General features: G+C 41.6%; 2 protein-coding genes and 1 pseudogene across 15 annotated transcripts; 1 reads left to right on the forward strand and 2 right to left on the reverse strand.

Moving 5' to 3' along the window:
- Nucleotides 1-1,522: 1,522 nt before the first annotated feature.
- On the reverse strand, nt 1,523-2,037 carry LOC101969437 (small ribosomal subunit protein eS24 pseudogene; annotated as a pseudogene).
- Nucleotides 2,038-30,959: 28,922 nt separating this feature from the next.
- On the forward strand, nt 30,960-110,909 carry Prrc2c (proline rich coiled-coil 2C). Of its 14 annotated transcripts, XM_021722668.3 has the most exons (36): nt 30,960-31,182; nt 53,208-53,373; nt 54,276-54,453; nt 56,009-56,118; nt 57,162-57,287; nt 58,738-58,961; nt 61,966-62,048; nt 63,195-63,328; nt 63,409-63,496; nt 64,459-64,603; nt 66,806-66,859; nt 69,714-70,335; nt 72,537-72,706; nt 73,444-73,693; nt 74,661-74,871; nt 76,341-78,590; nt 80,491-80,699; nt 83,640-83,794; nt 84,834-85,656; nt 86,030-86,115; nt 88,290-88,478; nt 88,620-88,871; nt 90,050-90,142; nt 93,448-93,549; nt 96,921-97,122; nt 98,332-98,535; nt 99,751-99,863; nt 100,226-100,362; nt 102,482-102,713; nt 102,897-103,019; nt 104,557-104,775; nt 105,074-105,177; nt 105,686-105,812; nt 106,701-106,937; nt 108,476-108,528; nt 108,966-109,217. In XM_021722668.3, the coding sequence occupies exons 2-36, from the start codon at nt 53,262-53,264 to the stop codon at nt 109,036-109,038; spliced, it is 8,490 nt and encodes a 2,829-aa protein (XP_021578343.2). In that variant the 5' UTR covers nt 30,960-31,182; nt 53,208-53,261; the 3' UTR covers nt 109,039-109,217. The 14 variants fall into 14 exon arrangements, with proteins under 14 accessions (XP_021578343.2, XP_021578338.2, XP_013211603.2 ...); XM_021722663.3 differs by lacking the exon at nt 108,476-108,528 and having other exon boundaries at nt 108,966-110,909; XM_013356149.4 differs by lacking the exon at nt 108,476-108,528 and having other exon boundaries at nt 102,897-103,004; nt 108,966-110,909.
- Nucleotides 110,910-131,640: 20,731 nt separating this feature from the next.
- Nucleotides 131,641-143,609, reverse strand: Myoc (myocilin). Its single transcript, XM_005319812.5, has 3 exons — nt 142,928-143,609; nt 134,360-134,476; nt 131,641-132,924 (listed from the first exon to the last, which is right to left on the reverse strand). Exons 1-3 carry the CDS (start codon nt 143,487-143,489, stop codon nt 132,140-132,142), a joined length of 1,464 nt encoding a protein of 487 aa, XP_005319869.2. The 5' UTR covers nt 143,490-143,609; the 3' UTR covers nt 131,641-132,139.
- Between the last annotated feature and the right edge of the window lie 570 nt (nt 143,610-144,179).

Consider the following 144,179-nt stretch of genomic DNA (forward strand, 5'->3'; position numbering starts at 1 on the left):
AACACAGAGTTAAGTTCCCCTAGAGTAGGAAATTTTTTTTAACATTTTATTTTTATATAATTTAAACTTACAGAAAATTTACAAGACTAGATCAAGGAATTGCTACATATTCTTTATCTACATTCCTCAGTTGTTTTTATTATACCTTTGGTCCCATTTGATTTAACTTTCTCCCTCTTTCTCTCTTCTTTCTTCCTCCATGTTTCATGTATATCTGTCTCTATCTGTATACATATGTTCTCTCTATATATCGTATATTTATTATATGTATTATATACATTGTGCAGGTACATAATTGTAATATATAACTATCCAAATCTGAAAATACAATGCTTATGCAATACTAACATCTAATTAACAATCCATATCAAATATCACCCAATGTATCTTTTATGGCTTTTTTTTTTTCCTAATCAGGACCCAATCCTGGATCATGTGCTGTGTTTCAGTAGTAGGAATCTTTAACCTCCTTTAATCTGGAATAGGCCCTCAACTTTTTTTGTTTTCTTCCACCTTGACCTTTTTTAAGAGCTCAGGCCAGGAGTTCTGTAGCTGCCCATAGATTTGGGTTTATCTGATCATCCCTTGTAATTGGACTCAGATCACGCATTCTTGGCAGGACACTGCAGAAGTGGTATGTCCTCCGTGTGTCGCGTGGAGAGGTAAATGATCCTGGTTTGCTCCAGTGTTAGTGAGGTTATCCTGGAGATTTTGACTAAAGGCACTCAGCAGGTTCTTCATAAAATAGAATATCATAGGTTTGTTGACTGTTTTACATTCTGAAAACCAAGGAGTATGTGGCACATAGGCACTCAAGAAGAATGTGTTTAAAGAATGACTAAGTTCCTTCAACTTTCTGGAGTTGAGAAGATGAAGAGGAGGAAGAGGATGGGGGAAGTAGTTAAGTTTGTGGAGACAAGCAGCACAGTGTACACATTTCAGGCTCATGGATACTACCAGGTTACTTAATTCACTGATAATCTCTTCAATGCTCTGAGATTTCTAGGCTCACTGTACTCCTGTCTATTTCATTAAGAGAAACATCCTCCAATGTTTCTCTTAATTAGACTTTGCCTCTCAACAGTAACTGGTCCCTGTTCTTAAAAGTTTTTTCAACTATTTCAGGAGAAGGTATCCTAAATAATACATTAGAGAAGCCTCTAATTCACAGATTTTTTTCCTTTCATCATAGTAAGCTTTAGTGGCAAATTCTTAGGTAAAGAGAATTTACTGCATATCTCAATATTAATAGTCTTGGGTAACTATAAAACAAGATGTAAAAAAGAAAACATGGCCACACAGCACAAGCAATGTGCTAAGAGAACAGAAAGACTTAAAAACATCACCCTGAAACCACATAATGTGATCAAAAAGTAAAAGTGAATTTTGATTGGTTCAGTACCCAACAACGCTTAACAATAAATGAGAAGGAAAATGTTGTGAACCATCTGATTTTAAATCACATTTTAAAAGCAAGGTTGAAGCTGAAAATCTTAAGCTTCATTTTAAACTCTCTGTATAATTATTTTTTTTACGGTTTTATAGTTTATTAATCCTCACGAAAAAGTTGCATAATCACCGCAGATAAAGTCATTGCAGAATCTTTACTCCTTTGGCTTTTTGCCAGCACCAACATTGGCCTTCGCAGTCCCCCTGACTTTCTTCATTCTGTTCTTGCGTTCCTTTCGCTGTTTTCTTGAGGTCTTCTTCTTTTCATACAGGCCGTGTCTTGCCAGTCTATGTTTGGGTTCATTTTTCTTCGCATAATCCAAGGAATCATAAATCATGCCAAAGCCAGTTGTCTTGCCACCTCCAAAATGGGTTCTGGACCCAAACACAAAGATGACATCTGGTGTGGTCTTGTACATTTTGGCTAATTTTTCTCCAATTTCCGTCTTAGGTACTGTTGCTTTCCCAGGGTGAAGAACGTCAATGACCCTTTGTTTCCGCTGAAGAGTCGCTTGGTCATGAACTTCCTGGTCCGGATAGTTACTGTGTCATTCATGATGGCGGTAGACGTTCAGACACCCAGGGAGGAAAAGGTCTCTGTATAATTAACAGTTAGATTTTGACCTATATAAACAGGGATGTTTTTCCCCTCCTTTCAACTTTTTAAATTTTATTGAGAGATTTAAATACTGTAAGCTGGCAGCAGTTTTTTCCACAACGGGAAAGAAAAACAGCCTTTATGAACAAGCACACGAGGAGGTGAGAACGGGTTCTTTTTTTAAACGCGCACTTTCAGGCTCATCGCTGCAGTCCCAGCAGGGACACGGAATCTGTGTGCACTTATTGCCACACACACCTCTTTTTTTTTTTCCTTTTAGCAGTGCGGGGGATTGAACCCGGGGCCTGAAGTATGCCAGGCACAGAGCTGCATCCCCAGCCTCATCGGGGTTTTATTATATAAACAGACAACAACGCACTTGACAACATTCGACTACTGTTACCTGTTTTTCTCTTATTTATAATTTATAATAATGAGATTAGGAAGGAGAAGATCAGGGAAAAGAAAATCAGGGAAGAAGAGATCATGGAGGAGAAGGTCAGGGAAAAGAAGGTTGGAAAAAGAAAAAACATGTGAGTTCCAAAGCGACGAGGGATGTAGTTGAAGCATCAAGTGAACACCTGTTACAGCTGCTAGAACAAATGACCACAAACTGTGGCTTAAAACAACACAGACTAACTCTCTTATGGAGACCAGAAAGCCTGAGTCAGTTTCACTGGTATGAAATCAAGGCGGGGGTACTGCTCCCTCTGAGGCTCCAGGGGACAATCCGTCAATCTGTGGCCCTGTCTCCCTCCTCCCCTGAGTTTCTGGCTTGGGGTCCCTTCCTTTGCCTCCAAAGCCAAAACTGCAGCCTCTTGCTTCACTCCTCACTTCGCTGCCTTCTCTACTGTCAAATCTTCCTTTACAAACACATCTGTGATTCCATTTGGGACCCACCTGACCGACTAGGCTAAGCTGCCATGCCTAGGAGGATAGAGTTTGTTAAATGCACTTTTTGTATGCATGGCGCTGGGATTGAACCCCTGGAGCCTTGCTCATGCTAGGCTTGCACCCAACCACTGAGCCATATCCTCAGCCCCTAAACTCACTTTTTGGGGGGGGTATTGGGGATGGAACTCAAGTGCACTCACCCACGGAGCCACATCCCCAGGGTCTCACTGGGTTGCTTAGTGCCTTGCTTTTACTAAGGCTGGCTTTGAATTCACCATCCTCCTTCTCAGCCTCCGCAGCCACTGGGATTACAGGTGTGCAGCACCAGGTCTGGCCTAAACTCACTTTTTTTTTTTTTTTTAAATGTGGTGCTGAGGATTGAACTCAGTACCTTACATGTGATAGGCAAGCACTCTACCACTGAGCTGCAACCCCAGCCCCCTAAACTCACTTTTGATTTAAGATGTTTTCAACATAATGGGTTCATTTGGATGTAAATTAAGGAACCTCTGTATCACATTATATGGCAAAGGGGTTTTTTGCATGTGTGCTTAGGGGTCTTGACTTGAGGAAATTAGCATGGATTATTTGTGAATTCTTTTATAGGGTAAATGCAATCCTTTTTGTCTAACATAAAAAACTAGTTAATTTTTAAAATTGTGTAAAATTTGGATCTAATTTCTCATTTTATAAATGTTTCTTCATGCCCCTTCAAATAAATCAATGTTTGAATGATAAAAAGTTTTTTTTAAAGGGAGTAAGGGAATTGGGGGTGTGGCTCAGTGATAAAGCACTTGCCTAGCCTAGCATGTGCAAGGCCCTGGGTTCAATTCCCAGCATCGCCAAAAAAATAATAATAACAATAATAATGTATAAGCTTGCAAGCCCTCCCACACACACACACATACTTACTTCTAAAAATTTTCCATTGATATGGTCAAAAGAAGAATCCATTTAAGTTTATACATTATTTAGGATAAATATTATCTGAGAATGGATAGTTCATACTGGATGATATCTGGCCTGAACGAGTGAGTTCATTTCAACCAACACTCTTTGTTTTCTACTATTCAATTTTCTATGCTTCTCCTCTGTAAAGCTGAATCCTTTTTAAAAATTCTAGGCAGCCCTGTCTTTTCTGGGGTTGATCCTTCTTTTAGTGGATATTTAGGGAATAAAACCTTCCCATATCTTGTCATCAGAATCACCCAGTGAAAGAAACACATCCATGCTCTCTGCCAGCTCAGACAGAGCCAGAGGGAGCCATGTTTCACACCTGGAGGGGGCTGTCGATCTCAGAACAGCCCCGTGGTTTCCACTGAATGGGGCAGATAATGAAGGACCTCTCACTTCCAGAATCTTCCTTAGTACATTTTCCCGAACAATAAATAAAATCAACTCCTGGCTTCCCTGTCAGATGCAAGCACCGCCCCATGGTTCCAGCACACCATCTTGATGCACCAGCAGCCCACTGGAAGCACACCACTCCCTCCTCATGTTCTCACCTCCCACTCCCTTCTGAGGGATGAAACACTCAAGAAAGTGAACAAGTGGGTAAGCCAATTTAAGAAGTTGTGGGTGAAGTCTGAAACCTGTGTGGGGATACAAAATCTCCCAAGCTTTCGGACCACAAGCCCACGGAATAGCTTGCTCTCACATGATCAGGCCTGGCCCGGAGGACTTCTGCTCATCAGTTTACACTTAACTATATCGTCAACTGTACCATCAGTTCTCCCCCGCCCCCCTGCATGCACACTCGCATATCTCAGTTTTTAAGGAAGAGGTGGACATTACTTTGCAAAGTAATTGAATTCCAGAAAGATTTGCTTGTAAATTATATTTTTATAGATAATAGCATAGCTAAAATAAACCATTGACCCTAACAATCTATACAAATCTTACAAAGAATTTAAACAATCACCAATAAGTACTGTCATCTCTTGCTACCCTTGGGGGATTGGTTCCAGGACAACTTACCCCCCCCCCCTAAGTAATACCACAATCTGCAGATGGTCAAGTCCCTTATATAAAATGGTGCCATCTTCCCATATAACCCATGCATATCCTCCCATATACTTTAAATCAACACCAAACTTTTTATAATATTCAGCATTTTGCAAATGCTGTATAAATAGCCATTATACAGTTTTGTTTAAGGAACAATGAAAATTTTAAAATTCTGTATGTGTGCCATACTAATGCAATTTTTTTCTCCCAATATTTTCAATTTCAAATCGGCTGAACCCATGGTTGCAGAAACTATAGGTATGGAGAGGCAACAGTGTTTAATCAGGTCTAGCTGGTGCTTTGTAATCTGCTCTCTGAAAATACATCTATATTTGTCTACTTCTTTATTATCTGTTTCCAACACCAGAATGAAAGCTCACACCTCAGGGACACATCTGTCTTTTCCTCTGCTTTATACACTGTCTAGAACATAATAGCAGCTCAATAAATGTTAGTGAATGAATAAAAATGCACCATCAACTGATTGTACATTTTTTCTCCCTCCATAAAGCCACCTTGGAATATCTCTCATCATAAAATCTTGTGCTGCTTTTCCCTGACTCACTATACCATTGTTTTAAGGCGATTAAGCAGCAGTTCACTAGCAAATTGCCTGAAAGATATTCCCAGGACTCTAGTTTGCTTATGTCATCAAACTTATTCCTTGGAGTTCTCACATTATTCCCTTGATACAAATCTAAAACATTTACCAGAAATGAGTTTGGACTAACTGATGACTCTTGGAAGTTTTTACGTTAGTTACAATGTTACCGAGAACCAATAGCTCCTCTGACATGGAATGAGTTTCCCTCACTTGTGCATCAGCAGGTGCACAGAAGTGCTGAGCCAAGCTTGTCATTCTTGACAGCAGAGCCCAAGAGGGATTGTCCTAAAATATGGCTGGCCTGGAAAGGGAATTAGACAATCTTAGCCTATGGCTTTCATCCTCTGTCTGCCTGCACAGTGGTTCACAGGAGCAGGAGCATTTCTGACAGATGAGGGCCAACAGAACTGGCGTTTATGTATCTAACCTGCTTGTAAGCACGACACTTCTTCCTGTCATCAATGATTCTCCTGCCCCCAATCTAGGAAGTGATTTCTAGACTTACTGGATTATGAGAATCATCTAATTATTTTTAAATGCAGCTTCAAAAGAACTTACTGAAATAATCACAGCAGCGTAAAAATACATGTTGAACCTCCTGAAAATCATGCAATGCAATAAGGAATACAACAATGAAACACAAAACAGCTGGTTTGCACACCAATGCTCACAGCAGCATGATCCACAATACAACCCCCCAAAATGGGAACAACTCAAGTAGCCAGAAACACACAAACAGTTACACAAAATGTGGCTTGTACATATAATGGAAGCTTATTCAGCCTTAAAAAGAAAGGCCATTCTGATACAGGCAACAGCATGGATAAACTTTAAAGGCATTTTACTAAATGATATTATCATTTTTTGTCCATACAAACCTCGCCTCTTGGTTATTCCCTTTTCATCTTTGTATTCTCTCCCATTCTATTTAACTCCTACTATACACACTCATGTTTAATGATATTTTTTGTTGGGATGTGTTCTTATGAAAAGTGCATCTATTTTTAATTAAATGGTAGAGTGTCACATATTCCTTTCTTCTTTTACTTCTTTTGTACTAGACATTTACAGTCTTAAAATGTATCTATAGGCTGCAAGTATATGTAATCTGCTATTGCAAGTGCTAGATAGTAGCAAAGAGTGTGCATCCACCACATCCTGCCACTCACTCAAACAAGCATCCAGTGATGAACACGGTCGATACAGGTCCTCATCACTATATCAAAAAAAAAAAAAGCAAACATTCCTTTCTGTGTCCTTAGATTAAATACATAGTGCCAGGTTGTTCTCCAAAGTGGCTGCAGCAGCATGGAACTGGAAGAAGACTGTGGAGGTCACTGAGTCCAGTCTGCTCATTCTCAAACAAGGAAACTGAAGACCAGGGGCTGGGGGTGTAGCTCAGTAGGAAGGCACTTGCCTGGCATGCATAAGACCCAGGATTCCATCCTCAGGACTGCAAAATAATAATAATAATAATAAAATCTTAGGCAAGTGACTTGCTCATAGGAAGCAGATCTTGGGCTCCCTTTGCAGCAGCAGCAACCTCACCCCATGCTAAGCACACATTCAACAAAGTGTGCTAAATTTATGTTTGAACAAAGAACGAGGGGGTATTACCACTCGGTACATTCTAAATGTGCATCTGGAACAGGAATTATGCACCAAGTATTTGCTCCCACCACCATTCACATGTGATGGTATTGGGAGGTGGACTGCCAGGAGGTGGTGAGGTTTAGATGAGGTCATGGGCCTCCCTGATTCGATTAGTGCCTTATAAGAAGAGATGTGACGCGTCTCTCTGTCTCTGTCTCTCTCCAATCTGGGGAAGAAGTTCTCGCCAGGAACTGAATTGGCCAGCACCCTGATCTTGTGCTTCTGGCCTCCAGAACTGTGAGAAGCAACTGTCTGTGGTTTCAGCCCCGCTGCAGTATTGTATTTTAGCAGGCAGACCCAACCAAGACAGAAGGTTCATCCAAAGAAAGATTTCTAAAAGTGGGTGAAGCAAAAATATGGTGTAGAGTGTGTCATGGAGAGAAACCTTTTAAAAACATTTTGCTGTGAAAATTTTTAAAAATTCATAAAATGAGAGAATTCAATGAATCCCATGTACCCACAGCCAACTCTAAATAATTAGCAACATTCTGCCATCTTAATACTATGTTTCATTTTTTTCCTTTTGCTTTGGTTTGATTTGATGGAATACCTTAAAAGTGAAATCAAGACATTGTACCATTTTGCCTATAAATATTTCCACAAGTAGCTGTAAGAGATGGAGCCTTTTTAAACATTAACAACAGTAACTTCATTGATGCCCGTAAGATGAACCACAAGCCTTTAAGTACCCCAATGACTAGCCAGGAGAAATGACTTCATGAGAGTAGACACTAATGGATCAAGTTCTCAAGTGACCATCTTTCAAAAAGGCTAACAATTAAAAAGAAAAGAATTTCAAAACTGAAAACTGCAATCTCATTTTTATTGGTATTTCTCTGCAAATACAAATCTGGGTGCCCGAATTCCAGAAAAGGATAAAAATAGGCTATGAATCAAAACTGTTGATCATATCCTGTTATTTTTAGTTATCTGTTTCTTCCTGATATTTTAACTCAGCATCAGTTTAATAATTTTTTTCAGGGAAAAATGTTTCATATCAGTCATCAAAAAAAAAACCTGACAGGATAAATTTAAAACTAAGGGGGCGGGGGCATCAGAACCTGAATCCATGCCTTTCCATGAGATGCTTAATCACCCATAAAGTCCTGTGTTAACAGCCTATCCTGTGACTCAGTCATCTGCCACAGTACAGAGCACCCTCAAAAAACAAACCTCACACCTATAAATGCAAAAGTTGCAAAGCATAATTGACAGTTGAGCAACAGGTCACAACAGTAGCCTTTGTACTAAAAACAGACACTAACAACAGAAATTTGAGAAAACTTTAGCTTGTAAAATATTTAGTTTTAGATGTGCTCTGAATCAAAGTAAAGTACCAATATTTTTATTTCCACTGAATGTTTAGAAAGACTCTTCTATATACAACAGATACTCAATAATATTTGCTGATTGGATTTAATGTTTGAACCAACATTTTCCAACATAGCAACCATTAAATTCCTAATTACACAAAATGCAATGAATAAGTATTATTACACATCTCCAAATTGTGTGAGAGGGGACACCCACTGTTCCTATGCCACTACCATTCCCAGTTTCCATGGAAGCCAGAGGACTGCCCACAGGATAGGTGACAGCAGGGCCACTCTGCACAGGAAGGTACCTATCACTACTTTCTCTTTGCACATCAGTAAAGAAATGATAGTTCTGGATGAACAGTATGCTCGATAAATTATCTACCAGGCAATTTTTTTTTTTTTTGAGTACCAGGGATTGAGATCAAGGGCACCTAACCACTGAGCCACATCCCCAGCCCTATTTGTATTTTATTTAAAGACAGGGTCTCACTGAGTTGCTTAGAACCTCGCTTTTGCTGAGGCTGACTTTGAACTCACAATCCTTCTGCCTCAGGCTCAGGAGCCACTGGGATTACAGGTGTGCACCACCACACCCAGCTTCTGCCAAGCAATTGTATTTCACCCTTTCCTGGCCTGGAATTCCGCAGGCCCAAGTAGTTTATGCTATCCTGTCTGTGTCTGATCACACACCAGCTTGTATACAAGCACATTCCATCAGCACACTAATTTTTCTACCAGCCCAACTTCATTCCCAAAGCATCAGCATGCATAAAGCATCACTCGGCCCTCTCCACAGAGCCTTACGCTGCATTTTGCAAGCAGATGACATGGGCAAATAAATTCATATTATTCACAGGCAAAAATCAAACAAATAAGAGATTGACTCAGTTTTCCCTATGTCACCTTCACACATCGGAATCTCATGAACAATGGTTTGAAAAGACAAGATCTAAGGACCACCCCACACCCTTATCAGAAATTCTGGAGGGTAGGGTCAAAGAACCCATTTTTTTTTTCCCAGAGACACACAAGACAGTTTATTTATCAGAGCTGACAAATAAAGGCACATCCCTCCACAGTGGAGAGAGGCAGAACCCATCATCTTAACAGTTCCTCGGATGCCATTTCTTTCAGCAAGGTAGAGGATCACTGCCTGGCAGACTAGGAACAATTTTCTAGGTAGAGAAATTCTACGTGTATGTTTGATCATTCATATAACAAACGAGGCAAAACTGGAAACTACAACTCAATGAACCCAGACCTACCCCAGGTCTGTGGATCTATGTAGCTTCTAAGCAGCACGAACCCCATGTCATCTAGGCAGGGTGGATCCTGGCTCCACTCCACCCCTCAGCCACTCTGCTGAGAAATGGTGATTAAAAGAACTTCGCCTTGTTTATCCCTTGACTTGTAAAGAGATTGAAATCATAGCCCTAGCCCCACAGAACTGTTTCCTGGCACTAATACACAGTTAAAATAATTAATCAGAAGGCCATTAGCTGAGAAAGCTCCAGCACCTTGAGTTCCTGCATAAGCAAGCTGAAGCCCAATTCAACATAAATAGGAAAATGAAATTAAGCTCAGAAAATGAAACTTAAGCTCAGTTGATTGGAAGACACTGATTCTAGCTAGAGACTTTGCCAAGCAACCTCTTGCACATTAATGGAACATTTTCTTGGTCTTGCCTACTCCAATGGCTTATGGAAGTTTCCCCCTGGTGCACCTCTGTGGAGCGTGGGGCCGACTGCAGTCTGGTGCTGCCTGACTCACGAATCACTGGATGCTCAAATAAACTTGTTAAAATTTTAATGTGCCTGTTTATCTTTTAACAGTAGTAACTAAAGTAAAAATAGACCTACCAGATGATTCAGCTGTCCTACTTCTAGGTGTATGACCAAAGCAAACGACGGCAGCACATCAGACTCCTGCGCTTCCGTGGTTGCCGAGGCACTGTTCACGTCGGCCAAGATGTGCAATTGACCTAGGCGCCCCCCGGCACAGTGTAATGTCACTCGGCCGTAAGAAAGAAATCCTGCAAAAAAATTAGAAATATGTTTTTAAAAAGAATGAAATCCTGTCCTTTGCAGCAAAATGGATGGACCTAGAAGACACTGTTTTAAGTAAACCGAGCCAGAAACAGAAAGGTAAATACTGCATGTTCTCTCTCATGTGGAAGCAAAAGAGTGGAACAGACACTAGTGGCCACCAGAAGCCGGGAAGGGTTGTGGGGCATGAAAGGAGGTCAGATGATGGGTACCAAGACACAGTTGCAAGGAATAAGTACTGGGGTTGGGAAGGCAAACAGATTGAGGTAGGAACTTAGGGGTACAAGGAGGGCAAGGAGTCTCAAAAGAGAAGTGCCCACAAGCCATGAGAATGCAGAACAAAGGTGAGCAACCTGCCACGTCCTTGCATCTTGCCTACAGCTTGTCAGCTGGCTGAAGAAACAAGAGAGCCATAAGATGATCACAAGGCCCCTGGAGAAAACACTGCCACAGGGTCTGGTGATGACTTTGGTGACAGGGAAATGCCCCAGCCTCAGTACAACAGTAAGACTCAGCCCTGGGTGGAGACTGAAGGCGTCAACGGGCACGCAACCTAGGAAGCAGCCCGATCCACACAGACAGGGCTTGGGCAGGTGCAAGGAAAATGGCGTGGAATCGCATAACGCCCCCCGCCTCACTCCAGCGCAGCCCCCTTGCTGCTGCTCCCTGTATGGGTGTCGAGCCCCAGACCAAGATGAGGCGACCCACTTCCTCTCAATGCACTCCATTCTCAAGTGTGTGCTGTTCCTTTATTAAGAAATCTCCTGCTTTTCCCCTCGTGCCTAATGCATCCTTAGATTCCTTTCTGTAACATGGACAAGAATCTGGAAGGTCGGAGTAGAGGCCTCCTCCGCGGTTGGAGAGCTGCTTGGACCCCCACGCAGTGACAAGATGATTGTAGTTCACAATAACTGATCGGGTATTTTATGAATGACCTAGAAGAAAAGAGCTCAGAGGCTCCAAATAAGAGAGGGAAATGAGCATCCCACTAATTGACCAGGACGTGCTGCATCCACGTGTTGAAATACCACACTGGGCAACCTTCATATGTGCCATTAATACTTGTTAATAAAAAATGTTCTGATTAAAACAATAGTCACTACTTATTTGACTACTACATACTTTGTTATAGGCAGAGTAAAGGATTAAAAATTATAACAAGGTTTGCTATACTTTACATTCAATGATAGAAATACAAAAAGATGTACCCTATCCTGTGCTAGGAATTCGATCCAAATCACTTCATCACTCTTCAAAGCAATTCTGTAAGGAGGAAATGAAGAAAAGGAGGCTCAGAAGTTAAAGCCCACTAAAGGTGACAGAATTTGGATTCGAGCTTTCTTTCTGACTTGGGAATCCCGACTGTTGCCACTAACCTACTCTGCAGGTGCAGTGGAGGTTACTGTCCCCCCATTCAGCATCCACCCAAGGATATGTGACACACACTGGCCATGCCCCAGGTGCTCGCACAGACAGAGAGCACACACGGTCTCCGTCTTCACACAGCTCCAGCTTTCACTGGGAAGTCAGAAACCCAATAGTGAGAGCAACAAGCACGCTGGAGGAGAGCCGCAGGACGTTACAGACGGAAGCTGGTCACCAGCGACTGGCTTGGGCCTGTCAAGGAGGAAATTCCCTGAATACTTGTTAAAGATGGTGAGGCAGGCCATGGGGATAGGTACGGGGACCGCTGCAATGTCAAACAGCATGGGGGAGAGAGACTAGACTCCATTCAGATGCCAACAGGGAAAAGTGCAGACTCCTAACCAAGGATCAAGGGCGGGCGGGCAGTAGATGGAAACTGACTGACAGGAAACATCAAGGAAAAGGGGATTTCTGCTGAATCACCTTGATAGGACCCCTGAGCTGCTGAAGGCAGGCCAAGGGGACAAGATATGGTAGGTGGTCATATATGCAAGGGGGAGGGGCTTTGTTAAACCGAGAGAGATTCTTGCTCAAATTGATTTTACAAGGCAGAAGGGAAGCCCAAGGTCAAGTCTATTCAAGCAGTGGACGCAGAACTTGACCAAAGTTTTGGTGAAAGAGAACAGTCAGCTAGGTCTCAGGATTCAGGGGGTAGTTGTGTTCTAAAGCCAGCGTCCTTCAACGTAAGGATCGCCAACCAATTATAGATTTTATGGGGGTTAAGAGATATGGCGTATGGAAAGCACAGAACAAAGAAAAAGCAAGCAGTCGATAAACATTAACTATCAATTATCAAAATATTAATATTAAAGAAGTATTAAATGAAAATAGGCAAATCAAATATCAGTCCTGAAGAAAACTCAAGGTGGAAAAGAGCAAGAGAGGCAAAGCCAAGAGCACAGCAAAGGCTCAGAGGCCGCAGACAAGGCCCCACATGATTTGGTTTTAGGGTTCACCCACACCCAGGCTGGCAGACACTCCAGGCCTTTGAGCAAAAATCCCTGTCGTTATTTAGAGGTAACTGAAACACATTTAAGGCAAGAAAGAAACCTTTCTGGGTTTGAGTTTTAAGATTATCCTAAGGGAGGGTAGAGAGAATTTCTGTTTTTACTTTGTGTTTGTGTGTGTGTGTGTGTGTGTGTGTGTGTGTGTGTGTGTGTGTGAGAGAGAGAGAGAGAGAGAGAGAGAGAGAGAGAGAGAGAGAGAGAGCGAGTGCACAGCTTCTATAATTTAGAAATAATACACTTACTGATGGATATTATCATTCTGATTGTGTTGGTTTCACGGTTGTACACATGTGTCAAAATCTATCAACTTGTACACTTTAAACATACGCAGCCTGTGGAATATCAAATATACCTCAATAAGTCCCTTAAACATGATAAAATTATAAGAAGAAAGTCCCTTTGATAGAGATGAAGGTAAAGACAGGAAGACAATCAAGCAGCCACCTGAACAGTTACTTGGATGACAGACCTTGGTGACCTGGAGTGAAACGGCGACAACTGGAATGGAAACAGGGTTTTCCAGATTGCTGTCTGGAGTCACCTGGGTAGAGGACAGCACTGCAGGCTGAGCTCCCGGTGGGACAGAGGGAACTTCACAGTGCTCTGAGGGAAGCAGTGTGATACAGAAGCGGGTACAGGATGCTGTCCCAGGAAGGTCTTTGAAACCCTTCAGAGTGCTCCTCAGAGGGGTGAGACCCGGTAGCTCACTCCCACACAGATCAGTCTCTGTTCAGAGCCTGCCGCTGGGGGCAGCCGTGACCTTGGGCAGCTGTCCTTGGCTGAGGCTGTCTCCAGAGGTGCCCCAGCTGAGGGCCATTCCTAGTAACATCAGCCTCTCCTTCACAGAGGGACATCTACCTGGGCAGCACACCAGTGTCCCCGCAGCTGCAGTCCCACCCCTGAGACAGGACACTGATTCTCAGATTGCATGGTTCAGGTTCTAAAGGTGCGAGCCGGGCTCTGTGCTAGGGTGCTAGTGGGCTTGTGTCTGAGACCTGCGGCGGTGCTTCAGAAACCTGACGTTGCAAGAATTACTCTTCAGTTTCTTAAAATGGTAGAGAGGAGGTTCCGCAGGACATGAGGAAGGCGGCCCTGCTTTCTGCTGTCCACCCTGATGGCAGCAATCCACCTTACCAGTCCTCTCACTACCAGCAGAGCCTGTGACCAGAGTGGCGCTGGAGCAGCAAACATTCTCCTCACTGCACAGGAATAAGCACCCCACCCAGGAGCCTGGGGTCTCCTGCCGCTCGCTGGCCCAGCGCCAATGCCCCAGGCCAGGTTTGGTTAATGCCTGCTGGGAAAAAGCCCACCCAGGAACAGTACAACCCAAGCTGCACTTCCTGTGTGACAGCAACAGAACTCACAAATTCTACCCACCTACATGAAGCCCACTTTCAGTCTACCCAAAGGCTCCTCTCACCCTCGGGATTAAATACAGATTCAGTAGCAGACTTTTTGGAGTCTGGTTTCTGACTACTTTGATATTTTGCTTTTTATCCCTTTCTCCCTCTTCTCTCTCACTGTCTAAGTCGCTTTGGCTTCCTCTGCTGGAAATTCTTCATCCCCCCACCCCCCACCCCCCTAGGTGAAAAGCAACTGTCTCCCTTCCCCCAGTGCTGCCCTCCCACGCCCTGTGGTACCTGCACGCCCTCGCCCACATGTGGGTACCTAATTCCTACTAAATTATCACCATTCCTCTCCCTGACCACCGTCCCCCCAGGAAGGTCTGGGTTAGGGGCTTTCCTTTGAGCTTAGTTGATAAGTTTTCAACTTGTGATGGTCAATTTTATATAACCATCTGGATTGGGTATGGCCTCCAGATATTTGATCAAACATCATCGGGATGGGCGTAATGGCTGAGGCAGGAGGATCATAAATTCAAGGCCAGCACCAGCAACTTAGCCGGCCCCTAAGCAACTTAGCAAGACTCTGTCTCAAAACAAAAATAAAAAGGGCTGGGGATGTGGCTTGGCACAGTGTTTAAGCACTCCTGAGTTCAATCCCTGGTGCCAAAAACCAAAAATTTATTCTGGAAAGTGGTTTTTTTTGTTGTTGTTGTTGTTGTTTTTAAATCAGGGATTGAACCCAGGAGTGCTAAACCACTGAGCTATATCCCAGTCCTTTGTATTTTTTGAGACCAGGTCTTGCTAATGTGCTTAGGGCACATTAAATCGCTGAGGCTGGCTTTGAACTTTGAATCCTCCTGCCCCAGCCTCCCAAACTGCTGTGGTTATAGGAGTGTGTCACATGCCCAGTCCAGTTTGATCTTAACAGAAATAAAAGACCGAATTTTCCTAAAAAGAAATTCTCTGGCCCAGTGTCCTTTAGACTTTAACTATAACATTGGTCCTTCTGTGGATCTTCAGCCTGCAGGCCTATCTGCAAATTTTGGACGTGTCAGCCACCATAAACCACATGAGCCAATTCCTTAAACCCAATCCCCCCTCCCGCCAACACACACCTCCTATTGGTTTGTTTCTCTGGAGAACACACTAATGCATCACTTTTATCCATAATTGCCTGTCATTGTGTATCTCACCCGCTCTCATCCCATTGACTACAAACTCCTTAGCAAAACTATTCAGCCTATCCCACTCATTTTTATATCTTCTTTAGGCTGACACAGTCCTGGTATATCAAAGCTTCTAAATAAATAATTGTTGAAAGAAATAGTAATTTAGGTACATTAATTAAATTTCCTATAGTAAATATAAAACCAATGCCTCATATTAAAAATAAAACCAATAAAGAATTTATCACATATGACATTTACAAATAGTAAACATGTAGTTCAAAGAATTGATTAAGAATCCAGGGGCAGTGGCACATGCCTATACTCCCAGCAGCTTGGGAGGCTGAGGAAAGAGGATCACAAGTTCAAGCAACTCAGCAAGACCCTGTCTCTATATAAAATATAAAAAAGGGCTGGGAATGTGGTTCAGTGCCCCTGGGTTCAATCCTGGGTACAAAAAAAAAAAAAAAAGAATGGATTAAGAATTTCCATTCTGGGCTGGGGTTGTGGCTTAGCAGTAGAGTGCTCGTCTAGAACATTCGAGGCCCTGGGTTCAATCCTCAATGCCACATAAAAATAAATAAATAAAATAAAGGTATTATGTCCACTACAACTAAAAAAATAAAAGAAAAAGAATTTCCATTCTTTCTTGCCCCTGTACCAGCTCCCCTCCCCATCCACCCCTTTGCATACTCGATGACGCTACATAGTGTACAGAGAAATGAAAGGTTGTGCTGCCATTGTGTACAATGAATCAAAATGCATTCTGCTGTCATGAATACCTAATTAAAATAAATACACTTTTTTAAAAAAGAATTTCCATTCTATTCATTTTCTGTGATCTACTTTTAAAAGGTGATACTTCTGTCATTAGTCACTTCTGCAAATTAATAACATTCTTTGCAAAATCACTTGGAAGATTGATGCAGTCTTTAAGCCAAACTGTCCCCAAGTGACTTAAGGAAAGGTCTCCTAATATAAGATGACATCAGTTGGCTGTGATTTGTTAACAAGGCTGTTCATCCTAGTAACCCTCAGTTAGTACCAAGGGCTGGCCCAGAAGCCCACTGCTAGAGACAGGCAAGGGACTGCTGTTCATCAAGGACACTGTTCTCCTCCATTCCCATTCCCGGGGAAAGGCTCACCGTTTCACAAGTTTGGATGCTGAGAAAAAATCATTTTCATAGTCTTTGAGACCAGATTTTTCTTTAGTCCACTGACCTTAGATAAAGATCAAAATGTCAAAGAAGTACTTAGAACTTAAATTTGAAAGGCCCCAGGCAAACTTAAAGTCTTTCTCATGCCCTCATTTCACAACACTGATGAAGTTGGACAGATAAATTATTAATACATTGCTGAACTGCTGGTTCAATTTGAATTTTAAGTGACTGAATTCACTCTTCAAATAAGTAGTGTAGTCACTTTAGTGTTTTTCACTGTATGAAAAGCTAGACCAACTTACTCATGATTCTTTAATTATTTCAAGCAACAATATTTTTTGAAATAACTTGTTTTGGTGCTGACCTTTTAACAAAGAATAGTATTTATTCGTGTTTGTTTGTTTATTTATTTCTGAAGTACTGGGGGTTGAACCCAGGGATGTTCTCTACCCTTGAGCTGCCTCTCAAGCAAGTCCCCTCTTTCGGCGGAGAGAGTTTCACTAAGTTGCCAAGTGTTTTAGTCAACTTTTTTGCTGCTGTGACTCAAAAGACCTGACAAGAACAATTTTAGGGGAGAAAAAGTTTATTTGGGGGCTCACGGTTTCAGTCCATAGGCAGCTGGCTCCATTCCGTGGGACTCCAGGTGAGGCTGACCACCATGGCTGCAAGAGCGAGGCGGAGGGGAGGGCTGACATGATAATCAGGAAGCAGAAAGAGAGGTCTCCAGTTGCCAGATACAAAATATATCCCCCCAAGGCGCACCCCCAGTGCCCTACCTCCTCCAGCCACACCCACCTGCCTTCAGTCACCACCACGCTCATCCCACCAGGGGACTGATTAACTCACTGACTGGGTTAAGGCTCTCACAACCCAATCATTTCTCCTCTAAACCTTCTTGAATTGTCTCACACATGAGCTTTTGGGGGACACCTCACATCCACACCATAACACCAAGGCTGTCCTCAAACTTATGATCCTCCTGAACTCATGATCCTCTTGCCTCGAACTCTAGAGTCACAGGATTAGAGGTGTACACCACTATGTCTAGCTGTTGGGAGCTTGCGACCGCACCCTGAAAATGGCGCTGGTTTCCTGCTTCTGCTTCTTTAGCAGTTAGAGTTGTTAGAGGTAAACAACTCCTTGTAAGGCTGTGGGGCTGGGCTCTGGCCTGCTTCCGCTGCGCTGTACCTATTAGACTTTTCCACGTGGTGCTAGTTCATCGGCGGGGGCTGGGTACTTAAGCCAGGGCAGACGGACCGCTCGCGCTCTTTCCTGTTTTCTCATCATGCTTCAAGGGTCCTGAATAAACTGCTGAAAGAAGAATCCTGTGTCGTGTTTCCCTTGCTGGCGAGGGGTCGCGACAATTGGTGGCCCGTATGGGGAGGAATATTCCTCGAACCCGGGATTCAGAACTTTCAGCAGCCAGGGTGGTGCACCAGTAAAGTTTCCCAGGTAAGTGGGAATCCGCAAGCAAATAGCGGGGCACTCCTCTGTAGATAAAGAGAGAGCGGGGAACTAATAGAACGGGACGCTCCTCTGTAGATAAAGAGAGAGCGGGATTTTTGTACTTTCACTTTCTTTATAGCTTTGAAAACATTATGGGCGCTACCTCTTCAAGCCCAATTTTGTTGGCCCTGGATGGGTTGCTACGTTCAAAAGGACTTAAGGTAAAGCAGAGCACTTTGCAGATGTTTTTAAGAGAAGCTGATATAGCGGCTCCTTGGTTTGCTTTTTCGGGGAGTCTTACGATTCCTAGGTGGGACAAATTAGGGAGAGATCTGGATTTCGCTTATGAGCAAGGTACTTTAGAGGGTGGCGTTATACCACTTTGGAAGTTGGTTAGAGGATGTATAGCAGACGGTAAATGCCAGGAAGCTGTGGGCGAGGGTCAGGCCGTTCTTGAACAACTACATGAGGAAAAATCTGAGGGGTCACATAGCGAAGTGGCAGAGAGTATTAAGAGTAAGAGTAGTGAAAAGGCAAAAGAGCCTGAAAATAAAAATAGGAGAAGGCTCTATCCAGACTTGACCGAACTAAAAACACCCAAGGACACAAACGACTCAGAGAGTTCTGAGGACCTTGATATATTGTTACAGCAACTACGTAAGATAAAAATGAAAAGGAAAAAAAGGGAGACACAAAGCATGAAAGCCTACCGTGAGAAGGGGGATAAATCTAATTTTGATAAATCTAATTCTGAAGAGGAGGTTGAGAATTTAGAAGAAGATGCAGTGCCTGTTGCACAGCCCCCATATGTGGGGGAGTCCAAAGCTCTAGGAGAACTTTTCATACACAAGTTTGGAGAATAGTTAATACAGACATGGGACTAGCGTACCCGGTTTTTCAGAACGCTAATAGGGGAAGATACCATGAGCCTTTAGATTTTAAAATAATTAAAACCTTGGCAGAATCCATTCGCACTTATGGTGTAGATGCTGCCTTCACTCTTACTCAAGTAGAGGGGCTTACCAGATTTTGCATGACCCCCTCAGATTGGGCTAGTCTGGTGCGCGCTTGTGTCTCCCCAGGCAAATATTTGGACTGGAGAGCATTTATGCTAGAGGGCGCGGTAGAGCAGGCTGCCCAAAATCATGCGGCGGGACGCCCCGCCTGGGATAAAGATATGCTTTTGGGGCAGGGCAGGTTTGCCAATCAACAAACGGGATATCCTCCTGAAGTATATGAACAGATTAATAACATTTGTATCCGTGCATGGAAGTCACTCCCAAATAGAGGAGAAGTGTCTGGCAATCTGACTAAAATTATACAGGGCCCTACAGAACCTTTCTCAGACTTTGTTGCTAGGATGGTGGATGCTGCGGGAAAAATCTTTGGTGATCCCGATAGAGCCATGCCTTTGATTAAGCACCTTGTTTTTGAGCAATGTACTAAAGAATGTAAGGCAGCTGTTACTCCCTATGTTGGAGGTGGCTTACACTGATTTAGTACATTTACTACAATTAGAGGGTTTGCTTATTTCACCTGATAAAGTACAGACAGGAAACTCTATTGATTATCTTGGTGCTAGTATCTTTTGTGAAACTATTACACCTCAAAAGGTAACTCTTAGGACTGATAATTTACATACGTTAAATGATTTTCAAAAATTATTGGGTGACATAAATTGGATTAGGGGCTACTTGCATATTCCCAATGTTGAATTAAAACCCTTGTATGAAATTCTTAAAGGTGATTCAGATCTTACTTCCCCTGGATATCTTACTGAGGAAGCCAGGTCAGCATTGCTTAAAGTGGAAGAGGCTATACAACATGCTAGCCTTTGCAGGCTTCAAGAGGATAAGCCTCTTCAATTATGTGTGCTCGCCACTGTACGGCAACCTACTGGAGTTTTGTGGCAAGATGGTCCTTTGTTGTGGATACATCCACGTATATCCCCTGGAAAATCCCTTGAGTATTATCCTGATGCAATTGCTTCTTTAGCTATGTTAGGGATACAACAAAGTATACAATTTTTTAGTTTTCCTCCTATGTCTGTGATTGTCCCTTATACGTGTCAACAAATTCAAGTTTTGTGTGCTAACCTGGATAATTGGGCTATATTACGATGCTCTTTTCTAGGAGAAATAGATAATCACTATCCTTCACACCCTCTTATTACATTTGTTAAAGAACATCCTATCATTTTCCCTAAAATCACGCCTATCCCAGGAGCTGCAAATATCTTTACAGATGGATCTAAAACTGGTATTGGAGCCTATGTGGTAAATGATCAACCTCCTATCCAACATCAGTTTGCTCCTGGCAATCCACAATGGGTGGAGCTGCAAATTGTCATAAAAGTATTTGAACAATGTCCATTTCCTTTTAATTTAATCTCAGATTCTGTTTATGTAGTTCAAGCTTTAAAGGTGTTGGAAGCAGTGGGTCCAATACGCACATCAGGAGTAATGTCTTCCCTTTTTCTCCATCTTCAAACATTGATTTGGAATCGCTCCGCCTGTTTTACCCCTTGCATATTCGAGCCCACACAGGTTTACCGGGTGCTCTTTCTGCTGGCAATGCCCAAGCTGATCTTGCTACTCATCCTTCTTGGATGTTCCCTGTTTCCTCCTTAGATCAAGCTAGAAACTTTCATTGTAAATTTCATATTAATGCACGAGCACTTCAGAAGCGCTTTACTATCTCCTGTGCTGATGCTTGACAGATTGTATTGGATTGTCCTAATTGTATCATTTTACATCATCCTTCTTCTGTGGGCGTAAATCCTCGTGGTTTGTGGCCTTTAACTATATGGCAAATGGATGTCACTCATGTTCCCGACTTTGGCAAACTTAAATATGTCCATGTGTCTGTAGATACTTGTTCTGGCATTATCCATGCTTCTGCTTTGTCTGGTGAAAAGGCTGGAAATGTTATCACGCATTGCTTGGAAGCCTGGGTAGCCTGGGGATTACCACAGACCATTAAGATGGACAATGGTCCAGCGTATACTGGACGACAATTTTCTTCCTTTTGCAACCAGATGGGTATCCAGCTTGTCCATGGTTTACCCTACAATCCACAAGGTCAGGGTATTGTAGAGCGCGCTCATAAGACTCTAAAAGAGATGTTAGTAAAACAAAAAGGGGGAATTGGCTTAGGCCACATCCCGAAAGAGCGCCTCTCCCTGGCTCTATTCACTATTAATTTTTTGAATCTGGACATCCAAGGGTGCTCTGCTGCGACTAGGCACTGTTCGCCCCCTGCCCCGAACTTTGGGCACGTTAAGTGGAAAGATGTACTTTCTGGACAATGGTATGGGCCTGATCCCGTGCTGGCATGGGCACGAGGTTCTGTTTGTGTTTTCCCACAGGACCGAACGGAACCGTTGTGGGTGCCAGAGCGCCTCGTGCAGGAAGTTCCTCAAGCTCCGTCAGGAAGGAAGAATGAAGATGAACAAGATGAGATGCTTGATGCTTCTCCTGATGGTGATCGGACATGAGGTCGTCTGGACTGCAGAACGACTCCTCTGGGCGGTGGTAAAGACGTGGCCATATCCATTTCCCGTAACTTCTCAGGCTGGTGTACTTCCATCTTTCTTCACTACTAATGGCTCTGCTACCATGGACTGGCCGACCTTGCCTATGGATACTGTAGCAGCTATTGATAACTTTTCTACTGTTTCATTATTTGACACATTGTGTTTCTCTGTACATGTTAATTACTCTGATTCCATACCTTGTATTATGTTAACCAATCAATCTTTGGGCTGGTTTGATAGTGATGGTTCCCGGGGCTCAAATGGTAATGCTACTGTAATCAATGGTGTTTTTCCTGCTAAGGTATTGAGAGCCAATACTTCTATTCCTCAACAACCGGCATTGCTGCCCCGTTGTAAAGCCATAAAAACTAGTTCACCAGCTTGGACTGGATGTCAGGGCTCATTGACCCCTCAGTTTATTAATTCTAACAAAACCTTTACCTTTCCTTTAACAATCACCTACAAGAATGCTACTTTTCTAGGGTTCAATTTCACTTATAATAATCCTACTCAAGCTGCTTTCTCGAATCCTTTTGACTCCTGGGTATTATGCACTCGTTTGGGGGCCTGCTCACAACTGAATGCCCTCGGATTTATTGATGGAGGTAGTGTTCAAAAATGTAACTACACTTACAATACTTCTGCTGGCAGTTTCGAAGAGCAAGTGAAAGTCAATTGCAGTGACCTATTTAGGTTTGCACCAACACCTGTGTGTGTATGGCCCCCATTCATGTTATTGATGTTCAATTATTCATCTCCTTTACTCAATTGTTCTAACCAGACGTGTAGACTTGTACAATGCTGGAATGCCTCTTTGGAGGACTCTGTTGTGGTAGTACGTGTGCCCTCCTACTTGCCTTTACCTGTGTCTATTGATGATGATAATTTGCCTGTATTATTGCAAAGAAACAAAAGAGACCTTGGTATAACTGCAGCCATTGTGGCGGCTGTTGCAGCTTCTGCTGTTGCGGCGGCCACTGCCGCTGCGGCTCTCGCTACTGCTGTGCTTATTGCAGATGCTGTGAACAAGCTTGCGGGTACTGTTGCAACAGCTATGGAGACTCAGACTATGATGAATCAACATCTACATCGTGGCATTGTGCTTCTAAACCAGCGGGTAGATCTACTACAAGACCAAGTGGACATTTTGAATCAAGTGCTAACTCATGGGTGTTTACTGCCCATGGATGGACTATGCATTACTCCCTTAGCTTTCAATAACTTGACTAGGGCCGCTAATTTGTCTAGACAACTGGGAGCTATGCTTACAGGGGTCTGGTCAGCAGAGTTTGATAACCTGACTATGCTGTTGAGACAAGAAATTGTTAGAGTGAATAATACGCGTGTCCACATCGCTCCCATGAAAGATGTAATCTCATGGTTATCTAAATTTTTTAGTTTTTCAAAACAATGGGCAGGCATGGGTGCACTGGCTGTGGTCCTGGTACTTGCCATTGTATTGTGCCTGTGGTGTCTGGTTCGTATGCGCAGGCGGCAGCGGATGCGGAATCTTATGCTCATACAAGCCTTTGCTGCTTTGGAGGCAGGACAATCCCCTCAAGCATGGCTCACCATGCTCAAGTGATCGACACAGCACAGGGTGCGAGGCAAGGCACTGCACTTGGGAGCTCTAGGTTTGAGTCCCAAGAAAAGCATGTCCTATTGCATGTGGGTTTGATGTCGACGCCCCACCTCCATGAAAAATGCATCGGTCGGAATGGTGACTCGCCTGGGGAGGCGCCCCTCAGGAGTGTGCCATTATTTACGGCCACTTTTGCACAATGGAGATAGGACCTCTACTTTTACCTGTTGCTTGTAATTAGAAAAGGGGGATCTGTTGGGAGCTGGCGACCGCACCCTGAAAATGGCGCTGGTTTCCTGCTTCTGCTTCTTTAGCAGTTAGAGTTGTTAGAGGTAAACAACTCCTTGTAAGGCTATGGGGCTGGGCTCTGGCCTGCTTCCGCTGCACTGTACCTATTAGACTTTTCCACGTCGTGATGCTAGTTCATTGGTGGGGCTGGGTACTTAAGCCAGGGCAGACCGACCGCCCGCGCTCTTTCCTGTTTTCTCATCATGCTTCAAGGGTCCTGAATAAACTGCTGAAAGAAGAATACTGTGTCATGTTTCCCTTGCTGGTGAGGGGTCGCGACACCCAGCTGCTCAGGTCTATTCTTTTTGTACTTTTTAAAAAGAATACACACACACACACACACACACACACACACACACACACACATACTCAGTTGTAGTTGGACACAATACCTTTATTATTTATTTATTTATTTTTAGGTGGTGCTGAGGATTGAACCCAGTGCCTCACAGGTGCTAGGTGAGTACTCTACTGCTGAGCCACACCCCAGCCCTCTTTTTGTACTTTTTTAAAAAAATATTTTATTTTACTCTATGTTTTGGTACCAGGGATTGATCCCCCAGGTGCTTAACCACTGAGCCACATCTCCAGACTTTTTAAATTTATTTCTTTATTTTTTCATTTTTTCAAATTTTGATTTGTCATATATGACAGCAAAATGCATTACAATTCATATTGTACATATAGACCATAATTCCAAAAGCACTAAACAGATTTAATGCAATTCCAATCAATATCCCAATGACATTCCTCATAGAAATAGACAAAGCAATCATGAAATTCATCTGGAAAAATAAGAGACACCGAATGTCAAAAGCAATCCTTAGCAGGAAGAGTGAAGTAGGTGGCATCACAATACCAGACCTTAAACTACACAACAGAGCAATAGTGACCAAAGCCTGGTATTGGCAACAAAATAGACTGTAGACCAATGGTACAGAATAGAGGACCCAGAGACTAACCCACATAATTACAGATACCTTATATTAGACAAAGGTGCCAACATTGGAGAAAAGACAGCCTCTTCAACAAGTGGTACTGGGAGAACTGGAAACCCATATGCAACAAAATGAAACTAAACCCCTATCTCTCACCATGCACAAACTCAACTCAAAGTGCATCAAGGACCTAGGAATTAAACCAGAGACACTGCATCTATCAGAAGAAAAAGTAGGATCAAAGTTGGTTTGTATAAATGTCCCCCAGTGACCTGTCCGTTAAAGGCTTAGTCCCCAGCTTGGTGCTATTGAGGATGGGACCTGTAAAAGGTGGGGCTTAGGGGAGACCTTTCAGTCCTGGGAATGTGTCCTGGAAGGGGATGCTAGGACCCCACATTCTTGCGCTTCTTTCTCACTTCTAGTCAGAAGTGAGGTCCTTCTTGGCCCTGAGCTGGTACCACGACAGACTATCTCACCTCAATTCCAAATCAACAGGTCCACTGACTTGTACCGGAAACCTCCCAAACTATGAGCCCAAATAAAGCTGTCCTCTTTTTAAATTGATTATCTCAAGTGTTTTGTTATGGTAACAGAATCTGACTAATGGATTTCACCCTCACAGATCATGAGTCATAGGACTCTATGGGTAGAGAAAGAGCATCAGTCACTGAAGCTCCATGTCCTAGGGCAAGCAAGGAAGCTGCCCCCACCCTGAGTCAGAGACTGTTTTCCAGGACCACTCAGAGACTGGAGAGTGGATGAAGGCCTCAACTTCACGCGAAGCTGGCTTCAATTCTAACCCAGCTCCAGTGCTGATCCGAGCTATGAGCTCCAGGCAAGTCCCTTAACCTCTCGGAGCTTCAGTTTTAAAATGTGTATCACCAGCTGCTGTGCAAAATATGTCAAAATGTTAGCAGAGCGCTGACCCCCAGCAAGCACCGGATAACTGGCAGCTGGGCTGGTGGCGCTACTGCTGGTGGCTCAGGGCTACAGCATTGGCAGAGCACACGGGAGGCCCTGGGTATGATCCCCAGAACCACAAATAAAAAAAAAAAAGGCGGGGGGCAGCCATAACAAGGTAGAAGGCACTGACTCAGAAACTACAGCAGAGGGAACCGCAGCCACAGTGTGTCCCACGGTGGCCCTGGGGCGCCTCAAGCCTAAGTTCTCACCCTCTGCAGCCTGACTTACCCCTGGGATGAACAGGGCCTTCTCAGCTCTCAGAGGGGGCCCTTCCCTTCACTGGTCTCCAGCAAGAGCATTTTCTCAGGCAGACAGCAGACACGAAAGGAGATTCTAACTTGAGAGAAGCCTGAGCCTGGGATCACCTCACTGGGCACCACAGGGTGTCCAACTGTCCTGTTTTGCTCCAGACAGAGAAGTTTCCTGGGTCAGGGCACCTTCAGTGCAAACCAAGACAGACCCACGAAAAACCAGAATGGGTGGCCACTGCGCTGGCCTGTTCTCAAGGTAGAGCAGGTGGCATGGTCACATGTGACCTAACAGATGGCACTATTTTATTATTAATCATTAAGTGATTGAAACTTTCCGATTAAAAGTTTCACATAGGTAGTACTGAATACTGAAATTCAGAATTTTACTGCAATTAACCTGAGCTGGTAAATACTTGAGGGAGGGGGGTTGTTGTGTTTTTTTGTTTTGCAGTCCTGGGTTTTGAAGCCAGGGGTGCTTTACAACTGAGCCGTACCCCCAGCACTTCATTTTATTTTATTTTATTTTATTTTTTTTAAGAGAGAGTGAGAGAGGAGAGAGAGAATTCTTTTTTTTTTTTAATATTTATTTTTCAGTTCTCGGTGGACACAACATCTTTGTTGGTATGTGATGCTGAGGATCGAACCCGGGCCGCATGCATGCCAGGCGAGCGCGCTACCACTTGAGCCACATCCCCAGCCCCCCAGCACTTCATTTATTTGAAGACAGCATCTTGCTAAGTTGCTGAGCCTGGCCTCAAACTTGTGATCCTCCTGTCTCAGCCTCTCAAGTCACTGGCATTACAGGCATGCACCACCATGCCTGAGAGAATCTTTTCCTTCATTCTTTCAGTTACTGTTCCTTTTTTCTCTTCTTTCTACCCATACACTGTGCCGTATGAAGTTAACAGTACCCTATGCCATAGTGTTCTGTACTGATTCCCATGTGAAGCAATTATCTTATTGAGATCTCAGCAACTCAAAGAAATATCTCTGAAAAACTGTTTAATTAACCCCAGCAGAAAAAAGAATGGAGAATACAAAGAAATAAACAAACCAAAAAAAAAAAAAAAAAACCCTGAAGTAGGCATGGACTGTGGATTACTTTTAACATATAAAAATTTCTCTTCCACTAGACATTATTCAAAATACCCAGTTTCCAGTGTTTAAAAAAAAAAAAAGTACTATCAACCTTCTCTTAATCACTCTTAATAAAAGATCTAAAACTGGGTAGTTTCATTTAAACACTGCATACACATTTGGCTGGGTAATAAGTAAAAAGTAGTATTCTTTGAAAAATACTACAAACAACAGGCAGATTGCAATTTCAGAAGTAGGTAAGGAGCACTGTACTCATATCCATCAGCATCATCTCCCATTTCTATTTTCTGTTCTTAAAAAGAAAGAAATTCCCATTCCCTTACCTACAGTTATAAACTGACCACTTTCCTCATAATCTTCTTCTGCTCTGCCATTTGCTGGAGGGACACCTCTCCCTTTGGGACCTTTCCCTCTGGAGCTCCTACCATTACTCACTTCCTGACTCAGGAACTGGGCTCACAGCCTCAGGCAAAGCTGTAAACCAACCAGGTGTTTCTCCATCTCCTCCCTCCCTGCCTCCTTCAGCTCCCGGTGACTAAATGTTCCAGGTAATGCTCTAGCTCACTCACACTACACCCCCTTGACTCAGGACCCAGAGGTCCCAAAACTTAGCTTCTCTGAGATAAGAAAATTCCTAGAAAATTTGGGTAACAGTAAATCACAGCTAATTTGGAATATATTAACTTATGACATGAATAAGAGATGAATGATTTTTAGCCCAAATGTACCTTTTATTCAATTACTGAAAGAGTTTGCTGAGGGCTGGGGATATGGCTCAAGCGGTAGCGCACTCACCTGGGTTCAATCCTCAGCACCACATACATACAAAGATGTTGTGTCTACTGAAAACTAAAAAAAAAATTAAAATATTTAAAAAAATTCTCTCTTAAAAAAAGTTTGCTGAGCCAGTTAATAATGAACTAGTGAATAAAAATATTTATCCTACTTTATATGTAGTGTAAAATTATATATATATATAAAACATATATATTACAATCTATTTAACTTCTTGTAGGTTGGCAAAAGGTAGTGTTTTGAAGCAATGAAAACATTGTTCTTTATTTGCAAGTTCACAACATCTGTTGACGTTTATAAAATTAGGTTACATTTTCAAGCTGCATTTGGGCATTATGGATTTCATTATCTCAGTCTTATCATGCTTCGGTTTTACTAAATAATGTTTGCTGGGCCATTGGTAAAAAGAAACCAAAATTGTCACACATACATAAACATTTAAGAAACATTGTTACTAATAAAGGATAATCCTTCTTGATTGTTTTTAACCTACTGTCCCATAAATCTTCAGTGCCTACAGTTTATGCAATCAATCCCAATGAGAAAGACAGAAAGTTAATAAAACCATTAGCAAATAAAGCCAGACAATTGCAATCTCAATCTCCTCTCTCCCTCCCTCTCTCTCTCTCTCTCTCTCACACACACACACACACACACACACACACACACACAGGTCATACTCTTTGTAGAATCAATTTGTTTAAGAAACTAATTTGCCTGATTTCACACTACCAGTTGATCATGTTACCCTAAAATTATCATTTAAAAAGCTGTATTGAAAATTAGATAACTTTTTAATTTACTCTGTTATACACTTTCATTGACAAATTTATCTACACTGATTGGTTGTTAGCAGTAGTACAAATAACCCAAAACAAAGTACTTTAAAAAAAATATTGTTTGGAGCCAGGTGTGGTGGTGCATGTCTATAATCCTAGCAGCTGGGTAGGCTGAGGCAGGAGGACTGCAAGTTCAAAGCCCTAAGCCACTCAGTGAGACCTCATCTCTAAATAAAAAACAAAAAGGACCAGGGATGTGGCTCAGTGATAAAGTACACCTGGGTTCAATCCCTGGTACAAAAAAAAAAAAAAAGTATTGTTTGGCTTTTGACATTGTACCAATTCATGGAAATTGCTGTTGGATTTTTTGGTCAAGAAGTTGGAAATAAAAGGAACGAGACTGCTTTCTGAGAGTTAAATTTTAAGATTATATATGATGGGTAAGGATAGAAATAAGCAAAACCATCCTTTAAAACACAAGCTTGTCTGACTTAACTTTAACTTGATTTTTATTGAAAGAACAGTGCTAAGAGGTAGCTATGGAAACAGAGGAAGGAACCTACAGGGGCTCTTGAGGGCTGGCAGCCAGTCAGGTGCTGATGAGGAGGGAAGGAGCCTAAATGAAGAGCACAGCATGACGTCCCCAGTATATTGGAGATCAATGTAGAAAATTGCAACCACTGGAAATTGAGTACACATTTCTACCTTCGGGACAAAAAATCATCCTGCTTTAGAAATAGATGAATCAAAAAATAGATGAATCAAGGAAAGTCTATTCATACGACTCTAGTTGTTCTGAATCTGCGCTTATCAAGCGCCTTCCAATGTTTCATTTCCTGAGCATGTTTGGCTGTACAGAAAATGCACTTTCTTTGCAATTGTGAGGACTCAGCTATATAAATTATAGCTCTTGGAAATTAAGAAATTAATATTCTGTTTGTATATCTCACTACTTTGACTAATGTAAGCTCAGTTGATTGTTGGAGGTGTTCTATATTGCTCAAGAAAGACATCTTAAGACCAGGATATTCTAGACCATATCTGAGAAGACTGTGGGAAATTCACATATGATGCTTGTGGAAACTGCTGGGGACAGCCAGCAGGCCTTCTCCTGCTGACACCAATCAGCCCAGCTTTTCCATTTCAAATGATCACTAAGGGGGAGGAGGGGGAGGAGTTCAATGCTAACACTTGCTTAACTATTTTCTAGCAAGGCCCTGGGTTTGATCTCCAGCATCAGAAAAAAAAAATCATCAATATCAATTTTTACCTATTATTTTCTTTATTCTAACTATAATTAGATTGCTGTAGTGACAATCCTATGAATGTACACCAGCCATTGGTGTGGAAGGCGGAAGATAGCTCAAGGCAGAACAGGTGACAAGAAGTCCTTGGACTTAAAATATATCAAAGACAGTTCAGTTTACAAATTGGACAATAGTACACATCCGCCATATATTCACTACATTTTTTTTTCTTTGAGGTGGGGCGGGGGGGGGGGGGGGAGTGGGGGGTGTTTGCTGAGATTGAACCCAGGGCCTCAAGCATGCCAGGGAAGTGCCCTGCCACTAAACAGGCTGTACGTTTTTGAAGGGATGGGAGGTCTGGTGAACTTAAGTGTTACTGTTCCCCCTTCACCATCAGTTACTCTTTTATAATGTACTGAACACAGTAATAAGCCTTTTACATGCATTTTTTAATTCTTAAAAATCACTGAGGGAGGTGCTCTTATCCTCAATTTGCAAGTGAGGAAATGAAATTTGAGGAATTAAAAGTAACTTCACAATTGTTTTTTTGAGAGAGAGAGACTTTTTTTAATGTTTATTATTTATTTTTTAGTTTTTGGTGGACACAACATCTTTATTTGTATGTGGTGCTGAGGATCCAACCCATTGCCCTGCGCATGCCAGGCGAGCGCGCCACCGCTTGAGCCACATCCCCAGCCCTGAATTTCACAATTTTACAGCACTGCAAAATTGTACAGTGAAGTAGCTAAATAAGACAGCACTGTTAGCACTGTTAACTGGGCCCCCAACCCCAGATGCGGTAGTGTCATCATTACAGTCACTTCCAGGTACCCTCATCTCCCCACCTTGCACTCGCCTGGCAAACCCAGCACGGTGAGCACTACTGTCCATCTTCTCTGTAGCTCGCTGAGAAATCGTGTAAATAGACCGAAGGGCTTATTTTACGTCCATAATCACAACGCGCGCCCAGGAGAGAGCTACTTGCCTTCCTCCCTCTAAGGTGGCTTTTCCCACTCTCTGAAAACTCCCTGCACACCATGCCCTCTCTGCTTGCTCCCTACCTCACGGGGAACATTCTGCCACAGTGCTGGTTGGACCAATGTACATACCTATCCACCAGATACCACAGGGATCATTTCACTGAGGCATGCCAATTTGTAACTGTAGTCAACTCAAGGTTTCTGGAATCCTCCCAGGTTAGAGATACAGCCTGCAAAGATGACTACACTTGCAGGAACTCCCTCCATCCAGAAGGAGGCACCGTTGCACTCCATCAGCGTCGGGCCGCCACGGAGGCGTCACGTGATCTGCGCCGGAGGGCGGTCTTGCGAGTTGCCTTACGTACGTAGCGTCATGACGTAGCACGTAGGGGCTGGCTAGCCGCCATCTTGCTCCTTTTTCTCGCTCACTCTCTCCCTCTCGGGAAGGAGCGAAAGTGCTTTGGCGGTTTGTCGATCCGCAGTCTCTGCTTTCGCAGCCCGGCGGCCTTTCCAGCCACCCCCCCCCAACTCCAAGTCCCCCTCCCCTTCCCTTGATCAGAGCTCGGCAGCCCCTCGAACTGTGCTCACCTGACACTCACCCTGGCGGGTAAGGAAAGCGAGGGCGGCGGGGCCGCGATCAAAGAGGGCCCGCCCGGTCGGGAAGGGCCGGCGTGGGGCGGCCTGGGGCGTGGGAGCGCATCCAGACCGGGCCGCGGGGGCGGGCGCCCGCTTTCACCTCGGTGGCCATCGCCTCCGCGTCCGGGGAGGTCGGCCTGCTCGCGGAGCGGGAAACCGGAGCCAGACCCGCCCCACGCGGTCCGCTGCCGGCCGCGCTTCGCTCCCCTCCCCGGCCCGGGCCCTGCGGGAGTGCGCGCGCCGCGGTGAGCGCAGGGGGTCTGCGGCCCGCCGAGTGGAGGCCGCGTCCCCTCGCGGCGCGAGGCTGCCCCAGGCCCGCACCGTGCCTTCGTGTGCGCGGACGGTAGGCTTCGCAGAGGGCGGTGGGGAGAGCCCTGGTTCGGGACCGGATTCGGCCGGAGGCTCTTCGGGGACTCGGCTGCAGCCCGACTTCCGCTAGGGACGGGCCGCCCCGCTCCTCGGGAGGGTTCGGGCTGCTCCTGCTCGCGGTAGGCCGCTCCATCCCCCTAATTTGCGAGGTGGATCCCACTCGGCTGCTTCCTGTCTTGAGATGGCACTGATACTACACTATTGTTGTTAGGGTAAAGGCGCCACTTAGGATCGGAGAAAAGAGCGTGCGGGCTAAGGAGGACTTGGGTGGGTGGGTTTCCTTTGCACAGGAGGAACCTGTCCAGTTACTTTTAAGGGACGTATGTTTATTTTAACTTAAGATCTTTTTGAGCGTCTGAAATGTCTGCTGTTCCCAGGCTTCTGAGGCTACCCGGATTTCCGCATTGGCCGGTCTTCAGCCTGGGTTCTTAGATTCGTACCTCTACTGGGTACTTGGGAATTGTACCGGAGGCTGCTCTGCTGTAGGTTTTTCATTTGGAATGCACCAGAATAATCGGAGGATTCTTGATTAAATGCTTGATAGCTTGCTCCTGCAAATAAAAAGGATAAGGTGATATTAAACGCCTACCAAATCTCAAATCCAACAGTTTTTTAAAAAGTAGATTTAACCTCCTGTGTTGGTAATTAAGATGCTGTTGTGAGTGGAGCCATTTTTAGGTGTGTGTCATAGATGCACTGCAGCATCTTTTCTGGCTTGCCCCAAATGCACTGATACCCTAAGAAATCAGGAGTAGGTTGAGTTTGAGTTGTATTTTTTAAATGTGGTAAAATAGTAACTCCTTTTTTTATAACGGAATTTTCTGAGTACAGGCTTTATGTTTTTGAGGGGATGGGAGGTCTGATGAACTTAAGTGTTACTGTTCCCCCTTCACCATTAGTTGCCCTTTTACAATGTATTGAACAGGGTAATAAGCCTTTTATATGTATTTTTTAATACTTAAAAATCATTGAGGGAGGTGCTTTTATCCTCAATTTGCAGGTGATGAAATGAAAGGAATTTCACAAAGGTCATTCAGCAGTAACTGGTGGTACTGTGTATAATCTCAAGCCCATATTGTAAAGCCAAAGGGGATGCTGTAGGCACCAAATGCCTCCTTGTTCCTTGTAAAATTGTAATCTGAAGTAGCTAAATAAGACAGCACTGTTAGCTAGTAGTTTTTCTTTAGCTGGACTTCAGTATATGAACATTGTTGCATGTGAAGGTTACTGTTGCAAGGTGTTAAAAATGGGTTATATCTACTTTGTGGGTGGTAGAAGCCAACTTTTAGGTATTCTTTACTTTTTTAAAGGCCTGTCCAGTGTGTAGAGATAATTTTTACTCTACGTTATCACATATAATTTTATGTGATATTTTTTGGTAGAAAATATCCTCATCAATAAAATAGGAATGATGATAATAGTACTGCTCAAAGACTTTGAATTTTTTTAAAACATTTGTTTTAGTTGTTGATGGACCTTTATTTTATTCATTTATTTACATGTGGTGCTGAGAATTGAATCCAGTGCCTCACACATATGAGGCAAGTGCTCTACCAGTGAGCCACAACCCCAGCCCTTCCTGTTGAGTAAAGAGATTTATTACTATATTTAGTAATACTGGAGGGAGAAGAGTAGAATATTGGTAAAATATTCTCTTCCAAGCATGTATCTTTCTTTGGGTACATAAATGTTTTTTTCTTTCTTCTCTCCTTTTCTTCACATTTACATACTGAATTTTATTTCTTCATGCTTTACAGTAAATATCCCTAGGGTACTGGGTATCTTGCTCAAAATGAAATTTTGTGAAATTTTTTTGCCTCATTCCATCCCCTATCTCTTACCCACCACCTTACTGGTAAAATGCCTTTGAAGATTTTATAATATCCCTGAGTGCCTCCCCCAAGCGCAGTTTCAGCTTGTAAGTCAGCTAACTTGTGTTTTTATCCCGTTTAAGTCATACTGTGATAAACAAGGATTGGTGATTGATAAAATTGGTGAATTAATTACATAAATTTGTACAGAACTTGTGTTCTTAAAGTAAAGGAGATCCAAAAGTTTTGTCGATTATGACTAACAAACTTTCATTTCTGTAATACAAGGCTTGTCATCTTATGAATAGGGTAAGACAATGAAAATTTATCTCAGTCTTAATTGTTACTTAGAAGTCTGAGTTAATGTTAGTTTTCTGAGTCATAGCATTTAAAAATTCTCAGTAATACCAGTCAGAACATCTTTGTGGATCAAAGTTTCTATAGAAAATAAATTTTTCTATTGTTTTCTCCCTAGAACAGTTAAATATAAACCTCTTTTTTGCCAGTTATAGTTCTAATCCTTATTTTGCTACAAATTAAAGTAATGCCAGTCGTGTTTTGGGGCCCCTGTCTCCCTTTAAAGGAAGATGAGATATAACATTTGTGGAGCAAGTCTAGTAAAAAAAAAAAAAAAAACTGCTGGATATTATGTAGCATGCTACTAGTAATTTTTCTGTTTACTCTCTGTATTCTCATATTAGTCTGTTTTCCTTTAGTGAATTATTTCCACATCCTCATCACCTTGTGTGATGATTGGTGTCTATAGAGCTTGGTATACATTATTGAATGATTGAGGGTTGGAAACACCAAAGAATAGATCCATAACTAAGGTTAACTGATGAATGTCTTGCTACAGCAAGGGAAATATTGTATCAATTTCCCCTCTTTATCCATTGGAAGAATAATGTCACATATCCTTCAAAGAGTTTGTTTTTATAATAAGCTTTGCAAGATTCATTTGCAGATTTCCTTAATTTTTAGTTTTGTTCAGCAAAATTAAGGATCCTTTTAGTTTTGTAAGGCCCAGTGAATCAGAGGAAGGACTTTTGTTTCCCACTGCCTAGGTGTCCACAAACTTAAGGAGTAATATGAAAAGATGTCTTGGGGTTAGGGATATAAGTCAGGGGTAGAGTGCTTATCTAGCCTGTGTGAGGGCTTATATTCAATCCTCAGTACTGCAAAAAAGAAAAGTCGTAATCTTGAGTTAATACCAAAATATGAAAACAAAGGTGAATCCAGAGATAAAGAAAAGTTGGTGCAGAAACTCCATATACAGAAAGCTATCTATAGTAAGGATCAAGTACCTAGTTGATTACAAGTGAAGGCATGATGACTAAGAAGAGCAAGAATAATTGTAATTTTTAATATTTGTTGAGCACTTAATTGTACCAAGCACTGAGCTAAGACTACTTTAGGGGAGTGTTTTTTTCTAATCCATAGGAGGTAGGTCATTTTATCTCTAGTGTACTGCTAGAAAACTGAGATTTAAAGGGGTTTAAATCTAGTTTAAATCTTGTTTGCTAGTAAATGGTAAAAGTGGGATTTTGAATCAGTTACCCAGAGCTTAGCTACATGAATTTTGCCAGGTGTGTTGGCGCAAATCCTGTAATCACAGCAACTTGGAAGGCTGAGGAAGGAGGATCACAAGTTCAAGGCGGACCTCAGCAATTTAGCAAGGCCCTAAGCAACTTAGAGATCCTGTCTCTAAAATAAAAAAATAAAAAGGGATAGAGATGTAGCTCAGTGGTAAAGTGCCCCTGGGTTCAATCCCCAATACCAATAAAATAAACTGTTTGTGTTTCCCAGTGGCCACTATTTTTCAAAATTAAGTTATTCACATTTTTTACGTTCTCTTCAAATCATCTGTTACTTAATATTTTTAATTGTTTTCTATCTTTTAATTAAGTGAATTTAAAACAAAATTTACATAATTGTTTGGTGTTACTTTTTTCTAATCCTGTAACATGTTTTAAAATAAATGTATAATCATAAATACTTCAATTGGACCACATAAGATAACCTACTATACCACCAGTCTTTTGCATTGTCCTCTTTGGGACATGACTGCTGTAAGAAATTTTGAATACTGTGAAGGATCAGGCAATAGTTTGAGTTAATAAAGGTTAGAAGTGATGAAAGTCTGGAATGGAATGGATTCATCAAACAGAAAATGGTAGCATTTACAGAAATAGGATATAAATTCAAGTCGTAACTACATACTTGGAATAACCATTTTCATGATTAACTGCAAAGGAGTAGGTTTCTTTAGGTAAAGAAATGTAATAGGATGTCTAGGATAATCTATGACAAGAGAAGAACAAAAATTAATATGTGAAGAAAGAAGTCACTATAGAAATTGATTGTGAAGAGAATTCGTGAAATTAGAATCTTTGAAACCAAATGTAGCAGAGTTCAGGAAAATATGTAAGAAGTGGCCTTTGGATTTTGTTGAGATTCTTGATAACCCTAAAAGAATTTTAGGTCAGGTAATGAGGATGAAAGGTTAAGGTGCAGGGCAGACGTTAAGTCAGGAGGCTTGATCTTGTGTTGAATACTCAAAATTAACTCTGAGAAGTTTTAAAACTTAGGTGTAGTCCTTTTTGTCAGTTTGTAACAGCTGTTGACTTTGGGGCAAGTTTCTTGGTGTCTGAGTTTTAGGTATGTTCATCTGTGAAATAAGGGTAATACCCATTTGGCCTATCTCAGGAGCATTGAACCACATTAAATATGTTTCTCTATATCTTTTAGATTTAATCTTGTTTGCTATCATGTGATATCAAGATAGTAGTCTTGACTATATTTAAAGAAAAAAAGAGAATCATGACAAAAGAAAAAAAAAGAACCATGAAGTTGGAAGGTCCCTCCAAACCTTGAGTCTACATGAAGGGGGTGAATGCCTGTGTGATTGAAGTGTGGTTATCTATAGAAGTTAATAATTGATCTTCTTTACTGTGTCTTTACCAGTTGAGGATCTGAAAGTACAGCCTGCCCTATACGGTTGTATAGTTTGTGTACTATACAAAGGTACAGGATGAAGGAGGCAATAAGAACTGAAAACTCAGCACATGTTCCGCTTGAAAAGGCCTGTGCTCTGACTTAGACTTTCCTCTCCTCCAAGATATCAGCTCTTTACCAAAAAGAATAATCATATTTTCCCAAAAGAATATATTTTTCTATTTTCACAGAGGTTCTTTGGAGGCAAGTGGATGCCCTGAACGGATCGTTGGGGAAACAAATTAAGGACATATTTAGAATAGCATCAGAAACAATTGGAAGATATCTTCCAACTATAGATAAGAATCTTCTGGCAATTTAGAGGCAGGGAAAGCAGTTTTGTGATGAGGAACTATGGAACATGGATGGAAGAAGCCAGCAATTCCTTGCATGTACTGATTGGGTTTCTGACCAAAAAGAAAAAAAAATAGATGTTTTGGGTGTAGTTATATTTATGAGAAACTTGATCATGAAAATGAAAGTTGAAAGTAACAGAAAGAAGATGGGTTTCTAATAATAAAACCAACATTTCATTGATAGAAGAATAGTCAGTGACTTGGGGAAAGGGATTCTAAAATTAAACTTAAAATTCTAGCCCTTAAAGGTAATTCTTTAGTTACGTGAAAGATTTAGAATAATTCATAATTCTTGATGAATACTTATTGTTCCATCATAACATCCAGTTTATGCCTTGGTTTTTATTTGTAATATAGTAGCTTTGAAAATATTAATTACCATTTAATAAGTTATTATTATGTGATGTACACTATCCTAAGAGCTTTATTACACATGCCTTGTTAATTAAATCTTAAAATTATATTAGAGTGGGAATTATAGCCTGCAGGTGAGGAAATACAAATTTGTTGAGATTAAGTAATTTTCCTGTGGTAACCTAGCTACTTAATGTCAGAGCTGGGTTTAAACACAGTTCTACAAAAAGTAGTTGTATAGTATGAACAATTAAAAATATTTTAGGTTGTCAACAAGGGTGCCCCAGCAGTCACCTCAAGTAAATGGTAGGCATAACAGCTTTACTTTTCTATAACAGTAATTTTTCCATACAGAAAAATTACTTTTTACCCCCCTCTCTAGCACTGAGAACTCGGGGCTTCATTCATGCTAGGCAGGCACTTGATCACTGAGCTACATCCCCAGCTCAGCCTTCTACCATTCTGATTAGAATGCTAACAGATTTATTTATATTATGCTCAGTTTTTTAAGAAATGACTTTTTTATGTTTTATTGTAATGCTATTTGTAGTAGAGGCATTCAACATATGGTGGTGTTCTTAACTTCACTATTATAGCAACAAATGTAATCTTAAAACCATTTGATGTTTCCAGTGCAAAAAATGGTAAATGTTTGAGATGACAGATATGCCAATAACTCTGGTTTGATTGTTAACACATTGTGTATATTAATTGAAATATTATACCGTACTTCATAAATATATGCAGTTATTATGTGTTAATTAAAAATAAAATGTTTCTTAAAATCCTTTTGATGTCACTACATACTTTAGAATTTGTAATTGTTATGACAGATGAAAGTGGCCTTAGAAGTTGGCCAATTCAGCTTCTTAAGAATTAGGAGAGAAGCTGGGCACGGTGGCACATGCCTATAATCCCAGTGGCTCTGGAGGCTGAGAAAGGAGGATCGTGAAATCAAAGCCAGCCTCAGCAACAGTGAGGCACTAAACAACTCAGACCCTGTCTCTAAATAAAATACAAAATAGGGAAGGGGATGTGGCTCAGTGGTTTAAGTGCCCCTGACTGTTGGGTACTTCCCCTGTAAACCTCTCCCCCACCCCCAGTTATTTCAAGAGAGAGAAACAAGCAAGTAAACTGAAGGTTGAGGCCAGTGCTCAGCCACCGAGATAACATCCCCAGCCTGAGTTATCTTTCTGACAGGGGCTACCTTGCTTTTGTTTGGATGCAACTCATGGTCAGGAAGTCAGTATAGTCAGTCCTTATCACAAAGCATATATGTTCTAAATCCTTCCAAATTTGTGAATTCATAAATAGTAGCATCCACACTTCTTCATTTTCTCTTATTTTTCATCATTTCATTTCAGAGCCCACCCCAGTACTGGGGGGTGCTCTACCACTAAGCTACATTTCCAGCCCTTTTGATTTTTCTTGTTTTCAGACAGGGTCTGAGTTGCCACACTGGCCTCAAATTTATAGTCCTGCTTCAACCTCCCAAGTGACTGGGATTATAGGCATGTGCCACCCTGCCTGGCTTCTCTCCTAATTCTTAAGTAAGAAGCTGAGTTTTTTTTGTTTTGTTTTAAACAAAGAAACTTCTGTAGTTCTTCATATCTCTTCACAGTATTTATTGTGTCCCCAAATGAGGAAAAAAAAAACAACCCTAGGGCAAAGGGGCCTGGCAATACAAGTAGGGAGAAATATCTGTTTCCTAGAAGAACCCTTCTAGAAGCATACCACATGGCATTGGATGCAAATTTTGTTCTTCAGCAAAATTACAGGGTTGCCTGGCAAATTGTAAAAGTGGAAAACACTATGAGTTTTCTGTTAAGATGATTTGTTTTCATTTATGGGTAACTGAACAGTTAATAAAGTTTTTTTTTTTATATTCAGCCTTACTTTGATGATGCTTATCTTAATGAAGCCTGGAACAGAGTGTGGTACTCTAAAACATAATGTGATAAATACAAAATGCAGAGAAACTGCCCTAATTCTACATCCGTGGTTTCCATTTCTATGAAAGTGGCCGTTTTTATAAAGTAATGCTGTTATACTACTAACTGGAACAGCTAGAACCTTTTCGTGTGAACAGGCTGAGTCTGTATTCTGTATTTATGAAATTCGTTTTTTGATCTTTCTATTTTGTGTTGAATTGGTTTGGAGACAGTCTCTTGCTGTGGTGTCAGCTGGTCTTGAACTCCTAAGCTCAAGCAGTCCTCCCACAGCAGCCACCTCCTCAATTTCAGGGACTGCAGGCACCATCCACCACAAGCTTTAAATTCAGTCCAGTGGCTTTTGTGCTGCCCACCACGCTCCTCTCCTAGGATGTGCTGCTGCTGACCATTGGTCAGATTCTTGATGGTACAGTCTTGGGAATATTGTATATCCCTGCTTCTACCAGACTTTCAGTGCGCCTTGTTTTCCTAGTTGGCTGTCTTTCCCATTCTCCCAACCTCATTTTTCTAATCTGTATCTCTGCTCAGTGGATGAGGACAACACATCTCTCATTAATCTTTTCCTAGCAGGGCCTGGAATATAGTAGGCCCCACATAAATATTTTGTATGAGTGAATGGGGGAATAAACATTTTGAGTTTGAAATTCTGTCAAGAAAGTTAAGTGATGTTCAGTAATCACATGTGTTCTTAGGTTACAGGGCATATAACAATTTAAAAAGGACATTTACCCATCACCTGCTTTTTTCATGTTCTTGTGTAGTCTTTATTAACATTCTTGTATATCTTAGATATTTTTGAAATGCCATCGAGAATAGATTTGAATTTTCCTTGTTTTTTTTTTTAATTCATTCCCTTTTTTATTTGGTTTTGAAACTAGCCTTTTCATTTCAAGTCATTGCTTCCTGAAAATACCTGTTATTTTTCCTTGCTTTCCTTGAACCGAAGCAATGTCTGCTTGCTGAGATGTAGCTCAACAGTAGAGCAATCTGTCTAACACCCATGAGAGACCTAGGTCAATCCCCAGCACACACACACACCCCCTTTCCCAACAAAGAAAGCAAAGTGTGCCTTTTGTTTAGTTTTAGACATCTCAAAGTCACAGTCCTTTCTGATCAGCAGTATCTACTACCAATGATTTGTGATATGTTCTAGATCTTTTCATACTTGGCATGTTTTTTTGTTTTCCTACTTAACATGTTGTTTTAAAAATCGTATTGTACTATCCTTTTTTAATCTTTCTGTACAAATCTCCTGTTGTCTTTATATCTATCTCAGATTAAATATGGCCAAAATGACCCTTGGCCTCTTACAGTCCATTCTTCACATTGTTGCCAGAGTGATTTCTTTTTAAATAAAAAACAAGCCTCTCTCTAGAATTCAGTTGTTTCACATTGCTTCAAAGATAAAATTCATAATTCTTTGGTATTGCCTTCTTTGAACTTTTTCTTAACTTCTTCATTAGCTTTTTTGGTTTTGAGCATGCCTAAACAATCCAGGGGTTCAGCACCCACCCACCCACCCCCACCCTTATTTTTGGATACTCAGGGAACTGGGCTCCATCCCCAGCCCTATTTTGCATTTCATTTAGAGTTAAGATCTCACGGAGATGCTTAGTGCCTTGCTTTTGCTGACGTGAATTTACAGTCCTCCTGCCTCAGCCTCCCAAGCTGCTAGGATTACAGACTTGTGCCTCTGCACCTGGTGGGGGCCTTTATAAATTTACTTTTTCTTCATCTTTAAAGCTGTCTTCTTCCCTCTTTGAATCCAAATCAGAAACCTTAATGATCAACTAATGTAAATCAGTTCTGTCATACTTTCTCGCATCAAAAAAAAAAATCTTAGTTAAAGTCACCATGTTAGAAGTTAGTACTAAATCAAGGCACATTCTTGTATTTCTAGTTCATAAAAGTATACATAAGAGTAGGTCCCCTCTTATCCACTGGGATTCATTCCTAAGACCCCAACCGACACAAGAAATCTTGGATAGTACCAAACCTGTAATTTTAATAATGTTTTTTCTGTTTTATGCACTGTGGCTATAATTTGCAGTTCAGGGTACCATAGCAAAATTAGCACGAGTTTCCTTATTTACAATTTCATGGTTCTTAAGAAGAGTAGTTCTGAATATAGAACTTTAGGGATCTCCCCATGTGTTTTTGTTTTCCCACTTAAAAAGCTACTAAGTGACTAATGGATCCGTGTGACATTGTGGATCTGCTGGACAAAGGATGATTTTTTAGAAGTCCTGGGCAATACAGAGCAAGATGGCTTGATTTCATCACACTATTCAGAATGGCACACAGTTGAATACTTATAAATTGCTTACTTCTATACTTTACCATTTAATATTTAAGAACACAGATGACTACAGGTAACAAACCACACAAAGTGAAACCACAGATGGTTTGGGGGCTCATAGTGAGTGTTCAGTAAACATGTTTCAAATGTGAATCATTTAATGGCTGGCTTATGTTATAAATTTTTATCACATACCATATTGCAAAGATTGCACACATCGCAGTTCTGTGTGTTTCGCACACATATGCTGGTATTTCTTTAAGATAAATTCTTAAGACTTTTTTCTTTTCAATTATATCATTGGATTCTCTTTCCTATGTTTGGAAGATTTTTGCATTAGTAGAAATTGGTTTCTGTATTTTGTGTGCATGTATATGTCTGTTGTTTCTGTGTCCATATTAGACTGGCCTGAATTGATGTCAGTTTCCTTTGGTCCAGGTCTTGCAAATTTTTTTTCTGCAAAGAATGAGATAGTAGTCTGTTTAAGCTTTCCACATACAGTCTCTGCTATAATTCTTATTAAAAGCAATTTTTTAAAAATATAAAAACTATTCTTAGTTCATAGATCATACAAATCAGACCACAGGTCAGATTTGGCCATAGGCTTTAGTTTGTTACGCTCATATTATTAGTTCATTGTGAGAAGCATGGGAATTGTCTGTTAATGATATTGGAATTCCTGTTAAACAGCTTGGGCCAAACATTTTTTGTAGGTAGGCATCTTTTTTAACAGCTTTTATTTTCTTCCATTGTTTTTACCTGTTTATTTTGAGCCAAATTTGATTTTATATATATATATATATATTTTTTTTTTTTTTTTTTTTTTGCGTGTTTGTGTGTGCTGGGGATTGAACCCAGGGCCTTGTGCATGTGAGGCAAGCACTCTACCAACTAAGCTATATCCCCAGCCTTATATTTTAGAAAACTTTATTTCTCAAGCCTTTTCTTAACATTGTCTGTTCTATAATCTGTTTAGTTCCTAGTTTTAATTCTTAAAAATAGAGCCATTTGGCTAGTGTGTGTGCTCGTTTTTTTAATCCCCCTCCCATGATTTTTTATTGGTGCATTATAGTTGAACATAATAGTGGGGTTTATACATATCTATACTCTTTATTTTCTTTCATGCTGGGAACTGACTGAACCCAGGGCCATGTGGTTGGTAAAGCACATGCTGGTAAACCATTGATTTATATGCCCAGCTAGTTTATTTCCTACCCCAAACACACTAAAGAACTAGCTCTTGAGTTTATCAGTTTTGTTGCTTTGTTGTATAATTTATTAATTTTTTCATATAGGTTTTGTTTGTTGGGTTTTATTTGGTACCAGGGATTGAACCCAAGGGTGCTTAACTGCTGAGCTACATCTCCAACCCTCTTTTATATATTACTTTGAGACAGTTTCTCACTAAATTGATTAGAGCCTCACTAAGTTATTGCTAAGGCTGGATTTGAACTCGCAACCCTCCTGCTTCAGTCTCCTGAGCTGCTGGGATTATCGGTGTGTACCACCACGCCAGGCTAATTTATTAATTTCTGGCTTTTCCTTCCTGCTTTTGTTGGACAGTTTTTTGACTTGTTAAGTTATGGTAATGAAAAGCTTTAAGCAGTATTTTCCTCTGAAGAATATGATTGTATACTTTCTAATATAGAACATGAAGCATTTTCTATATTAGATGGTCTTGCAGTTTTGGTTTTGAATTCATCTTTTATTAAAAGGATTTAATTTTAAATGGATTTATCCTCTACATTTATGGTTTTGTATAGTGATTGACTTCATAACCACAAGAATTTTTTTCTTATTATCAATTCATAAAACAAAACATTTATTGATTACTTACTGTGTTCTGTATTTTTTTTTTCCCCTTTCTCGATCTTGACTCTATTGTGTTATTTTTCGTTATTCCTTGTCAAGGGGCTGCTGGTTTCTCTCTTTTCATGTCTTGCTAGCCTTTCCCTTCCTGCCATTACCCAGCTTCCCTTGCAATCTCCTGTCCACTTATACTAAATTTGTGTTTCTCCAATATGCTGTTTTTAACCTAAATTTTTAGTCCCCTGATCATCTTTTTCTCTGCCTCAGTTTTTTTCTAACAGATTTGAATAGTGAGGCTTTGTTAGCAAAGAATATAGAACTTCTTGATCTTTTTTTTTTAATGGCCACAATATCTTTATTTTATTTATTTTTCTGTGGTGCCGAGTATCGAACCCAATGCCTCACATGCGTGAGGCAAGCACTCTACCTCCGAGCTATAACCCCACCCCCTCTGAATCTGTTTTTTAACAAACAATTTTTGTTGAGATATACTTGCACCACAGTACAGTATATATAGGAGAGGGTGTCCGAGCTTCTTTCATGCAGCATAATCATTTTGAGATTTACACATATTGTTATGCTGTATCAGTACTGCATTTTTTTGTTTGTTTATGGTCTGCCATAATTTGGTTGTTCAGTCTTTTGAAACTGCCAAAATTGTTCTGCAGAGTGATTGTGCAGTGCCATTATTCATTCCTGTCAGAATGTGTGAGAGTTCCAGTTCTTCTACATCTTCAGCAGTACCTGGTAGAATTATTCTGTAATTTTAACCATTCTGTTGGATGTGTAGAAGTATTGTATCTTGGTTTCAGTTGAAAGTCATCATCTGCTTATTTGCCATTTATGTGTTTCTGGTGAAGTATCTGTTCAAATCATGTCCATTTTTTAAAATTGGTTTTTGTCCCTCTCTCCCACCCCTCTGAATTCTGACAATTTTGAATATATTCTGAATAAAAGTTCTGGGGATTAGCTCAGCAGTAGAGTTCTTGAATAGGTAGCATGCACAAGGTCCTGGTCTGGATCTCCAGCACCACCCAAAAAAAAGTCCTTTATCAGAAGTATATTTGAAGTTTTTGTCCCCAAGTGTAGCTTGCCCATTTGTTCTCAGTAGCGTCTTTAAAAAAAAAAAAAAGTCTCAGGCTGGCCTAGCATGCATGGGGTAGACATTGTATTTATAGACATTATTCTGTTCCATTGAGTGCTCGCCTAGCATGCATGGGGCACTGGGTTCGATCCTCAGCACCACATAAAATAAAGATATTGTGTGTCCAACTACAACTAAAAAATAAATATTTTTTTAAAAAACAGTCCTTTTTGTAAGCTTTTATGGATTGTTTTGAAGCTGTATCTTGGAAGCCCGTATACAACCCAGGGTCACAAAATTTTCCTCGTATGTTTTCTCTGTAAGTTTTACAGTTTTAGGTTTTACTTTTTTTTTTTTTTTTTTTTTAATACTAGGGATTGAACCCAGGGTGCTTAGCCACTGAGCCACATCCCCAGAGGTAGGGTCTCACTGAGTTGCTTAGGGCCTTGCCAAGGTGCTTAGGCTGGCTTTGAACTTGGGATTTTCCTGCCTCGGCCTCCCTAACTGCTGGGCATGCACCACAGGGCCCATCTAGGTTTTACATTTTGTCTAGGGTACATTGAGTTTTGTATAGTGTTAGGTATTCACAGTTTTTTTATATTGTATAAGCTGAGTTTCTCTGTTAATGTTTGTTGTGAAATATCCACTAAATTTTATTTGTCAAAAATCAAGTATTTGTATTTATAGACATTATTCTGTTCCATTGATCTATTTGTCTTATTTTTACACTAGTGCCACTGTCTTCCTGCTTTTGAGTCTTGGAATCTGGAGTCTTCAATTTTTATTCTTCTTTTCATTTGGTTAGTCTAGGTTTTATCCGTTTCTTCATGGCTTTTATAATCAGTTTGACAAACTCTGCCTTCCAAAAAAAAAGTTACTTTGATGTTGGGGATTACTTTGAGTCTTGTAGATCTATTTGATAAGAATTAACAGCTTAATTTCATGTCCTGTGACTTATGAACAAAGTGATATGCATCCGTTGATCTAGGCTTTCTTAAATATTTTGTGGTTTTATTATCTAGGGTTTTTACCCTTTCTTTGGATAAACCTCTAACTATTTTTATTTCCCTTAAAAATGGTACTTGGGGCTAGGGTTATGGCTCAGCTGTAGAGCGCTCGCCTCAAACGTGCAAGGTCCTGGGTTCGATCCTCAGCGTCACATATAAATAAATATTGTGTTCAACTACAACTACAAAAAAAGATTTTTTTTAAAAAATGGTACTGTCTAGGTTCAATTTGATTGTTCGCTGCTCCTACGTACAAATAACGGTGATTTTTTTTTTTTTTAAATTCATGTTGTGTGCAGTTTTGCTGAACTCCTCCAGTACCTTTTTTCTGGATTTTATTATATTTTTTGCATACGTGATTGTATTGTCAAAAAATTCACTTTTACTTCATCCTTTCCAATCTGGATTCTTTTTCTAGACTTATTCTACCGGGTAGAAGTTTTTTAGGTACTGAACAGAAGTGATGAGAGTGGATATCCTTCCCTTATTCCTAATCTTTGAGAGGACATAGCAGTTAAGTACTCAGTCCTTAAATGAATGAGTTCCCCTCTATTTCCACTTTACTAAGAGGAATGTCAGGAATGGGCATTGGCTTTTGTCAGATGCTTTTTATGCATTTGTTGATAATATGGTATTTCTATTTTAGTTTACTATACTGATTTTACTAATTGGTTTTTGAATGTTGAACCAACTTTGCATTTCTGAGATAGAGATAAAAAAATTTTTTTTAGATCTTATATGTTACCTGTTTCGTTCCATTTCTGGTACTAACACCATTCCAGTGCTGTCAATTCTTTTGTAGACCCAAATTTTAACCCAGTGTTGTTTTTGTTTCTGTATGAGTGACTTCTTCTAACATTTCTATAGTCCAGACCTGCTAGTTACATCTAACAAAGTGTTTTGTCTTCATTTTTAAATGATATTTTTGCTACATAGAGGATCCTAGGGGTTTTTGTTTTTGTTTTTCAGTACTTGAAGCATATCGCTCTCTTCTTTCTGTTTATGTCATTTCTACCCTGGTTTCTGCTGTTATTATGTGTGTTTTTCTACGCATAAAGTACCTTTTTCTTTTGTTGGCTTTTTATCATTTATTTTAAATGTTGTGGCTTTTTAATTTGATTTTTATGCTTGGGTTTTGTTGAATCTTTGGAATCTGGGTTTATAGTTTTCATCCAATTTGTAATATTTCTGGATATTTTTTTCAGTCTGAGCCCAGTATTAATTACACATGCATTAGGCTGGATGGAGTTGCTGAGGCTCATGCATACTGTTTTTTTAATTTGCTGGTTGGGTTTTTTTGTTTCTTTTTAAAGGTTCTTCTTTTATTTTGAATAGTTTTATGATGGCTTTAACTTCAGATTTTCCTTCCATAGTATCTAAAATGCTGCTAAACCTATCTAGTGTGTCTTTCATTTCTAAAAGTTTTGGTGTTTTGTATCTTTCATGTCTCTCTATTCCATCTTTACTGTAGTTTTTGGACATTAGATACAATTATAAAATAATTAACCTTGTTCACTAATTCTAACATCTACAATACTGTTTTAATTTCAGTTGATTGATTTTTCTCTTTACTGTGTTATTTCAGTTTGTTCTCAGACTCACCCGAGTTATTAGGAAAAAAATTGGTCTTTTTAAGTATTGCTTTAAGATTGTTAGATAAAATCACAGCACTTTTTTACCTTAGGGTACTTTTTTGCCACTATTGAAGCACTGAGTATTCTGTATAATTCCTAATGAATCATTTGTCTCACTCCCCCCCCTTGTGGGATTTGAACCTAGGGCTTTTGCACATGCTAGGCAACTGCTATATCCATAGCCCTTTTAATTAATTAATTTCTTTATTTTACTTATTTATTTTTTGAGGCAGTCTTGCAAAATTGCCTAGGATGGCCAAAAACTTGCTCTTCAAGTTTTTGGGATTGTAAGTGTGTGCCACTGTGCTCAGCTTCAAAATGTGTTTTCAGTCTCACTTGTGAGAATAGGCAGTATTTCCGGCCCTTTTTGAGCTTCAGGCACTGTTCTCTGGTCTTACCCTGTGGTTCATTCCTGGCTTTAGGGTAGTTTTCTCACATGCACAGGTGGGGTGATTTTTCTGCAGATCTGTAGCATTATCCCTTTGTGTAGTTCTCTTCTTTCCTGTAGTATATCCTAGCTACTTGGTCTCCTGAATGCTCAGCTCTGTGCTAGGGTATGGGAATCCTTCATACATAAATTCAGACAGCTCAGTTCCCAAATATCTGGAATCCCTGTCCTCTTTGCCTAATATAATCTATTGTTATATGCATATGCATTAACTCATTAATTCCATGAGTCCAGTTTTTTAGTTGTTTCAGAAAAGAAGGTAAATCTAGTTCCCATTGCTTATCTTGGTTTTGAGATAAGACTTCACCAAGTTGCTGAAGCTGGCCTTGAACTCAAGATTTTCCTGCCTCAGTCTCCCGAGCTGCTGGGATTACAGGCATTCACTGCTGCGCCCAGTGCCTGTTTTTCTTGATCGTTGCTTCTTAGGAAAGTCTTAGGCAGCCATGTTTCTTTGATTTATTTTGGGTCTCCAAACAAATTAAACTTTTAAAGATTTTAATTTAAACTTTTAAAGATTTTAAATTATACAAAATGAAGCTGTCTTGATGAAGGTGCCTTTTCTGAATTAGTTGAATTCTTTGATATTTTGGCTTTTATAAGCAGTCTGCATTTTTAACATGTCACTGACATTTATTTCTCTGACACATGTTGCTTGAAGTTTCAGGGTATCTGCCTGACTTCTCAGAAGCAAGACAACAGAAAGCACGTGGGCTAAGTTAAACGTTGGGTTTAAAATGAAGGCCCCATGATTAATAGCAAGCCATTTGAGTGCAGTTGCCCTTTCTTACTCATCCAGTCCTATTCTTTATGGCTACAGATTTTCTGCTGTTAGGAATGTATATTCTTTTAGCAGTAGATGCTGTACATCATAGTTTCTCTTGGATTGAACTATCTTGATTGCATTTACATTGCAGTCATGTACATATTTGTGATTTTCCTAGAGACAGTTTATTCACAGTGGAAGGAAGACTTCTTTTAGAATGTTGACTTGTAAAGAGCTATTCATAATCTTATATGAATCTTAGAATGTATTTGCAGGAGCTTTTACTTTGGCTATATGTACCTCTTCATTTTCAGGAACAATTGTGTGCTGGGGTTTCATATTTGGAAATTACTTATAATTTTATAAAGAAGTTTCTTGTTTTTTAAGTTGTTTTTACTCTATTATATTTAAGATACACAACATGCTGCCTTGATAAACACAATGAAATGACTATTAAAACTAAGTAAATTAACCTGCTCAGCACCTCCATAGTTAATCTTTATTTGTGTTAGGAATACCTAAAAGCTACTCTCTTAGCAAATTTTCATATATAATACTCTGCTATTTACTGAAATCCTCAGGTTGTTCACTGGACCTTTAGACCTGTTCGTCCTACATAACTGCAAGGCAATACCTTTTGACCTACTTCTTATTTCCTCTTCCTCACCCCTTGTAATCACCATTCTTCTGTTTCCTTGTATTTGAGCTCTCCCCAAACCCCCAAGTTTACACACACACACACACACACACTCGAGAACACTGGGTTGTCTTTGTAGTATTCACCTGTGTCTGGCTTATTTCATTTAGCATGTCTTTCAGATTCATCCATGTTGTTACAAATGGCAATGTCTCCTTTATCGCCTTTTTTTTCCTTTTCTTTTTTCTTTCTTTTTTTTGGTCTGGGGATAGAACCTAGTGCCTTGTGCATGCTAGGAAAGCACTCTGCCACTGAGCTACAGTCCCAGCCCAGTGTCTGCTTTCTTAAGGCTGAAAAATATTCTCTGTGTATGTGTTTGTACCTGTCCATATATATCTCATTTCTTTATGCATCATCTGTTGATAAACACTTTAGCATTTGATTGTTTCTCCACTTAGCTATTGCAAATGTGCTACAGCGAATATGGGAACATTATTTTTACAAGGTGATAATTCATTTTCTTTAGGTGTATATACCCACAAGAGGGATTACAAGGTCATATGGTAGTGTTTATTGTTTATTTTTTGAGGAGTCTCATACTGTTATTCATAGTAGCCCTATTGATTTACATTTCCACCAACAGTGGACAATGGTTGCCTTTTCTTCACATCCTTAAAAATGACCTTGCCATCCTGGCAAGTGTGGTTTTGATTTGTTTTCTCTGGTGATTTGTAAAGTTGAATACCTCTTCATCTACCTGTTGGCATTATTCTGTGTTCTTCAGAAAAATGTTTATTCAGGTTCTTTGACTGTTTTTAAAACTGGTAGTGTGGGATTCCCCATTGTTTTGTTGTATTCTGTGAGTTCTGTATATTTTGATTATTAACTCCTTAATATTTTCTCCCAAGCTGTGCCAAAAGAATTTTAGTTTGATTCAGTCCCCTTTATTTTTACTTTTGTTGTCTAAGTCTTTGATGTTGATATCCAAAACCATGGTCTCTATCAAGGAGCACTTCCTATGTTTTCTTCTAAAAGTATGGTTTCACATTGCATTTAGCTCTTAAATCCATTTTGAGTTGGGTTTCGTGTATTGCGTTATTAGAGTTCATTTTCATCCTTTTCTAGCACCATTTATAGACTGTCTTTCCCCAGGGTTTCTTGGCCCTGTCAAATTAGTTGGACATATGTATTTGGATTTATTTGGGGGCCATTTTGGGTTATGGTTGCATTGTGTATCTGTGCCAGAACCATATTGTTGGATTACCACAGCTTTGTAATGTAATTTGAAATCAAGAGTATGAAGCCTTGATCTTTTTCTTTTATTTCTCAAGATGGCTTTGAGCCAGATGTGTATATATATATACACACACACAAACTTGTAGTCCCAGCTACTTGGGAGCTTGAGGCAGCCCAACAACTGGGCAACATTGTGAGACCCAGTCTTTAAAAACAGAGAGATTTTGTCTATTTAGCATCTTCTGTGGCTCTGTGCTTATTTTAGATTTTTTTTCTATTTCTGATAAAAATGCCACTAGAATTTTAATAGGAATTACATTCAATCAATAAGTCACTTTGGCTATTATGGACATTTTAACAGTATTCTTCCAGTCTGTGAGCCTGGAGTATCTCTATTTTTGTCTTTGATTTCTTTGATCAGTGTGTCATAATTTTCCGTATATAGATCTTTTGTGTCCTTGGTTAAATTTATTCCCAAGTATTTTATTCTTTTTGATGCTATGGTTACTATATTGTCTAGTTGGTTTCTTTTCATAGATCATTTTTGATATACAGAAATGCACCTGATTTTGTGTCCTGCTCCTCACCAAATTCATTTATTCATTTTTTATGAAGTCTTTAGGATTTTCTACATATAGGATTATGTCATTTGCAAATGGATAATTTTACTTCTTCCTTTCTGATTTGAATGGCTTATTTCTTTTTCTTTCCTTACTTATATAGCTAGTACTTCAATACTCTCTCAAATAGAAGTGGGGAGAATGGGCATATCTGTTCTTGCACCCGATCTTAAAAAGAAAGTATTTTTCATTGATTTTGATGTTAGCTCTAGAATTTATATAGATGACCTTTATTGATGAGGAAACTTTCTTCCATTTCGTCCTCTTTTTTTTTTTTTGTTGAGAATTTTTATTATGAAAGTGTCCTAAACTTTATCAAATGCTTCTGCATTTATTGAGATGATCAGGTATTTTTTTGTTTTTATGTTGATGTGGTATATAACATTAATTGGTTTGCATTTGTTCGACAAACCTTGAATTCCTGAGATAAATTACATTGGATCATGGCATACAGTATTGATGTGTTGAATTCAGCTTGCTGTTATTTTATTGAGGATATTCATATCTGTGTTCATCAGAGATACTGACATGTAGCTTTCTTATTGTGTCTTTAGCTTTGGTATCAACATGGTGCTGTTCTTATGAGTTTGAAAGTATACACTACTGTTTTGTGGTGTTTCAGAAGGATTTGCATTAATTGTTTTTGTTTTTTATTAGGGAAATTAAAATTCACTTTATGATTCCTTTCAAACACTGACTTTCTGCTGGCTAGAATTAAATCAGATATTTTATAACCCTTTTGGTTAAATTGTGATGCTGCATTGCTTTCCTCAGTTGTGAAATTGAATGTTTTTATACATTTGCCTACTTTTATTTCTCTGGTAAATAGTCTCCTCATAGCCTTACTGTTAGTCTTCTTCAATTTGTTGAGTTTAGTACCATATATACAGTACTGAAAATATATATGTATATATATATTTTTTTCAAACATAAGAGATTTTCTTTGTTGCTTCTCAATTTTTTAACCACCATGTCCCTCTTCCCTCTTAAGCAGAATGTTGGTAGGTTTGTTTCTTACAACCTTGATATGAAATAGTTGCCTGTGTTCTAATGTAAGTTGTAACTATACTCAAAACAAAGAAATAAGCAGTGAGGTACATTCTTCAGGCCCATAGAGTGTTGCACTGAATATATTAATTTGAGATGATCAGTTAGTAACTGAAAAGCCATAGTAGTAAAAGAGATTTCTTACAGAGAAGAACTTAGATGAGAAGAAAATTGAAAGATAGAGAATCCAAAGGTAAGGCTTGACTTTAAATGGAAGGGAGGTTGTGGATGGGAAGATGCAATGATTCTAAAATTACTTAGAATCAAAAATAACAATTGATGCTCAGCCTCCTCCTCCTGTATTGGTATATTTTAAGTCTCCAGGTGATATTAATGTGTAGTGAGTGTTTAGAATATTTCTATTTACAGTAAGTCTTAAACTTTTTTCTTGGAATTAACTTGGAGAATTTGTTAAAACACGTGGCTGGGACCATAGAATTTCATTTCTAACAAGTTTCCAGAAGATGCTGAGAACCACCTTAATAATAGGTGAAAGAAGGAAAGGATGGATGTAGATGCAAGTAGGCTTGTATATTGGCTTCTGGGAAGTTTAGGGAGTTTCTTTCTTATCATGTCTCCTTCTCATAGAGGTATAGAAAGACTCTTCCAAAGTGCTGCTTGAGTAGGTATTACAAGAGGTGTAGGATTTAAAGGTTCTTAGATGTTAACTATCAGATGGTGACCAAAGCACAAATTGACTTTTTCTTGGTAAATCAATTCCTTTCTTTTGCCTGATAAAATATCTCCTTGAATCTTAATTTTGCCATAAAGTGTGAATATTTACTATTCCTCTTTTGTATGTTTTTCTACATGATAATAAATTGTGTATTAGTATAAATCTTTTGGTAGCTAATGAATCCGTTGCATTCTAGCTCAAGGAAGGTAATTTATTATAAATGTGTATGTGCAAAGCTATGCTATCTTTTTTGCACTTGTGCTTCTATTCTCAATGTTTTTAGCTCTGGTGCAGTTAGCTAACTTCTGCCCTGTTTCTGCCCTAACACCTCCAGAAAAACCTCTCAGATTGATGTGTGTTCCTACCCACTTAAATTGAAGGGGAATAGTATGAAAGAGAACTGTGTCCTTTTCTCCTGTTTATTAATAGACTAGATTCGGGTCAGGATGTGTCTTGCACATTTAGGGGATGATGATGTCTTTCTAGTCTATTCGAGTCCCCTACATGTAGGATAATGATGCCAGTCATTTCAAAGCTCTTAGGTTGAATAATGTATCAATTAAATAAATAATCTTTATAGATTCATTATATTTGAACTGTTCTTCTCAGCATGAATTATAATAGCCATCATTCTCTGTGATGCTGTTAAGCTGTTATAAACCATAAATAATATTATTTGCCAAGTTCATTGTTTATTGTGATTAATTTTATCACATTGGCTATTGGAATTTGGTATCAGAGGTCTGTGAAATTGTCATTGGTGTGATTTATTGAAAATTAATATCTTCGTTTCTCAGTTTTTAAAAAAATTTTCAATTAACATTTGAATTTGTAAATGCTTTTAGTCAACTAATTCTAAAATTTTCCTCCTTATGTTTCATTCTTATGTCCATTTTAAAGACTGATTTTAAAGGGTGTGGCAGGAGGTTTTGGACTCGATGTGTTTCCACCGAAATGTCGGAGAAGTCAGGCCAGAGCACAAAAGCAAAGGATGGGAAAAAGTATGCAACACTCAGTTTATTTAATACTTACAAGGGAAAATCACTGGAAACTCAGAAAACTACAGGTGAGTAGTTCTTATGGTCTTGCTTTGTTACTGTAGATGATATGTCCAAACTGCTGCTGTTAGAAGCTGGGACTGGCCTGATGGTTCAATCTCTTTTACACTGGCCTTTTTTGTATGCACACATGTTTAGGAGATATGAATTAAATATCTGACAAGAAATTTTGTACCTTTATGTAGCCTTTTAAAATGTTTTTCCTCTTTGTTTTCAGGAAAATATGTAGAGCAATTTGATTTCAAAGGGAATTTATAGTCTGTGAAATTAATAGGCATAGAGCTGTATATTAGATCATGCATTTATTAAGTATTTACTTACTATTTTTCTTGTTTTATTTTTAATTTTTTTTTATTCCTTGAACCCAGTGTATACAGTGAAAATTATACCATTTATGATATATTAGCAGTGTTGTTGGACGTATAGTCAACATGTTCTGTAATATTCCAAGTTGTTTAGTTTGGAATAGACTCCCTGAAAAAATTCCAAGTCTAGCATTATCAACAAGTTTACTGTTCTTTGCTTTGCTTTGTTTTGTTTTTCATAGCATGTTGGGTTGCATTTGTTAGAATTGTGTTTTGGTTATGAATTTGTGTTTTGTTTGAAATCGGAAACTCATTATTGCCAGGCTGGCCTCGAACTCCTGGGCTCAAGTGGTCTTCCTGTTTCAGCCTCCTAAGTAGCTGGTATTTCAGGGATGTTTCACTGTATAGAGGTATAGACTGCATTTTTAGAATTTTTAAACTTTCTGTTGAATGTCTTGATTGTTTAATATTTCTACATTTAATTATATTTGCAAGAATGAATGGAATCATTCAAAGATTGAATTAATTCTTGTTTTCTGTATCGTTTGAATAAAGCAGGTGATAAAATAGATGTTCTAAGAAAATTGATGTTATTGATCTTTTAGTTGCAGCTCGACATGGGTTACAAAGTCTTGGAAAAGTTGGTATTTCACGGCGCATGCCCCCACCTGCTAACCTTCCAAGTCTCAAAGCAGAAAACAAAGGCAATGATCCTAATGTGAATATTGTGCCTAAAGATGGCACAGGATGGGCATCAAAACAAGAACAGCATGAAGAAGAAAAGTGAGTCAATATTTGTTAAAGAAATGAAACAGATCCCCTTTATATTTGAGTACTTGCTATGTGCCAAGCAGTATGCTTCCCATTCTGCATATTTCATGCCCTTTTTGATTGATTTTCCTTACCAGTGAGGCTAGTAGTAGTATTTATTTATATTTGTCAGGGTAGAAGAAATGCTAGAATTGTTAATCACAACTTTGATTATGCCATAGCCTATATCAAGCTTCCTTCTCTTCCTCCTCTCCCTCCCTTAAGCAAATCAGTCTCTTTCTAATGAATAAGAAGTGGTTGTTACTTAAATTCTATTCTAAAGATTTCTGTCTGCTTGGTTGCTCCGGGATTGAAACTTGGCCTGGTATTGGCTCTCAGTATTGGATGAACAAAGAATTGGCAAGACAGCTGGGATAGAATTAGAAGTGTCTTTATTAATCATCATTCATTCAACGAATAATTAATCTTCTGTCAGACTTTCAGTTAACTGGCCAAGCTGAATAGTAGTAATATCTATTATCAAATTTTTATGCTCCTGTGTAAGGAGTTTTAAATAGTAAATTTGATCATTCAAGTACAAGATTGAGTGGACTTCTGGTCTGTGATTATTAGCTGTAGTAGAACTATTGTATACTAACAGGTCAGTTACAGGTCTAGTTGTACCAGAAATGCATTGTCATTTATGAATCCTTTTATTAAACTCTTTTCATTTTTAAGCATTACTACCTTATAAGGATTGAATAATAAAACTGTACACCCTTTTAAAAACCTTTTACTTATGGAAATGGATAGGACAGGTTGCTGTTACCTGTTTGAAATTACAGTAATGAGTGCAGTGATGGACCTGTGGACTGCCAGATGGAGAGCTTTCCTAGCCTTAGTCCCCTGCTTACTGCACCAGTCCAGACTGTATGTATCCAGATACCTACGTTTATAAAGGTTCACTCCTGGGCTGGGGCTGGGGCTCAGTGGTAGAGCGTTTGCCTCACATGTGTGAGACACTGGGCTTGATTGTCAGCACCACATAGAAATAAGCTAAAAAATAAAGGTCCATCAACAACTAAAAATTATATTTAAAATATAAAAATAAAATAAATGTTCAATAATTTTAGTGGTGATGGGGTGCTAGGGATTGAATGCAGGGCACTTTGCAACTGAGTACATCCCCAGCCCTTTTAACTTTTTATCTTGAGACAGGGTCTTATTAAGTTGCTGAGGCTGCAAGTCCTCTTGCCTCAGCCTCCAAAGTTCCTGGGATTACAGGTGTGTACCACCTTACGTAGCTAATAAGTGGGTTTTGTTGTTGTTGTTGTTGTTTTTGTTTTGTTTTTAAAAAACAAAACAAGCAATGCTGTCATACCATTAGGTTATTCAAAGGTAGAAATGAATGAGTACAAAAACAGCTTAATTCACTTAAAGGGGTGTTGTAGAGGGAGACATTTATGGGAGATGCATCTGCAAGTGAATATGTAACCAAATTAATTTCTGTACAGATTTGCCTTACATGTAATAGTGATTTTATTTAAATATGCAATATCTGAAATAATGGATTCATATTTTTTTTAAGAGCACCAGAAGTGTCACCAGCACAGCCAAAACCTGGGGTTGCAGCTCCCCCAGAAGTAGCACCTGCTCCTAAATCATGGGCCAGTAACAAGCAAGGTGGGCAAGGAGATGGTAAGTGGACATTAGCTGGGAAATCTGGTTAGGTTTAATAGTTACTGAGCAGCCATGCAGGAGATAAGGGGCAGACTGATTTGGTAGGATGGGAAGCTTTGTCAAAGAATATATTTAGATCCCTAGAAAGGATCTTTTAAAATCTCTTGGGCTACTTAAATTTCAATGTCAAGAGCCATTTGTGATCTAATGATAGTGTAAAGCCTCCCTTTTTAAGTACTACCCATTGCTTCATGTTTTTTATCTTTACCCCTATGTGCCCAAAGCTATACCTTCCACTTTTAACACATAAATGTATCCAGATGTTGTGTAGACTATTAGAAACCATCTTCATTTCCATCCCTGCCCACCAACTTCTCTGTTTCAATCATGCTGTTGTGATTTCCTGCATAGACAACAGCTAGAGGGTAGCCATAAAGCACAGTAGCTATGATATCCGGTGCCCCTAAGGAATCATGAAATCCCTAGCAGAATTTAATTTTTCCATTTGCACTTCATGGAAGAGTTGATTCAGACCCTCAGGAACTAATAAAATTAACTCTTTTAATTTATAGAGTCATAAAAATAGACAAGTAGATAGGTAGATGGTTGAACAGTGAGGTGCAGTTAGTTTATTAGGGGTAAAATTAAATAAAGGCAGTAAAGTAAATGAAGACATTTTAGTCTTACTTTGGTATTTGGCAGTGCATATTCATAAAAGTTTATTTGGGTGATACAGCCTAAACTAGTTCTTAAAAGTTTCTAGGCTTGTTTTTGAAAGTATAAGAACCCACAATAAAAGAGAAACAGAATTGAAATTTTTCCTCGCTTGCTTCTCTTCTTAAATGAATCCTTTTGGAAATATCTGGCAGGTTTGTTTCTTAGGTTGTTATCTCCTCGTGGCTGTTCATTAACTTTTCGAAGGATTTGAGTTATGGATATGAACAGTGACAAAATGTGGAATGATTTATCAAAAAGATGCAAAAAAGAACCCTGTCCTGGGAGGGTTGATTGAATGATCTTTGTAAAAGTTATCTTTCCTCCCCCACCCCTCAAACCCATAGGAATCCAGGTGAATAGTCAGTTTCAGCAGGAATTTCCCAGCCTGCAGGCAGCTGGGGATCAGGAAAAAAAAGAAAAAGAAGCAAATGATGACAACTACGGACCTGGACCCAGTTTACGACCACCAAGTAAGAGAATTTTCTGTTTAATAAAATTACAGGATGAGATTATAACTGTGCAGTGATCTTGAATATTTATGGCTTGCTTATTTTGAAAAGACAGACCAGTGCTGCATTCACTTGTTACTCAAACATGACTTTTGTAACAACTATATCACTAACTTGACAACATGTTAGAAATGTATAATCAAAATTTACACATTGGCAAGGTGCTCAGGTGACTACTTTGTATACTCATCTTTGGTCTTCTTGACAGTAGTAAGTTTTTGAACAGCCTTCCCCAGCATACACTTGTTTATTTGTGAATTGTATCTATTACTGCCTTTAATATTCAGTGATTCCTTGTTTTCTGAACTCAAATCAAGGAAACTAAAAACAAAAATATAAATGTAACTCTTACATTTATATTTCTTTCTGCTTGTTTTTTTGCCAAATCTGAATAAATTATCTTTTATTTGTTAAATCTTCAATTTTTTTAAATCTTCAATGTGGCCAGTGAGTTTATAATAGGACTCCACTGTTTTGTTTTGTTTTTTCAGTTGAATTTTCACCCATTATCTATTTCTGAATAACAAATTTGGCAATGTTTGTTTAGTTTGTTGTCTTAACAACTAAACTGAGTATATGATTTTCTACAGTATCTAAGGGTCAGGAATCCAAAATAGAATATAGCCAAGGTCGCAGTGAGCTAAGCTGACAGCTGACACAATTTTAACTGGAGAAAGACAAGTATGTCCCATAACTGAAAAAAAGCCCACAGTCTTTTATAACCTAATCTGGAAAGGCTATACTATCACTTCTGCCATAATCTACAGGTTGTATAGGCCAGCCCTGGTGAACTGCATGGTGTGACTTCACAGAGAGGTGAATTCCAAGAGGTAGAGACCGTTTAGGCCATCTTGGAGGCAGGCCACTACACCAGGTTTCCTGGCAAAACAATGTAGCAGTTTCATTTGGTTAATTTCTTTAGTTTACCAGATAATCTCACTAAATCTGCTGTCAGGACAGATGTCACTAGCAATGACTAACTGAAAACAAATGAGAGCATCATTGTTAACCTTCCCTCAAGAAAACTCACCTATCTTGTCCTGAAACATGTCCATCTGTCACAGCCACCAAATTCTAGCAATTATTTTAATGTCTTTGTCAAATGCTGATCAATTCTTAGAGAGAATTCTAATATTCACCCCCCAACCCTCCACACACGTATACTCAAAAACTCACTCCCATATTGGCTTGTGAGGGTAACCTCTGAGCAGCATATCTGTTTGGAAGCCACTGCTCTAGAATACCCAAAACACCTTGGGAGCATTGGTGGTGTCCATATTAAACGTTCCCTGTTCCTTTATGGTACTTACTTGCTTATATTTTCTTTGAAATATGTCTGGATTGGTTTTGTTGTTCCATTTTCAGACTTTTTTTTTCCTCTTACCCCTTTGTTTCTGTCTGTTCATACCAGATGTTGCTTGCTGGAGAGATGGTGGAAAGTCTGCTGGCTCACCCTCTTCATCTGATCAGGATGAGAAACTTCTTGGCCAGGATGAAGGCACAGCTGTGACATCAGAACAAAATGACATCCTCAAAGTGGTGGAAAAGAGGATAGCTTGTGGCCCTCCACAGGCTAAGCTGAATGGACAGCAGCCTGCCCTTGCTTCCCAATGTAGAGCTATGATGCCTCCTTATGTGAGTATTGCTAAATAAGCAAGCACCCAAGAAAGAGGTTTTTTTATTCGGGATCCAAAGAGAATTGGAATGAGGAAAAGATTTAAATCTTTGTTTTTGAGCATTTTTTTTTGATTATAAATATAGGAAAGAGATCATAAGAATATCAGCTCTGTTTATCATTTATAGGCATCATATATCTATTCTTATTACATTACAGTCAACATGACTTAAAAATAGTTATTAGACCACTGGCAGATCACTTGTTATTTAATAATAAGTATATACATACCATATATTAAATTCTTTTTAAAATGTTAAAATAGAATTTTAGTATAATTGTTCTTTGTATTACTATGTATTTTAGGCTACAGATTTGAAATACTTCTCTGAGAAGAGATCCATTGGATATAGCAAATTGCCCAAGGCACAAAAAAGGTTAATACCTATATTAGCTGGGAAGGATGGCACATTCTTGTAATCCTAGGCAGAGGAAGGAGCCAGCCAAGCTCAGAGCCAGCCATGCAAGACCCTGTGTCAAAAATAAAAAGGACTAGGAATGTAACTCAGTGGTAGATCACACCTGGATTCAATCCCCAGTAAAGACTTACAGGGGGAATGCACAGTGCCATTATTAACATTTAAAAAGAAAACTAATTCCTTATGATTCTGAAATATGATCATATCATTATCCCAGTTTCTTTGACTGTAATTGTGATCCTTGCAACATCCTTTTCTTGAGAATGGTTCATATTTCTCTTGTTATCTGTGGGTACCTCTTGTTTTCAAAGTTTATCTGTTTAAATTGTTATCCTTGGGAGTTTATGAGAGTCTGGATTTTGTTGATTCTACGTATATGTGCATATTTCATAAGTACTTCTGACCTTGTGTTTCCTGTACACTAATAATTAGCTCCGGTGCCCTCGCTCTTTTCTTTGCTTTCAGTCTGCCATGAAGTTTTACAATAATTTACATCTTTCTAGCTAATTACATTTACATTTTCAGAAGCTGCATTACTCATAAAAGAGAAATTTAGTACTAAGTTTGTAGTTTTAACTTCTAAGTATTCAAGTTCTAAATATCCATCATATTTTCTATTTCTTTTTTCTATGGTTTTTAACCATTACTTAATCAGTTATTATTTAGAATTATAGAGAAATTATTTAATGAAATTACTTATTAAATATTTTATGGGGTCTGGGGATATAGCCCAGTGATAGAGCACGTGCTTTTTATGTACAAGGTTCTGATTCAGTCCCTAGCTCTAAAAATAAGACATTTGAGAGTATGATAAGTATTTTTTAATATATGTTTTAATTGTTAACAGACCTTTTTGTATTTATTCTATATGGTGCTGAGGATTGAATCCAGTGCCTCACCATGCAAGTGCTCTACCACCAAGCCACAAACCCAGTTCTGATAAGAATCTTATGCTGACCTGTCGTTGAAAAATGATTCATAACCAACTATTTGTTTCCTAATAGTGTTCTGAACTATTGTGCTACCCAAGTATTCTGAACTTCCAGGCATGGATATAGGTTGCAACAGAGAAGGAAAGGGGCATCCAAGTGGGTTTCATTCCCATTCAATGATTTTATTTGAATAGTGTTCTACTAAGTATCAAAAATGAAACATTTTAAAACCACTACTATGGATTGAGAATGTAAAGAGTACCATATTAAGTTTGTGGCAAAATCTTGAATTTTAAGCATTTCAGGTCACATGATCAGAAAGCATATTTAATGTAAATTTACCTATGAACATTTTGGTTACTAACTTCATTAGAGATGTGTGATGGAGCTAAAAATTCTCCAGAGTATTCCCCAAACAGAAAACTTCCACAGTTAAGTTTTGGCTGCTATTTAATTAATTTTACTCCTTTCCTATCTAGGAGAAATTACCTCTTTAAGTAGCATGATCAAATAAATGTAGCCTTTCTTCAAGTGCAAGGTAGTTTTCTCCTCTCTCTCTCTCTCTCTCTCTCTCTCTCTCTCTCTCTCTCTTTTTTTTTTTTTTTAATTTTTAGAAAAACTAATCTTCTGTTTCAGGATACAATTAACTGTTTAAGGAAATACAATAATATTTACCTAATCTGAGTTGAATATAAGCAAGTAGTAAATGACCAAGCATTCCTTCAAAATGTTCCCTTCCAAATCACGGGCTAACCCCTTAGTGTTAGTGCCTTCATAATCTGTCTTTTATTGTCTAAAGTTTAGCTTCTCAGTCTAGTTCCCAAAGAGTGCATACTCTTGAACTGTTTGAGCCTTGATTTGTAAATATCACCTGTGCAGTACTTGATTTAGTGTCCATTTTCTGCCAGCCACATGGGCAAAAGTGAGGCGCTAAGCAACTCAGTGAGACCCTCTCCCTAAATAAAATACAAAATAGGGCTGGGGATGTGACTCAGTGGTGGAGTGCCCTTGAGTTCAATCCCCAGTACCCAGTACAAACAAAAAAAGAATCCATTTTCTGTCACTTATCCATAGAAAATCTCCAAGTAGCTAGCTCCCTATCACCCTTAATTCTTTGAGATATGGATTATCCCTGACTGTAATATGAATTGAGATTCAGATTCATCAGTGACTGACTGTCTCTCTCACTGTATTTCTGTTTTTGAGAGAAAGTTCACATTATTTCCCATTCAAGTATTCTCACTTGGATAAGACTGCAGGTTTCTGGGGTACATGTGTTTAATGTTGTCTTTTAAATTTTTCATGTCATTGCACAATCATTTTTTTCCTTTAATTTTATTACTAGGATACTGAAGTTAACTCAGAATGTGCTCTAGTGACTGTGTTTATAAAGACTTGGTAGATGCATTAATTTACCCAATGGCTTGTTAGGGAGAGCAGGTGATACTATATATCAGAGATAAATTGAATTAGTAATAATACTGCTTATTTTAATCATTCATTCTGTAAGTTATACTTTCAGGCCTAGTCAGTGATTTTTTTTGTTATTGTTTTTTGTTTGTTTTTTAATTTAACTAAGGTTGCTTAATTCAATGGTTTTGTTTTCTTCTCAGATGTTTCAGCAGTATCCAAGGATGGCATATCCTCCTCTTCATGGTCCCATGAGGTTCCCACCTTCTTTATCTGAAACAAACAAGTAAGGCTATTAAACGAAGTTTACAAGGAATATGTATGTGTGGTTTGTGTGTATTTTTTCCTGTAAAGATTTTTTTGAATTTGAAACAATTTTGTGATGTTTTTTCCCCCTGTTCCCAAAGTACAAATTGCCACTAAAACACAATTGACTTGCTCTTATAAAATACTTTATTCTTGGGCTGGGGATGTGGCTCAAGTGGTAGCGCGCTCGCCTGGCATGCGTGCGGCCCGGGTTGGATCCTCAGCACCACATACCAACAAAGATGTTGTGTCTGCCGAGAACTGAAAAATAAATATTAAAAATTCTCTCTCCTCTCTCACTCTCTCTTTAAAAAAAAAAAAATATTTAAAAAAAAAACTTTATTCTTTAAAAATTTGATTGAGCTGAGTGTGGCAACTCAAATGAGTTGCATGCCTATAACCCCAGCAACTCAGGGAAGCTAAGACAGGACATTTGCAATATAAGGTCCTGTCTCAAAACAAAAATGAAAAAGGGCTGGAGATGTGGTTCAGTGGTTAAGAGCCCCTGGGTTCAGTACCTAGTGCAACTCCCCCCTTTAATTGATATAAAATTCTGGTAATAGGAAAGCATGGTCCTAAAATTGATGATACTTTTTTCTCTCCTTTTTCTTTTCATGATGTAAATCACTCTCCATTTCTGTTTCCTTTTCGCTGAATGATACTTGAACATCCTTTTGAGTGATGGTTTTTCTATGTTATATATTTTGAAATTTGTTTTCATCATATTTTAGTATATTCATTTTATTTTAAATATTTAAGAATGTTTAAGAACCATTTTAGCTATCATGTAAGAATTGTGTGTTTAAATACATTCCTGTGTTGATGGATCACTGTTAATTTCTTCATACTCATATCATTGCCAAATATTTTGTATGTCTTTTTTTAAAAAAAATAATAAATTAGTTTTATTTATTTATTTTTATGTGGTGCTGAGGATCGAACCCACTGCCTCACAAGTGCCAGGCAAGCCCTCTACCACTGAACCACAATCCTAACCCCCATTTTGTATGTCTTGATGTTGAAAGCATTTTGAATTGAAATGACCTAAATGCAATCTTTTCACATTCTGCCAATTTAGTCTCATTAAAACTTTCATCTTTTCCTTTTGTAACATCCTTTTCACTAGAGGCCTTCGGGGAAGAGGTCCTCCTCCTTCATGGGCCTCTGAGCCTGAGCGCCCATCCATCCTCAGTGCATCTGAACTGAAGGAGCTTGATAAATTTGATAACCTCGATGCTGAAGCTGATGAAGGTTGGGCAGGTAAGAGGCAAGATTGCTTAAACACTTTACTTTTTATATGCTTTTAAAGCATTCTTTCTGAGTTTTCCTTAATATGACAGGTGCTCAGATGGAAGTAGATTATACCGAACAGTTGAATTTCAGTGATGATGATGAGCAAGGAAGTAGTAGTCCTAAAGAGAATAGCAGGTAAGTTGTTGGTGTATCTTTTACTACTAATAATATGAGTTTGTTGAAAGAATATTGGCTATTTATGAGTAGAAGTCTCATTCATAGACATTCATTTCTTGTCTATAGAATTTCTTCATTGTCCTTCAAGGGGTTTTACTGAATTAGGGTGATTAATGAGTCAAATTAACACAGTCCAGCTAATCAAGGAGTTAAGGTTTGATATTTCTCAAGGGATAACATTTAAAATAAAGGGATGTTTAGATGCTTAACATCTAATGGGGAGTAACTTTGAGAGTCAGTATTAGTATGTACCATTTTAAAATGTTGCTTGCTTGACCCACTCTGTGTTTACAAAAATGGAAAACATTCTTTTGGTTACTACAGCAGTTTCAATTCCTTGATTTTTTTAAACTTGGCAAGCACGAGGGTCGTCAGAGTAGGAGCTTTCATATCTTCTAAAATAAAGGGGCATCAGAGTCAGGAATGTATGAGTAATATAAGTTTTTAATACATAGGAATTTGCATGCAATTTTTGGTATAGTTTCTCAGCCATAGCATTGTGATATACTGTAGTTTCATTATCATTTATAAGATGCTTGTGATTTGAAATATTGAAGGTATTATAGCTTGGTTCATCTTTTTTCATTTAATTAGAATACAGTTACATAGTATTTCCAGAAATACTTAGTTGAGTTCAGATAAACATTTTAGGATTGAGGAGATTCAAAATGATGGGTTTATATTCCTTTTGTCCGGTCCAAGTGTCCAGATTTGCAACTACTGTGTTGAACTTTGTGCTTCATGATGATAAATCTGGATAATCACAGTCCCCAGCCCATAAAATGTATATTTATCTCCTTTTTGGGTATGTTGCCCATCCTGAAACTGTTCAGAAGTCATTTTTTTAATATACTGAAAATATATTTACTTATGGCAAAATCTATCCACTTTGTTATTTCCTCTGCATTCTGACTCTTCAGTGAGGATCAAGGTTCCAAAACCTCTGAAAGCACTGAAAACCGAAAAGAAGCCGATGAAGTTTGCAACACTAAATCATCGTCTCAGACATCTGCTCAGCCACCAGTAGCAAAAGGTCCCTATGGGAAAGGACCTCCATTTAATCAGGTTTGTTGGGCTCCACGAGTCTTTGCCAGTACTGATACTTTGTGGATTAATTTTATAGAGTTGGAAGGGAACTGTATTTTTTAAAGTAGCTCTAAACCCCATCGTAGTTTTTACTGCATATTAACAAGTATTATCAGTATAGTAGCTAAAATTATCATACAACAACTGACATTTTGCCATTTTTTTCCCCTTTGCAATTGGTCAGTATGTCAAAATGGAGAGATATTGCTGTTTTTCCAAAGTAAAGGCAACATTTTGAAGCGATTTATCATTTACTGAAAACTCTAAATCTTAGCCCTTATGTATGAAATACAACACCATCTTTTTAGGGAATCACAAATAGTATGGAAAGCTAAGAAACCTGAGTCATTTTGAATATTGTAAAGGAAGAAATGTATATGGGCAACAGGTACACTTGCTATCACTTTTGAGATGGTAAAGGGTAGCTAGAGCTGAATTATACCCTGGGAGAACAGGGGTACATACCTTCAGAGCATCCACTTAACTCTTAACTAAGGAATCATAATATAGTCAACATATATTTGTTGTGCTCATACAAAACACAGAAGAACATGTTCCTTTAGGGAACTCAAAAGAGATGGCTGATAGCCTCTTTTTGAAAAAAAGAAGCTAAATACTTATGAACCACTCATTAGGGCTAGGGATGTAGCTCAGTGGTAGAGCTCTTAACCTAGCATGAACTAGTTTCATCCCGAGAACCTCAAAAACAACAGAGGAACCACTTATGAAGTCTTGTATGTAATAAAAGGGAGTTTGGAATTTATTTTAAAGGCATTTTAGTGAGCCATCAATGAATAAATTAATTTCCCTGAAAAGGAATGATTTTTCAAATAATTTTTTTCATGGTATATAATTTTTTTCATGTGATGTTGGATTTAGTTGGCTTGACTTTATTGAGGACGTTTGCATATCTGTTTACCAGGGATAGTGGTGGGTTTTTTTTGTTTTTTGTTTTAGTTCTTTTTAGATGTACATGATAATAGTGTATTTTGATTAGTTAGATGTGTATGGAATATAACCCATTCCAATTAGGATCCCATTCTTGTAGCTGTACATAATGTGGAGTTGCACAGGTTATGTATTCATATATGACCCAAACGAAGGTTATGTCCAATTTATTCTGTTGTCTTTCCTTTTCCCAACCCTGCTCCCTTCCCTTCATTCCCCTTTATCTAATCCAGTGATTTTATATTCTTCCCCTTCCTACTCTGCCTTGTTATGGGATAGCATCCATATATCACAACATTTGGCGTTTCGTTTTTGGGGACTGGCTTATTTCACTTAGCATGATAGCCTCCAGTTCCATCTATTTACCAGCAAATGACATAATTTCATTTTTCTTTATGGCTGAGTAATATTCCATTGTGTATATGTACCACATTTGCTTTCTCCATTCATCTGTTGAAGGGCACTTAGGTTGGTTCTATAGCTTGACTGTTGTGAATTTTCAATTTTTTTTTTTTAAGAGAGAGAATTTTAGTATTTATTTTTTTTTTTAGTTTTCAGCGGACACAACATCTTTGTATGTGGTGCTGAGGATCGAACCCAGGCCACATGCATGCCAGGCAAGCGTGCTACCGCTTGAGCCACATCCCCAGCCCCAAATTTTCAAATATTTATTCATTCATTCATTAGTATTAGGGTTTGAAGCCACGGGTGCTTTAACACTGAGATACATCCCAGGCCTTTTATTTTTTTGTTTTAAGAAAACATCTCTTTAGGTTTTTTAGAGTCCTGGTAAGTTGCTGAGCCTGTCCTGGAATTTGTGATCCTTTTGCTTCGGCCACCAAAGTTATTTGGGAATTTTTGGCATACACCACTGAGCCCAGCTCAAATAATATTTTAGTAGATATGTTGAATTCATTGGCATGATGGAGAATGATAATTTCTTCACAAAAGACTTAGGGAAGTTTGCCATTAGGAAAAAAAAAACCTATGAAAAGAACTGTGTTTATATAAATAAAATTTAATAGAGGTATACCTCTCCCTATCCAGGTGAGAATTGCTTCACTAAAATTCTGTACTTTCAAAGTGCATTTGAGATCTAGTCTTATTAAACTCTAGAACAATTCTACAGAAAGTAATATTATGATGAGTGATGGAAGTACTTTTATTAACAAGAGAAAAGGACAAATGGGCTTCTTATCTGATTACTTTTTAGTAATTCTTTCTTTGTTATAGGAACGTGGACCATCTTCACATCTGCCACCACCTCCAAAATTGCTTGCACAACAGGTAAGTTTTTAAGTATATTCAAGCGCCCCATATACTCTACCTTTCTTCTTATTACCCTTGCTAGTAAAGACAATCCTTTAACTTTTTCCCTGGATTCCAATCTGTGTCATTTCGTGATGTTCTTGTGAAATCTTTCAAGAAAACCAGACATACCCTCGTTTACCATGACTTCAGATCTTGCCCTTCCATCCCTCTATAGTGTCTACCCTGCTTCACTGTTCTTCCTCATAGCAAAATTCTTTTAATGAGTTATGTACACATTTTTTCTGCTCATTTATTAACCCTCTCCAGGTAACCTTCGATCTTCCACTATACTTTTGAAATTATTACTGCCAAAGTCAGTGACAACTTTGATCTTGACAAATCCAGTTATCTTGTCTTCATTGTATTTAATAGCATTGTTGATGTAATTTATTTCTCCAGACTTAAAACATTTCTTTTAAAAACTTGGTCTGTGACTCACAATATTTTGTGTGATTCATCATTTGCTCGGGCTGAAACCTGGAAGTAGTCTTAGCTTTTCCTTCTTTATTATTCATCATTCAGCTTTAGCTGTCAACAAATTCTATCACCTCTACCTTCAAAATGTATTCATATACTGACTACTTGCTACTACTCATCTGAACCATTGATATAGGGTTTTTTGTTTGCTTGTGGTACTAGGAAGTGACTTAAGGCGCACTTTACCGATGAGCCACGTCCCCAGCCCTTTTCTTTAGAGAAGGGTCTCACTGAGTTGTTTTTGCCGGTGCTGGCTTTTGCTGAGGCTGGCTTTGAACTCTCTATCTCCCTGCATCTGCCTCCCAAGCCCCTGGGATTATAGGTGTTCCTCACCACACTAACTTGAAATAGGTTCTTAACAGATCTTGCTTTCCTCTTAGGCTGCCTGCTCACCTGCTACTCAAATCACAAATTCTATAGTTGCTCTAATATTTTTCAAACTCTACATCAATCATTCCTTGCTCGGATCTTTACCATTATCTTTCAGTGCCTGTCTACTTTTCATCTGCTATTCTCCATGGCTCATCACAGAAACTTTATTTTTATTGTTTTTTATTTCAGCCTCAAGACTTTTTACCTTGTCTTTCTTGTAACTTGAAGCTCTTTTCCTGAGATCATATTATGATCATAGTTACCACCACAGGTCTTCCCTGGCCGCCCTACTATGCTATCTGCATCTACCATTTCTGCCAGCCCCCGTCCTCTTAACTACTAAAAACTCACTATATATAACATTTCTCTATACATAGAAGCCAAAATTAAAACACATGGAAGAAGCTGTTGAAGAAACTTTCTGAACTTGAGTCTAAACAATTTCTTGAATAAGACCCAAAAGTCATGAATTGTAAAAGTAAGAGAAATTGGTCAGTTGGACTTTGAAAAATATTTTCTAAAAATGCAAAGATAAATTAGGAATCTAGGAAGATTCCTAGTACATCTGACAGAGGACTTACACTGGTCTATATATAAACAAAACCTTACAGCTTAATAAGAAGACAAATAGCCCACCAAATTGATTTCGAACTTTCTCTTCATAAAAGACAATACAGGAATGGCCAGTAAACACATGGGAAGTCAGTGGGGAATTGCAGAGTCAAACTATGTGATTTGCTACACACCTATGCTTGCCGAATATGGCAAGGATGTGGAGCAGCTGGCACTCTTACACATTGCAGGTGAAACTGTAAAACTTTATAACCACTTTGTAAAACACTTTTGCACTTACTTGTAAAATGTAGCATTTACATATGACATGTGAGTTTTACTCCTAGCTATTTATTTAAGAGAAATAATGTTTACACAAGACTCATGCATGAATATTCATAGTCTTTTAATCATAGTTAAAAATCTAGAAGCAGTCCACATGTCCTCCATAGATGAAATGGAGCAAACCGCTACTACACCAGATAACCTCAGAACCATTACTCTGAGCAAAAGAAGTGACACACAAAAGATACTATGCCTTCATCCATTTATATGAAATTATAGGATAGGCAAAACTACTCAAGGTTAGGGTTAAGGGTTCTTGGCATCACAGGAAGGGGTAAAGTAGTAATTAAAAATGTATGTCTCAGTCACACATGTAATTAAACATTTGTCCAAACTGGTCAAACCACACTAAAATATGTGTATCACATTTTATACAAATTATACTTCAATGAAATCTGCATTAATTTCTTTCTTTGTGTTTCAGCCTATTTTGTGCCTTTTTCATCCTGCTTGTTTTTGCATAGTTGTTGGCAGTCATTTTAAACTTCATCACTGTTGTTTTGTAACACAGTAATGAAGATGAAGACATTGAAACTTGAATCTCTTAGTGATCCTCTCTCTCTCCACTTCGGATTCTAAGTATCCTTCTCTGGTCTCTACCCAGGCTGATTCTCGGAATTTCTTCTCCTTTTGGGTATCATTGGCAGCACTGTCTCCCTCTACGCTATTTGTCGTCTTTATTTTGTTATTTGGCCCTTTGGTTCTTTCTGTTGTCCTTTAATCTTAACATGTTTCAAATGCGCCATTTTGGATATTTTGGAACTTTGGCATTTCTTCTCTGACAGGTGCTGCTAAAGGACTCAATCTAAATTCTTTTTTCCCTACATTTAGATATTGAGATTCAGTGTTGTACTTTTAATTTCACTCAAATACCAAGTGAGCAGTAATGTCTGGCACAATAAAGAGCTATACTGCCAATATTGAATGGCCTATTTAATTATTCTTGTCTTAATTGAGCAAGTTATAAAGATTAATGTTTTTTTTTTTCCTGTTATTTTCATGGGGTATTCCCCCCTACTTCCCCATCCCTCTGGTGCCCAGTGTTGGTCAGAAATAGAGTTCTCACACTCTGATAATGTTTCAGCATCCTCCACCTCCAGATCGACAGGCAGTTCCTGGAAGACCAAGCCCTTTTCCCCCCAAGCAGCAAGTCCCTGATGAGGATGAAATATGGAAGCAAAGGCGAAGACAACAGTCTGAAATCTCTGCAGCAGTAGAAAGAGCGCGTAAGCGGCGTGAAGAGGAAGAGCGAAGAATGGAGGAACAGCGCAAGGCAGCCTGTGCGGAGAAGTTGAAACGCCTGGATGAGAAGCTTGGCATTGTGGAGAAACAGCCGGCTCCAGAGGAAATCAGGGAAAGAGAGAGAGAGAAAGAACGGGAGCGGGAGAAAGAACTTGAAAAAGAACAAGAACAAGAGCGAGTGAAGGAAAGGGATAAAGAAAAGGAGAGGCAGCAGGAGAAGGAGAAAGAGCTGGAGAAGGAGCTAGAGAAACAGAGAGAAATGGAGAAGGAAAGAAAGCAGGAAAAAGAAAAAGAATTAGAACGACAGAGGGAAAAGGAAAAAGAACTACAAAAGTTAAAAGAACAGGAAAGAGAATGTGAGTCAAAGAAAGAAAGGGAGAAAGTGGAGGAAAAATCAGAACCCACGGAACCTATTTTAGAGCCTGTGGCAGAAAAACAAGAAAGTGAAAACTGCTGTCATAAAGGTATGAGAGGCTTATCCCTTCTTCTATAAACTTGACCAAGTTTCCTAGTAGTTATACAAGGTGGGTACTCATGTGTTTTTAATGTAAAAAAAAAATCAAAATAAAAGTGATTGTTTTATGATAGCATTTGCAGGACAGAATATAGCCTAGAGTTATGCTTTCATCTCAAAGTGTTTCTTAAAGTTACTACACAAACCTCAGTTCTACTGTGTCTGCAGATATTTATTGGCTTCATAACCATATACACTGATTTCTCCCCCCCCCCTAGTTTTTCTCCAAGACATTTATCTAAACAAAATGTCATTTGCTCATTTACATTTATACTTTTGAAGGTAAACTGTAGTAGACCTTAATGTGAATGTTGTCATAATTACATGACTGTAGACTTTTTGATTCTTTTCTAAACTGGTCTACAGACTAGTTAATTCAAATATAGTGTAAAACCTTGGCTAATTTGTAGTAAAGTTTATTTCTAAATGAACAGCTCAAATTCAGATAGAAATAGTTTTATTTCATTAGGTATTCTGATGTGGAACAACTATAAGTTTTCAAAAACCACAAATTTTCTTTCTTTTCTGGTAGACACTGTTTCTTAAACTAATAAAGTTTTTTTGTTTGTTTTTGTTTTGACATATCAAAAGACTAAGAAGGGGAGAGCCTGTACCTCAGTGGTAGAGTGCTTGCCTAGCATGCAAAAGGCCCTGGGTTCCATCCCTAGCACTGAAAAGACAAAACAGAAAACTGAAAAGAATATTCTCTCTCTCTCTCTCTCTCTCTCTCTCTCTCTAAGATAAGGCCACATTGATTATTTTTTCTGTTTTGAGACTGTATTATTGATACTAGTCTTCTATTACATATCAAAAGCTCTTAAGATTGCTCACAACACCAAAAAATGCAAAATAAGTTTTCTCGAATCAGAATTGAATAGTATTGTCATATGCTAATATTGATCAAGTGCAATCAGTACTTTGTGTTAGAGATAATACTAAGAGATAACCTTAGGAAATCTGACTAATAAAAATGTAAATTAGAAACAAGGAAATACATGTTTTAGTTCTAGTGCTGCCACGGAATACATGTTGACTCTGGTTAGTTAATTTAACATTTATTTATGTATATACATCACTCACTTTCTTTCTAATAATCTGTATTTTTGGTACTTTATTTTTAGCTAGGTTTTATCATTAAGAGGTACCCATTTAATAAGTAACTTGCCTATGTGTCTCTTCTCTAAAACTTTATTTTTTCTTTCACAACACTCTCAATGTTTAATGTAGTACAGACAAGAAATATGTTTTGTGATTCTTTATAGCATGCTTTTACATTAATAAACTAAATTTCCTTTTAAAATTTATTTTTATTCATCTGAGAATTTTTTAACAAACACCATTTTATAATTTTAACAGATAACATAATCAAGAATGAACATGACTGATTTTCCTTGTGATGAAAACTTTTTGTGTATGCCGGTGACCCTCCCTTTAGTATAACACACTTGACAGACACCTTTTATTTTCAGAATGATATATGTTTGAATGTCCTCATATTTAAACTCTAGTGGTTTTTTTTATATAGATAATAGTCACTTGGTCTTATAAGTAAATAAACTAATTTCTTTTCATGTATGTATAGGCCATTTGTTTCTTATACAGGTCCTAGTGAGTAGGGGCATTAAGTGTTGTATTGAAGTATAATGAAAATAGGGGAATAGAATTTTATCACAGAATCAAATAGAGATTTTTGTGTGATGAAGCATTTGAGTCTGTGATCTCTGCTAAGCTTCCAGCCAGGTGTGGTGACACACACCTGTAATCCTAAGAACTTGGGTGGCCCAGGCATTAGGATCTCAAGTTCGAGGCCAATGTCAGCAACTTATTGAGACCTTGACTTAATAAATAAAATGGGCTGGGGATGTAACTCAGTGGTATAGTGCTTCTGGGTTCGTTTCTCAGTACCCAAGAAAAACCGAACCCAGCTTTATGGAAATCTAAGGTTTTAGACAATCTGTTACCTTGTTTATGGTATGGTTTTATACTATTAAAATACAAAACAGTGTTTTGCAGTATTGAAGAAGTTTTCTTTCCCCCTTTAAATTTTACAGTCTCAAATCTAATAATTTCATTTTATAATCTCAAATCTAATAATTTTATTACGTTATGGAAGTTGTGCTTAAAAACATCTTTGACTTTCTTTTTGGGCAGAGGAGGAGCCAGTTTTCACTAGACAAGACAGCAATCGAAGTGAAAAGGAGACCACACAAGTGCTCCATGAAGCAGAACCAGAATCAGGATCTCAACCTCGACCTGCTGTATTATCTGGCTATTTCAAGCAATTTCAGAAATCATTACCACCACGATTCCAGCGGCAGCAGGTAATGGTAAAACCATTTCATTATGTTTGTGTGATCAAAGATTTTTGTTCAGTGGACTAGAAATTAATTTGACATAAAGCTTAAAATACAGCACAAAAAAAGAATGGAATTCAGTGATACTCTACCACTGAGCTACATCCTCAAGCCCATCCACCTACTTTTTTTTTTAAAGACAGTCTCCCCAAGTTTCCCAGGCCGAGTTAAAACTTGTGATCCTCCTACCTCTACTTCACAGTTTGCTGGGATTATAGGTGTGCACTACCATGCCTAGCAAAATTGATTTTTCTTTCTTTCTTTTTTTTTTTTTTTAATTTTAAGGTGTAGATGGACACAGTACCTTTATATTTGTATTTGGTGCTGTGAATCAAACCCAGTGCCTCACAGGTGTACAGCAACTGCACGACTACTGAGCTACAGTACCCAGCCCCAATTTCTTCTTAATGAGGGTTTATTGATGCTAGTTTGACCTTGACCTGTGTTGTTTCATTATATACATGGCCTCATTTGCAGATACTGTCTTCCATTTCCAAGAAATGGATTATACAGTAGAATGAGTGAATGATTAGTTGCTTAAGTCAAGTGTAGTGCAAAATCATTTGTTTTTTTCTTGCCAACTCACATGGTTAAATGTTTCTTCCCTCAAAGATTAAAAAGCAAGCCTTATTTTCTGATAGAGTTGACTCTAGCATTTATCATGTGCAGTCACAGCCTCAACCTGTGGGACCTTGATTTTTCAGGAACAGATGAAACAACAGCAATGGCAGCAGCAGCAGCAACAAGGTGTACTTGCACAAACTGTTCCTTCACAACCATCTAGCAGTACTGTCCCTCCTCCACCACACAGGCCTCTTTACCAGCCCATGCAGCCTCACCCTCAACATTTGGCTTCTATGGGTTTTGATCCACGGTGGCTCATGATGCAGTCCTACATGGATCCTCGAATGATGTCAGGAAGACCTACTATGGAAATTCCACCCATTCATCCTGGTAACATTTTCTTATGGCTCACTTGCAATTTCCCAGAGCTGACGTTGTTTTGGTGTGTTCCCTCGCCCCCCTTTTTATTTTAGTCTATTCCTTGAGAGTTGTATCCTAGTACTTAGTCGACACTCTACATTGTAATCATGAAATTGTAGCTTTCTTTCAGCACAGAGTAGCTAAATACCAGGCACTTGCATCAAGACCAAAATAGCAGGTTTTTTCCTCTTTTGTGAATATCATTTAAATTTTTGGAGATGGAACGTATTTACTCCTATTAATATCTATTATCGGTTATGTTGTTTGTATTCTGTCAAGTACTTCAACATTTGAATTTTGTCTGTAGGGATACATAAACCAGCATTTTAATTTTCTGCATAATTTGCCACCCTAACACTTGAATTTACTTATAGATTTACCAAAAACCAAATAAATTGGCAGTCTTTTCTGCAGCCCATTATAATAAGTCCAGATAATCCATTATCAAAATGTATTGTGGAAAATTTGGGGATGATAAAATAACCAGGACCTCATCTTGATATTAAAGTTTAAGCAGCAATATATTAAAGTAGGTTAATGGAAGTTGGTATAGGAAATGTTTTTCTTAGAAATTTGTCACTGTTGGTGTGATTCTCATGATTTTTGTGTTAATGTTCTTTGAATCAGTGTTTGATGCCTGTTTTTTATTGGTATAATACTCTTTTGCTTTAAAATATGCTGCTGTTGGGGGTTTTGCTCCCTTAATTTTTAATGAAATCTGTTGCAACAACAATAATGAAATATCATTTACAGAACAGCTTTTATACAGTTTCCTTCAATTTTTTTTTAATTACAGTAATATAGTTTTTTTATTTCTAATTATTTAGAAAAATATATAAGTGTAGAGAATGCCAAATGATAATTAGTAGTCTATTTTGATTTTGTTTCTTGCACTTCTCTAATTGAAATTTTATCTTTTTCTAATCCTTTGTTACAGGAATGATTCCCCCTAAACCACTAATGAGAAGAGACCAGATGGAAGGGTCACCAAACAGTTCTGAGTCATTCGAGCACATAGCTCGATCTGCAAGAGATCATGCTATTTCTCTTCCCGAGCCTCGTGTGATGTGGGGGTCTGATCCCTATCCTCACGCAGAGCATCAGCAGGCAGCTACTCCCAAGGCAGCTGAAGAATCTGAGGGTATTAGGTAATAAATTGTTAAAATTATTAATAGACCAAATGGAGTGACATGATAGAAAATTGTTCGGTGTCTTGAAGATCATAAATATTTCCTTTTATAGCATGCTTCATTTCATTTTTGGACACAATTTCTTTTTAATGGCATCTCTGTATGGAGAATGGCATTTTTTAAAACTTGTTCTGGAAACTTCATTTGATGCTGAAACTTAAACATTACGTGTTAAAATTAGCAAATCTTTATTGACAGGTATAGAGAAATTTAAAAGTATCTACCATGCTTATGTCATCTGGCTAAAGTATTGAAGTAATTCTTCTAGTGAGAAATTGTAGACATTTGATTATCAGTATCTTGGAAAATTTCTAAGACCAAGCTAAGGAGAAATACTAATTTGTGAGGATTCTTTAAAGGGGCAGGCAATTGGTGGGGCCTCTAACAATTTTAACAATATAGTTAGAACTTCCACTCTTTTATGGAGCATATTTTTATGATAATGGTTTCTAATTATAATTGAAACCTATGGACTCACTCTGTTCTTTCATTCTAAGTAGAAATTATTAAACTTGATGCAATTGACACCAACATTGTCTAAACATTTGTTTTCCTTAGTTTTTATTATAGTTTTAAAAGCCCCACATAACATTAGATCTACCTACTTAAAATTTTTAAGTGTACAGTATAGTACTAGCCAGGTGTAGCGGCACGTGCCTCTCTAATTCCAGCTACTCAGGAAGCCGAGGCCCAAAGATTTGAAATTAGAATTCAGCCTGGGCACCTTAGCAGGATGCTATGTCAGTATTTTAAAAGGGTACTTGTAGCTCAATGATAGAGCACTTGCCTAGCATATGTGAAGTCCTGGATTCAATTCCCAGTAGTGGGTAGTAGGCCCACGATATTGTTACCTGTAAGCACAATCTTCTGCAGCAGAGCCTCAGTACTACTTCATTTTGTGTAACTGAAACTTTAATATTGAAGCATCCATTTTTTCCCATTTCTCCACTACCTTCAGCCCCTGGAAGCCACCATTCTGCTTTCTGACTTGATGAATCTGATTTCTTTAGATACCTCCTATAAGCAGAATCGTGGTATTTTTCCGAATGGCTCAAAGATTTATCCATGTTGTAGTGTATGGCTGTATTTCCCTTTTTATTTATGAATAACATTCACTATATGTCTGTACTACATTTTTTAATCCATTCAGCTGTGGATAGACATTTAAACTGTATCCCTGTCCTGGCTCTTGGGGATATGAATACATTGATTTTTATGTGGTGCTGAGGATTAAACCCAGGGCCTCACACATGCCAGGCAAGCGCTCTACCACTGAGCCACAACTCCATCCTGCACTGATCTTTTGGAGATTTTCTTATGATTCAGGTCCATAGTTGGTATTTTTAAATTGGGTTATTTTTGCCATACCATGTACATGTGGGAAAGATTGCTTTGTTGGTTACGCCTTTGAACTTTTATCATTATAGGCCTGAAAATGCATTGGAGCAGGAACAGATTACCACTGCTTATCCTGTAGAACACAGTCAGTTGGAAACTCATCCAGAAGCAGACTTTGTCAGAGAATCAAGTGAGACAGATGTACAGAAGTTTTTAAGCAGATCTGTGGAAGACATTAGACCTCACCATGCTGATAAAAATAATCAGTCTGCTTGTTTTGAAGGACCTGATCCAAAGACCTTGTCCGCTCCTCCAGAAGAGCGAATTTCAGCTCTAGAAAGTCAGCCTTCCCGGAAAAGAAGTGTTTCCCATGGATCTAATCATGCTCAAAAATCAGAAGAGCAAAGAAATGAGCCGTCTGGGAGCATTCCTAAAGTAACAAGTAGATGCATTGATTCGAAAGATCTAGCAGAAAGGCCAGAGGAGAAACCAAGAAAAGATGGCTTTCTACGTTCTTCTGAAGGACCAAAACCTGAAAAGGTTTATAAATCCAAATCAGAAACTCGTTGGGGCCCAAGACCAAGCTCCAACAGAAGGGAAGAAGGTAATGATAGACCTGTGAGAAGATCAGGTCCCATTAAAAAACCTGTACTTAGAGATATGAAAGAGGAACGGGAACAAAGGAAAGAGAAAGAAGGAGAAAAGGTCGAAAAGGTCATGGAGAAAGTTGTAAAACCTGAAAAGACGGAAAAGAAAGACCTTCTTCCTCCCCCACCACCATCTCCTGCACCAATTCAGACCCAGTCAGTTCCACCACCAGTGCAGCCAGAACCAGAGAAACTTCCTTCCACAGAAACTTCAGCTGTGACTCACAAGCCATCTCAAGATACTGAGAAGCCTGTGGAAACTGTAAGTAGTGTTCAGGTGGAGCCTGCAGTTAAAATTGTAAACCAGCAAACTGTTGCAGCACCAACAGTCAAAGAAGAAAAACAGCCTGAGAAAGTCATCAGCAAAGATGTTGGTATAGAGAGACCTCGACCAGATTCAAGACCAGCAGTTAAAAAAGAGTCAACTTTACCCCCCAGGACATACTGGAAAGAAGCTAGAGATAGAGACTGGTTTCCAGAACAAGGATACAGAGGCCGAGGCAGAGGTGAATATTATTCCAGGGGTCGAAGTTACAGAGGCTCTTATGGGGGGCGTGGCAGGGGTGGAAGAGGTCACACTCGTGATTATCCTCAGTATAGAGACAACAAGCCAAGAACAGAGCACGTGCCCTCAGGCCCTCCGAGACAACGAGAAGAAAGTGAGACAAGAAGTGAGAGTTCTGACTTTGAAGTCGTCCCCAAAAGAAGACGACAGCGGGGTTCAGAGACTGACACAGACAGTGAAGTTCATGAAAGTGCAAGTGACAAGGATAGTTTAAGCAAAGGCAAACTTCCCAAGAGAGAAGAACGGTCTGAAAACAAAAAACCCATAAAGCCCCAGTCTTCTTTCAAGTCTGAAAACCATGTCCGAATAGATAACCGGCCACTTGAAAAGCCTTATGTTAGGGATGATGATAAGTTGAAACCAGGCTTCCTTCCTAAAGGAGAGCCTACAAGACGAGGCAGAGGAGGGACTTTTAGGCGAGGTGGAAGGGATCCTGGAGGCCGTCCATCGCGTCCTTCTACCTTACGAAGACCAGCTTATCGGGACAATCAGTGGAACCCAAGGCAGACAGAAGCTCCTAAACCAGAAGATGGAGAGCCACCAAGAAGACATGAGCAGTTCATTCCTATACCAGCAGATAAACGGCCTCCAAAATTTGAACGGAAATTTGACCCAGCCAGAGAGCGGCCCCGGAGGCAGCGTCCTACCCGACCACCAAGGCAAGATAAGCCGCCTCGGTTTAGAAGGCTAAGAGAGAGGGAGGCTGCTTCAAAAACAAATGAGGTGCCTTTGCCCACAAATGGCACCATTAATAATCTGGCCCAAGAACCAGCCAGTACTGCTGGGGATATTCCTGGGAATAAGACACCAGATTTATCGAACCAGAACTCTTCAGATCAGGCAAATGAAGAGTGGGAAACAGCTTCTGAAAGCAGTGATTTCAATGAGAGGCGGGAGAGGGATGAAAAAAAAAATGCTGACTTGAATGCACAAGCAGTTGTAAAGACTGGTGAGAATACCTTGCCTCCAAAGAGGGAAATAGCGAAAAGAAGCTTCTCCAGTCAGAGGCCTGGCGTGGATCGCCAGAATAGACGTGGCAACAGTGGCCCACCCAAATCAGGAAGGAATTTCTCAGGTCCGAGGAATGAAAGAAGAAGTGGCCCACCATCAAAAAGTGGAAAAAGAGGGTGAGTACTTTGGTATAAATATGACTAAGAGAAGCTGACAGTAGAATACTTGGTTGAATGATGCAAGGAGCCAGTCTAGAATAGAAGATGAAGACATTATACTCTCCGTAATGAAGCTTGAGGAACAGGGTAATGCCTCTTAGAAAGCATCACATGCTATGTCCTCTTAGGAATGTGTAGCTTTAGAAAATTATATACCCAGGGAAGGACATATGCAGCATCTTCATTTGTTAAGTCTTTTTTTTTTTTTTTTTTTTTGGTGAGGTCATATGTACAGGTCTTGAATGTCAAATATGTTAAGTCATCTTAGTGCTGATGAGTAGCCTCCTTTATTAGTTTGTACTTGCAAAACTGGTGCTGCACAGGTGTCCTCTGAGACTTCAATTATGTAACTATATACTCTTGTCACCATACACCAGTTTCTCAAGAATCATATTGAAACTTAGGATAATTATATTCCCCTCTGAATTTGCAGAACTATTTGAATTTAGTTGATCCAGTCAGAGAAAGACCCAGAAAACAAATCTCTGCCTAACCACCAAGGCCACCTATAACATAAATGCCATTGAAACAGTCCTTTAAGTAAATATAATATATTAGTGTTGATTTTAGTGTCAGCATTATAAAGTAGCAATTAAGGTTCAGAATGCTTGGGTTCAAACCAAGGCTCTGTACTTCATAGTGGCTTCCTCACCAGTAAAATGGAGAAAAAGTGATTGTGTTCAATGTGTGATAATTACTGAGATAATATTTATAATGCACTTAACATTGTGTTGTAATCAACCATTATTATGGTGTTCCCCTATGTTAGACCAAGTTTCCAGAATTGGAGTCTGAGTTGATAAGAATTTATTTGGCAATATTGAATTCCTTATTTTCACACTTAACATTTCAGGTTACTATTCTCATCAGGGAAAATGCTTTTGCTTTCCAGATCATTTAGAAAAGATTCCAGGGAAATTATGTAGCCAGTTTTCTTTCCTGAGTGCCTGCTTAACTCATAATGTGAATATACCTTTTTAAGGCCAAGAGGTCAGATTAAAAATAAATAAATGCTGAACCAAATAATTCCGCAACTGCAGTATTTCAAATAATATGATTCAGGGGAAATCTTGATTTGATTTTTGTGCCTTGTAGAAGCAACAACTTTGAACCTGCAGAAATAGCAGTAACTGATTATAGGTAAAACAAATGTTTTACTAGAGTCCTGTTTGGAAGAAATGAATTCATTCTTAAGTGTTTGAGGTCATGTCAGGCACTTGGTAAGCTGTCATTTTGAGTAATACTTTAGGCTATTATGAAATCGAATTAATAAGACCATTTTCTATTGTTTTATTTTCTCTTGGAAATTTTTTAAAAACCTGTACATTGTTAAGAAAGCCAAACTAATAATACATTTGGCTTGTGAAGTGAACTATTTCCATGTTAAAGATTTTCTTTAATATGTTTACATTGATGTATAAATCTGATTAAAATGTATATGTATATCGTGCATTGTGTAGACATAGACTATTCCTTAAACTTTCACTTTTATGAGAATCCCACATTGGAAGAGAATCTGTTGTGAATACTTTGATCTAAATAACAGGAATTTTCTGCTGTAAATAATGCTTGCTAAGTAGCTCATTTATACTAGGATAGGCTTGAGCACAGTAAAAGCCTTCTGGGGATAATTAGAATTCTAGAATTAATTGCTGGGGGAAAACTTTAGTCTGCTTTGATTGGGAGGCTCAGTTTGGGTGAATTGCCCACTCAAGAGTCATGAAGACTTATTGGATTGGATTTAAATGAGTCTTATATCCCAGTGCTGTTGTATCTTAAACTTGATAAACTGTCAATAAGATTATTTTTCTTTTGTTGGGGGTTATGAAGGTAGTAATATTTCAAATTATTTTTGTAGGCCATTTGATGATCAGTCAGCAGGCATAGCTGGTGTTGACTCTGTCAGTGGAGGCTCTGCACACCACCAGGAGGGAGCACCTAATGGTACAGGACAAAAGAATTCCAAGGATTCTGCTGGGAAAAAACGAGAGGATGCAAAACCAGGTCCTAAGAAGCCCAAAGAGAAAGTAGATGCTTTGTCACAGTTTGATCTCAACAATTATGCAAGTATGTTCTGGACTTGTTTCATTTTGTGTGTTACATTTAAGTCAGTGCTATAAAGAAGTCATCAGAGAAGGAAAGACACATTTATGGTAGAGATAAGAGGCTGATTGTGAAATACTGATAAAATAAAATAACACCAACTTTTAGCCTAACCTTAAATGCTTGGTACAAATTTTGTTGAAGATAATCCATCATGGTTTTACTGTTGTTCCTAATAAAGGAGACAGTTGGTTAATACACCTCAGCTTGCCAAACAGTTACAAAGTGTTAAGCTTGCTTAGATGTGTGCAAGTTCTATTTCTTTAATAAACAAATAAAAGGGAAAAATGTTAATGAGTAATAACCTTGGCAAAGTTGTTTTCAGACTGGAGAAGTCAGGAATAAGTAATACTACAATGATGGCATTTCTGTGGAGAAATGCTTTAGTAGAGCTGTGAAGTGGTGAGTGGCCAGTGTGGGGGATGACATAACAAAAGAATTAGGATGAGGACTCTTTTAGTAGAATGATTTAAAATGTGAAAATGCACTGTTTGCCATTCATTCAGATGAAACTAAAGCTGAATATAAAAAACTGGGAGATTTACTTGGTTAAAACTAGGTAGTTGTAATGGGAAAGTTAGGTTAGGTAACATTATTCATCTAAGTCGGGGTTATTTATCTGTATAAAATCCCAATTGGGGCCCAGGTCTTGGACCTTATTTCTAGACCAGTGAGTATTAACATATACTCCCCAGACCATCAACATCTGTATGGAAAAGTAAACTGATCTTCATTTTATGTTTAAGGATTTCTAGTTAGATCATTTAGAGTAATGATTCTCAACATGAATGATTTTGCACCTCCGGGGATATTTTCTCAGTCTCTGGAGTTGTGAGGGTTTTTGTTTTGTTTTGTTTTGTTTGCAGTACTGGGAATTGAATCCAAGGGTGCTTTATCACTGAGCTACATCACTACTCCTCTATGTTGTTGTTGTTTTTTAATTTTGAGAAAGGGGTCTCACAAAATTGCCTTTAAATTTGAAATCCTCCTGCTTTAGCCTCCTGAACTGGTTTAATTCAGATATGTGCCGCCACACTCAGCTCTAGAGAAATTTTTAATTTTCCCACCTGGGGTGGAGTACTACTGAAATCTAATGAGTAGAGGCCAGAGATACTGCTAAACATCCTATAATGCACAGGACAGCCATCTTAATAGTGCTTAATTTATTAAAATTATATTTAAATGTTAAGACATCTTTAGATTGGCAGTGATTGAATAGCTTAAAGTGTTGCAAAGAACCAGACATGAACAACTATTGAAAATATCAGAAAGTATGCGCAAATGTACATAAAGGCCCAAATAACCTTTCAGAAGGTCTAAAGAAGCTTCTACTCAAGAAAGTTAAAATAGTAAGTTATGGCATAGCTGTGAGGAGAGGCTTGTTTCTCACACACACTGTAATTTATAGTCATCTCCCTTACCACTGGGGATATGTTCCAACACCCCTGTAGATGTCTGAAATTGTAGATAAAATTTAATGTATAAATTAGTAACAGGCTAACAAGTGACTGACTAATGGGCAGATAGCATGGGTGTACTGGACAAAGGAATGATTTATGCCCAGGCAGGATGGCACAAGACTCCATCACAGTATTCAGAGCAGCATACTCTTGACTTTTCTATTTAATATTTGTGGACTGTAGGTAACTGAAAACCTAGAGAGTAAAACTGTAGGTTTGTGAGGACAGGACCACTGTATGTGAAAAGTGAGGTGAATTTAGAATCATGAGGCCTCCTCACCTTGCTTGCACTGACATCCTTTAAAACAATTGACAAAAACCTTTCATTGAAATGAGCCCATGCTCTTTTTTTTTTTTTTCCCTTTTTTTTTTTTTTTTTTGGTGGTGGTGCTGGAGATTGAATCCAGGGCCATGTGTGTATGAAGTAAGCAGTCTGCCAACTGAGCTATGTCCCCACATGCTCCATTTTTACATTTATAAATTTCTTCAGTAAAAATGTCTTGGATAATTCAAATGAGTTGGGTTCTTTTCTTTCAAAAATCAAGTTCTTATCAGAAAAACAGTGACAATCATTTTGTAAAGAATAAAAACCAGTCTCAGTATTCCTTTTTCATTTTCTTTACATAAATGCCAGTTTTGGTCTCTTAAAAGAATTATCTGTGGATTGCCTGTGAACGCGTTCTTGAACATGTAGTTATAACTAAAAATCACATCACCTGAACTAATTTAATTTTATTTGAAATGCCATTTAATAGATTTAGATTTCTTGTACTCTTTAAAAAAATTTTTTTAATGGCCTAAATAATGGTTACTTGGACAATAAGTTGAAAATACATGAGATCATCAACTAGGTGATTTTGAAGTTTGTATGTACATTTCTGCTGCCTTATGTTCACATGGAACATTCATGTTAATTTCATTTGTTTTAACAACCACGTATTATAGATAAGGTTATCTGTGTGAAATAGGGGCATTAAGATTCCAAAGACCAGCTATAACAGTCACCTTACCTTCAGTAGATAATAGATCAGCTAGGTGTTCAGAGCTTCCTTCATCCTTTGAAAAAGGAAAGTAATAGCAATAACCACCTTTTAAAGAGTGGGGAAATGCAAATGAGGTAAATTACTGTTATTTTTTTAAAAACTGCACGCCTGAGGTCGAGAGGTAGGAGTTGTTAAGTCATAGGATAATCATGATTTTTTTTTAAGTCATTAGTGTTTATATGGCTTACAGAGAACAAAAATGCATGTCATTCAAAGAGTGCAGTTTGAGGAGTTTTATCTTTTAACCTTTCTTATGAAATCTTTTCAAATTTTATTAATGAAGGGCCATTTACTAGGATGGGGAATAGATTATCCTGTAAATTAAAAAAGCCAAATCTCTAGCTTTTCTTTCTCTACTGCCCTGCCCTTTGTTTTCATTACATCTCTTTTCACAACTACAGGTGTTGTTATAATTGATGATCATCCTGAAGTAACAGTAGTTGAAGACCCCCAGTCAAATTTGAATGATGATGGTTTTACTGAAGTGGTGTCCAAAAAACAACAAAAACGTTTACAGGACGAGGAACGCCGGAAAAAGGAAGAACAAGTCATACAGGTTGAAAACTCCCTTCAGTTTCTCACTATTTAAATTATTGTCTAAAGTATGTTAGCAAATCAAAGTTTCTATCTACTGGTAAAGTCAATTCTAAGTGTTGAGTGATTTCATCTTTACAACTTTCAACTCTCTTAACCAGAATTTAGGTAAATTTACAATATAATCATTGTATACCATCTTTAGTTAAATTCAACAGTGTATTTTATATGTTAGCATTAGTCATGTGATTTCCTTCATGATAGTTTTAAGTGATCATGGAAATCTAATGAACACAAATGCCTTGATCCAACAAACTATAGACTCTTGGCCTAGAAAAATTCCTATTATAACTAAATTAGTTTATTTAAATGCATAGGATGAAACAATTTAAATTATTGAGTTTAATTGAACCAACAGCCCTTGGAGCCAGATATTTTCAGTAGTCATTTATTCTTGTTGATTGAAGGCAAAGTAGTGTGTGTGCCCTCTGTGGTTACACTCCCAAAATCAATGTTTTTGTGACAAACACACTAGTTGAATGAAGTAGGTAAGTAGCCTTTCATCAGCTCAGGTTAGGTTTTGCTGCCAAATAGGCTTAATTTCAGAACTATGGAAAAAAAATTGTGGACCTATGTATCAAAAGTGTGTGAAGTTTGGCTTTTTTTCTGTATTTTCATGGCTTTTTATAATTTAAAATCTCTTTAGTAGCCTTGACATGCTTGCTCTGTGAGTACCTCTTTGGTGTAAAGTAAAAGACCTAAGTTATCAGTAGTTTATTTTGTTAAAAATTTAATGCATGAGCAGGGCACTATGGTGCACACCAATAATCCAAATGACTGAGGAGGATGATAGGGGAGGATCCGATTTCAGCCTCCTCAGCAGCTTAGCAAAACCCTGTCTCAAAAACGGGATTGCAATACAACTCAGTGATGAAGCACCCCTGGGTTCAATTCCCAGTACCATTAAAAAAAAAAAAAAAAAAGACAGTATACACAGTATATATTCGAACTATTACTTTCAGCTGTGTTTTAACAAAACAATTTCCATCATTTTTTTAAAGGTCTGGAACAAAAAGAATGCAAATGATAAAGGAAGAAGTCAAACTTCTAAGCTTCCTCCCAGGTTTGCCAAAAAACAGGCTACAGGGACCCAGCAGACAGCCTCAGCTCCGACCTCGACCTCAGCTCCAGTTCTAATACCACCCACGGTTCCAGTTCCAGCCTCAACTGCAACTCTAGTTCTCGCATCACCCACAGCTCTAGTTCCTGTCTCCACCCCAGCTCCAGTTCTGACCTCAGCTGCAGCTCCAGTTCTGACCTCAGTTTCAGCCCCAGTTCCAGCCTCCACTTCCACTGCAGTCACAGCTGCTGCTTCTTCCACTTCAACCTCAGCCCCCACTACAGCCCCCATCCTTGCCTCAGTGTCAGCCCCAGCGTCTGTCCCCATTCTGGCCTCTGCTTCAATTCCCATCCTTGCTTCAGCCCTAGCACCAGCTTCAGTTCCAGCTCCAGCCCCAGCTGTCACAGCCCCAACTGTACCAGCTGTCTCCACGCCAACTGCCTCAGTCTCATCCCCAGCAGCCCCAGTCCCACTTGTCCCAGCCTCAGCTGCAACTCCAAGCCCAGCTCCAGCCCCTACTACTCCAGCCCAGACTCAGGCACAGACCCACAAACCAGTGCAGAATCCACTACAGACTTCAACACAGCCTTCAAAACAGCCACCGCCTTCAATTAGGCTACCTTCAGCTCAGGCACCTAATGGCCCAGATTACATAGCCACAGGAAAATCCATCCAGACTCCACAGTCACATGGCACTCTTACAGCTGAATTATGGGATAACAAGGTGTCCTCCCCAGCTGTACTGAATGACATCTCTAAGAAATGTAAGTCGGCAACAGAGACATGAGGGGTGTGGTATGGCACAGGAATACAGAAGTTGGTTTTTCATTTTATTTATAAAATTAAGTTTTTTCTGATCTCACTCTTCATAGTAGAAAGCAGTAATAGTAGTTCTTAGCTTTTTTCCTTAAAAGTCCTTATTTCTAAAATAAGCATGATTAACAACTATAGTGTAACTTATGGACATAGTTTGTTGGTTTAAAAAAACACAACTTTGAGGGGGATTTGGGGGGGCAGGTAAGAATGTGTGACATGAGAAGTCATTGTTTTATTGTCTGGTTATCATTATGAGAAAGTTTAATGGACTAGAAATTATTAACTTATGCATTTTAAGACATTCCCTTGTCTTCTTTTTAGTGGGTCCCATTAGTCCGCCACAGCCACCTGCAGTCAGTGCATGGAATAAGCCCTTAACATCATTTGGATCAGCTACTTCATCAGAGGTAGGTATAGGCTTATTGGCATCGGTAGAGTTAGTGAGACAGTTTTTTTTTTTTTTTTAATTATTATTAAAATATTTAGTATGCCTGAGAATCACCAAGAAACCTATTAAAACAGATTGCTGAGTTCATGTCTATAGTTTCCGGTCCTTTAGGTCTGGGTTGAGACCTGAGTATGTTTCTAATAAATTCCAAAGTGATGTTTAATGCTACCAGACTTCTACATTTATAAGCTCCGTCTCACTCCTAGACATATAAAGATTAAGCATTTGTTTGCATTCTAGTCTCAAAAAAAGACTTTGTGTGACAAAACATATAAGTGCAATTACTGTTTTCTGGATTTTGTACCATGTTTCTAGCTTACAAGTTATTGTTTCAGCCATAATTTATCAAGCATGAGCATTATTGGAAAATGACCTTTTTGGGTTTGGGTTTGTTTTGATACCAGGGATTGAACCCAGGTGTTCTTAACCACTGAGCTGCATTCCTTGACCTTTTTATTTTATTTTTTGAAACAGGGTCTTGCTAATTTGCTGAGGCTGAACATGCAATCCTCCTGCCTCAGCTCACAAATCACTGGGATTACAGGCATATACCAGTGCACCCATTGCTGCTGCATTCATTAAATGAACTAATATTCATTTAAGCACTTGCCATTTTGCTGTTCTAACTGTAAACTTTCAAAACTGGGACTAAAGACACTCTCCTTATAGGGTTTTCATTGTAGTGTAAGGGACAATCAAAATAAATGACAGTTTTTTCCTTTTTTGTGCTGCTCAAGATCAGATACAGTATGCTTCATGGTGATAAGTGCTAAGGATAAAAGCATATTGGGGAAAGTACCTAAGGAATTTCCAAAGAAATATGCTGACAATATACTTAGGTCAGAATATGTGTGTATTTGTTGTGAAATGGGGACTCACCATGTTACAGAGGCTGCCTCAAACTTGCAATTTTCCCACCTCAGCCTCTAGAGTAGTTGCTATAGTTGAACTTTTGTCCCTAATTTCATTTGGGTTTTGTTTCTTTCTCTATGAATAAACTAAGTTATTGTAACCAAGTCCCGTGCTATCCAGCCCCCTACTTGTCCATTGTCCTCTACTCCTTCCAAAAGTTGTGTGCCTCAGCCTCACTGTCCTATTTTGGTTTTGACCTGTACGCTAGAAGTTGACTTTTTATGGGTACTTTCTTTGTCTGCCTTTCTAGATGGCTAATTCATTCACCCTATTTTGGTTTCTGAATGTCCCTTACAGCACTTTTTAGGTTTTTCTTTATTTTTACTTTTTAGAATGCCAGTTAACCTGCTTAGCACCACCTCCCCCCCCCCCCAAAAAAAAAATGTGTTCCAGTATATTAGCTTTCCAGGTGCTTAATTGATCTCTTCTTGGGTGTATGCCACTTTGCCAGTCACACAATACTTCAACATTTTTTAACTATCTATTTTTTAATTATAAGTGGGCACAATATCTTTTTTTATTTTTATGTGGTGCTGAGGATTAAACCTAGTGCTCCACACATGCTAGGCACACACTCCATCTCCGAACCACAACCTCAGCCCTTTGACGTTATTTTTAAGATTTTATTTTCAACTAGGCATGGTGGCGCATGCCTGTAGTCCCAGTGGCTCTGGAGGCTGAGGCAGGAGGATCAGAAATTCAAATCCAGCTTCAGCAAAAGCAAGGCACTAAGCAACTCAGTTGAGACCCTGTCTCTAAAATACAAAATAGGGTCAAGTGCCCCTGAGTTCAATCTCTGGAACTAAAATATATATATATATATATTCGCAAAGTAGACTTTCCAAGAAGTGACACTGGTATTACTTTCTTTCTCTCTCATTTGTTCATTCATCTGTTTTGAGTGTCCGTGTTTTTTACTTTTACATTTGTTTCAAATGATGAGACCATTTGAGGCTTTAATTTGCCCATGATCATAGCTTTAACATCTTAAACTTAAGTGTCTTCCTAGTTTTCATATTATCTGTTGTTTTCTAATGCAAATCATTACGAGCACTTAAGGAAAAGTTCTCCTAAAGTGTAATCGTGGTCAGTTGCAATTAAAAGTGTAGATTATTTTAAATCTCCTAGTGTACTTTTTAAAAATGTGATAATACATAAATTATTCAGTCAAATCTGAATTCTTGTTTGATTTGATAACAAGTTTTAAATACTCAAAACTAGGGAACAAAGAATGGTCAAGAGAGTGGCGTTGAAATGGGAATTGATACAATTCAGTTTGGTGCTCCAGCTTCAAATGGGAATGAAAATGAAGTTGTTCCTGTACTTTCTGAAAAATCTACGGACAAAATACCTGAACCTAAAGAACAACGGCAGAAACAGCCACGGGCAGGACCCATCAAAGCCCAAAAGGTAAATATAATTCATAATCCTGGCATCGTTTTAAAAAAACACCATTGACATTTATAGAGAGCAACAGCTTTAAAGTTGAATTTAGTTTTTTAGTGAATGTCTTTCATTGTCATATAGTTTTGTCATAACCATTGACTTTAGCTTCCAGATTTGAGTCCAGTGGAAAACAAAGAACATAAACCTGGTCCCATTGGAAAAGAGCGTTCATTAAAAAATAGAAAAGTAAAAGATGCCCAACAGGTGGAGCCAGAAGGACAAGAGAAGCCAAGTCCTGCAACTGTCCGAAGCACAGATCCTGTCACCGTAAAGGAACCCAAAGCAGTCTCAGAAATGTCTGCAGAAATAGGAACAATGATCTCAGTATCGTCTGCAGAATATGGCACTAATGCAAAGGTAAGCAGCCTGCAGTGGTTGCCCACTTGGTCCATGTACAAACCCTGTCTAAAACCAAGAACAGGGGAACAGTACTCTTGTTTTCTTTTGTAGTGCTGGGTATTGAACTGTTTTTTGTTTTTGGTTTTTTTTTGTTTTTTTTTTTTTTTTGCTGAGGTTTATAATTCTATACATTTTTTCTACAGAGGAGACTTTATTTCATGGTATATATTTGATGTTAAGGAAATCTTTTAGAGTAAATATATTGCTTTTTGTGTAAATTGACTCTTAATTCTGAACTGTTTGAGTAACTTAGAATGAAAAATCTACACAGCATTGGAATACCTTTCCTTGGGTTTGTAAGCTTTTCAAAAATAGTTCTGCTAATAGAATTATCCTGGAATCTTACCTACTGGTGAGATTCTAAAGTTAGAAAATTGGCAAACTTGTGGAGTACCCTAGTGTACTTTCACAGTTTTCTTTCACAGTTGAAGTTTTCTTTCACAGTTGAAGCAACAACTATAGACAGCAATGTACATTGTATTAGGTATTATAAGTAATCTAGAGATTGATTTTTAAGGTATGCCAGAGAGTATGTATAGGTTATATGCAAATACTATTACATTCTGTATGAGAGAATCTTAAGATACACAGATTTTTGGTATCTGCAGTGAGTCAACAAGGACTCATACTGCTGAATTCATATAAGTAAAAACTCCACCAGTGATCCAGGTCTACCATATTAAGAGCAGAGATTTGTGACATTAAACAAGGAATGTATCCTAAAATTTATTGTGAGAACTAATACTTTCATATTCACTTATCTGGCCTTTTATTTTGAAGAGAATATACAAACTAGTAGTTAATAGTAAGCTGTAAATTGAGTGTAGTAAACACATAAAACTTTCTTTTCATTGCCTACAGAAATAAGTATTTGGTACTGTTGACCACCTCCTAAAACTGTGGAGTGCATTTTTAGATATGTACAGGAGTTCATCAACAGTTGAAATCTTACTTTTATGGGTCCATGTTGTATTATCTTGCAGTTACTCAGTGAATTAAGATTTTAGTGAGTTGAGTCTTAAGATCTGTTCTCCCTTCCTGCTTTTTCTGAAACAACTTTAAAACTGTTAGGCTATCATTAGGAAGTAACTCTTTAATTAGTTTACAACATGACTTTTTCTATTACTCCTCCACAGGAGTCTGTAACAGACTATACTACACCTTCTTCCTCTCTGCCTAACACTGTGGCTACTAACAATGCAAAGATGGAGGATACTTTGGTTAATAATGTAAGTAATCAATATAAGATGTGGCAAGTTTTAACACTCATCAGGGAGTTTTTAGTAAATTTGTTTTTTTAGGCACACTGTAGTATAACTAGGAAAAATGTGCAAAGGCTTTTTGATTTGAAAGTCATCAGCTTTCCATTTAAATCCAAGGCTTGTAGTGGTTAGGATTGATTTCATAAGTACTAATCCTATTAACCTGATTTTAGTAAGAATTTTGTTCTCATCTCTTACAGCATTATTCTGCAACATTGGCCTTTTATTTGGTTGGTGATTTTGTTCATAAATGGAGCCTTTTTACCATTCATTGAAACCTTATTTAAGATAAAAGACTAGAACTAAGATGTTTTCAATGAATTAAATATTTCTTTTTTAATTAAAAAAAAAAACTGTATCTGCACATTAGTCTACCTTGCCAACATTCCTTTTGTCAAGGTTGAAGAATAAAGTATAAGCAGATATTTCAGGAAATTCTTTGAATGTTGTAATATTAAATGATGTTAGGTTATATTGTGAGTCAAGCTCTGGTTTCCCAGAACAGTGATGTTATAATTCAAGATGGAGTTAGAGCCAGGTGCACTGGTGGACACCCATAATCATTTTGAATGTAAAATTCTTGATTTTTGTCTTCTGGTATTTTCCCCCCTTGTCTGTTTTTCTCTGTAGCATCAAGTTTATGGAATTTTAGAAAAATGAGCTACAATAGGGATTACTTAACCCCAGTGATTTGTAAGATTAAGGCAGAAACTCACAAGTGAGGCCAGCCTCAGCAATTTAGTGAGGCCCTAATAAGCAAATTAGTGAAACCTTGTCTCAAAAAGGATTGGGGATTTGGCTCAGTGGTTAAGCCTCTCTGGGTTCAATTTCTAATACTTAGTCTGTTATTTAGCTCAGTTCACTGACAGATGAAAAATTATAAGCTTAATAAAAATGTTAGATGACTTGCTGTGGTCACATAATTTAGAAGAACTTTTTTTTAAAGCTGGTTTTTTTTTTTTTTGGTCCTTGTTTCAGAGAGCAGGTGTGGTGAACATATGGTCATTTGCTTTCCTTTTAAATGTAGCCCCTCTGTACATCAAAGGCTATTTGACTAAAATTGTGATTGTTCTTTTCAGAAATGTCTCTTACAGAAAATATATAATGGTTCCTCACAAGGGCTTTGACTATCATTTTGAATATAAAAATCTTGATTTTTGTCTTCTGGTATTTCTTGTCTTTCTAACATTAGGTTTATGGAATTTTACAAAAATGACCTACATTAGGGATCACTTAATCCAAATTTATGGTCTGTTTGAAGGACTTCTGTGTAGCTGAGGAGGACCAATATGAGGAGTGAACAAAATTTCTTAAAGTGAAAACAGCTCTCTGGAAGCTGATAGTATAAATTGTCCAATTTGCCACTGTTAAAAAATTTTACTTCATACATCAAATCTTCCCTCCTTATCTTTCTGAGAGTGTTTTAGATATTTGTGTTTACTTGCTATTTAATGAAGAACTTAGTAAAGAGAAAATTACTTCCTATCAGTTTAATCCTCATGTCACTGTTTAGATTATCAAATATTGACTGACTACAGTCTCAGTAGAGTTTATTTATACTTTATTGGAGTGTCTTTTCTCATTTTTAAAAATAGGGTATTTCTAAAGTTTTAGTTTTCAAGAAAGTAAATGATGGTTTGGACAGTGCTCTGAAAATATAATTTTAAAAATATAAATGATAAGAAACAAGGTCTCCTGTAGAAGTGAATATCTACATTTGACTGATAGCACTGTATGTTTGAAAACAGATCATTTTGGGTCATGGAGCTTGATAAAGGATCATTACTTCGAGATGGTTTCCCTGTTCTGCTTATTTGTGCTACATATGATAATGATTTTGATCTTAATGTCGTTTGAAAACAAATGTCTGACATTTTTAGGGCCTTTAAAAAAAATTTTTTTTTCTTTCCAGTAGTCTGGGATTCCATTTTATACATAGAACTTTCTTTTTTAAAAAAAAAAAAAGAATATAGTTTAGCAAGTTGTGGTGGCACATACCTGTAATCCCAGCAGCTCAGGGGGCTGAGGCAGGATTGCAAGTTCAGAGGCAGGCCCTAAGCAACTCAGATCCTCTAAATGAAGTGTTTAAAAGGGGATGGAAATGTGGCTGGGTGGTTAAGCATCTCTGGATTCAATCCCTGGTCCATCCGTCTCCCCCCCCCCCCAAAAAAAAAAAAAAAGAAGATAGCTTAGCCTTATTTCTTTTGATGAGGCTTAATACCATTTTTTTTACTATCTGCACTGATTATTTCTTGTTAGTATGACCCAATATTAAAATCACTCAGTTTTTTACATATTTTATTAGTTGTATGTGGGACACAATACCTTTATTTATTTATTTTTATATGGTGCTGAAGATCAAACTCAGTACCTCCACATGCTAGGCAAACAATCTGCCACTGAACTACAACCCCAGTGCCTACAATCACTGAATATTTCAATGTCCTACGGATGAAGTGTCTTCATTAAATAATTCATGCTCTGATGGATCTCCATTAGTCCACGTTACAGTGATTATCTTAAAACCCCTAACCATCTCAGCCAGTTTTAGCTAAACTACTAAATGAACCATCAAAAGTAAACATGCAATAGTGTATAACATAATAAAGTTCCTAAGATCCAGAGACTTAGGGGAAAGGAGAGATATGGGTAGCTTTTTTCTAACATCATTTTCTATAATCATTTTATTATTATTGCAAAACTGGTATATTGGATTAATGGTAATATTCCATACTTTGCCTAGATATTACTTGAATTTAGTTATTAGAAAGTTCATTCTTGCAGAAAAGAAGTTAATTTCTTATATTTTCATTGTCATGTTAAATAATTCTGCTTGAAATCTGTGGTTCCCCCGTATGATAAAAGTTGTTTTTCTTAAAGCTTTGCTACATAATATGGACCTTGAGGCAGCAACATTAGCATTACCTGGGAGTAACCCTGAGCAGTTAAATCAGATTATTATTTTTAACAGCCTGGGTGACTTCTGTGCACTCTAAAAAATGTGAGAAGTGCTGCCTTTAAGCATAAATTTTGTTTGGGGCACGCTTTTTTTCTCATGATCTGTGCATAAAAAGATTGTGGGTTTTTTCCCCCTTTTTGAGAATTACCTAATTGCATGATCACTAATTACTATAAACAGTATATCTAAGTAATCAAAGATCCCTGTTGGCTCTAACGAAAAATAAATACCACATTTGGAGGGCGTTAGTCCTATCGTAAAGGGGGCTTTTATAGCACTTAGTTAGATTGTGATGTGTTGCCTGCCTTTTCAGGTGCCCCTGCCCAACACTCTTCCCCTCCCTAAGAGGGAGACGATACAACAGAGCTCCAGCCTCACTTCAGTTCCTCCCACTACTTTCAGCCTCACCTTCAAGGTATGTACGACATCCATCTCTGAGGGTCCTTCATTGCGTAAGTTAACAATGTTCTTTTGGGTATCTTTACTAGTTTTATCTCCTCCAAGGTGAGGAAATGGAGATGTGAAATTATTCCTTAAAACTTTATTAGCTTTTAACCCCAATTAGCAGTGATTTGATGTTTTAAGTAAGGCTTGTTACAGTTGTGATTTTGTATTTTGTGTGTGAAGTAAATGAATGCAATTTAGTGATAAAAATGTTTTATAGAAAAGAAGTTAATTAACATGCATGTTCCTTGATAAACAGCATCAGGGAATTTTGATTTAAGTGGACAAAACAGATTTAGCACTTTGTAATGTCAAAAAACTTAGCCTTATTTTGATCTTATTTATAATTTTGAGCTATATTCCTTTTTTCTCAGCTGAGTTATTTGAGAATACTTTTTCTGTTGTGCATTGTAGATTCATTAGTCATGCTAAAAAAAAGCATGGAAATATATGATTTTTTTTTTCTTTTTAGTGCATTTATCTCACTGTTGCTCTTTGTTCATAATCTAGTCAACTCCAATAATTCACCTCTGTCAAAGCATATCTTCCTAATGTTGCACTGGTTGACAGTGAAACTCTTTGATGGTGTTTTATCATGTGGCCTGTATTCATTTCTAGACTGTCAGCTTGAGACCCCAGCCACCTGATCACTTGTCTCCCTTATCCTCTTAACTTCTTTATAAGAGGATTAATAAATATGTTTGAAGCTGTAAAATTTTAGAAAACAACAACCCTTGCTTTGTGCCATCCTGTTTGTACCCAGTTCTTACTATTTACTGCCAGTTTCTATTTAGCCTTTGCTGTTTCTTTTCACTTAAATGACTGTCTCAATCTGTGTTCTTTACTTTGTCTAATAATTTATGATTTTTATCATTATGCTATTCAAGATCATAATCTAACTTAAATAAAAAAAATAGTCCTTTATTTTTTTAAGCCAGTAGTTAATTCTTTAGGGTGATGTTCAACTTGCCTTTCACTCACATTTTTACCATTCCAAGAAGAAATTATATGCATGTAGTTTAAATTAAATTGCATAAGGCATGAAGCTTTCTCCGGTTTTGTTGTTTCTGAAAATCTCTCTGAGCAATAGATGAAATAAAGAAAAATTTTATATAGATGTTGCTGAGAGTGTGTATCGTTAAATAATTGTACTTTTAGTTTCCTTGAAGTTCCAAAAATAGAAATTTCGAGTTTTCTTCCTGCTTAATAAATGAAATTAAGTCTACTATTTGTGGCCTATATATTATGCAGTTTATTTGCTAAAATTTAATTCTGTTTCCTCAGCAATACTGGTGTGTGATTGTACTCTCAAATTGCTTTTTTGTTAATCCTCTACACCATTTAAAATACATTTTTGTATGTATTTAATTTTAAACTTAAATACATTTGAAAACAACAAAGTGACTATGAGAAAAACCCACACCCATATAAGTATCCTTCATTCTGAATGTACAATGATAATTAGTTATTAAGGTAAGGTAGAGTACTGCATGTTTTAAAAGGGATGCAGATGGGGACCTGTGGGGTTTAGTTATGTTTCTACAGTGAACTTGTTGATTCTTTCTTGTTCTTAAAATACATTAAAATTTTAGAAGTTGGAACTTCAAGGACTCACAAACTTCTCAACAAGGGTATTAAAAATGTTAAACTTCGAAATCTGTGTATCTGTTCTACTTATTAAAGTAGCCTCAAGATAATGTATACAGAATCCTCTTGTTGAGTAGCCTGATCCTAATTGAGATGTGCTGTAAGTGCAAAACAAAATCCACACTGCATCTGAAATTTTAATATTGAAAAGTATGTAATATGTCTCATTTTTTAAAACGTTTGTTTTATTTATTTATTTATTTATTTATCATTTTTATGTGGTGCTGAGGCTTGAGCCCAGCGCCTTGCATGTGCTAGGCAAAGCACTTTACCACTGAGCCACAACCCCAGCCCCAATATGTCTCAATTTTATGTTGACAGCAGTTTCAATTATATTGTAGTTGAATGAAAATATATATTGGGTTGAATGAAAAATTATCAAAATTAATCTTACCTGTTTTTACTTTTTAAAATGTTTCTATCAGAAAATTTTCAGTTACATATGTGACTTTCATTTATATACTGTCTTGCAAATTGTTGAACAATGCTGCTTTAAACAGATTGAAGGAAGACTACAATTAAATTCAGAACCACAAATGGAAATGGCTGTAGCCAGTTCCTGAAATGCTGAAAGAGGTCAGGGTGTGAAATAGGAAGTGTTTGTACTAATCAAAGCCTAAAACCTGGGGGCTGGGGATGTGGCTCAAGCGTTAGAGCGCTCGCCTGGCATGCGTGCGGCCCGGGTTCGATCCTCAGCACCACATACAAACAAAGATGTTGTGTCCACCGAAAACTAAAAAATAAATATTAAAAAATTCTCTCTCTCACATTCTCTCTTTAAAACAAAACACTTTTTTAAAAAAAAAGCCTAAAACCTGATGTATTTTGCCTTTTAAGCCTTTCCTTTTGATAAGTACTTCTAAGGACCTTTGCAATCATAGGAAGAGCCTTAAATCATTCTACAGGGGCATCTTGGTTCCTTCTCTTATTCTTCACCGGCAGTGGAGCAAGGCTCATATCGTACAAGAGTTGACATGATTCCCAAAGCCATCAACAAGTTCTCTGTAGAAAAGTAATAACTCCACCTCCCACCCCCTCAATTTGAGTAAAGGAGCAAAGATAACGGGCAAGTAGAAAATTAGAAATCCATAGATTTCCTCTGGTTTGTGTAGTTTTTGACATTACATTCCAAATTTAATTATTGATTGATGTATGATGTGTGTATGTGTGTGTTAGTGAAAAGTTAGTCAACTTTTCATCACTGTGACCAAAATACCTCACATAAACAACTTAAAGGAGGAAAGATTTATTTTGAATCACATTTTCAGAGTTTTCAGTCCACAGTCAGCTAGTTCCCTTGCTTTGGGCCTGATGTGAGGCCAAACATCATGGCAGAAGAGCTTGGTGGAGCAAAGCTGTTCACTCATAGCAGCTGAGGAGCAGAGAAAGAAGAAGGGGCTAGAGAGAGACAGGATAGAGCCTCCAAGGACCCACTCCTTCAAGTAGATCTTATCTTCTACAGTATCACTAACTCCCCGCAACACTGTCAAATTAGTAATCCACTGAGGAGGTCAGAGCCCTCAAGATCCAATTGCTTCCTCTAGCCCCACCTCTGAACCTGGCTGCATTAGGGACCAAGCCTTCAACACATGAATGTAGGGGATGCTTCATATTTAAACCATAACAATGTGTATACTTTTTCTGTATTGTGTCTTTTGTTTGTTTTTCCTTTAACAAATGTCCTCCTTTTTGCAGATGGAGTCTGCACGCAAGGCATGGGAGAATTCTCCAAACGTAAGGGAAAAGGGGTCTCCAGTAACTTCCACAGCACCTCCAATTGCAAGTGGAGTTAGCAGTAGTGCCAGTGGGCCCAGCACTGCCAATTATAGTTCATTCTCAAGTGCGTCGGTGCCTCAGATTCCTGTCGCTTCGGTCACTCCTACAACATCACTATCAGGTAGAACTTTTTTGTGTCTTTCCTTAAATACTTTTGTGTGAGCAGTGCTGGGGATGGAATTCAGGGCCTCAGGAATATTAAGCAAGTGCTCTATCACTGAGCTACATCCCCAGCTTAAATATCTTTTATAGTCTTCTGTTCACTGTCCCCCAAAAAGTATTGTGTATAAAAGATGTGAGACTGTGGGTGAGATAGTTATCAACTCTCTGTAAAACTTCTGGCTTCACTTAGCCCTTCCTCCTCTTTGCTCTCAGAATTTTAGTTTGGCACACATTTATTGAAGAATAACTAGAACAGTTTTTGCTGGGCCCTTCTGTCCCCGGTGTACATCCCTACACACAAACAGACACACACACAGTACAGGTACCAAAGAATAATTGAGAAAAAAAATTTTCTTCTAAATTTTTCTGAGTTTTACCTTTTGATATTTTTTAACCTTTACATAGTTGTATTTACTAGTTTGATCAACTCAGAAGTAATTAAAAACCACATAGCTTTTAGATATTTTGCAGTCTGTATCTAATTTAGAGGCCTAAGTTTAATTGACCTAACTAAACCAACTGGGGTAACTTAAATTTTCTGATGAAGATTTAGGTGTATAGAATTTCCAGCCTCTGCTATTTGAGAGATGATTTATGGGTTCGGTGCGGTTTTGTTTGCTTTTATGGTACTGGGGATTGATTCCAAGAGTCCTCTGGTACTGAGCTAAAATCTCCATCCTCTTTTATTGTTTACTTTGAGACAGAATAGTGAGAATAGTGAGGTTTCCCTGACTGGCCTTGACTTGCAGTCCTCCTGCCTCAGCCTCCTGTGTGACTGGAATTACAGGCATGTACCACCATGCCTGGCCCAAGTCCCTTATTTATAATGTAGTGTTTGCATATATATAGCCTACCTATATCTTTTGGTATGTTTTCAGTCATCCCTAGATCACTTTTTAATGCCTAACAGTATAAACATATTGTATAGTTTTGGAAAAATAATAATGAAAACAGTGTGTATATTCAATACAGATGCAAATTTTTTTTTCAGTGTTTTTAACCTGTGGTTGCTTGGATACTAACATGTTGAACCCATGGGTACAAAGGGCCTACTGTACATAATGGGTATAAACATTAATCTTCTACTTTCTAGATGGTACTGTCAACAACAGTGGCACTTTTAGATATACAATATTTTTCCCTGATTTTATCCCTCCCCCAAATACAGGAGCTGGTACATACACTACCTCTTCTTTGAGTACAAAATCTACCACCACATCGGACCCTCCTAATATTTGTAAAGTGAAACCCCAGCAGTTACAGACAAGCAGCCTGCCTTCTGCAAGTCATTTTTCACAATTAAGCTGCATGCCTTCCCTTATTGCCCAGCAACAACAGAGTCCACAAGTTTATGTGTCTCAGTCTGCAGCAGGTAATATTTTACACTTAATTTAGAAAAAGAAACCTTTTTTAAACTCCTGGTTTTTCTTTTTTTTTTTTTTTTCCTTAACTCTTTCAAGTTTAAATATTTTTTATGTGCTTTTTGCAAATATGTCCCCCTATAGAGTTAAATCCTCTTTCTCCTTGATATATTATTATTATATATTATTACATATTATTTTATTATATATTATTATATATTATTACCAATTGTTATAACAAATTGGTTCTACTAATTCAAAAATTATTTATGCATGTGACACTGTTCCAATCAAATAACAAAACATTTAACAATAGGTAATAGTTTGGAAGAGGGGGGGAATTAAAAGTAGAAAGAAAATATTATATGATGGTGGTTGGTAGCTGGTCCTAATGAAAATCACAGTGTTCATCTGAAACATCTGAAAAATATTTAAACTCACCAACTCATCATGTTGTTTCTTACCTTTCATAGAAAATTAATAATTAGCATCTGTTAGTATCCAGTGTCTATAGAGATTCCAGGTATTGTTAATAATCCTGTAATATAAGTTGACATAATTCTTTTTTTGAAAGGTATCTTAGAAAATGCACACATACATCCTCACTGTAGTAACAATTTCATGGCTAGAAACTATACTTTGAGGGTGTATATTTGTAGTGACAAATTTAAAACAACGTAGGTAGGTCTCCAGAAAATACATTTCAGAAAAACAGCCAGTCACAATTTGGTATGTATGATACACAGAAATATGTTTAAGAGTCCATACCAAACTTTAAATTATTAAATATCCATTCTCTTGATATATATTTTGCTAAATTCTAGAAGGTAGACTTATAATTGAAGTAGATTTGCTGGTTCAGTGGATAAATCTATGTTCAATTTTTATGTGAAGTTTTACCAATAAATTTTAGCCATAAGAGTGTTTATTTTTCCATAATCTCATAAATATTAGATACACTATTTTTAATTTACTATCTTTCTAGTAGAAGGGTTTTGTTTGTTTGTTTGTTTTTTTGGTTATTGGTTGGTTTGGGGTTTTGTTGGTTTTCTCTTTTGTTCTTGCTTTTTGGGGGTGCATTTATCTCTTTTTATATTTTCAATTTTTCTGTGACTTTTGAGAGGGCTCATTTAGAAACTGCTATGAAACTTAGTTTTTTTACTTACTACTTGGAAAATTTTGAAATTTAGACATTATTGCTGCTTGTTTTTCCTGGTGGCCTGCAGCTCAGATCCCAGCTTTCTACATGGATACAAGTCATCTCTTCAATACCCAACATGCACGGCTAGCTCCACCATCCCTGGCCCAGCAGCAAGGCTTCCAGCCAGGTCTCTCTCAGGTAAATATCAAAGATTCCTTCTAACATGTATTATTTCTTGCCATTTTTATGGTTATATTAGTTAATCTTAGACTACAAGGTAGACTCCCTAAAGTTATATCATATCCATTATTTCCTTGATAGGCTACTGGCAAAATTTTTAACTTTACGAAAGCTTGATAGTTACGATGTAGAAGAAGTGATTTGTCAGAAAGAAAATCTAGATGTTTACATTTGGTCTTGTTTTAAAAGAGAGCTGATGGGTACTATTAATCTTTTTTATTCTTTCTGTGTCTCGGATTATTTTTTCCAGTGTTTTGATTCGTGTGTATGATTTCATATACATTTAAATGAATGAGTGTTTGTTTTTCATTGCACTGCAGCCAGCTTCAGTTCAGCAAATCCCAATCCCTATTTATGCACCACTGCAAGGGCAACATCAAGCCCAGCTGAGTTTGGGAGCTGGTCCTGCTGTTTCCCAGGCTCAAGAATTATTCAGTTCTTCACTTCAACCATATAGGTAATTGCTTTAAATGTCTTCATGTTAAAACTAATGATACTGCTGATTCTCCTTATTAGAATTCCTATTGTCTCTTCTTTCCTCCAAAAAGCTGGAATGACCATGAATACATTAAATGGTTAAGCATGTTGATTATATGTCATAAACCTCAGTCTCTGGTCATTTCAATAGACTTGAAAGAAAGTCAAGCCTAAAAGCTTCTTAATGAAGTCAGTGGCAACAACCCGTAACAATTAGAGTTCACACATAATAATAGCTGCTAATGGAACCTGAAACTTAATGTGCCATGAGGCTGCTAACAACTATAAATCCAAGTGTTCTCTATGTAAGAGCTGAGGCGTAGCAGAAAATAATAGTATATTAGAGATGGAGAACAGGTAGAGTATAACAGAAGAGAGGGGATGGGATTTCAGACAAAGAATAGAAGCAGGGATGATAGTAGTGACAAGCTGACTGTGTACATGTGCAAAAGAGAATCTTCTGTAAAAATTCACTCAGATGCATTGTACCTTATCTTCACATTGAGGAAAATAATGCAAACTGATTTTTGTTGAACTATGATAGCTATTTAGTCCTTAATTTATGTTGACTACATTTAACTTAGTTCTCATAGTAAATTAAGTTATTCCCATTTGACATGAGGAAGTTAGGACTTCAAGAGGTGGTCGTTTTTTTGTTGTTGTTGTTTTGTTTTTATCTGAGGTCACAGTATAAATAAGAGGCCAAAAGTGGATTTAACTCTGGGTGTCTTTGGTTTCCACTATAAGAGGATAAGGGATTGGTGGTTTAGCCAGATGGCAAGAGCAATGCTTGTCAGCTTAGCTACTTACTGTTCATATTCCTGGTGATGTCCCCGATCATCAGAAAGAAATAAATTACAATCAGGACATTTAGCTTAGGAGAATTAGAAAGTGGTGCATTTGCTTTTAGAAATTTGTTTTATAAAAGTAGTTCAGGCCAGGTACAGTCCCAGCAATGTAACGTGGTAGCTTGGGAGGCTGAGGCAGGAGGATTGTAAATTCAAAGCCAGCTTCAGCAGCAAAGCAAGGCCCTAAGCAACTTATTAAGACCCTGTCATTAAATATTAATAGAAAGGGCTAGGGATGTGGCTTCCCCAAAAAAGGAAAAAACGAGAACAGATATAATTCCTATAATTTGTAAGTTAAACTCTACATGGAATGATATAGCTTATTTTTTTCCAAAATAACTTGCATTCATAAAGAAGCCAGGTTCAACTAATTAAACTTTCTTAAAAGAGAACATAATCATTAATAAACTTGACAAATATTGCTTTTACTTTTGAGCTTTCTATTGAAAGATTCTTCGGTAGAATTTGTGTGTCTGTATTATTATGCACACATAGTATTTCCTTTTCTGGTCTTACTGTGCCATTTAGTTTGGTTATTTCATGAAATTCTTTCCAATAGATATAAAACTGTTTACCCTAGCTAGAAGTTAGAGGTAGGTGTGTGTATGGTTTGTTTTTTAAACTTAGGTTATCTTGAAATTTCTTTTAAAAATGAAACTTTACAGGGCTGGTGGTGTGGCTCACTGATGGAGCACTTGCCGGCATGTGTAAGGCCCTGGCTTCAATCCTCAACACTGCAGGGAAATTAATTAATTAGTTAGTTAGTTAGTTAGTTAGTTTGAGCTTATACGACACAAGCCAGTCTTTTTTTTTGCAGTGTTGGGGGGGGTCAAAGCTAGAGCCTTGTGCATGCTATACAAGTCTTCTGAGCTACACCTCCCAGCCCCAAACCAGTCTTCTTTTAATTTATATTGTCTGCTTGAAACAATGTTGGAAAGTTTGCAGCCACTCTCCAGCTCTGTTTGATCAGCTAGTGATGTCCACAAATCCATGAGAAGTCAAGGAGCCATGCACTGACACTCTGTTTGTAATCCCCATTTCAACAAATTATCTTCAAGGGTGTGCTTTTTAAGACCAGACGTGTTCAACTGAAATGTAATAGAAGACACATACATGTAATTATGGCTAGAGGCTACTGTATCAGAAGACACAAGTTTAGATTTCGAAAGCAGATTTTTCTCTAAGCACTAGAGTACTTGGTCATTTGGGATAAAGTTAATTTGTAACACAACCTTATCCTCTATTACATAGATCTCAGCCAGCCTTTATGCAAAGCAGTCTATCCCAGCCATCTGTGGTGCTTTCTGGTACTGCTATCCACAACTTCCCAGCTGTCCAACACCAGGAACTTGCCAAGGCACAATCAGGTCTTGCCTTTCAACAAACTTCAAATACTCAGCCTATTCCTATATTGTATGAACACCAGCTGGGGCAGGCATCAGGACTGGGAGGTTCCCAACTGATAGATACGCACCTTCTCCAGGTAAGGTGGGGGCCAGGATGGTGTACCGTCATAGTATTCCTATTTTCAAAATCCAGATTATTTTAAAGAGACTTTTTTTTTTTTTAAAGAATAAAAGTGTGATAGAAGACACAATGAAAAAGTAATGATTTCCCTTTCCTTTACTAGTATCTGACTATTTTATCTTATAAAATTTTTTTCTAGGCTAGAGCAAATCTGACCCAGGCCTCAAATCTTTATTCTGGACAAGTACAACAGCCTGGGCAAACAAATTTTTATAACACTGCCCAATCACCGAGTGCTCTCCAGCAGGTAAACTATGGCATGGTAAATTTCCTCAATTTTATTATTATTTTTATTGCTTTTGTTATTGTCTGGGAATTTATATAGAAATAAGATTGGAGGAGTGGTTTTTCAAACACCCTTCAGGTGTTCTGGGAGTTCCATTGAGTCCACTGACAGTGGAAGGTGCTTCATTCAATCCCATAATACCTTTCTCCTGACTCTTCCCCCCTCATTCCCCACTTTGATCATTTCTGGGTCCCCCCAACCCATACTGGTGATTGAACCTAAGGCCTCACACATGTATCACTAAACTATATTCACAGCCTGCCCCCGTCCCCCTTTTTTTTAATTGGACTAGGTTTCCGTGTATTCTTTATTTTAGCAAAGGATTCATAAGAAGTTGGGGCTGGGGTTATGGCTCAGCAGTAGAGCCCTCACCTAGCACATATGAGGCCCTGTGTTCGATCCTCAGCACCACATAAAAATAAATAAAAAAGGTATTGACAATTACAACTAAAAAATAAATATTTTTTTAAAAAGAATATAAAAGTTTGAAAACCATTTTTCAGGAATATAAAAGTGGTAGGTGGTTTGCCCATCAGTGTTACAGATGAAGGGAGACTCCTAGGGACAGCATGATGGGACACATTGGGTGGTGTAGTACAGAGAGAGAGTGTAAGTGCCCATCGACTTTCTAATGAATGCAACAGTGTTCCTCAATGAAAAAATATATGGGTTTGTTTTGTTTTATGTCTTCTAATAACCATTAATAATCATCTTTTTTAAAGTGGGTGGAATCTGGAGGAGAAGGGCAAGCCATTAATTATCTTATCAGAACTCTTTTTGGTTCTTATTTTTAAATGTCATCTTATGGAGATTATAGTGTTTGAGAATTTAATCTTTTTTTTTTTTTTTTTTTTCTCATTGAACCTTGTTTTGACCAGAACAGAAAACATTATACAAATATCTATTTGGGAACTCGTGACTACTTTCTTAAAATTATACATGTATTTTGTGGTTATTTGACATGTACTATGAACTTCAAAAATGCTCAGATTATTTCAATTAGTTTATTCACTACACATGAACAAAACCACAGTTGAGCATCACATAGTAATGTTTCCATCAATGAGACACTACATATAAAGATTGTATGACCTGCTTGGTGTGGTGGCAGGCGCTTGTATTCCCAGCTGCTTGGAAGACTGAAGTGAGGGTCAAACTTGAGACCACTGTGGGCACATTTCAAGACCTCATGTAAGAGAGAGCACAGTCCTGGCCATGTTAGTATATAGAAGGATCATCTGTGATATGCACATGATGATGAAATTGCCCAAAAGCACATTTCCCAAAATGACTACATTTTGTTGATATACTTTTAATAAAAGAATGGGATAGTCACTAAGCAAAAATTTGTATGTGAAGTATATTTATAATGTATTATTAATTATATATTATTAATTTATTTTATTTAAAGACTTACTCAAAAGTATTTAAAGGGTGGTGTATCCTTAAAGGGATATGTATACCAAAGTTATAAGCAAATAAGTGCAGTGACGTCTACATGCTTGCTTTCTAGGTGACAGTCCCTTTACCAGCATCCCAGCTTTCCTTGCCTAATTTTGGATCTACAGGGCAGCCTCTGATTGCTTTGCCTCAGACTCTTCAGCCCCCTTTACAGCACACAACTCCACAAGCTCAGGCTCAGAGTCTGAGCCGTCCTGCACAAGTAAGCCAACCCTTCAGAGGACTAATCCCTGCTGGGACACAGCACAGCATGATTGCAACCACAGGAAAAGTAAGTGAAGAGAAACTATGCACTTCTTAAAAATTTTTAAGCCCTGTGTTCAGATGTATGCATTTATGTGGGGCTTTTTTATTGTTAGTTTTGGTTTCTTCAAGTGTCAGTTTTTTACCACCCTGCAGAAAATCTCAAACTTCTGTATAATTCTGTTTAGCCTGATAATTCTGTGAAATTTGAAGCCTAGTAATAAGATTTTTGTGCTTTTCTATGTGAAACCTCACATGTAGGACATTAAATAGCACCTGCCTTATGGAATTGAAGTAATGTTAAGTTTATTTATGTGTTTTCTCAGATGTCTGAAATGGAACTAAAAGCCTTTGGAAGTGGCATTGATATAAAACCTGGCACACCTCCAATCGGCGGTAGAAGCACTACACCAACATCTAGTCCTTTCCGGTAAAATTCATATTTAAATTTGCTTATGAAGTTTCAAAGTAATTAATCACCTTTTGTTTGTTGAATAATTATATGTTGATAATTTTATCTAAAATGTTAACGTGTATTTTAAGAAAACTCACCTGGGCACAGAGGCTCATACCTATAATCCCAGCTACCCAGAAGGCTGAGTCAAGAAAATCCCAAGTTCCAGGCCAGCCCATGCAACTAACTTAGCTGAGAGTCTGTCTTAGAACAGTAGGGTGTGTAACTCAGTGTTAGAACGCTTGCCTGTGTTGTGTGAGACCCTGGTCAATCCAGTACCGCACAAAGAAGAAAGAAAATTCTTTTAATGCAGGGCAAATGTAGCTATTCTCCTTTTTCGCCTCTGCCTCTGGCTCCTAGCACAGTGTTTGGTCAATTTTCATCAACTACCAAGTATGATGAAAATACCAAGAAAAACGCCTTTAAAAATTGAGCAGCATTTACATGGCAGTACTGTACTGACCAGCGATGGCTTCTCTCCAAGGGCTACTTCAACAAGTCCAAACAGCCAGTCCAGCAAAATGAGCAGCATTGTCTATCAGAAGCAGTTCCAGTCAGCCCCTGCCACCGTGAGAATGACACAGCCATTTCCTACACAGTTTGCACCCCAGGTAGGCAGACATAAGTAAGAATGAGTATTATTTACTTGCATACAATTGCTAATCTGATTAAATCTCTGATTTTATAATCTTACTGAATATTAACCAATTTAAGAAGTACAGTTTTAAATGAAAAAGTTTGATTTTTTTTTAACAAAAAAATTTGATATTTAAATATATTCTTCGCACTTTATAGCTAGACTCCAATAGTAATAGCTTACTTTTAAAGCAGACAATAGAAATATTCCAAGATTCCCCACACAGCTCTGATCATTTGAGTCCTGTTCAATTTATCCTTTTTTGAAGAAGTTGACTTTTCAGCGAAGGTCCCAGTGCTTGAAGTTTTCTAGGTTCCAAGTGGGTTTTTTCTTAATTATGCTTTTTTTTTTCTTCTTTTAATGACTCTACGTGCAGTTGAAGTAAAATTTCCAAACAGATGTTTCCAGTAAATGTGAAAAAAAGTTGGTTTCCCTTTGCTAATCGTAGATGGACTAAAAATTGATGACAACTCTCACAAACTAGAATTGGTTCCTGAGATTATCTTCAGATTAAGTTTGGTGTAGGCATATGCCTTTTCTGCAGGTGTACCTTTTTTAAAGATATCTTAATGAATAGCCTTTCCACCCCCTCTGGAGTTTGCAGCTGAGGCGCTAGAATCAACTGACATGCCATAGCATGCTTTGCCTAATTTTTCTGTAAAATCCTCTAAGCATGACTTGTTTGTTCTTTGTCTTTGTTGATGAAACGGCACAATCCATAAGCTTCCTTTCACTGACAGGATGGGAACAGATTTATTCTGGGATAGGCCAACCTGGTCTAGTTGGCCTTTTTTTTTTTTTTTTTTTTTTTTTTTTTTTTTTTTAACAGTTCAATGTTGTATGTTTTGTTTTTTCCACTCAGATTCTCTCTCAGCCTAACCTGGTCCCTCCATTGGTAAGAGCCCCACATACTAACACCTTCCCAGCGCCTGTTCAGAGGCCACCAATGGCACTGGCCAGTCAGATGCCTCCTCCGCTGACCACAGGCCTCATGAGCCATGCTCGTTTGCCACATGTAGCCAGGGGTCCTTGTGGATCACTATCTGGAGTCAGAGGTAATCAGGCCCAGGCTGCGTTGAAGGCTGAACAAGACATGAAGGTTAGTACAGTGTTAACAGCCAACAGAGCAACAAGACTTTGTCTCTGAACCATGTCTTAAAATGCCTCTGGATCATAACCACAGAGCCAGGCATTTGTTGCCTTAGAGACTTAACCACGCTACTTTTGTTTATCTCTTCCCCTCCCCCTGCCCTACTTTTCCCTCCCACCCCAACCATTTTCCTTTTCTTTTTTTACTTTTGTTTTTGTTTTTGTTTTTTGAGTGGTTTTTTGGTTGTTTTTTTGTTGTTGTTTTTTTGTTTTGTTTTACAACTGTAGTCAAAAATCAATAACATTTTAAACTCTGGTCAGATGAACTGCTTATAAAACAAGTATTTGAGGGAGATCTGAGTTTGGATGCTATATTTTTTAAATAGCAAAAAAGTAATAGTGGGTTATTATAGCCTTCCCCATTTTGTTTCATTTTTTACTTTGTTTTTCTTCCCTCCCTTCCCCCCTCTCCCTCCTTCACCCCCAATCCAGCCTATTATATAATCATGGTTATGTAAAAACTCTGGAGAGGGTAAGACATGTTACCTATCTTGATTTTTCTTCCTTCGTGAATCATTCCAGTGTAGTCTTCTCAAACTGTCCTCACATCCTTTTTTGCCTGTCCCTGGAGGTGGGCATGTTCTGCAATGGATTGTGCAGTTATAGATGAAGAACTCAGAAAAGCACTTTGGGATCCTTCATGATGAAAGGCACAAGTAAACATGAAGTTTGCTAAAGCAGAGGCATGCCTTTAGGAGTCTGTGTGGGGACACCCTTTTGTAGCATGGCCCTTACCTGTCTGCCTGTCCAGCCAGAGGAAGTTTTCTGACCTTAGAGATATTAGTTATTTTGTTTGTTTCGTCACTATGTAGGTCAGTCTGGAACAAAGACAAGCTTATTGCTTATAACCAGGGACATGTGCATAGTGATACTTTTACTCTGAATTAGAAACATGTTTGTGATGACCTTGTTAGAGAATAATTCAATTGGCTGACTGAAGTTTCTTCCAGTGTTGACATCCTTTGTGTTTCTGATGCTGAGTAATGAGATGTAAAGACTACCCTGCAGTAAAACTTGTTAAATATTATCTCCTTTTATTAGGCCGTGTGCCTAGGATTTTCAACTATTTCTACTAAAAATACCTCGCATACGTAAAAAGCTTTGGAGATTTTATGGCTGGCCTTGGTTTCCAGCTCCTGGCTCCTTGGCACTTAATTTCACACATTCTCTTGTCAGAAATGACAGTAGAGCTTGATAACCTTAATGGGGTGGGAGAGTATACAGATTTCTTGAAATTGCTTTAAGTCTTTGACTAGTACAGATTACCTGTAGACCATAAAGGATTTTTTGTTAAATGCAAGAGGTATATAGTTTGAATTGTGTATGTTACAGAGGATAGTTTACAGGTTGACGTAAGTATGTTCTTTGGGGAACATAGTCAGTAAAACTAAGAAATTATTTTACCAACTCAGAATGTGGTAGGAGCTATCAGAACTTAGTGATCAAGTGAAGTTGTAGTTACTAATTTCTGATGCTCTTCCCCTGCAGAAGAGAGCTGTGGGAAGAGGACTCAGCCACAAGACATTTGGTCCTAGGTGTTGGTAATGCCACAATATAAGTGCTTCCTTTTCATTTTATTGTAGACCACATATTGATAACTAGAAGTTTTAAGTGTTACATGTATGTTTTCAGACTTGCAAGCAGCCTCCCTAAATAAAATTTGATATCAATAAGCTGTTCCAGAAAAGATTCAGATCACTAGCAATGTATGTTTTATTATTTATAAGAGGGCAGACTCTGAAAAGATGGTGGGAGGTGGTCTTGTTTCAAATGTTTAAAAAAATCACATGAAATGTTTTCAAAGATAGGAAGAAGTCAATGCACTAAAAACTGAAAGGTCAATGAGGTACCTTTGGCTTAGGCCAAACCAACGAGGGGAAAACTGATTTGTGATTGGTAAAAGTATTTGAACTGAGATTGATTTGACAGGCTTTGGTGATGCTGCAGCATTTTCAATTATTGTTTCTCACTTTTTAAGGCAAAGCAGAGAGCAGAGGTTCTTCAGTCCACGCAGCGGTTCTTCTCTGAACAGCAACAGAGCAAACAGATAGGAGGCAAAACCCAGAAAGTGGACAGTGATTCAAGTAAACCTCCTGAAACACTGACCGACCCTCCTGGGGTCTGTCAGGAAAAAGTAGAAGAAAAGCCACCCCCTGCACCCACCATAGCCACCAAACCTGTCAGAACTGGACCAATCAAACCTCAAGCAATCAAAACCGAAGAAACAAAATCTTAAAGGCTGTGGTTTATTGCAGGGTATTGAGGGGAGGGGGGAGGGGACACAGAATGAAGTCAGATAATGCCAGTAGCCACCCAGTTAAAATGGTCTGTGACATTATTCTGTCTAGGGCTTGGAGATGCACAAGGACATAAGAGTGATTTGCTCTGACACCCAGCTGCTGTACCAGTTAAAACCAGGCTTTGGCAAGCTTGCACCTACTGTATAACATTTGCTCAGTTGATGGCCGTGCATCTTCAGTCAGAATCTATATATGACTATGTGCACATGTTCCTGAAGTGCATATAATTTAGACCTAAAAATCTTTATGGTTAGATGAAACACCAGAAATAGGAGGAAAATAACACCACAGAGGAATAGCTCAGCCTGAACAGTGTGGCGGACCCGGCCAGTAGATCACACGTGGTTTCTTTGCTCCCTTATGTTCGTTGGATATGGTTATGGTGTTTGTAGGCTTGAAGGTGAAGAGCTGAAGATAACTGGTGCTGGAGAGAGGAGCCTTATTTTTTATTATGGCAGCTTGCTATTTTTGTAATATGATGATTGAGTTGAACACAATCAAAGTACAGTCGTAACTGATCTCCCCTTCTTCCTGAATGAGTGAGCAGATGGTTCAATATTGACATCAGCATCCTTGAGCATATCTGAATGAGCAGTGTTTGGCAACTGCCTCTGTTTGAAATGATGCTGTGTTTGGTTGTGGTCTGAAGCTTGGAGCGCTACTGGGCATCTCCTTTCTTCCATGGAGCGCTCACCATTCAAACATGACAGATTTGGTCAAATGCTAGTTAGGTTGAGTCTTGCTTGCCTCCACTTGGTCACCTTTGTATGGATCCAATGGCTGTTTTGTTTTGCTTTTTGTTCCTTCCCCACCCCCATTAACGGTTTTTAGCTGACGTTCATGAAGAGAATGAGTACTTGGAACTGTGCCGCCAATGAAAGGAAATCCTAAGGAAGTACATTTCTTTACAGAGCTGTGTCATACCATCCTTCTGGCCCTCTGCTGGAAAAGTAGAATCAAGTCTCAAATAATTGCCTTTGTAATCGTACCCTCTAGTATTGTAGATGTAGGACAGTACTGTATCATACGCTGTGAATGTTAAACCTCTCGTACCTGCTTTATGATACGTGGTAGTGACTGTGCTTTATCAGAGCTGTTTTTAATGATGTTACTCTAGAATGTTTTCTTTTCAGATGATGATTGAGAAGCTAATAAAAAAAAAATGGTGCCAGGTATCACAACAGTAACAGAACTTTGCTGTTTTCTCGGGTTTTGTTTTGTTTTTGTTTTTTTACTTTCCCCCCCTTTTTTAAATGGAGTGTGCTGGGTGTGTCTATGATTCTGTTCAGATGACTGCAGAACCTGGAAACGCTGTTGCTGCTGCTGATGCAGAACATACTGCTATTATTGGTCTTTTTATATAAATATAAATATATATATATATACATATATAGATAATTTGAATTTTTGGAAACATTAGCTGTGCTGTCAACTTTGGAAAAGTATCCCAGTTTACCGTGTTGAGTTGGCATTGTACAGAAATTAACAGCCATATTGGTCTAGAAATGTTAAACTTAATTTTTTTCCATTTGTACAGGGGTAACGCACTGTATTAAATATGTAAGGTCTTATCTACGTGGGTTTGATTACAGAAACTAATAAAGTATTCTCTAAATAATGAATCTTGGGTCTTCTGTTCCATTCCTAAAATCCTAAGCAAGGCCTGTCATGTACCAAAATATCAAACACGAGAACAATATGCTCAAGGAAGATTGTCATCCAGAGACTTGACTTTACCATTCAAGACTTCGAAGTTTATTCAGTCAAAGTAACTGTTGTGGAGGGGAGTCGTCTTGGCTCCTATTTTTGTAGTGTTTACACTTGAATTGGAAACAAGTTAGTCTGTCAAGGAGGAACCTTTAATGATGCAAAATATTAAATATAGAACAGAGTCGCCGCAGAATGTGGTAGTGCACACCTGTAAGCCCAGCATCTCGGGGACCAAGGCAGGAGGATCACAAGTTCAAAGCCAGCCTAAGCAACTCAGTAAGACTATGGATGTTGCTCAGCGGTTAAGGCCCCTGGCTTAATTCCCAGTACCCCATCCCCCACCAAAAAAAATTAACATTCTTGTGGATGGATGTTGAAAGACCAGAAGTAGATATGAGCATTTACATTTGTGATTTTCACATTTTTGTTAACACATTAGTAAACGTCATCTTCTGCTCAGAAGACTAGAACATTCCTTTTCTCGTTTATTCAGTGTGTAGATTACTGAGAGATTGTTAGTCACTTAACCTAAAATTCCATGTCCAGAGCACGTAGCTTCCAGACCCAGCTTCAGCAGCATGAGTTGTTCCCTAATGCCATGCGTGCCCTCTTATTGTGGAGTCCTTAAAATACTCAAGGCCCTTCACATAAGCCTCTTGGTCTTGGGTTTCTCTCAAAATATGCTCTAAATTAAAAGCTCTGGTTTATTGTATTTGACTGGGTGAAAATAGTATAGTGAATAAGGTTGGAAATACAAGCTACCAAAGCTGTAGCCACCACTTGATGTTTGCCTCTTAGTCCTAACTTCAGGAACTAAAGGGTAACAAACTGTTTATCTTTGTTTACAGGCCACGGGGCATGTGCTTCTCAGATATTTCTAGGGAGGGTTTGCTTGTTTCAGTACTAGGGATTAAACCAAGGGTACTTGACCACTGAGCCACATCCTCAACCTTTTTTTTTTTTGAGTCCATCTCACTAAGTTTCTGAGGCTGGCCTCACCTCAAATTTGTGATCCTCTTGCCTTAGCCTCCCAAGTTTCTGAGATTACAGGCGTTTGCTACCACACCCTGCTCATGAGTAATGTTTTCATGCTGCTGTGGCATGATTTTGCATTCCCTTGCAATCTTTTTTCTGTACTGTGAATAAATATAAAGCATTCTTAATGTGTTTTAGATGAGCTCTAAGAAATACCTTTAGGTGCCTAAGAGATTTCAACTGTAAAATGTCTATTTGAAATGAAGTAGAAAAGAGCAAGACAGTAATAATGTTACACTGGCCCACCTTAACCATTTACATTTTGCTTTTTTTTAAATTCTAATTAGGTGTATATGACAGAATGCATTTTGATTCATTGTATACAATTGCTGCACAACTTTTCATGTCTCTGGTTGTACATGATGTAGCGTCACACCATATGTGCAGTCATACATGTACCTAGAGTAATGATGTCCATCTCATTCCACAATCTTTCCTGCCCCATGCCTCCTCCCTTCCCCAACTCCTCTTTGCCCAATCAAAGTTCCTCCATGCACCCACCCCACCCCATTATGGATCAGCATCCACTTATGAGAACATTTGGCCTTTGGTTTTGTGGGATTGGCTTACTTCACTTAGCATGATAGTCTCCAACTCCATCCATACTTGCAAATACCATAATTTTATAAATTTATTCTAACTTGTTATATATGACAGCAGAATGCAATTTAATTCATACTACACACACAGATCACAATTTTTCATGTCTCTGGTTATACACAAAGTAGAGTCATCATTTGTGTCTCCATACATGTACCTAGGGTAATGATATCCATCTTACCCCCCTGTCCCCTCCCTCCCCTTTGTCCTATCTAAAGTTCTTCCATTCATCCCATGCTCCCCCTGCCATCCCCATTATGAATCAACATCCTTATATCAGAGAAAACATTCAGCATTTGGTTTTTCAGGATTGGCTTACACAGTTTCTTTGTCCATTCATCTATTGAAGGGCATCTAGGTTGGTTTCACAGTTTAGCCATTGTGGATTGGACTGCTGTAAACATCAATGTTACTATAGTATGCCTTTGAGTATAGACTAAGTCCTTTGAGTATAGACTAAGGAATGGGATAGCTGGGTCAAATGGTGGTTCCGTTTTCTAAGGTATCTCCACACTGCTTTCCACATTGATTGCATCAATTTGCAGTTCCCACCAGCAATGTTTATCTTTTTCCCCAAATCCTTACCAACACTATTGGTGACTGGAACTGACCTGTGTCACTTGGATTCAAAAGTTGAAGCCCTCAGATGTTTCTGAACTGGTGGCTACTCAATGAAAGTAGGAAATTGAAAAATGTAGATACTCTAGTTGTTTGATTTTGTTATACACTTATTTTCTTTTTCTTAACATTTATTTTTTAGTTTTCGGCGCACACAACATCTTTTTATGTGGTGCTGAGGATCGAACCCAGGGTCTTGCATGTTCGAGGTGAGCGCTCTACCGCTGAGCCACAGCCCAGCCCTGCTTAACTTTTAAAATACGATCTGAATCTTCCAGAGGTCTCCGGGCAGTCCTGATTAAGCCCAATGTATCACCAGTTTGTGTTGTTTTAATAAAAAGAGTCCCACAGCATTTATTTTCATCTGGTAATAACATAAGTCATCAAAACAATGTGAACTAATGCTCTAGAACTATATTCCAGGCAAAGACGGCTAAATTAAAAAAGATTATTGCTTTCTCTGTAATTTCTCACTTCATTGATCATTTCTAGTTGGAGACACTTTGTGTAGCAGAGTCATGTTTTTTTTAGATGGGGGGGGGAGAGAATATTTTTAATATTTATTTTTTAGTTTTCAGCGGACACAACATCTTTGTTTGTATGTGGTGCTGGGGATCGAACCCGGGCCGCACGCATGCTAGGCAAGCGTGCTACCGCTTGAGCCACATCTCCAGCCCCCAGAGTCATATTATCTCCTTTTAGCATGATCCGACCCAGGGGTTTTCTTGACTTTGTTTTAGAATGAATCTCTTCTGCATCATCTAATACAAAGTCCATGTATTCATTGAAACCAATAATGCAGCCCTCTATCCGCATATTCACTTGCTCATAGAGCCTCACCTGAATCCGGGATCTATTTTGCAAGTATCTGAAGATGGGATTCTGTGCCACGGCAGTTAAGGACGAAATCCACCAACAGCACAGGCTCTGCTCCCTGAAACTGAGGATCAGCCCAACCCTCATCCCAACTTTGGTTTCTGAAGGCGAGCTCTGGTGCCTACTGCAAGAAGGGCCAAACTGGGCCTTCCCTGGGGGGTAGTGCTGGACAGAATCATCCTGGCTGCTGACACCTTCCTCCTGCCCTGGACCATGAACTCTATCCACTCCATATCCACCTAACATTGTCTCCCCTCCTCTCCCCCTGCCATTCCTGCACTTCTCCCACAGGGGTGGCCCGAGCCCACCTCCCACCAGTTTTCAACCACCAGTTTTTTATATATATAAAATTTTTAGACATTGATGAACCTTTATTTTATTCACTTATTTCACACATGCTAGGCAAGAGCTCTACAACTGAGCCACAACCTCAGCCCTCCAGTTTTTGATACTAGCTAATAAGTCCAGGAGTTATACACAAATTGGGGTCTTAACTGCTTTTATGAGCCCAGTAGTTCCTCATCTGAACTGAAAAGAGTCCAAAATGCATTACTCTTTTTTTTTTTTTTTTTTTTTTTGGTATGGGGGATTGAACTCAGGAGCATTCAACCACTGAGCCATACCCCGAGCCCTATTTTATATTTTACTCAGAGGCAGTATCTCACTTTTGCTGAGGGTAGCTTTGAACCCTCAATCCTGTCTCAATCTCCAGAGCTGCTGGGGTTACAGGCATGTGCCACTGCACCCATCCCAAAATGCATTACTCTTTAGTGAAGAATACAGTGAGGGAATTTCATTAAGTTGAGCCTGTGGGCCCCGAGGGCAGTGTCAGTTCCAAGGACAGAACAAGAGGTACTCCAGCTCTCTGGAGTTAGATTTGCCAAGAAGCGAAAAGTTCCGTTGTTCATTTCAGACACTTGTGTGTAGAATGGTATCTGGCTTTAGTCACTAGTTTTCAAATTGGAGATACACCATTCCATTTCACTTTAAAATTTTGCTCAACTAAAGAATTCTGTGGCTTTAGAACAAATGGCTAATGTGAATACAGCTAGTGGTTTTAGGGAGGCAGCCCGATTAGGGCTTGGCTGAGCAAATGGGAAGAATGCTGCTGCCCCCAGAGTGTAGGTGGCCAGCTCGGGTCTGCTGGTGCTGCCTGCCAAGGCTTGCGCAAGCCTCAGACGACTATAACCTGGGAATATAACTGGGTGTGGGGAAGTTTCCTGTGGCTCAGTTGCCACAATGGGAAGCTTCGGGGCAAGACAGAATTATACTGAACTGTCACTCACCCCCATCTCTACCCCCAGCAGCCGACAGGGCATGATTCAGGCACTGGGAGTGTTGGCCTTCTTTCCAAATGTACATTGTAATGTAATTAGGAGGGCTGGAGCCTGTGGTCCGGTGTGGAGCACTTTCCTGGCACATTCTGAGCGTTTCCAGGCCTTGGGTTCAATGCCAAGCGCTGAAGGGGGTGGAATATGACATGCAGTCAGGAAGTACGAGATGGCTTCTGAGAACGCCTCCCACGGGAGGTGATCACATTTTTATCTGGGGGACAAAGCACGGGCAGGCATTTTTGCTGGGTCCTAAATATTCAAAGCCAAAACCATGACCACCCTTCTAGGAGCTCATGGTTGAATTAAAGAGACAGAAGAGCAAAGTGATAAGACAGTGGCATTACCTTTTGTGGTCAGGCTTGGTAGTCTGGGTTCCTAAAGGAAACACGGCCTGGCCACTAATGCCTGACGACTGAGCCTGTTCTCCCTAATTCACACCCCTGGCTACAAAGGCTTTCTCCCAAGTTTGTGTCAGCCAGAGATCTCAGGAAACTGGAGCCCGTGGAGATGCTGCAGTCACCGTGTGCTTCCCCAGCTGCTCCTGCATTAAAGGAGCAAACACCTGGAAACCACGGAGCCAAGCGCTGCCCTGGTGGACACATGCCAGCTGCCCCCACCTTCCCGTGCCCAGCAGCGCACAGAGGGCAAGAGAAAGCGTTGGTCCAGGCAGTCTGAGTCGCCATCACCAGCGCTTCCGACTGAATTCACCGCGGTGAGAGCGCTGGGTTGGCAGGTGCCTGGTGAACGACGAAGCAGAAATCACTCAGCCCCTAGAAGGATGTTCTCTGTCTCAGGAGGTTTAAAAACATAAATGAGCTGCAGCTGGGGCTCAAGGGTAAGGCTCTCTCCTAGCATACGTGAGGGTTTGATCCTCAGCACCACGTAAAAATAAATACATAAAGGTATTGTGTCCAACTACAACTAAAAAATATTTAAAAAACAAGAAAACATGAACCATGCCTGGGCCACGGTGTGGTGCAATGGGAAAGCACTTGCCTGGCATGCGGGAGGCTGAGGGGGGTCTGCAGCACTGCCCAACAGAAGCCTGCCAGGCCTGGCGTCTGGAAATGTGATGAACTTAACTGGCTAACTACAGAGCTCTTCAGGCCCTGGATTCCCTAGAGTCGAATAGCTGCTGTAAATATGAGATGTACATTACCGCTGCTCTTTCCCACTTCAAATTATACTGAGGGGTCAAGGTTCCCTAGATGCATTTCACAGTAAAATAAAATCCATCTCTGTGTTGAGGGACCACATAAGATTTCACTTCAGAAGTGATTTGAAAAAAAAAAAAAAGTTTGAGACCATTAACACACTTTTCTGTTTTTAATTCTTTTCTAAATGCTGGCTTATACCCAAATTTAACTCTGGGTTGTCCCTGACCTTTTTTTTTTTCTTTAAACACTACACAACTCTGGTGCTTCCTGAACCTCCCTCCATGTGAGTTGAAGATAGGATGGCGTTCCTTGAGTGGTTTCTGCGTTTGTCTTAGGTTCCACAAGATTCTGCAGAAGAGATGTGACCTGCCCTTGGGATCCACACTTGTGGAGGAGTAAAAGGAATGGGCAGAGGGAGCAGTTATATTGAGATGCCCAAGCAGCAGAGGCCTCTGTCTCAAAGAGAATTTCTAGAGAAATAATGGCCCTCCGAATTATCAGGCCTTGAAAAAAGGACTCCGGCTCTCACCTCCAGTTATTGCCCTGGGGTGGGAGAGGAGGGAATTGCCAGGGGCGATCTGAGCTAACACTCCCAGCAGTTGGAAAAAGCAAGTTCTTGGTTCAAAATGAGGTCCAGGTACCCACACTCCACTGTGCTCCTCCCTTGACTGCTCAGACATGCTGGCTTCCTGGGATAAGGTTTGGCAGTAGCTGCTCCATTGGTTGCTCTCAACCTGATAAAGTAGGTAAAGGTAAACCTGCCATTGCAACTGTCTTCAGGCCACACAGCTGATACTCTCTCCTGCTCCTTCTAGATGTCCCTCGCCCTCAGCCAGCACCTCTCCACTAGCAGGCTGAGCCAGGTTCTGCCCTTGCTCCAAGTAAGGCCTGAGGCCCTCCCTGAGGTCAATGTGCTCTCTAGATCCTCTGTATAAAAGCTACCTCCCAACTCCTGGAGCCAGCTCCTTCTGCTTTATGACTTCTTTCCTTCCCTGTTGGTCTCTTGGCAAGATAAGGCCCAGGTGACCAGGAAGAAGCAATAGCTCCTCCTCCTTTGTCTCTGATGGTTATCTTTCCTCTGCGAACAAGAGCCCCAACCCAATGCCCAGAGTTGGCAGGGATGAAAGACGTTTTCTGAGTGAGTAAGATGCTTAATTCCACCCTTGGTTCTTGGAAGGGCAATCGGTTATTAATTATCTGTTGCTGTGTAACAAATAACCCCAAAACACTAGTTCCTGCAAGCATCTCAGTGTCTGTGGGCCAAGCCAGGAGTATATGCAGCTCAGCTGGTGCCTAGGGCTCAGGGCCCTGCAGATGGATTTCATTGTCCAGCTGCTGACCAAGTCTGCGGTCTCCTTGTCAGCCTCAAATGGGGGAAATCGTCCTCCAATGTCACCATATGCTTGTGGCTCAGTAGTGTTAGGTGGGTTTGAGGTGGCTAAGGGAACAAAGCACCAAGCTACCTGCGCCCGAAAAAAAAAACAACCAATCAGGCTCTGGCAGACAAGCAGTGACGGTGCCTGTCAATCAGTGAGGTCTCCTAACCAATCCTGGAAGGAATCAGATCTCAGCAAGTTCCCCCCAACCAACCCCAGGAGGACAAGGGACTCCAAAAACCTCCCTTTCCTGTCCTAAGCCCTCCCTTCCTGCCCTAAGCCCAGTGAAATTCCAATCCGGCCGAGCCCAGGTGCGACTCCCCCTGAGCTCCTCTGGGAGCGAATCTCAGTAAAGCCTCCTTGGGATCACCGGTGCCTGACCTTACAAGTAGCTCTCCACACGTGACTCCATGGGGCTGCCTGGCATCCTAGCAGCTGGATTCCCATCTAGACATCCGAGACAGAAGTCACAGTGTTTAGTAACTTAGTGTCAGAAGTGACATCCTATCACTTCTGCCTTATTCGGTTCCTTAGTTGGCAGTCAGTGACTCTCTTATGCAGATATGAATGACAGGAGGCAAGAGACTTAGACACTGCCTCCACACCATTTTCACAGGGTATAATTCCAAGCTGGCGTCTCAATTTTATCTTCAAAGGGCCATATCAATATGCCATCAGGTTGGCAGCTAGGTGGTACAGAGTGTGGTAGGGCCACTGGGTCCCTTGGTAATGTGTAACTACCACATCTCTTTTGATGTGATATATGTTCCTTGGTCCAGTGAGATATTACGCAGGATCCCATGAGGACAGGACACTGTGAGCCTTTTTCTAGTGCTGCACGCTGAGGTAGGTCCTGCCCTGTTACGTAGGGCTACTGTATGTGACCCATGTGTCAGATACACGTCAAGTCTAGTCATCAAGCAACTGGGTGGTCTTCCAGTCTTCCCTCCAAGGCCCTGTTTCTGCTCGTGAGTTTGCATATGTTCTTACCTTGGGCTACTTCTCTTTCCACAGGAAGCGGATGACCAAATGTGTAACCTGAAACTGACCTTAGGAACTTGACCTTGTTGCTCTCATTCAAGGTCAACCTGAGAACTGGAGAAGCTGTCCAGTTCTGGCTTGCACCCACACACTGAGTTTTTTCCCTTCTCTTTAAGCTGACTCTAAGAGACCCCGATGAGCTGGGGGACAGATGCTTGTGCAAGAGTAGTAGTGACATGGGAGTCTCCAGCCCTCCTGATGCACAATCTTGGGAATCTAACAGAATCATGCAAAATGGGCTGTGCTGGCTTCTCTGTCACTGCCCACCCCAGGTTCAGATGGCCTGCTCAGGAACCCTGTCTAAAGTTCCGTCAGCAGATGGACTTGCACATAGTCTCCCTGTTGGCACTTTTCACAACACACTTTTTCCATCATCAAAACCTCCGACAGCACGTCCTCTAGTTAACCTCCAGCAGTGGGCAAGCGGCCCCACGGTCTGGACCTGTGTGGCCATTTCCTGCTCTAGAACCTGCTCCAGGTTAGCAGACTTTTGTGTCACTCAGTAATGGGTTGGCACATTATTCCCAAGCAGGAAAATGCTACCTCCAAATCCAAAGAGGCCCACCAGGAATTGTGCTTCCTTCTTACAGGTGGAGGTACAAGGGATAGTCTGTTGAGATGGAGCATCATGCCCCAACTACTGGATCACTAAAAGGTCACTTGGGGATACCCCCACACTAATTGGGTCTAACAGATATATCACTCCTGGCCCAGCACCTACAATTGAGGCTTCACTTTGGTTGCATTTGCAATAGACTTCACTCTGGTTCTTCTAGGGGATATTATAGGAACTGCTAGCCCTACATCCTTTACTTTTCTCAGGTGGGCACTAATGGAGGCCTGTCTCACCCACCACATAATATTTTATTTACTACCTTGACTGGGCGGGTGATTTCAAGAACTTTTACTTAGCAACTTAGCTTCCTTGCTACAAATAGCTCCTACTGGCCAATGACCCGTGTGGAATACTGTTGACTTCCACGTATGTTCATTCCCATTATACATCCAAAGAGACGGGAAGTGACCACTGACTGGGTGCATCCCAGGCCAGGTGGACCCCTGTGAGGTAGAGCTGGGCCAGGACACTCCTGGCCGCCCTGTGCTTTCAACTCTAAACCCCACAGTGTGGGGTGGGGTTTGGGGTTTTGTTTTTCTGCAGTGCTGGGGATTGGTCTGAGAGCCTTGTGAGGCGAGTGCTCAGCTACTGAGCTACACCCATAGCCATGTTAATATCGTCTCGAATCCTCCGTCCAACACTCTCCAAAACGCGTGGATCTTCCTGTGTCCAGCACATGGTGACTTGAGCAGATGGCCTAAGGTCCCCATGGAGAATCCTGACTGTACATCTGCCATGATGTTATATGACCCATCCTCCTGGGGACCCGGTTTCTTTTAGTCAGAAACTGAGGCGAGAGATCATGGCTTCTGGTGGAGGTGGCTGCCCTGGACCTCTTCATCTGTCACCGATATGGAGGCCGGACTCTGTTGTTGCCTGTTCATGGCTCCTGGGAAGACGGCTCAGTTGACCTCCTGGGAGCCAGCCAGCCCCCGCCCTCACCACTCTGGCCCTCTGCTCACCCTGTTCCTGGTCACTGAGCTCCTTCTCGTCCCCTGTTGCACTCGCTCACAGTGCTGCTGCCATGTGTGGGGCCAGTTCCCATCAGAGCACCTCCCACTAGCAGCCCCTGCCACTGGGGACAGCTACCCCAACCCCCCAGGGACACCAGGGTCCCTTTCAGCAGTGTATTCCTTGTCCCCTGGGTGAAGGGAGCGTCCCCCTCGGCTCGCCCTCAGAACACACAGTCGGTGGCCTTTGGCCCTCGCGCAGCACGTCCAGTCCGGCTGCCCATTTTCGAGCCTCGTGTCTCCCTCTCCACCATCGGCGGTGGAATCCTACTTCACTTGCCCCACGCTTCCAAGGACCATCGGAGCACGTGGGAGCACTGTCTCTCAGGTCCTTGCTGGGCCGTGTCAGAGGAGAGTGTTCCTGTAGCCACCCCAGGTGGACTGTGCCCGGGTCCAGTCCCTCCACACAGATGGGCATGCCCACCGCAGCCGGCACTGGCAGCCCCTTCTCCAGCGGCCCTTCGCCTGCCTCAGCTGACCCAGCTGGGGATGTGGCCCTGGGTTCAGTCTCCAGTTCAAAACAGCAGGAGAGGAGGTCAAGGAGGGTTTGGGGTGGGAAAACCAACATGTCTACACCGATGAGAAAGAGCCAGTTTGGTGGTGGAGAGAGAGCTGCAGGGATGAAAGCTGATGAGAGGGAATGGGGTTCAGAGCCCCAGGGCCAGCTCAGCAGCGGGAGGCAGTGGGGACACGCAAGCTGGGAGGCTGTGCGGGATGCGGACGCTCCCTGTGCTGGGTTCAGGGGTCCTGAGCTAGGAATGAGAGCCAGCAGGTGGGGGGCGAGGAATGCGGAGACGCTGTCTAGGCCTGGGGCCAGCTCCCACTAGAGTACAGCCGTGAATTGAAAGGGAAGCTCGTCCTCCAGGGGCATGTTCCTCTCCAGCCACACACAGCTGCACAGGCACCAGCCCTGAGCAGGTGGACAGGAAACCGAACTGAGGCATGTTCAGCGGCTCACCAGTGGGTCCCGTTGCCGAGGGGACACTGGAGGTCCCGGAGGCCTGTGTGGTGGTGCTGATTGCCCTGCTAGCCATTATGCATGTGTCTGAAAAGAACTCTCTCGGCCTTACGGCCTCTCAGAGACTGGTGATGACTGAATAAGGGGAGTTCACAGTCGAGCGCTGGAGCCGCCAAGTTTTACTGGGTGACAAGACTGCAGTCCCTAGGGGCACCTCTGGCCCATAGGGACACCCCCTCTTCTCTCTGGAAGAACCCTGTCTCCTCTTTTGCCAGGAGTACACTCAACAGCAAGCCGCTGTCTCCGGAGGTCTCCGCGTACTTTCCCAGCGACTTAGGAGAAGGGAAGAGAGAAGTTTCCGTGCCCCTGTTTCAGCGTTGGCCGCAGCCTCTTGAGGTTGCCTGTTTTCTGTTGTGGGTGCAGCAGACGGTTCTGGTTTCGTTTTACCCACGTGTGTTGTGAGAAGAGCACGGTTATAAAACTGCCGGACGACGGTGTCCAGCGAGCCTTGTTTTGAAGGCCAGCGTGCCCTCCCCGGCAGCAAGGCCCTCCGACTGGTTTCTTTATGTCAGTGGGAAAAAGCAGACGCTCTGCTTTGTGGCCAGAGCCTCTCCTTCGTGAAATGTGAACATCACGTTTGCAGGTCAGCATCAGGAATGTGCTTCTGAGGAGTAGCACACGTCCTAGAGGATGGATGGTGTGGAGGAAGTGCCCTTCCCTGGCTTGGGCTGCCGCTGATCCCTTGAGGTGGAGTAGAGCTGAACCCCAGCCAACCTGAGGCTTCCTCCTCCAAAGCCCTGAGCAGAAACAGCAACACACACACACACACACACTCGCACACACACACACACACGCACGCACACACACGCACACACACGTGCACCACACACTCACACGTACACACACACACACACACGCATGCACACACACGTGCACCACACACTCACACGTACACACACACACACACTCGCACCACACACTCACACATGCACACACTCACACACACGCACACACACACACACACGCATGCACACACACGTGCACCACACACTCACACGTACACACACACATGCACACACACGCACACACACGCATGCACACGCATGCACACACACGTGCACCACACACTCACACGTACACACACACACATGCACACACACACACACACTCGCACCACACACTCACACACATGCACACACACGCATGCACACACACGTGCACCACACACTCACACGTACACACACACACATGCACACACACGCATGCACACACACATGCACACACACACACACACACTCACACACACACTCGCACCACACACTCACACACACGCACACACACGCATGCACACACACGTGCACCACACACTCACACGTACACACACACACACACTCACACACACGCACACACACACACACACTCGCACCACACACACTCACACACACACACACTCGCACCACACACTCACACGTACACACACACACACACACGCACACACGCACACACACGCATGCACACACACGTGCACCACACACTCACACGTACACACACACATGCACACACACACACGCACACACACGCATGCACACGCATGCACACACACTCACACACACGCACGCACACACATGCACACACACGTGCACCACACACTCACACGTACACACACACATGCACACACACGCATGCACACACACATGCACACACATACACACTTGCACCCCCCCACACACACTTGCACCACACACTTGCATGTACACACACGCATGCACACACACGCTCGCACCACACTCACACGTACACACATGCACACACACGCATGCACACACATGCATGCACACACATGCACGCACACACACACTTGCACCACACACACACACGCACACACACGCATGCACACACACAACTTGAAGAAATCAGCAGTCTCTGCTTCCTTTTGGAAATGTGCAAATCATCATTGCTTCTCACATCTGCAAAAATTTATGCTTTGAAAACTCCTCACAACTTAGAGACTTTGGGAATCCTGTGGCTGAAGGAAACAGGTGGGAGGACAGAGCTGCTGAAGATTCAGCCTCAGCTCAGGTAACTGCCAGTCTCCCCCATTTGAGCCTGACAACGAGACCGCAGACTTGGTCAGCAGCTGGACAATGAAATCCAGCTGGAGGGCCCTGAGCCCTAGGCACCAGCTGAGCTGCATATACTCCTGGCTTGGCCCACAGACACTCATTGTAAGGCTCAAATGGGGAGGGGGGGCAAGTGCTCCTGCTTTCAAACTGTACAAAACTGGGCTTGGGAGCACCAGGCCCACGCCTGGCTGTGGAGGGGGGATACCTGTACTTGTACCTGTATCTGTATAGTCATTCCTGGGCTAAATGCATATATTCAAACACGCTTTTGAACAGTTACAAATGGAAAAGAGACACCATTAGGAATTTCTGCAGATATTTTCTCAATTTTTACAATTGCCCTAGAGGAAGGATTCTCTTACGGATAAGAAAATCCCCTCACAGACGTTCAGTTGCTTGCCCAGGGTCGTTTAACTCAAAAGTGGGAGCTATGCGGTCCACTCCTTTGATTCCGAAGCCCAAACAGCTGCCCTCTGAGCAGCTCGGCAGCGTCTCAGGACTGGGGGACAGGGGTGAGCAGGATGGCTCTGGGAGGGGGCAATCAGCAGACACAGGTGGAGACGTCATGTCCACTAGAGTCTAGGCCAGTGTGTCCCTTGCCCAAGTGACACAGTGCTTCCTTCTCTTGCTCACACTGGAGACCCAACTTCTGTTGCTCTGTGGGGATCTCCCCAGGCCACAGTTGGCGGGATAATTCCTATCAGCTGCTACCTGCTGAAGGTGCAGATCAGTCCATTAACTCCAGTTCCTGGGAGAGGCTGACTTCCGCAGGATAAAAGGGAGGAAGTGGTGGTGGAGGGTGCCTTGTCCTTCTCTCTGGGGGGCTGGAGAAGCTCCCCCTTCTGTGTGGTTCAGAGGGTCTGGAGGGCGTTTCTTGGCCAAACCAGGGGCTGAAGGGTGAAAGAGGCCGCACCCTCAACTGACCTGGGACCGAAAGGTGAGTCCCTGGGGCGTCCTGATGAGAAAGGATTCAGAAGACTCAGCTGGTGCACTCGGACCACGGCAGTTCATGCTCCAACAGGGACAGTGTGACCCCGTGAGCAGGAATGGGACGCATCCCCATTTCTTTGGGGAAGGCCTGGTCCTGAGGTAGCACTTGGGGTTGCTTGGCTCTGCAGTGGAGAGAGCCTCGTCCTTGAAGCAGAGAGACCGGGGTCAGATTCCGGCTCTGTGCCTTCTGCGGAAGCTGCCTGATCCCTCTGCTGCTTAGTTCCCCATTGGTCTCCCGGGAGTCCTGGTACAAGTCGAGAGGTCCCTTGGCGGCACTTACGGGCGACAGCCGTGTCTTCGTATATGGAGCCGCATGTGCCTGTTTGGGTAAGGGGACTGGCTGCAGTCCCCTGCTGTCCTGTGGAAGGTTGGGGCTCTGGGAAGAAAGCTCTGCAGGTGCCGAGAGCCCTGAGAGGGAGGGCACCATCAGAGGGAGGCAGCAGGCCGGCCTGCTGTGCCATCTGGGGAGAGTCAGGTAGTCTCTGGGCCTCCTGACCAGGTGGGAGAGGGAAGACTCCTGAGAAGGGGACCGTCCTCTGCAAGCCATGCTGGGTGGAACTGGAGCATTCCCCTGCACCTGAATCCTATTTCTGATGCTTGGGTTTTAGCTACACAGGTGCGGGGCATTGACTCCTCCAGTGCTCCGAGGGCACGCCATGGCTCAGAAGAGCCCTGGGGACCCCGGCATTGAACTTCCCTACAGAGACCTGGCCTCCGAGGTGACCAGGCGCAGAGTCACCATGGACAGGAGGTACCTGAGGCTCTCCTCTGGCTTGCTGTGGGGTGGGGCTGGGGAATAGTGGCTGAGTCCCAGCAGGTGCTGGAAGCTGCAGAGGGCCCTGGTTGTCTACCTTTATTCCTGTCCTGCTGGGAACGCTGGGTCACCTGCTGTGGGAGACAGAACTTTCTCCCAGGCCCTCCTGGGCCATGACTCCCATCAGTGTATGCTGGACACACTCCTGTGTGGCTCACCTCTGTCCCAGACGGACCCCCGACGTGTGCAGGGTGTGGCTGAGACTCGGCATGTCCTTGGTTTCTGCTTTTAGCCAATCTCCAGACCTTGGGGTGCAGCAAGTGTTCAGGTCAAATGAAACCTGAATCCCTGACGGCTGGACCTGCTGCTCCTGTTCCTCCGAGGCCAGTTTGCCCAGCCCTGAGCAGGATGGCAAAGCCCAGCTCTTCAGAAGGGGAGACTTGGGGGCTGGGGCTGGAAGAGCGGGAGGGACGCTCAGGCCTGAGTGGGAAGCGCGGAAACCCTGGAGGCAGCGTCCGCCCAGGCTGGAGCGTTCACAGGGTGCCTGGCCGGACGGAGAGCCCAGCTGGGGAGGCGACCCCAGGGTGGGGAGCCTGGATCCCAGCTCCACTGGTTCTGTCGGACCAAGGGAGACGGTTGAGCTCACTTTGAGAAGAGCTGACTCGGAATTAAATAGAGAGCGCCTTGTTTTTGCAAGGGGATGGTGACAGGAGTGGGAGAAAGTCCCCTAAGATGTTACCTGGTCGTCTTCAGGTACCGACATCTGGTGTGTGATTCTCTTTTTCATCTGTATTTGAAAACCTTCTTCCTTTGGGTGCTGGGGATGGAACCCAGGGGTGCTCTACCACTGAGCTTCACCCCCAGCCTTTTTAAATCGCTCAGGGTCTTTCCAAGTTGGCCAGGCTGGCCTTGAACTTGAACTAGCCTCTCACCTGGCTACTTGATGTGTCTTTCCTTCTAGAGAAGACGTGATGACCAAGAAAGGCTCTGAAGCTGGGGAGTCGCTCTCCCAGGGGGGCCCAGAACAAACGCCTCCTCCCAGAAAGACCTACCTCACAGTACCCCCTGCCCCGCCTCCTTCTCCAGCCGAGGATCCCACCTCCCCACCAAGTACGACTTAAGCGATTTTGTGGCAGATTCTTACATAAAACCCCAGCAAACAGTGTCGGTGGCGTTCCTGAGTCTGTCCTTGACAGCTGTCTGAGAATCCTCTTTCCTCTTTTTCTTTCCCCAGAACCTCTGTGGATGGTGAGAGGGATTTCATTTCAAGCTGAGTCTCTGACATGTGCAGATTTGGGGTTCAATTTTTGCTATGTTGACCCTAAAGGTCCAGAGAACCCAGGGGTGTTTGGGTTTTCAGAACTTGGGCCGGACACCACCGCGGTGTGGCCCCTCCATGCTAGAGGAACTAAGGGTGTAGGATGGTTGACTTTGAAAAACAGCAGTTTCCAAGTTTACTTCTAGGAGGTTAAAAGACTCTGTACCAGAAGCCCACTCTGCCAAGCGGCCAAGTGTGGATGATTTAGTGGGTCCCCTGCTCAACCTCTTGGCAGACCCCAGGGCACCCTGAAGGATTTCTAGGGCACCCTGAATGGTTGCAAGGCCTGGGAAGGGGGATAATTCAGACGCACATAGGAAAACTCCTGCCGTGCCATCCTTTGCTTTATCCACATCCTCCTGGAGTCCTCGTGGTGTGCTCTGCAGACCTGGCCTTACCCAGGTCCCCTGGTCCTCCAACCACATGGTCAGCAGGCCTCTACGGACATCGGCAGCAGAGCAGGTGCGCACCGACCCCTGTCATCACCAGGCAGGTGCTCATGCTGTGGCCTCAGACGAGGAAGCTGACCGGCACTGTCCAGCAGGATGGCCGCTAGCCACGAATGGCTGCTCATTAAAATTAAATAAGATTTTAAAAAACCTCGGGCTGCTGGGTACAGGGGCAGGGCACTCGCCTAATAGGCCCGAGGCCCTGGGTTTATCCAGCTCATGCCAAAGCAGCGGAGGACAACAATTCAGTCCCTCGGCCGCACGGTTCACGTCACAAGTCCTCAGTAGCTTCAGAGCCGGCGGCCACCCTGCTGGATGTCACATGTAGAACGTGACAGTCTGGGACAGAGGTCCAGCCCTGCAAGGCCACAGCCAGTGAAGAATAGAATCAAGGGAAGAAGCTCTTGTGCTGGTTTTATTCCTCGTTCTATTTCTAAGCAAGCTCCAGGATGTTCTTTCTGTTCATCTGTCTAACAAGCATTGTTGAGGACCACCATAGGAGTCGTGCGCACTAGGGATATTTTGTTGCACAGGATGATCGATCCCCGCCTCAGAGGAATAGTCTTCCAGTGGAGGAAGACTAGCAAAAAATGTGCTGGGCACGGTGGTGCCTGCCTGTAATCCCAGTGACTTGAGAGGCTGACGCAGGAGGATCTCAGGTTTGAGGTCAGCCTCAGCAGCTTAGGCCCTAAGCAATCGGTGACCACATGTCTCATATTGTAGCTCAGTGGCAAAGCCTCCCTGTGTTCAATCCCCAGTACCACCCACCCCCCACCAAAATACACACACACACACACACACAACCTAAAAATGTGAACCTACCATCCTTGAGGAAGTGAGGAATGAGTATCATGGAAAATAAATTCTCAAATAATAAAAGGGGGTGAGAGAAATTAGAAGTGCCCAGGAAACAGTAGGTTGCCTACAATTTTAAACAGGGTCTGGGTGGCCCTGTCTAGGCAGGTGGCATCTGAGCAAAGACTTGCCGCCAGTGACGGCGTCAGCTGTGTGGATGTCTGGGGACAGGGAGGAGCTGGAGCCAGGGTTTGGAGGACACAGTGTGCCGGGTGCGTCTGAGGGAGAGCGGGGAGGCCACTGGGCTTGGCTGGAGTGGAGTGATGGGACGTCCCCTGGGGGAGAGGTGGTGGTCCTGTGGCTCGGTAAGGGCTCCGTCTTTGCCTGGGAGATGGGAAGCCGCGAGGGTTTCCAGGGAACAAGGGGCCCAGGCCGGCTCGCTTTCTAATGGAGTTTTCTGGCCACAGCGGGGGTAAGAGGGGGTGCTGGTGAGGGGCGAGGAGGCGGTTTGGGTGCTGCCGTCGTGATCCAGGAACAAGATGGCATTGGGACCAGTGGCGGTTGGGGCGATGAGAAAGGAGGCCAGATTCTGGATCTGTGTGTTTGAAAGAGCCAATCGAGTTGCTGATCCATGGAATGTGGGGAGTGAGAGAGGGATAAAGGACAACCCCGAGATTGTTGGCTTGTGCGACTGTGGGGACGGAGGGCCACCAGCTCCAGGCCAAGCAGACTCGATGTGTGGAGCAGGGCAGGGAAGACTCCGAAGTTCAAGTTTTGCTAGTTTGATAAGCCCAGCAGCCACCTAAGTGGAGATGTCACTGGGCAAATGAATCTGGAATTCTGGGGTAAGGACTGTGCTGGGGAGATTAGTGCTGGGTGCAGCCATCAGCATGGACGTGGCACTTGAAGCCTGGAGAGGAGACGACGTTGCCAGAGGATGAGGACAGAGGAGCCCCTGCACTGAGCCCTGGGGTACTTCCACCTCAGAGGCTGGGGTAGAAGGAGGAACCAGCCAAAGACAGGAGGGTGCAGGAGCGTCCAGCCCCGGAGGTAGGGAAGGAGTTTCCGTCTTCCCTCTGTTCTTCCTTCCGTCACCTTCTCTGTCCCGAAGCCAGAAACACGGCTGATGGGGAGCTGTGCCTCCTCACCTGCCGCTTCCCACCGCACACCTGGCGGCTCACGGGGCTCAGCAGGTGGGTGAGGCGCTGCCTGCTGACCTCTGGGCTCCCTTGTCTCGAGAGTCGCGTCCATGAGGGGGAGTGGGGGCAGCTAGCTGTTAGGGCTCACTTGCACTAGGTTACAGTCTTCACCCTAATGCCAGTGAACATCCTAAATCCAAAATCAGAAATAGCCCAAAATCTGACCCTTTCAGGTGCTGGTGTGATGGCCCAAGAGACACATGATTCGTCACCTGACCCCCCGTGAAGTCGGAAAAGGGGCCACACTGAAAGTGTCGCAAGACACCTCCTTCAGGCTCTGTGCCAAGGTGGATGGAAACATAAGTCCGTTTCAGGCGTAGATCTGGGTCCGGCCCCAAGACACGTCCTCATGGGTCTGCAAATACCGCAGAACCTGAAAAACCCCGAATTCAAAACACTTTAGGTCCTGAGTGTTTCAGACCAGGGCAGAAAGCCTGTAGAGTGCGGCCTGCTTTGGAGGTCTGGCCTGTAAAGAGGTAACTGAATCAATATGAGGTCCCAGGGTGGGCCACAGCCTAACAGGACTGCTGCCCTTGTCACAAGAGGAGATTGGGACATTCACAGGGAGGACTGTGTGGAGACAGGGGAGAGGACCTCTGCCCACCGAGGAGAGGGACCTTGGGAGAAGCCCATCCTGCCCACCCTTTGACTCGGGTTTCCCGCCACCGAGTCGCAGGAAATCCGTGTCTGTTTCTGAGGCCCCCGGTCTGCAGTGTTCACGGCAGCCCCAGGCCACCGAGACGCAGTGGAGAGGCGTCTGTGGTCTTGTCCTCCTCCTCCTGGTCCATACAAGGGTAGCCCCAATGAGAATGGACGGCCCGTGGAAGAGAGAAGTCGAGCCCTGGCTCCGCTTTCCACAGCCGGCCCTGGCCACTCACGGGCGGGAGGATCTCTGAAGCCCAGGCTGGGGCCTCCCGAGCTGGCTCTCTTAGAAGGCCAAGCCCCAGTCCCGGGAAGAGCACAGAGGAAGGGCTGTCCCGCCCCTGCAGTGTGAGTAAAGTCTGGGGAAGTGAGGGATGTCGGAGACAGAGCCTGGATTCTGGGGAGCTCCCACGGTTTGGGGCTCCTGAGAGCAGAGGGGACTGGCGCAGCTTCCCGGGGGAGCTTGGGGTCTGGGTGGCAAAGCTCCAGGAGCAGTGGCCCAGCACCAGCAGAAGAGCAGAGGTGGACCTGCGTCCCTATGGCCCAGGGCAACTCCTCAAATGTCCCCGTATGCCAGCGGGACACACAGCAGGCCAGGAAAAGCCGTGAACTAGACAGGCCTGGCCATCTTCATGGGCCGCCATGTCAGCAGCAAGGGCCGGAACCCACACAGATGGTTCAGCCAGGTGTGGGCAGCTCTGCCTGCGTCCTCACCACTCGGTGCCCTCAGCACGGAGCCACCTCGGGGGAGTGGGAGAGGAAAGTCCTGAAATGAGTGACAACATGCTGAAGCGACACAGCGGCAACTGTGGAAAGTCAGTTCAGTTACTAAAACGTAATTCCAGGGCTGTGGTGGCGGCTCGGTGGCAGAGCGGTTCAATCCTCAGCACCACACGAAGATACAAATAAGCAAAATAAAGATATTGTAACCATCTATAACTAAAAAAATAATAATAATAATGATAAAAAGTAATTCCATAGGGAATGGGGAGTTTTTTGGTTCCACTTTTGTGGCGCTGGGGGCTGAACCCAGGGCCTTGCCCATGCCAGGTAAGCGCTCCACTGAGCCCCTCTCCAGCCCTGGGAGTTAGCCACATTTGACAGCATCTCAGCGAGTTGCTGAGCGCCTCGCCTCTCCATGGCTGCCAGCTTTGAACTCACGATTCTCCTGTCTCAGCCTCCTGAGCCACTAGGATTACAGGCATGGGCCACCGTGCCTGGCTGGGAGTTATTACTTAACAGGTATGAGTTTCAGTTTTACAAGGTGAAAGAGTTCTAAACATAGATAGGGCAATGGTTGAACAACTCATCGTATGTACTTAATACCACTGAGCCATGCACTCAAACGGTCAAGATGGGAAGCGTTATGTGCATTTTATCAAAATTTTAAGAATTGGAGAAAAATACTATGAGGTTTGCTCACCTGAGGTTGTGGCTTATACAATTGATACCTAGGACAACAGATAAGAACCTTTGGTTCTTATCTGTTGTCCTAGGTCCAGAGAGGCTGAGTTGAGGGAGAAATGGAATATGCTTTAGGAAGGGTCAGGAACACCAAGAGATGGAGGCATGGATTCCACTGTGTGCCTGGTGCCATCTGGGCGCAGCCTTGAAACCAAGCACAAGCCTTCTGGTTACACGCACGCACTCACACACACACACCTGGCACTTTGCAATCACATCTCCCAGTCCAAAGGAATTATCTGCTTGTTGGAATCTGCATGCTTCTCTTAGGCAAAGATTCTCACAAAGTTCATGTTCATATATGATCATTTTATTTTCCAAGGCAAGGGTTATAGAATACGCAACTGAATTCTTCCTGAAGCATTAAAAGCCAGTGGCAGTAAACACTTCTTACGTAAGTTCAGTGCAGGCCACGGGGCTGTTTCTCTTCCTTTAGAAGTGCTGCTGTTATCATGGCTTAGGGAGCCGTGCAACTTGCGAGAGTAATGGTTTTATGAAGAAACCACCAGGCCTTTGAGCTCTTGCCCCAAATCTACAGAAACCTTGAACTATCTTGGACAAGCATCCCTTTAAAAGCCGACAGAAGAAAAGAATACCTCTCCTACTACACAGTTGTCTCAGCCCTCAGATGGCTACCCTGCCCGCCGCGGTGGTTCACGCGGTCTCCTGCATCGAGGGAGCAGGAGAAGCCGCTGGCTCTGCATGGACGGCGGTCCCAGCAGCCCACCCCCCTCTGGAGCCCTGAGCATTCTCTCCTCCTGCCTTTGCCGGCAGGCCTGGGGGCTCCTCACATCCTGGAGAGCTTGATGTCATAGGTCACCATGTTGAAGTTGTCCCAGGCAAAGAGCTTCCTCTCCAGGGGGTTGTAGTCGATCATGCTGCTGTACTTGTAGCGGTTCTTGAACGGGATGGTCAGGGTCTTACTGACCCCTGTGCCCGTGTCATAAGCAAAGTTGACAGTGGCTTCGGCCGAGGAGTAGCTGCTGACCGTGTACAAGGTGCCGCAGATGAGGAAGGCGTTGGCGACTGACTGCTTACGGATGTTGGTCTCCCAGGTCTGTTCCAGCTCCAGGCTCTCCGGGTTCAGTCTGGAGAGGACGATGGCTCCTTTGGCCTCCTCGGTGCTGTAGATGACCCACAGGCCCGTCTCATCCACAGCCAAGTCGATGTCTGTGTAGCCGCCCCACGAGTATGGGAACTGTCCGTGGTAGCCGGCCCCCGGGATGTCCTTCTCCGCCCTCACTGCCTCCGTGTTCAGCTCGTACCTGATCACGGTTCTGGACTCGGCCCCCTGGAAATAGAGGCTCCCCCCATACACCACTGCACCGGTGCTCTCCAGCGCCCGGGGCAGCACGTGCACCTTGGAGGGGTAGCCCTGCACGAACTGGCTGATGAGGCTGTACTCAAAGACCTGGTGGATGTCTGTGCCCACCGTGTCGATCCTCCACGTGGTCTCCCGCGTGTAGGGGAAGGCGGGCCTGGGGTCTCTCATCCACACTCCGTACTTGCCGGTGATTGTTTCTGCGGTCCTCAGGGTGACAGGCTCTCCTACCCAAACCAGTTCTCCACAGCCTGATGGATTGAAAATAAAAATTAAAAAAGGCACCTCGGATCCATCAGCTCTCCAAACACAGACAGTGACAGAGTGGAAGCAGCAGAGCAGGCAGAAGTAGGGGCCCCAGGACCAGCTGTCTGGGCTTAAATCTGGGTTGGGCTGCAAATGGGCCTGACTTTCAATAAGCTCCTCAGCTCTGCACGCCTCGGCCTTCCCAGGCAACGGGGGACAGCAGGGCCGTTCTGGGTAGCAGGGCTGTTTCAAGTTTGAGAAGAGATTAGACACATTAGGGGTAGGTATAGAGAACATGCACAGCAGATGTGCGGTGGGTCTGTGGTGGGAAGGGATTCCTGCTCCTCCCAGTCAAGGGGGAGGCCTTAGACAGCTTCATCCACACCGGCAACACTCGAGCTTGGCAGGGACCCGAGGGTTCGTTAGATCACTTCCCGTGACTTCCAAGTTATTTTAAAAGAGTGAAAATAAATTCCTTATAAGAATGACTTCTAGTTAGGCCTGGTGGTGGACACCTGTGATTCCAGCTCTTCAGGAGGCCCAGGAAGGTCAGCCTTGGCCACTTGGCGAGACCTTGTCTCAATCAAAAATCAAGAGGGGGGCTGGGGGTGACAAATAAATAAATTAGAATGAATACATAAAAGAAGGCTGGAAGTGGAGCACATTCCCTACCTTATTAAGGCTCTTAGCGATTAGATATCTGAATATTAAAAAAGAAATTTCTGTGGACTTAGAGGTCTTCCTTGTCATATGCGAGTATCTTATAAGAAGAAACCTCAAACCTAGTTCAATCCCCAGCACTAAAAAAAAATGGAAAATTCAGATTTAGCAGAATCAAGAGAGATTTCTGCTTTAGCGGGCACCTTCAATGTCGACACAGAAGGTGGGCACCGTTTACTGAATCATGCTTTGAATATTTCATTACCCCATCCCCACGGGTGCCCTTCAGTGCTCACAGTAATTAAGTAACACAGGCAGAGCTTCTAAAAATCATTCCTTCGGGGAACACTTTGGAGAGGGGCAATTGTGCTTGTCCTAGGTGGCCGAAGTTCAGCAGAAATACCTTTACTGACAGACAGTGCTAGATGGGACAGGGCAGCTGCCTGGCCCTCAGGTTAAGGGTGTGAAGGAGCGACTGAGGCTTGTGACTTCCCAGGTGCAACGCAGCGACCAAGTGGGCTGACAGGCCTTGCTCATCTTCTCCCGGTGCAGCCCAGCTGCCTTCCAGGGTGGGTGGCAGGAGACAGACTCTCCTGGGAAAGCCTGCCTCCCTGAGGACCTGCCCTGGCAAGAGGAAAGAGTGGGTTCTTGTCCTCAGTCCCGCCCCGTCTCTGCTCCCAGGGAGGTCACTCCTGATGCCATTTACTCTCCAAATCTGAACACAGCACTAGACACGACAGAGGCCACGTGGGCTCAGCAGGGAAGACACCCACTTCATACCGTCATCGTCACTCCTGGGAGGGCCAGAGGGACTGTCCAAGATCTGGGAAGCCGGAACCTTGGTCAGCTCTGACTTGAGTTCCTGGAAGGCCAGAGTGTCCAGATGCCACTGAGAAGCTGTATGGAGAGAGAGAGTCGGGTGGTGCCATGAGAAGACTCGGGCCAGGGATCGACTGTGGGGGAGAGCATTTGGTTAGGCTCCCCAGACTCCTCGCTGGAGATCTGCTTTAGGACGATGCCGGGGTGTGGCGGGGATCAGGCAGGGGGAGAGTGGGGCTCAGAGCTGCCCTGGGCTCATGCTTTTCTCCCCACTGTTGTGACTGTTTAAAAAATCCCACAATTAAAAAGCTTACCTAATTACATAGCAGTTAAATCACTTAGCAAACTGCTCAGCACAGAGCTGGATATTCAGAATAAAATAAGACTTTGCACTTTTGAAATACTTTCTACCAGAAGGGCAGGCTTGTGAGTATATGAGGTGTGATTTCGGGAATATTAAGGCTCTAAGCAATTAGATATCTGAATATCAAAACATGCATTTGCTCTGTGACTTAGGTTTTCCTTGTCATATACAAGCATCTTACAAGAAACCTCCAGATTTTTTCTTTCTTCTATTTTTTTTTTGGGGGGGTTATGTGTGTTACTGGGGACTGAACCCAGGGGAGCCTTATCACTACCTCTCTATCCCTTTTTTTTCTTTTAAAACGGGTTCTTGCTAAGCTGCTGAGGCTGGCCTTGAACTTGTGCTCCACCTGCCCTGATTACAGGCATGTGCCACCACAACCAGCTTATCATTTTATTTTTAAAATACTTTTTTATTTTTAATTGACACATGTATCACTGGGGTCCAGAGTGACATTTCAGTAGATCAGCTCATGGTAACTGGCATGTCTACCACTTAGACATGTATTATTCCTTTGTGTTGGGAACATTCAAAATCCTCTCTAGTGATCTTGAAATATGCAGTTGTTAGTAACATGTCAAGCTTCACACGCTCAGTTGAAATGTCTGTCTCTTTCTGAGGCCACACTGCATAAGGACGAGTGTGTGCAAGGTTCCTGTGAGAATAGGGGAGGGTGTGAACTGTGGAGAAGGGGAGAACATGGGTGACCCTGGTTAGACATTTGGTCATTGTCACCATGGGTCCTACTTTTGCAGAGGATTCAAAGCAATTCTTGACTCCAAGGATGAAGCAGTGGTCACAGGAGCATTTAAAACAGGTGTGGCTATTTTAAACTGTAGGTTTGATGATGATTCAAGTACAGTAAGGCCAACAGATCCCCAGGCAATTGTGTGCTGGGTTGTGGCCCGTAATCCCAGCTGCTTGGGAGGCTGAGGCAGGAGGAATCTCTCAGTAATAGAGCATTCCTGAGTTCAATCCCATTGGCCCCCCCCACACACACACCCCACACAGTAATAATTCAAGGGTGGGGATGTGGAGTGCTTGCCTAGCCTGTGAGTGGCCCTGGATTCCATCCCCAGGACTGCGGGGAGGGGAGAGATAGTGTGAGGCAAACCATGGAAACAGTAAAAAGATCGTGGTTTCCAGGGCAGCGTGCAGGCAGGAATAAATAGACATTGCACGCGGGCTTCCAGGGAAACGGAACTCCTGGGCACGGTACCCTAATGGTGGATACGTTATTTTACGTTTGTCCAAAACCCAAAGCGTAAGCTGTGGTCTTAGTAACTATGACGTGTCAGTGTGGGTTTGTCAACTTTATCCCTGATGGGGGTCCGCGGGAAGGGGGGAAGCTATGCCTGTGGGAAATAACTGTCCCTTCCTCTCAATTTTGCTGTGAACCTAAAATAGCCCCCAAAAGTCGTCTTTTAAAAACAAAGATCTTGAAGTCTGTATTGCTGTGGGTCCCAGGAGAGGAGAAATGCCAACCTGCAGGGGAGGGGTGCACATGGGAAGCCTCTCCCACAGGAGGCTGCGGCGGTGGGGGACAGAGTGGTGCTTCAGACTTTCAGGGAAGTGGGACAAGGCTGGGGGATGGCCACCTGCAGCTAATGAGACTCAGTCGTTGCCATCACTCATTAAGTGCGACTGTGAGCCAGTGCATGCCAGGTGCTTGCTCTTCAATCCCTCTATTTCCTCTAACAGTACTGAAAGCAAGTCAGGCCCAGGGGCTCCGCCTGTAATCCCAGCCGCTCAGGAGGCTGAGGCAGGAGCACGGCACGTCCCAGGCCGCCAGGCCACTTAGACCTTGTCTCAAAGAGGAAAAAAAAAGGGTTGAGGGGAGCACAGGGTGTGCAGGGCTGTAGCTCAGAAGTACAGTGCCCCTGGGCTCAATACCCATACGGCAAAATAACAAAACCAAACAAAAACAGTTCTGAAAGTGAGCACTGGTATCTCCAAGTGCAAATGAGGAAAGCAAGCTTCAAAGGGGTTAAGTAACTCGCCCAGGGTCTCACAGCTAGTCAGTGGCGGGGCTGGAATAAACCAAAGCTGTGGCCGATGTGAGCCCTTGCACCCCGTGGTAGCCGTGGCCAGTTGTGGATGTGAGCCTGTCCACCTGTGGTGGGCTTGGCCAGTTATAGATATGAACCCATCCACCTGTGGTGGGCGTGGCCTGTTGTGGATGTGAGCCTGTCCACCTGTGGTGGGTGTGGCCTGTTATAGATGTGAGCCTGTCCACCTGTGGTGGGCGTGGCCTGTTATAGATGTGAACCCATCCACCTGTGGTGGGCGTGGCCTGTTGTGGATGTGAGCCTGTCCACCTGTGGTGGGCGTGGCCTGTTGTGGATGTGAGCCTGTCCACCTGTGGTGGGCTTGGCCAGTTGTGGATGTGAGCCTGTCCACCTGTGGTGGGTGTGGCCTGTTATAGATGTGAACCCATCCACCTGTGGTGGGCTTGGCCAGTTATAGATGTGAGCCTGTCCACCTGTGGTGGGCTTGGCCAGTTGTGGATGTGAGCCTGTCCACCTGTGGTGGGCTTGGCCAGTTATAGATGTGAACCCATCCACCTGTGGTGGGCTTGGCCAGTTATAGATGTGAGCCTGTCCACCTGTGGTGGGCGTGGCCTGTTATAGATGTGAACCCATCCACCTGTGGTGGGCTTGGCCAGTTGTGGATGTGAGCCTGTCCACCTGTGGTGGGCTTGGCCAGTTATAGATGTGAGCCTGTCCACCTGTGGTGGGCACGGCCAGTTGTGGATGTGAGCCTGTCCACCTGTGGTGGGCGTGGCCAGTTATAGATATGAACCCATCCACCTGTGGTGGGCTTGGCCAGTTATAGATGTGAACCTGTCCACCTGTGGTGGGCGTGGCCTGTTATAGATGTGACCCTGTCCACCTGTGGTGGGCTTGGCCAGTTATAGATGTGAACCTGTCCACCTGTGGTGGGCGTGGCCAGTTGTGGATGTGAGCCTGTCCACCTGTGGTGGGCGTGGCCTGTTGTGGATGTGAGCCTGTCCACCTGTGGTGGGCTTGGCCTGTTATAGATGTGAACCCATCCACCTGTGGTGGGCGTGGCCTGTTATAGATGTGAACCCATCCACCTGTGGTGGGCTTGGCCAGTTATAGATGTGAGCCTGTCCACCTGTGATGGGCGTGGCCAGTTGTGGATGTGAGCCTGTCCACCTGTGGTGGGCATGGCCTGTTATAGATGTGAACCCATCCACCTGTGGTGGGCTTGACCAGTTATAGATGTGAGCCTGTCCACCTGTGGTGGGCTTGGCCAGTTATAGATGTGAGCCTGTCCACCTGTGGTGGGCGTGGCCAGTTGTGGGTGTGAGCCTGTCCACCTGTGATGGGCGTGGCCAGTTGTGGAGGCCTGCTTCTCACAGTTAAACACTTGCCCTTTCACACCTGCCGTGGGAGAGCCAAGGTCCCTTGTGTAAAGTGAGTGCATTATCAACCATCTCAGTAGAGGACACTAGAGGGACACTGGGCTGTGGGGGGTTGTCCCTGTGTGCAGAATGCAAGGGAGCCCTGCCCCATCTCTGACCTTGCAGCCTCGTCCTGGCCATGGACTTTCCACGGCCCTCCCACACGGAAGCCAGCACTCCGTGGGGACTGCAGTGCTCTGAAGGCCCTGCTGGCCCTGCTCCTCTCTTCCTGGACACCCAGGCCCCGGGAGGCGCTCGGCCACCTGTGCCCTGCACTCAGGAAGTGTTTGGCACCCCCAGACCTGCTCAGGCCAACCAGCCCCCTCTCTGCTCTCATGGGCTGAGCCTACCTTGTCCGATGAGGTCTGGACCCCTCCCAGGTCCATGCTGCCATCCATCCCCTCCCTCCTCTGAGGAGCCACGTGGAGTTTACCTCTGTCTTGCAGTGGCCCTGTCATCAGTTAGTCTTCACGCTGAATGTCCCTGGCGGTACCTTCTGGGGCTCTACTCCTCACCAGGCCAGGCCACTTGGCTCCTTGGGGAGTGACCCTGCTCTGGGGCTGAGCCCAGTGCCCTGTGGGCATCACAGTAAAGACCCAGCTCACAGCAGCACCCCACGGGCTCTTCTCCTGATCGCCAGGGAAGAGCGGAGGTGCACTGGCTGGTGCTGAGTCCCACCCTGTCCAGCACTGCCCTGCAGGCTCCTGAGCCCTGCAGCCTGAGCTTCCCCGGCTCTTTCCTTGCTGTGCAGGAACCACAGCTCACAGTTCTCACTGGGGTAAACAAGAGCCACAGCAAAACATAATGTCAGGCAATGGCTCCCAGCATGACCGCAAGGCCGGTTCCCAGTTGGCAGATGAAGAGCTGGACTGGGAGCCCACAGCTGCTGCTCCTTGTGTCAGCCAGGAGCATCTGGCAACCTTCAGACCCCAGAGTAGAGCCATCTGGCACGAGGACCCAAGGCGGGAAGCATTTGTGTGAAGGGGCCTGGGCTGAGCCAGAAGTTGTAGATTCCTAGTTCAATCCTGCCAAGTCCCAGCTGTGTGACTTTGGGCAAGTGGTTCAACTTCTCTGAGCCTCAGTATTCTGAACCTCACAATTGAATGACGTTACTTTAAGGATTGCATAAGATACTATCAGTGAAATGCTCCTCAATAAAGATGTGTCAAATTTACCTGGAATATTTCAGTTGCTAACATTTCCTTCTGAATGCAAAGAAAAAACAGAGATTATGAAAAGGTTAGCAACTGTGTTGTGTCAGAGTTAAAAGGTTTATGACTTAAAAAATCAAAACTCAGTCCTTCTGTGGTTTCAAGGTTGATGTCTATTATAAAGTTTTGGAAGTTCTCTGTCTATTCTGCCCTAATCTCCTCTGCTAAACTCGTTCTAGGAAGCTTGACCTAGAAACTGAGCTCATTAACTCATTTGCATAAGTATTTATTATCACTGCTTGAAAAGTTCAGTGTGTGTGTGTGTGTGTGTGTGTGTGTGTGTGTGTTTGCAGTTCTAGGGACTGAGATCAGGGGTGCTTTATCTCCACTGCATCTCCAGCCCCTTTTACTCTTTCACTTTGAGACTGGGTGTCCCTAAATGGCTGAGGCCAACTTTGCAAAGCTGGCCTGGACCTTGTGATCCTCCTGTGTCCACCTTCCAGGGAGCTGGGATTAAGGCGTGCACCAGCAGGCCTGGCCAGCCAGTCTTGTTAAATGAAGAGCCAGGCACGGTGGCGCCCACCTGTAATCCCAGCGACCAGGGGTGTGAGGCAGGAGGACTGCAAGTCTGAGTCCAGCCTGGGCAGCTTCAGAGACCCTGTCTCAAAATGACAAACAAAACACCGGGGTATAGTTCAGTGGTAGAGCACCCCAGGGACTGGGTTAAATCCCCAGCACCAGAAGAAAATACAAATAAATACACAAACGTATTCATGAAATTTAAATGAGGAGAATGAGGAAAAAGGAGAGTGCCCACATATTTAGAGGTTTGTCACAAATACTTTCGGAAAGTGGAGATCAGCTCATAGACTCGTCCCAAGCGCTGTCCCCGTGAGCTCTGTCTCTAGGATCAAGGCGTGTCCTAGGGGGATGCTGCGTGTATGTTGACGGTGACGGAACTCGAGCCGAAGAGGCCCTTGTAGTGGCTGTCCACTTACGGGGTGGCTCCTCTGTCGAGCCCTGGGCTGGGCGCTTACCCGCGTTACTTCTAATCTTGGGGGTCATCGTCTGATCCTATGGCACTGGGAATCCTTGGCACTGGGAATCCTTGGCACTGGCTTGAACTCTCCTGGTTCCCACGCCCATCCTTTCCCAGTCCTGTGGTGGTGGCCCTTCTCTCTCAGGTGTCACCTGCCAGGACCTTGCCTCGCCACCCTGCCCAGCTTCTCTGACTGTGTGGGAGTCTGCTAGAACGCCTGGTGGCCCTCACCATAGCCTTGTCAGAGTCACAGATGAACGGTCCCCACTTCTGTCACATTGGACAGGCCCTCTGTAGGTCCTGACCAGGACTGAACTGCTGTTGTCCACTGTGGTGGCCTTTGAGAGGCCCCTGCCATCGTGATTCCTTCCCTGAATTCTCCCCCTCTCCCCTGAGGGAACCCCACGATGGACCACCTGCACTCAGCCGCCTCCAGGCTCCGGTCTGTGGGGGACCCGCCTAAAGCAAAGGCTGAGCAGAGAAGAGCGCACGTTCACCATATTTCCCCTGCTTTGGGCTTCCATTCACAGTGCAGGCTTGTGTGCAGGTGTGTGCGCGTGTTGAAGTGTGTTCTGTCACATGTGCATGGATAAACAAGCGACTTCTGTGCTCCTAAGGAGAGCTAGACAGTGGCAGTAACGGTCAGGACTATGGGTGGCCTCAGTTTCCACATTCGCAAGCATGAGCCAGGGGCACTGGGGCCTGTGGGGTCCCTTTCAAGTTCCACGTTCTTGCACAAATGGAATTTCCTGCCCTGAAAGCGATCCACTTCTAGAAAAGAGACTCCGGGTTTGGAGTTGATTCTAAAGGGCCGTTGCCCGATTTCAAAAGCAGAGCAGTTGGAAAGCCCCCAAAAAAGAAATACAAAATCAGAGGACACAGCTAAGAAATTCCAAAGACCTGTTAAATGGCCACAGTCATTAAAAAAGACAAAACATTGTATTTTCACTGCACACGCACGTGTGGGTTTGTGCTGAGAGCGTCACTCCAGGAGCGTCCTGAAAGCAGTAATGCCCATGTTATGTCCAGTACTAACTCCCTGTTGTCCTTCCAGACTCAAGTCCAAGTCAGTGCTCCCTCTGCACTGACCAGCTGTGTGGCCTTGGACCCCTTAACCTCTCCCTGTGGTAACATTCCGATGGGATCTCCTCCAGTTCTAAGGCTGCAGGGTTTTAAGCAATCCTCCCCACCTTACAGCCATTTCATCTGAACCCTGCAGAACTCATTCCTCACAGCAGGGCTCTCCCTTGCCGGATGGCAGATGCGGAATGCAGGTACAGAGAGAAAGAAATACCTGACCCAGGCTTGGGTTTCCTAGCCTCACCCCTCTGCAGATCTTGCCTTTCCTGTAGAAAGCTTTTTTTTAGAAAATATTTTTCCCATCAAGTTACTTGGAAAGATACTAAGAAAGTCCCCCCCACCCCACCCACCCACCCCGCCCCCGCGGACTCTGCACTTGGACCGGTCAGTTGTTAATTGTCTGCCACATCTGTCGGGCCTCTTCCTCTTGTCCTCTAATGTTGCTGAACCCTCTGACAGCAAAATGCCAACCTCCTGGCCCTCATCCCAAGCCCTTGAGCAGGCATCTCCTTGGAACAAGGGACTCTCCTCACGTCTGTGCCAGCACTCTCTCCCCCAAGGACCCGAGCGAGCGCTCAGACAGTAGCGTTCGCATTTCCTCAGAGGCCCCACACGTCCCTTGTGACTTTCTCCCTGTCTGTGCAAGAGCCAGGCAGGGGTCACGCACTCTCCGTTTGGTGACCTGTCTCTTGGTCCCCTCAGCCTAGAGCCTGCCCTTCCTCCAGGCCCTTTCTTTCTTCCTGATGAAGGGTCCAGACTCTGTCCCACTGCTCCGTTGCTCGCTTCCTCCCGGCGGGAAGCTCATCTCACCCGCAACATTTAGGAGCACGGTTTTCACAGGAAGTGATGCGATTACTGTCTCCCCTGCTAATGGGGAGAGGGTGCCTGTCCCTGAAGTACACAGACCTGTCCCCAAGCAAATGTGGGCCAGGAGGGACAGAGAGCCGCTCAGTTAGGAAAGCCGAGGCTCTCAGAGGAGCCAAGAATAGGAAAACCTCCAAAACGACGATGGAGGGAACCCCAAGTGCTGCTGCAGAGAACCCCCTTAGTATCTCATTAAAGTGCTGCCTTCCCAGGGACAGAGGCCGCTCTGGTGCCAAAGGGTGGGAATAATGGTCCCTGAGCAGGTTCAAAAAGAATAGTTTTCCAAAAAGTGCCGATGGGAGCCTCCTACTGATCACATTCCACGCATCTCTCCCCTGATCCTGGTTCCTTGTTTTGCTTTGGGAGATGAAACCTCTGTGCCGGATAGTCACCAGCTCAGAGCCACCAACCACACCAGCTTCCAGGAGCCAAATTGCTGGAAAAATGTGAAAATACCTGCTTTGTCCTCTTAACCCCGCGTGGTGTGCTCGGTGTGTGGGACTCTGGGGACAGGAGGGGCAGGAAGAGAAGGCTCGGACACCTTTCACAGGTCCCCATGAGCGCGTCACCTGGGGACCAGGCAGACCCCCACCTGCGTCCTTACCTTCCCTGGGGTCTGGCTGCACCTCCTGAGGGGTGGCTCGGGTCTGGGGACATCGGCCCCTTCTCAGGCTGGCCACTTCCTGGCTGCTGCTTTCCAGCCTCCTGGCCAGATCCTCATTCTCCTGCGCCAGTCGCCTCTTCTCGTCCTCCAGAGCCGACTTGTCTCGGAGGAGGTTGCTGTAGGCCACCTCCAGCTCCCTGGTTTGGGTCTCCAGCTGGTCTCGCTCCTTCCTCAGGGTGCCCAGCTCTCCCTGCAGCCCCTCCTGGCTCCCCTGGGGCCCAGCAGCCTGGCCCAGGGTCAGCTGGTTGAGGAGATTCTCCAGGGAGCTGAGCCGAGCTATGGTGGACTGCAGGTCGGCGCGCTGGGTGCTGCTGTCCCTCTGTAGGTCCTGGATGGCTGACATGGCCTGGCCCTGCTCGGGGCAGCTGGACTCACTGGGACTGGCCACACTGAAGGTGTACTGGCACCGGCCGCTGCGATCATTGGCCTTCCGGAGCTGGGCCGTCCTGGCCCCCGTGCCCCACGCCAGGCAGGCCAGAAGCAGCATGTGCGTAGCTGGCATGGTGGGCCTGCAGCTGCCGAGCACGGGGAACCTTCTGCAGAGGCTGGGCGAGCCTTCCTCCAAAACTGGGCAGCTCTGTGAGGTGGCTGGATGGGTGGCCCTGCTGGCTCCTGCCTGGACTCGGGCAGGCTTATATATCCCAGGGAGCCAGCCCTGCGTGGAGGGTAGAGAGGTGGCCACGTGAGGCCGGGTGGGGCCCGCACGGGGGGTTGTTTCCAACACGGCCAGCGAGATTCTTAAAAAATAATCTTCCAGAAGTCTGTTTTGAATTTCTTTGAAAAAAATGTCCCACTACACGCACCCTACACCACAGTAGTATTCCCTGTGTGTCTCCTCTAATATTTGGGTGTGAGGGCACACATTCACACTCATAGAAGACTGATTTGAATAAGGACCTATTTCTAGTTTGAATTTCCATCCATTGCACAAATTGCTTTGTGCCAGGCTCTCTCTGCCAGGACAGAGATTACAGATGCCTATGGTAGTTCAGGCTCTGTATCGGGGACAGAGATAATTAACTGCCCACCAGAGCACATGGACAGCACCCACTGGGTGTCGGGCATCTGTGGAAGAAGATTTCTTCCCTTGCTTCTCATTTTTAAACTCTTCTTTGGGGGAGAGCATGCACGTGTGTGTGCATGTTCTTCATCAGAAACTTTCTGGTAAAACCCATGGAACCTTCTCAGAAAA

The sequence above is a fragment of the Ictidomys tridecemlineatus genome, chromosome 10 (assembly GCF_052094955.1).
Source record: "Ictidomys tridecemlineatus isolate mIctTri1 chromosome 10, mIctTri1.hap1, whole genome shotgun sequence".
NCBI classification, from domain to species: domain Eukaryota; kingdom Metazoa; phylum Chordata; class Mammalia; order Rodentia; family Sciuridae; genus Ictidomys; species Ictidomys tridecemlineatus.

Coding starts and splice junctions, on each gene's coding strand:
- Prrc2c (XM_021722663.3), top strand. CDS start 53,262: ATGTCGGAGAAGTCAGGCCAGAGCACAAAAGCAAAGGATGGGAAAAAG. Junction 83,795..84,833: donor AGGAAGAACAAGTCATACAG/GTTGAAAACTCC, acceptor ATTTTTTTAAAG/GTCTGGAACAAAAAGAATGC. Junction 93,550..96,920: donor CTTTCAGCCTCACCTTCAAG/GTATGTACGACA, acceptor TCCTTTTTGCAG/ATGGAGTCTGCACGCAAGGC.
- Myoc (XM_005319812.5), bottom strand. CDS start 143,489: ATGCCAGCTACGCACATGCTGCTTCTGGCCTGCCTGGCGTGGGGCACG. Junction 134,477..142,927: donor GCAGCCAGACCCCAGGGAAG/GTAAGGACGCAG, acceptor CTCTCCATACAG/CTTCTCAGTGGCATCTGGAC. Junction 132,925..134,359: donor TCCCAGGAGTGACGATGACG/GTATGAAGTGGG, acceptor TCAATCCATCAG/GCTGTGGAGAACTGGTTTGG.